The following is a 131,392-nucleotide window of genomic DNA, read 5'->3' on the forward strand; positions in this document are numbered from 1 at the left end:
GGCAGAAATGCCTGGTGGATGAAGAGAGGTAGAGGAGACTGGCCAGGTTAGTTCCAGCTGACGGGACTAGAGGTTGACCGATTTTACCGATAAAGTTGGGCAGTACTTGCCAATAACCAATTAATCAACCAATAGTTTTTAAAACTGATACTGAATGGAAACACAGCACTCAAAGTAAAGTATTTCAAAAATAAACAGTACTGCCTATACCATGAAAATGTACTGCACCTATTTTAAATGAAATAAATATTAACTATTAATAATTCTTAAAGTAAATAAAAGATACACATTCAAACTGAACCAAAAAGTCCAAATTACAAATAAAAAGAGACATCCAATATGACTCAAAAAAACACTTCAAATAACAAGAAAATGTGTCGGTGATAGGTTTTTTTTCCGTCTCTAGAGGCCGCTCTCGTACTGTATGATGACAGCGGACCCTTCTCAGCCTCGACCAGGAAAAACTATCGCTGTGGATTTTTTTTGCCAATAATCGATAATTCCAGCAATCCGTTATCGGTGTCGACTTCTAGACCGGACGGTTATTGTGTCTCAAATAACTACTATTTACAGCCGTACTGAAGAGAAGAGCATTTTAGAATGCAGAACACGCCCAACCTTGAGGCAGACGGGCCACAACAGCGGAAGACCACATGGGGTTCCACGCCCGTCGGACGGGAACGGTAATCTGAGACTACGCTGCCACAGGCTCATCAAAACTGAACAGATGAAGATTAGAATAAGACCAAGAATAAGCGCTTTTCCAATCTTCAAATGTCCCGTTTAGGTGAGCCGATACAGCTGTACTTCATATTAATGTTCAATAGGTCGACCATTTTGTTAGGTAGATTTAGTGTTAATATTAATATTATTTATAGGTAGCTAGCTATTGTCTAGTATATTACTACCTAGTACATTTGTTCGACTCTATTCAAGACTACTAAGTATTTCTAATACATTTTAGTTTTACCAGATCATTTTAGGACAGGTGTTGAGTAAAGGAGTCTTTATTCATCACGTCAAAGAAGACTGGTTCTATAAACAGATTATGGGCCGCTATGATATTTTTGCCATGTACATGAGTAATATTACAGCAGTTAAATTAAGTAAACCAAACAACGGATGCCAAATGTCCTTCTTGGCCCAATACTACATATAATATAAAGACTGGCTTATGCAGTATTACAGTATACTGGCTTGTAGAGTACTATAGGAAGCTGTTTGGGATTGAGACTTTGGTTCATTCGTTCATTTACCTTCAGCTGCTTTTTCCTGGACAGGTTCAGAGTGGAACACTGAGTGCTACAAAGTTGAGTGAATCACAGGGCCCCATCCACACACATTCACGTACTCATTTGCACCCGGGGGTGGGGGGGGCTGGTGGGCAACTTGGCATACCCAATCCACCTACTGCCTTGTTTTTGGAAGGTGGGAAGAAACTGGAGATCCCAGATGAAGCCCACACACATGGGGGAGAACATGAAAAACTCCACACAGACTGCGAACTTAGGTCAGGATTGAAATGGAGTACATATCTCTAATGTTAACATTAACAGCAATCTGTCTCTCTTTCATCTGCCCCACCTCCCCACACATACTGGGGACCCACCCCCTAAACTACACTTTTCATTTTTCTGCAGAAACGTTGGGGACCAGTAGAAATGGAGTTTGGACATACTCTTGAAATCGAAGTGCAACAAAGCGGGCTAAGAATAATAACTGTACCTCCAGCAGCCACGGCTTCAGCTTGCGGTCAAGGATGATGTCAAAGCCGAGGACCTCGAAGCAGACACTGTCGCTCCCTGTCGGTTGTCCAGGGCGGCACATGCGGTACGCATGGAGCACATGAGGCTCGGCCACAATCAGAGTCTTCACCACCAGCTCCTAGCGTAAGAGGAAAAAAAATAAACAAGAATCGCACACAATTCAAATTCAGCAATGACGTTCAGTCTTAAAGTAGGAGTCTTTCCACGCCAATCCTCCTCACCAATCCTCTGACTTCAAGGTCATGTGAATAGCAAGTTTAATGAATCTATAGGTGTGAATCACATCCTGAAGGTTAAATCAGTATCACCAGTACTGACGATTTCTCTTTCAGTGCGTCCTAACAGGAGATCATAACAGAACTACCACTAGACATTTCTAAATGACCGAAAATGTTAAAAGACAAATGACCCCTCCCCCAATTCCTTTAAGAGCGCTATTGCACCCCTTGTTCTTTGTATTTCCAAAATACCAATGTGTGTACACCTATTGAGTTCTGGGTTCTTTGGTCTTTCAGCAGAGCCCAAGCATACCAGTGTCTGTTTGGGGGTGGGTGGTTGTGGTTGGGTCTCTGTGTATATATCAATGTGTACGTCAGCATGTTTCCTGTGCATAAAGTGATTCATTATATTCACTGACTTACCAGTCCATCAGGTGTACCTACCGTTAATCTACCCTCATTGACCATTGTATCAAATAAGGTATACAACTGCAGACTATAGTCCATCTGTTACTATGCACAATGTGTCAAACCCCCACAATAATGCAGATGAACCACCAGAGGACCACCACTGGCCATATGTTATTTTGGTGGTGGACCATTCTCAGTAATGATGCAATGTTAAGTGTGTGTCTGGTGCTGGTAGAGGCATATCAGGCCCAGAAGTTAGGAAAAATCCACCAAGCAAAAATATCCAGCCGATAGCTTCCTGCGGTCAGACAACAACGCTCAAGAAGGGCTAGAGCATCAACACAAACTGTGCGTGAAAAACATGAGCTATAGAGTCAGGGGTTCCCAAACTAGGAGTCGCAACCTCACATGGGGTTGCGCGATTTACAAATGGGGTCATGAGTGGAACACAATCTCCTCTTTTATCTTGCTGATGTCAAATTCAGACAAGTCACGTTTAAATTAGGAGTGAACATTTCCCCACTATCCTGACATGCTGCACTAGCATCCATTTACCTCTGCTAGTTCCTCGGTAACACTAAGTGACTCTGACTCACTGGAACAACAGAAAATCAAGAAAACGAACACAAAAACATGTACTGAATATGAATATTACAGGTGCACTAGTAAATAAGGTGGAAATAACAAGGCCTCGTGTGTGGCAGAGATTTACTATGCTGCAAGAACGGTACAGAGTACTGAAATATTTCTTTGAAAATTTCTGTTTCCTTTCCAAGCTCTCAGCTGTGTGAAGCTGGATTCTGTGCTCTTGTCTGCATCGAGTAATACGTCCTGGTATAAGAGGAATAACACACTCTGGGCCACGTCTCAGAGCGGTAACGGTTATTGCATTCTAGAAAATTCTTGAGGCCAACATTTTACTATCCACTATTTCTACATTAGATTTCTCACTAATACACTAGAAACTGGTGAGTGAGAAAAGAAGCTCTTATATGCTTTTGCTTTATTTAAGTCTGAGATCGCTGAATTGCTTTCTCCTAGAACACCACTGTAACACGCACCAGCTAACTACTCACGGGAATACTGCACCAATCAACAAATTAGCACCAGAATCACTAAGCACATGACAAATATCTCAATATGAACATATTTATTGTGTTTCGGGGTGGAATTTTCTTTTGAAAGGACCGGCCTGATAATCAGCTTGTCGTGCTTGTTTTGGTTAAATTACATTATGTGCCATTTTCTAGACTGTTGTTTTTTCAGCCAAGCAAATTATGAGCTTGCCGTGTGGTCTAGTTTACGAGTATATCGTTTGTCCACATCGTTCTCAGTGATCAGTATTTAGTCACAAGTGTAAACGGCACAGAGAGGAATAAATGCTTCGAGGGACAGCGAGAACCAGCCACATGCTGGAAATGTGGTGGGCGTGGCATTTACAACACGCAATGAGAACGAGATCTCAATATCCGATCACGTGAAAATGGGAAAACAATAGAACGAGCCAAACGGACAAAGTAGTGAAAGAAAAGATTAACAAGCTGACAGGAAACAGAACACATCCAAGCAGAAGTGAAAGAAAAGGAGGGAGGAGGAAAAAGGCAATGTTTTCTGATCATTTACAAAATCCGGCAGGATTTTAAGAACTGGTAAAGCAGGCTAGCTGAAGAAAACAGTAAAGCAGGATTCCCATATTCACGAGTGTCAGAGAGGTGAAGGGCAGTTACATGAGTGGGACAGGTTGAGGCCGCCTACTAAAGGTAGGAACGCTGCACCGAGACACCGCAGCGCTGACAGATGAGCTAGTAAAACACAGAAGCACAGGACGAAAATAGAACAGCGGGACGGGGGTAAAAAAAAAAGAAAAAAAAAAAAGAATGACAGCTCAAACTGCAGTCTGAAATAAAAACACAGACAAGAAAGTTCCCTTGGGGGTAAAAAGGTTAAAGTGGAATAGCATGTAGCCAAAGTGTCGGGCTAAAGTGGCTACACAGAAACATATGGGCATATTTGATTGAAATAACAATGGACGTTTCATGATGACGGAGTAGGCTAGATACTCAACCATCAGTAACACTGCTTTACCTGAACATGCACGGTCAACACAGGTGTAAAGAGATGACAAAAACACACATTTTCTGTGAGCTGTAATGTGTTAAATGGTGCGCAAGAAAAATAAAAATAAACTCGCTTATGTGAGGCGGTCTGGGAAAACTGCCAAAACAGACCAAAAGTAAATAAATAAATAAATAAAATCGGGTTTTGACTAAATTTATTTTCCTGCTTAGATCATACTTTGACACCTGAGCTTTAAGAAACCATGAATATATTGTGTTAAAAAAAAAAAAAAAAAAAAAAAAAAAAAAAAAAAAAAAAAAACAGCATGGAAATGTTTTTATTTACTTTCTTTCCTTGCCTTGGTTGCCTGCCTGCAAAGATCATGTCGGGTAAGACGCCAGTTTAACAAATGTTTTGTTAAAGAAAAAAAAAACAGGCAGTCCGCTTAAAGATTATTAAAACCTGACTAGCTAAGTGTGATTTCCTCACACGGTGAACGCAAAGCTTTAATCAAGTCGCTGGATAGCGATGTACTATGGAGGAAAAAAAAAAAAAGAAAAAAAAAGTCAATCACTTAGCAACCAAATACCGGCTGTCAAAAACATCCATGATGCTGTTGGTGGAATGGAATCTTTAAATGCAATTTCCTCCACTTGAGGGGGTAACCAGACGCTATAATTATACTTAAAATACTCTCGTTTTCCTTGTGGTTGAAATAGGTACGAAGGAGAGACATATTTCAGTTGCGGAGAGTCACAGTAGTCGACATTTCACCGTGTGAAGGGTTCCCCCAGGCCGCCACGCACATGATCTGGTTTCGGAACGTAGCAGACTTACCGAAACGTCGCCCCAGAATTTGGCGACATCGTAGTTGTTGATGCGGAGAAATTCAGTGAACCAGCCAATGGATCTCTTGCTGCCTTTATCCACGGTCTCATCACGCTCAAAATTCTCGTTGTGTTTGTTTACCGAGTAATTCGTCAGGTGCATGTATAGCTGACTCTGAGAGAAAGACACAGAAAATAATAATAATAATAATAATAATAATAATAATAATAATAATAATGATCAGCATACACAGGAACCATTAGCATCCATTACAAAAGATTTCTTGGCCTATTAACAACAAATGAGGTTTGTATGCTTTATTTTGCATGGCTTTAATAACACTTAATATCACACTACAACTGTATCCAGATCTTCTGATAGTAGTCGTATTTCCATTCATCGTTCCCGGGTCCTATAAAACTGGTGGCGATGTCAAATGTCAGAATGTGTATGATTCAATAAAACCATGCCGGAAGGAAATATCAGGCCAAATATTAAAACACTGCTTCCTTTTCATCTGGGTAACATATGGCATTCTTACCAGATTGGACTCATTAGGCGTATGATACTTCTCGGTTCCCATCCGCACCAAGCCGTCATTGTAGAGGAAGATCCTCAGAGGGTCGCAGGAGGTGACCAGGATGTAAATGCGTAGGTCAAACTTGTAGCCCTCCATTAAAAAGGGCTTGTCCAAGTACTCCTGCACAATGAAGTGGTCTTGTGCCGGGAGTTTTTCGCAATTCCGAATCAAAGATATACTGAAAGAGAAAATGTATACTTCTTTTTTTTTGTTTTGTTTTTTAAAAAGGGAACAATCCTGAAATGTTCCCTGCATACATATTTAAGAAACTGCTGGTATTGAATATGGATCTCTGTAGTGTAAGAGAAAGGCTGGGGTTTATTAAGTTGACTGCCTTTGCTGCTGGTTTCTAGACTGTGACTAGGCGCAGGTTAATAGGATCAGACATCACGGACCATTTCAGCCTCTGCAATCATTTATTTGCTTTGGGGAGCTTGTCGCCGGCACTCGGGCGTTATGGCACACAGTCACGATTACATGCGCCAATGGAAGAATGCATGATGGAGTGAACCGGTGGGTATTTTGCAAACAAGGGGCCTTAAAAAAAAATAAAATAAAAAAAAAAACTCTTCAGGCAGTAAAAAATACTGACATCAGGCAAGGTTAGCTTAATTGGTTACATGCTTTTCCTACTCTGGTTTACATGAGTTTGAAATGTGTAGCCGAGACGCTAACTTTGCGGCACTAAGCCACTTGCAAGTGGAGGGAAAAGGGTTTGTGAGTTACAGCTCATTTGTTCTGCAACCTATTAGAGTCAGACATTTTACACTTGCTGTGCTCCACCTTCCGATGATACATCAAGAACGCCCATGCTTGTTTTAATCTTAGACTCTTTATCAAAGAAAGTATTAAACCGATTAATAGGCTAATTAAACTGAACATAACATTTGCTCTTGACACTTGGAATACAGCTGTTTCTCAGACCCAACATAACTCGTTTGGGGAAAATAAACATAAATATAAATCTTGTTATGAGGGCAGAAGAAATATATTTGGCAAGCACTTCACACAGCATCCCAAACTAGATACTTAATGAAATATAACTAGTTAAATAAATCTAACAACCAAAAAATAATAAAAATACATAAACATGCACTACAGCGCTGTTGAATTCATGAATCTGATTGGTCAGATATTCTTGATTCATTTCCTATTAATGTAGTGCCGGCTGTAATTTAAATCACAGGTTTAGATTAATGTGCTTGTTCTAAAACGTGATGCGTTTCTATAGTAACAGGTCATTCACAGGGACCTGTAGGACAGACTCTTCTCTTCGGCTAATATATTTTTAAAAACATGCTCCTCTTCAACGAATAAATTGATGATGATGTGAAGTGTTCTGTAAAGAGACTAAAAACGTAACGTTTACGGAAGGAGTCACGGGTCAGAGCGTTGTGACAGTCAGAACGTTTTTCGCCACGGGAGAGTCTTCAGCACAGAGAGTCTCAGTAACATGACGAGATAGGTTTTTTTTTTTTGTTTGTTTGTCTTATTAACGTCAAGAGAGTGGGGAAAAAAGTGCGGCTGGTGAGGGAGTAACTGTTTATACCTGCTATGACGTATGTGAAAACAGGAACTCATTTGTCTCATGGACTTTAACACAAAATTAAATATAACTATAAATGGCTTAAAAAATTCCTTAAAAAAAACAACTATAAAAAACTAAAAAAATAAATAAATAAATCAACTTCTGGGTGGGAACAGCATCACACCATGCCATCACTGATTATAAACGGTGTTCCAAAAGTCTCCATACATAGCGGGGGAAAATAACACTTTTTAGCAAAATGTCCTCCAAATGTCTTTTTCTTCATACTTAGTTTATAATATATATTAGTTTGAGATAGCCTTTAAGAACAAAAGGAGAACGTATTGAAATCGTTCTCATGGCCGGATCAGGAAGTTGTCACAAGGTTGTGAAGGACTTTAACAGGAAACATGGCGAGCACATCACACACACACACACACGACACTGCTGCCAAACTTAATAACAAATTCAAAAAGACAGGAAGTGTTGCAGACCGACCGAGAAGCTGGACGTCCAGGAACATCCACTGACGAAGACACAACCGACGTGGTGCTGGGAAACATATTCCCCTATCTATGGAGACTTTTGAGGACACCCTGTGTTCCTATAACAGCACATCCTGATGTGTTATATTCCGTACGTGGCAAACACAGGACGCCAATATTTAAAAATCTGAAGCCGTTGGTAATGATCCAGTCGTTCATACCCTATGTGAAGTACACATCAAACCATCACAGATATGAGACTAGATTTTTGAGAGACATTTTTCTCAACAGAATTACAAGAGCCTTTTCTTAATTTAAACAACAATTTAATCAGCACCAATAATGCCACAAAACTGGCCACTTCTCCCAGTCATAGTGATACAACATATATTGTTGTCTGTATGTTTACCATTTTGAAATCTGGCTCCGTTCCCCTGAGCTGCACTACATCCGGACGGGGTTAGAGTCGTTTGCGGCTGTAGTGGCGAATCATATGACATGATTGATGAGCTCTGATGGCAGATAATCAAAACCCACTTTAGCCAACTGTTTAATTTGGCACCGGTGGGGATCTCTCCTTTACGCCTCTGATGCTCTGTGCTTTTTTTTTTTCCTTTTTTATTTTTTTTTAAACATGCCTAAGCTCAGACATAAACAATGAGTTTAGCTTTCCAACTGGAAAATAAATTACGGAGGAAGATGTAACTTCATTTCCTGTGTCACGCCGAGCGTTTTCAAATCTAATCTCCCGCCTCTCCCCCCTCCGAGTGGCCGAGTTAAGCTCATCTTCTTTCACTTTCATAACATGCTGCAATAATTCAACCTTTGATGACTCTTAGTTTTAATAAATACCGTCTTACTTGTAGCATACGTCCATACGCAATGCACGTTCATATAAAAATAAATAAATAAATAAGAGAAAGAAAGCGAGAGATGGAAAAGAAAAAGTGCCTGTGGTTCTTCTGCTGCTTTATCTGTGTCAACACCCCCATCTGCTGGTGTACAAGTAAATTACAAGCCGAGGTTACAGAAAGTGATCAGTATAAAATTCCAAGCAGTACCTCCAGTATTTTGTGATTTTGCGAGCGCAGAAATGAACACAAAGTCAAAAATATTCGGAGGAGCTTGCGAGTTTTCTAATTTACCGCAGATTTCCAGCAGATTTAGGCCAAGACGCATCATATGATGTCATCACAACACTCGTTCGGCCAAAGCCCTCTACGATTCACGCATGTCGAACATGAGCACGGCTAAAAATTCGCATTTACCAACAAACAACTCTGGGAAAGCTCACGCAAAACAATTACGTTACGATACAGAGACAAGGACCGTCTTATCAGAAGGATCAGAATTACAGGCAAATCAGCTTAAAAATCACAGGAGCAGAGGAAACAGTGGGAAAAGTCAGACACAGACAGCAAAAACCCTAATCATAATCTACTTATCATTAATAACAAAAAGTGGTTTGCACTGCACTCAAGGACTGTGACGTACCCATGACCCATTGCTCCGTTTGCGGGCTTGACGATGAACGTCTTTTGCTTCCGTTTGCGTCTCAGCTCCTTCACGTAGTTCTGGAACTGAGTGTACTCCGCCGGGAAGATCCAGGTTTTGGGAATGAAGCTGTATTCCTGAGGCTGGCTTTTAATCATCCTGAGAGAAGGAGGAGAAAAAGATGGAAAAAACCGCCACGCTAGAGCTTGGACTATGAGAGTGCCTAGAGGACAGTGTTTGATAAATAAGTCGCTAATCAGGTGTTGTAATGTGTGCATGCATGGTGGTTCTGTTTTTTTTTAAAACGTGAAAGTTACTTACTTGGACATGTTTCTTGCCAGACAGTCTTTTCGACAGATCTCTCCCATTCCCGGGAAGTGGTTAATTCTCTGAAGGAAATAATAATAATAATAATATTCGGAGGGCGTTTTAGAATTCCCCTCACCGTAAATAAAAACGGCACATTATAACCACAAAACATGAAGTGGAACTATTATGTACTGACATTTATGCCCAATTACAGACACAAAAACAAAAGCCAATCTCAAAACCTTTCTTAACCCTTATTGAGATGACTGGATCATTTTAGATGAAAACACAAAAATAGACAATCAATCTCATCTTCAAGGGGCAACGTAAGTGGTTCTGCATCAGAGCCCCTGCACGTGTAGGTAGTGACAGATGAATGAACTGCTCGAAATACAACAAGACGGAAAAGGAAAGGAGTATGAAAAGTGGGCTTTTCTGTATTCTTCAAGCAAATGAGGCTGAACAGGGCCATTAATTAGGACCGTATGAACTGCAGCTTGACAGCAAAGTTTCAGCGCAAATCACTGGGAAGAAGGGGGGAGCACTTCAACGAGTGTAAAAGGAATTTGTGATCATCTGGATGAGACAGCCATAATGAGGAAGAACATCAACAGCAGGGTGACATGGAAGAGAAGGATGTCAAGCGTGACTATCAAACCTATTTGGACCACTTTTCTTTCTTACCATGATCCCTGTGATATGTTAAACTGAGAAAAGGGAATTTTCGCTACCAAAGGAGCTCGCTGCTCTCTGCTTCACCTGTACTGTGGGCTTTATAATGAACCAAACTATAGTGACAAAAAAAATTATTTCCTTGAATAAACTTCATTATTCGGAAGTATACGGTGCGTGAGAAAACAAAATGTTTGGCTGTGAAGAAACAAACAATCTCACAAAATGCATATTGATCGATCTATAAAACAACAGGTACCTGCACTCGGGGAGGGAAAATAAATAATTGGTACCTTTGTATGTCTGGAGTGGTACCACCAAGGGAACATACTGTATTTTGTACCTTTTATATGTATCTTTCTCCTGGAAACGTGGATATAGCGTACCTTTCTCACTAAACCGTACAAAAAGTGCATCTTTGAGGTTACCAGCCCACCCCAGCGACAAAGGAATGGTGCAGTTTAGCGCACAACCCCCCCCCGACCCCCAGGTGTGAACTGTGGTTTCATAAAACATTAAAAGAGCCCACATATTACAGCAGTTCACGTTTGTCACGATCTCCCCTGCAGATGGCGCTGTGGCGCTACAGGCACGGAGAGCCGGAGGGCGTGCACGTGCACAAACCAGAGCGAGCACATGTTCGTGGATTACATAGGAACTATGGGTTTCTGTTCTGTCTCCTCCTTGTTTAGTCATTGGTTGGTTTTCGAGGGTGTGTATTAATTGTTTGAGCTGTTTACGTTCAGGTTTGATTATGTGTGTTACTTAAGCCCCTCGCGTTGCTGCGCACTTCGCGCAATATTAAATGTATAGACGCCAAGTATATGTGAGCTACCTGGATGCTAGAGGTCGTGTTTTCGTGCCACGTGTTTGTTCCATGCTTTGAACCTAGTCTCATGTTTAATACCCCGATTACAGCTTTTCCAGTTTAGACCGAGATCCCTGTTTAAGTTCTGGTTGTAAATAAAGACATTCATCTGCAACTGCTTCCACATCGAGTCTCGATTCATAACAACATTACTGTTACGTTAACGAAGTGGTTTTATACGCAAGGTCAGTGAGGATTAGAACATGACAGAGCATGCTTTTATAGGAAAATAATCCACGACGGGGTGGTGTGATACGACCCGACATGAAGCAGAGTTACTGTTACCACACTGAAGTAGACTAGTTCCCTACAACAGTACATCCCAAAGAGTTTTATTCCTCTTGTAGTCACATTTATTGCTCTGGAAGGTCCGTGAGACAAGCTAGATCCTGTTCACTTATGTTATAGTAGCTATAAACAGTTATTCCTTCACCAGCCTCGTATTTTTTCTCCTTCCATATCAATGACGACGCATTTTCCTTTCTTAAACAGCAACTTGCTTTTTAAATTTGTTTATTAGCCTTACGTTATGTACATCGTCTGCCACACGTCCCTATTAATGTAGAAATATATTATAGGTTTATGTTGTTATAATCCTATAGTTAAATTAAAGCTGGTAGTACAGTCAGAGCCGTGCTGGGGTTTTTTTTTTTGAGAGTTAATCGAGATGATCTGACCAATCAGATTCGAGAATATAACTATAATAAATAGTGAGGGTCTGCAGTGTCAACAAGTTCATACTATATGTCAATAAGACAAAGCCAGTGAAAGGATATTACTGACTTTCCGACGACCACGTGCTACAGAGTGAAGAAGTCATGCAAGATTTTTTGTTAACCTGAAGGAGAAGGAGGAGATTTGCTCAGGCCCATATGTGTTCTTGCCACTCAGAGTACAGTTAAGGCTGGGTTTTGAGTGACTGGCACATGGATATGGCAGACTGACAGCGCTACTGTTTGGGGAGAGTTGAGAAAGCTGGAAGGGTTGGCAGAGCCAGACACATCCTTCAATGTTTCTCTCTACACACACTCCAGAAACGGAGGAGCCTGAGACCCTCACGCCTGGCTTCACACACACATACACATACACACACACACACACAAAGACTGCATGCTTCCTCCAATGTCTTTCACCGTATTACTGACTTCCTTTCGCTAGCTCAGTGTTTCCACTTAATGAGTGGATGTGGGTGAATGGCACTGCACCTGGTAGTTCCTGAGCTCGGCGATTTTCTCATGCTGTACGGCCGAGTCGTTCCAGATGAGGTTGGCTGTTTCGTCCTCATCTCTGGTTTTGTGGAAGGCCATCTCCCCAATGACGATACGAACTGCAAAAAAAAGCAAAAATAAGAAAATAAATTAATTGCAATTAGCATATATATATATATATATATATATATATATATATATATATATATATATATATATATATATATTTATTTATTTATATATATATTAGCATATTAAGCTTATATATATATATATATATATATATATATATATATATATATATATATATACACACACACATATACACACACATACACACACACACACATATATATACATACACTATATTATTTAAGTCAAAAAATAACATTTTTAAATTTTTGATTTTGAACATTAAAAACATTTACAACTACAACTTTTCTTGATGCATTCCACTGTCATTATCATAAATCTTGTTTATATTGCTAATAACGGTGATAAAGACAGATATACCGGGTTTTTAAATAACAACGTTTTTTTTTTAATTATAATTTTACATATCAGTGTTATGAAAATATAAAAATTACACTGTGTCAGTGGGAGGTCCTTCGCTGAATATTAGGGCTGGGTATTGCAACCAATTTGGCGATTCGACTCGATTCTTATTTATATGGTGTCGATTCGATTCAATATCGATTCGTTATCAATATTTCATCTAAAATGTTAGTTTTGCAGAGATGGAATCCATGTTTTAATATAAATGCTGGTAACTGAAACCCTCCTACTTGGCTATATTACTGAAATACACATTTACTTTAACAATAGGGCGCACACAATTATGTTTAATTACTTTTAAAATAAAAACAGTGTAAATGTGCAACAGTGAAATTCATTAACAACTTGAAACGTTTAAGACATAAAACCGTTTTCCAAATTCAAAACATGAAAGATGGCGACGTGTTCAGGAAGAGAGGCGAGGTACAGATATTATCCACATCCTCTCGAGTAAAGCACGCGCATTAAGAAGCGATTCGGGGATTTCCCAAATCCATATCGTTTCATTAGATTGAAGATAGGGATGCACCAAAATGAAAATTCTTGGCCGAAGCCGAATATAATGAAAAACTTGGCCGAAGGCCGAACACGTTTTTTCGCATTTTTTCCATTTATTTTGCCATTTTTTTCACCATTGCATAAATTAAATAGTCACTCATTTTTTTTCATTCCAGCAGGCATAGGCTACCAACAAGGCACAGTATAACTTTAAATAAATAAATGAGTAAAATAAAAATATTTTGATGTGGTCATCTTTGAGCCTGCTGAAAGAATGTAACACTCTGTAGCCTACAACAAAAAAGTGCATTAAAAAGTGCATTGACAAGAGTGCAGACAATGGTTCTGTTGGGTTCTATACGGCTGATTATATTGGGGATATACACCGCTCGCGTCCCTGTACACCTCGCGGAGTATTATAGTAGATATAGTATAGTTAGATACGTTGTTAATGTTATGTTCCCTTAAATAAATACGTCTTTACCTGCTTCCGTACTCTATTCCCTTACATTTCGCGACGTGACAGAATACTCCGGAACAGAAACAAAACAAACGCACGTGTCCGGAGTAAACAATGTCACGGTTGTCAATATCCGAAGAGCATGCGCTCGTGCACGTAGCCTGTGCACGCGCACGCCCCCTCATCGCTCCGAGCGCGCTGCCTGAAGTGGAGGTTGTGAAATTCACACATCTCACTCTGGTTGCTAGGCTATTTGGCGCGTCATCAAAAACGTCATTGCTCGGTCAAATTTATTCTGCCTTTTCACTTTTTTTTTTTTTTCGGCCAAATAATTTCGGTTGCCAAACATTCGGTGCATCCCTAATTGAAGACGGATTAAAATCAGAGAAAGGATTTTTTTTTTACCCGGCCCTAATGAATATGTACATGTACTAAAATACTTAGACAGGCTATTGTCTTATTCTAATACTCTACATTATTGTGATATTTCCATAAGTAATAATAAACTGCTTCCTGAAACACTAAAGTGTATGTGTAAGTTACTAACCGAAGAGAGCATTAGATCACACGGGTGAAAACTGGATTCACCAGCAGTGCATTAAGCCTCCAGAAATGCCTTTTTTAAACAAATAAATGAACAAACTGTAATTTAATGTCATTTAAATCCAAATAGTAGCTGAACCTTTCAAATGGGTACAAATTTGTACATTATACCAATGACTATTCGTTAGTAAAATTAACATCCCCTAATGAAGCAGGATATTACTTATTTCTACAGTCCATTAAAACCTATGTTACATTTAATGTTGTGTGATGACTTTCTTGCTTCATTCCCAATTGGTTAGAACAACTAAACGGTTACTTCAAGCCCTGAAGTGTTAGTGCTTCAACCTGGCTGTAACTCGATCTCTCAAATATAACCCTCATTTAGCTGATAAACCTCGTTTTGTCATTACCATTAGACGAGAACACTTTAAAGTCGAATTAGTGCAATGCTTAGAGATGTGATAATGCTGATGGGTACATTTCGGTTTTTTTCGCTTGTAGTGTGTTTAAGGAAACAGCCATAGTGAGGCCTGTTAGAAGGACACTAATGTGACATGGTATGGTAATAACTAACTCAAGCACGGGCCTAATTAATGGCCCTGTTCTGCCTCATTTGCTTTAAGGGTACAGAAACTAAGTGGTAAACATACAAACTGTTTACAGCAGTATTTGGAGCTGCGTAAAAATCTCAGTAGATGCATCTCCATTACGTAATTCTTCATTTGAAAATTCTTTCGAATCTAAATGAGCGTTTAAAAATGGTAGACGGCCATTCGGCGGCTTTGACGAGTTAGCTGTAGTGTCATTAGGATGACGCCACATTTTGCACGTGCAGGCCAGCGTTAGCCGTGTACGGAGGCGGAGTGGTGTGGGGGACTGATTGTGAAAAAGTACTGTACATCTGTTCATCATGTAAATTAGTTCATTAGCAACCATTTTACCTTTTTGATCAAGTAATTCACGCTGATATATGCGTGATTCACAGGAATGGACGCACAACATTTCACTCGTGCTGGCTTGGATTTCTTACCAATCTCATATTTTGTTCCTGCCACATTGGCAGCGATGACGCCCTTCTTCTTCTTAGTGCGCACTTTTCTCTTGACACCATTCTGATTGGACAGTGCAGATGGTAAGTTCACGGGGGACGACTTTTGATCATCTATGAAAATCCAGCGAGAACATTAGTGACAGGTTTCATTCTATACACATGCACACAGCTCAGGTACTGAAATAACTATAAGGCATGTGTCATATGTTTGCAAATATTATTGCTAAAATCTCACAAATAACAAGGAAGGTAGTAAGTTTTCTTTTGCCATAGTACACTTGAGGCCAAAATGTACATTTACACCTTTAAACATTTCATTTCAGCTTTTCACAACGCCATACATTTCTTTTGGTAAGTCAAGTAAGACTTGGTTCATGTCAGAGGTCAATTTAAAACAATCAATTAGAGACAGATTTCCAGTGGGTTAAACATTTACATACACAGAGTTGACTGTTAGTGTCGCACATTATAAAAGACAATCTCAGCATCCGTTCATTTTAATCGAAGGATGAACACTGGTTAATTCTGACCTTTCTTCCGCCATTTTCATCTTCCTGGATTAAAATCTTGTCCTGTCACACGTCACAGGCAGTGACCTGGCAATGTACTATAGTACTTCGATGATGTGTCGGTGCCTGCGTGTTCTTATCCTACGAGAAGATGCTGTCTCTTAATCATTCGTGACAGCACGTGGTCCTTTCCTACAGATGTTGTTGATGAGAGAGTCGTTCAAATGGGTCGGTGTTTGTTTCAGTGGTCTAAGAGATTGAGTGTGTTTTCTCGGGAGAGCTATGAGAACTGGAGTAAGGTGGACTTTGGACTTGCTCATGAAAGCAGTTTGCGTCTACACAATGATGCGGTGCTCAGTCCCGAGGACTTTTCCATCCCTTCAAATCAGGTATGTGTCTAATTTTAACCATGACAGTTTTATTTGCTTTTCGAGCTAGTTAAACTGCTTAAAGCTCCACAGGCCGTCGCGTGTGTTACGTCAGGAGACCTATTGTGTGTTTGTGTGTGTGTGTGTGTGTGTTCTCGCTCTCTCCCTCCCTCCCCTGTTTTGCTCTCACAGGTCACTCCGCCCTAATTGGATGTGCTGCACGGGGATTGGAGAGGAGAAGATTGTGCGTCTTTTAAAAAGGGGGAAGGAATGCGGAAGTGTGGCGTGTCTGCGATTGCGTGCGTACGATTGAGTAGCGAATATTTTTCCTGGTGTTTGAGTGAAATCGCTTGCTTGTTGTGTTGTGTACGAGTGAAAGAAGTGAGTGGTAGGATATTGTGTTGTCCCATTCCCCTGTTTTGTCTTATGTTGTGACTGTGTGTACGCCTGAATTGTAAATATATCTTTCATTGTAAATATTTCTCTTCTTACTGTCACGAAAGCTGTAGGGGTTGGGTGCCGTTTATTTTTGGGCTCTATCTTTTGTTTGCTGTTTTTGCCTCAGTTAGGGAGTCAGGTTAGACTCTGTATTTTCTTCTGACATACCTTTTTTTTGGTTAGGTTAGTTAAATTGATACGGGGAAGATAGCGACTGTTTTGTTCATTATTTTGGCCTTGCCCAGCCCTGAAGAGTGGTGCCTTCGGAGTCCGCTATACAACGAGAGTCCGCGTTGAAGGGAAGAGCCTTCGCCTTTTATTCGTGAAAAGCTCGAGCCTATTAGCTATCTACCATCCCGACACTTCTCCCATCCGCGCTGCCTCCGGTTTTATTGTATGTTTTCCTCCATAGTCACGCCAGGGGCTAATGGTTTAAATGGATAGGGCGGACGATCTGCACTGCTATCTATTGTGTCTCCATTTAGCCCTGAGGATTCAGGAGGAGAGAAGTCCTCTGGCTCATCTGCAAACTTTGTCACTATACATCTTTTTTTTTTTTTTTAAAGAGTGTTCTGAAGGCTTGCATCCCTCTTCCTCTCCTGTCTTTCCCTGCCACGCCCACTCCCCCTCCCTTCTTCGCACAGCCATCCACACCCATTTAAGCTGCATTTTCAAAATCATTGAGAGGTAGACTTGAGCTGAAAGAGGGAGGTTTCATGACCCTGTAAACATTGCGGAAGATTCCAGAAATTGAGTTAATGACTTTTAGAAGCTATCTCCAAATGGAAAAACTCGGCACAGTAGTGAACCTTCCCAGAAGTGTCGACCTTCCAAAATTCCTCCAAGAGCACAGCAATGACTCATCCAGGAAATCGCAAAAGAGCCAAGGACAACATCAAAGGACCTACAGGCCTCTCTTACAGCAATAAAGGTCACTGTTCATGACTCCACTATCAGAAAGACACTGGACAAAAATGGCATCCATGGAAGAGTGAAGAGTGGTGAGGAGAAAACCGCCGCTAACCCAGAAGAACAATAAGTCTGAATTTTGCCAAAACACACCTTGACGATCCTCAAACCTTTTGGGAGAATGTTCTATGGATTGAGGAGTCGAAAGTCGGACTGTTTGGAAGACAGGGATCCCGTTACATCCGGCATAAACTATATACACAAAACATCATACCTACGGTCAAGCATGGTGGTGGTAGTGTGACAGTGTGGGGATGCTTTGTTGCTTCAAGGCCTGGGCAAGTTGCAATTATTGTGGGAAACATGGATTCTGCTATCTACCAGAAAATCCTAAAGGAGAATATCCGGTCTTCAGTCCGTAAGTCGAAACTCAAACACAACTGGATTATGCAGCAAGACAATGATCCAAAACATAGGAGTAAATCCTAGTCCTAGAATTAAGTGAAACACTGATCTCCAGTTATCAGAAGAGTTCGGTTGCAGTTCTTGCTGCTAAAGGAGGCACAACCAGATTTTAAGTTTAAGACGGCAAATAGTTTTTTACATGGGTGATAGGTGTTGGATCACTTTTTTGCTTCAATAAAACTGTAAATAAATAAATAACTGTATTGTGTGTTTACTCAGGTTGACTTTGTTTTATGTTGTTTGAAGATCTAAAAGTATTCAGTACGATATATACACAAAACAGTCGAAATCAGGACGGAGGCAAATACCTTTTCACAACACTGTATGTATTTCTCTGATCCAGTCACAATTTAGTATAGATATTTGTAATGTTTGTAAAGTTATATGTTAAGTGACACTGTATGTGCGTATAGGATCGAATGCTTAATGTTATTGTACATATGTAAGGAGTTTCTTATATTCCAATATTCACCTCCATCGTTGGGGAGTGATGGCATGTCAGGGATGGGTGGATCAGAAGTTTCCTCCGCCAGACCTCTGGGACTCGCCAGCACAGACTGGTGCAAGATCTACTGTGTCTCTCCGGTCTGTGTGGTGTTGTGAGCAGCAGACTGCCCGTTCATCGGCCTTCACCTTCCCTCCTGGACCTGGTGCTCTCGTTCTGAATAATATGGAGGAGAGGGAAGGGGGAAGGAGGAAGGGAAGGGGGGCTTCTTCTCCCAAAAAAATGTACCCACGGTACATTTATGTGGATGGATAGATGAATGGACAAGTTGCCTGTTGAGAGAGTAAGAAAAAAAAAAAGTCAGAGAGAGAGAGAGAGAGAGAGAGAGAGAGAGAGAGAAAAGGCTCTGGGCTGGAGGTGGCAATTGCACTGCTCAAACTGTTCTAAAACATATCAGTCAACCTGACATGAGCAGTTTCGCCTGGCTGATCGCCCTCTGACATCTGAGTGAGGATCCAGCAATTGTTAGGAGCAGATGACAACTTTCTGTCTTCTGTCAATCTGATAAAGCACTAATGCAGCTGTTTAATTAACAGTTTCTGTTTTTGCCATTTTTAAACTATTTAGCATTGCAATCAGTGTCATAAATCATGAGGTCTTGGATGACAAGTTGTCGGTCTGTGCGTCTCAGTACATCTGATCTGATTGGCTATTTTTGACTGGTTGAGCCGGTGGCTGGGTGAGATGTATTCACTGGTCGACCGTGACCCCTTGTGGTTCATTTGTGAAGTACATGTACAGCTAAGCACAAAAGTTGAATACCCTTACTTTAGAATGATGAGACAAATGAGACATGTTGTGCAAGTCTCATTTGTCTCATCATTCTAAAGTAAGGGTATTCAACTTTTGTGCTTAGCTGTACATGTACTTCACAAATGAACAGATTCTTTTCAGATTCAACAGATTCTTTCACAAATGAACAGAACTTACAGATTCTTTCCCTTCTTTGTAAAAAGTCATAGAAGTTGTCAAAAAAGTGGCGTAGGGAAATAAATTAATAGTGAAATATTTATATCTATGACTCTTTAATTGTTGTTTCTATTCTGCTACGCTTCTTCCGTTTCTGAATTATGCTTTTTCTTCCTTTTATTCCAGACTGCCAGAATGGCAGAGACAAAAAATTAAATTCAGGTCCAGTGCTGAATAAATCAGCTGTTAACTGAGAAAACACTAACATAGACAAGCCTACACCGTATGGCCAAAAGTATATGGACAACTGGCCATCACACCCATGTGTGATTGTTGAACATCCCATTTCACATTTAGTCCCCCTTGCTGTTATAATAAGCTCCACTCTTCTGGGAAGGCTTTCCACTCGATTTTGGAACATGGCTGTGAGGATTTGTAATCATTCAGCCACAAGATCTTTAGTGAGGTCAGGCAGTGATGTTGGGTGAGGAGGACTGGGGTGCAGTCAGCGTTCCACTTCATCCCAAAGGTGTTCAGTGGATTTGAGGTCAGGGATCTGTGCAGGACATCCAGTCTTCATGGACCTTGTTCTGTGTATAGGGTCACTGTCATACTGGAACCGGTTTGGCCCCTTAGTTCCAGTGCTTCCAACTTTGTGGCAACAATTTGGGGAAGAACCCAGGGGAGTAATGAGGCCTGAGCATTGGGGGCTGTGGCCCCGAATATTTTTTCTTTAGCCCCGAATAATTCTCCACTTGGATATCTTCGGTAAAAGAAGATGGCGGTGTTGTAATTTTGTAACGTCAGTGAACGGAGGCGAGACCAATCAGACGTGGTTTACAGGACAATACGTGGAAGTGTTTACGTCTTATTGGCCGACACCTCTCAATTTTGCGAAACACTAGCTCACAGTCAGGTAGTGTAAGGGGGAAATGTATATACATCAATTTTATACCAGTAAAAGGGTTGAAACTGAAACGCCAACATCTTCTCATGCTGAGCCGGAAAACAAGGTGTGTAAATGTCTATATGAGTTCCAAGTTACATGAAACAGATATGAGCAGAACATAAGGACATATAACCTACTTTACATGCCACTTTACCTAGCTAAACCCATACAGTGATAGCTTAGTTGTGCCAAACTAGCCTAGTCTCATGTTAGATAGCCAAAATGTTTTATATTTTATCGATCTGATAGTCCTGCAATCAGTGTTAACAGCCAAGGCAAGTTTTATGATAAATCAGACTTTTTGTCCAATTTTCACATGCAAAAATTTTTTTTTTGAAATGCATAGAAACAGTCTATTTTGAAGTACATTTTAAAAAGTGTTTTGATGGAGAAGAATCCAGCTCTGCTCCGGATGATTAACAGTCCAGTTAACGCCCCTGGAAGAACCACATAAAGATGTGATGGTCAGGTTTCCGCAAACTTTTGGCCATATAGTTTATATCAGTGATCACTGAAAAATATGTTCAGAATCAGGGATGTGACACTAAAACGCCTCTAAATCTAAAACATTATTTGTCTTCATAGTGAAAAACTTTCATTTAATTGGTCAATTTTAACACACATCCCAGCCAAAATATGTATTATCTTAATAATCACACCATATATTTATACAGTACACTGAGTGAGTTTTTTCAATTTTAAAACTCAACCCACATGTCACTGGACAGAAAGAGACCAGACAGTAGGTCATAGGAAGGCTGAGGAAATGCTGCATGAGTCCAGCCATCCCTAAGGCACTGCACTATTCAACAACCTGAATGTGCTGTGATCTGTGGCATAATTCGTTCACTCAGCAAAATCCTTTAACTCTGTGTAGCCCTATCTCCTAAACACTCCTTGCTCACTCACACACCGCCGCCTCTAACACTAAGCCCCAGCCTCCCCCTCCCCCGGCAATGCCCATTCAGCATAAAAACCTTTCTAGAGGAAACCAGGCCTACTGACAGATATTCAATACTGTGCTCTCTACAGTGCTGTGTCCATGCTTGATCGATTAAAAAGAATTATATGACGTGGCAAAAGCTCAAAAAAGGCATACATAAAGGCCAACTTCCTACTCAGCTAGTTATATGATCGTCTATATCCCCTGTTTATTTTGGATTTCTTGAAATCATATTTTAAAAGTACTACTACTATTACTACCACCACCACCACTACTACTACTACTACTACTATTATTACCACTACTATTACTACTACTACTACTACTACTATTATTACCACTATTACTACTACTACTACTATTATTACCACTATTACTACTACCACTACTACTACTACTATTACCACTACTATTACTACTACCACTACCACTACTACTATTATTACCACCACTACTACTACTACTACTATTATTACCACTATTACTACTACTACTACTACTACTACCACCACCACCACCACCACCACCACTACTACTATTACCACTATTACTACTACTACTACTACTACCACCACTACTACTACTATTATTACCACTACTATTACTACTACCACTACTACTACTACTATTACCACTACTATTACTACTACCACTACCACTACTACTATTATTACCACCACTACTACTACTACTACTATTATTACCACTATTACTACTACTACTACTACTACTACTACTACTACCACCACCACCACCACCACTACTACTATTACCACTATTACTACTACTACTACTACTACCACCACTACTACTACTATTATTACCACTACTATTACTACTACCACTACTACTACTACTATTACCACTACTATTACTACTACCACTACTACTATTATTACCACTACTACTACTACTACTACTATTATTACCACTATTACTACTACTACTACTACTACCACCACCACCACCACCACCACCACTACTACTATTACCACTATTACTACTACTACTACTACCACCACTACTACTACTATTATTACCACTACTACTACTACTACCACCACCACTATTATTATTACCACTACTACTACCACCACCACCACTACTACTACTACTACTACTACTATTATTACCACCACTACTACTACTACTACTACCACCACTACTACTACTATTATTACCACTACTACTACCACCACCACCACCACCACTACTATTATTACCACTACTACTACCACCACCACCACCACCACTACTACTACTACTACTATTATTATTACCACTACTACTATTACTACTACCACCACCACTACTACTACTATTATTATTACCACTACTACCACCATCATCACCACTACTACTACTATTACTACCACCACTACTACTACCATTACCACTACTACTACTACTACTATTATTACCACTACTTCTATTACTACCACCACCACCACTACTACTATTATTATTACCACTACTACTACTACTACTACTATTACTACCACCACTACTACTACTACCACCACCACCACCACCACCACTACTACTACTACTACTACTACTACTACTACTACTGCCATTACTACTACTACCACCACCACTACTACTATTATTACTACCACCACTACTACTACTACTACCACCACCACCAACACTAGTACTACTATTACTACCACTACCACCATTACTACTACTACTACTATTACCACTACTACTATTACTACCACCATTACTACTACTATTAATACCACTACCACCACTATTACTCCCACCACTACTACTACTACTATTATTATTACCACTACTACTACTACTTTTACTACCACCACTACTACTACTACTATTAATACCACTACCACCACTTTTACTACCACCACTACTACTACTACTACTACTACTACTACAACTACTATTATTACCACTACTACTACTTTTACTACCACCACTACTACTATTACTACTACCACCACCATTACTACAACCACTATTACTACTATTATTACCACTACTACTACAACTACTACTACCACCACCACCACTACCACTATTACTACCACCACCACCACTACTACTATTACTACCACTACTTCTACCACCACCACTACTATTACTACCATTATTACTACTACAATTACTAGTACTACCACTACCACCACCATTACTACAACCACTACTACTACTATTACTACCACCACCACTACTACTACTACCACCACAACTACTACAAGTACCACCACCACCACTACTACTACCACCACTACTACTATTACTACTACTTCATTAGTGATATTATTAAATGATGGTAAGAGGCTAGAAACAAATATAAAATATCACTGCCCATTACTCCCAAACTCTTTAGGAAACAAGAGATGGAATAGTTAATTATTTTAAGCAAAGAACTGCTCGAATGCAAGTGTTTCTCTGAGAGCCAGTTTCTGTCATGTTATGCTGAAGATGAAGGCACAAAAGAATCGTATGAGGCGCATCGTAAGTGATCCACAATGAGCCCAGTGTAGAGGCAAACCCTGTTGCACAGCCACTGGACAACTGGCATCCTGTTCACAATGAAAACAAAGCAGTAATGTCAATGTTCTTAGAACGTCATGTTAGTCATGATGACAAACACACACTTGTATGGATGGTGTGTCACGTCACACTACTTCGCTACAGCCAGATTTCACAGCCGCAACAGGATTTATGGAACCAAAAACTTTTTTGTAATTTAAAAGACTTCAATAGATATAATAACCTGAACAACTTCGATATACAGAGAACACACTATATTTAAAAAGCAGTATGAGAGAATATACAGCACTGCTGTAAAACAAACTATGATATATTTGAAGAGGACAATCATTCATATGCTAGGTAGAGCACACTCAGACTTGACATTTATGTTTATATAGCTTAAGCAACATATTTACGTTTAAAAACCAGCAGTCTAGATGTTATTTGGACCTGAACATGCTCTACAAAGTTAGTAATAATAACCGAAACCGCAATTCATTATTCCCAATGAGTACATTTGATTTAGCAATATGCCAATGCTGACACTTTAATCGGTCTTGTTAAAATACCACATAATCACAGTCACAGCCGTAGAACTGATGAGCACTTCTACAGCGAGGAACACGGATGAGAAGCTCTTGCCAAATCAGTATATGACTGAAGATGCCACAAATCCATTTAATACACATTTAACCTGAAAGCTGAAACTTCTTTATAATTATGAATGAGTTATTAGACTAAAAACCATCCATATACACTCACCATCCATTTGCACACCTGCACATTCATGCAATTATCCAATCAGTCAATAACGTGGCAGTAGCATAATGAATCACATTATGCAGGTACAGGATGAGAGCTTCAGCTAACGTTCACAACTAATTCCAGAACTGGAAAAATGTGATCTTATTGACCAACGACCGTGACGTGGTAGTTAGTGCCAGACAGGCTGGTTTGAGTATCTCAGAAACTCCTGAGATTTTCACACACAACTGTCTCTAAAGTGTACACACAGTGGTGCAGGGGTGGGGGCACCTCAATGGGAGGAAACAATCTGGTGATGAGAGATGTCAGAGGAGAATGGCTAGACTGGTTCAAGCTGCCAGGAACACTCAAATAACAACTCATCACAAACGTGAGAAACAGAAAAGCATTTCAGAATGCAAGAAACACACGGAACCTTGAGGTAAATGTGCTTCAAAAGCAGAAGACCACATCAGGTTCCACTCCTGTCTACCAAGAACAAGAATCTGAGTAATACAGTGAGCACAGGCTTACAGAAACTGGGCAACCTCAAATGTCCTGTTTCAATGAACCTGAAAATTAGTTCCTCTTACTGCTCATGTTCTAGCAGCTATTCCCTCACTAGCTTCTGTTTCTCTTTCTCTGAAGGTTAATAAGACAAAAGAAATGTAACTTCTCATGTTGCCAAAAAATCAGAAAAGTGTCTTTCCTGTCCACCAGTCCTCTTTCATGAAAATGTTAAATAAATGTTAAATAAATGCTCAATGCTACTATTTGCATTTCTGGTTAGATGCTAACTGCATTTCGCTGGCTTTGTATTCGTACTCTGCACAATGACAATGAAGTCGGATCTGACCTAATCGCTAATCTAATTTAAACGTTAAATAGACGTCTCCTTACAGAATGTTTCTCCGCTTAATTGATTATACGTTTTCTTTGTTAAATAAAAGCACATTTTCATTCATCCTAAATTATGTGGAACATCTGCCATACGAGTCACTGTGAAACAGCTGTTACTATAGAAATGATAACGTATCACAACATGCACGTTAATTTAAATCTGAGATCTGCCTTGAAGCGGACACTGTTAATCAACACCTTCTGATTTTGGTATTGAGAATCTTTAAATGACACTGGATATATACTTTTGAACTTACCCTTGGTAAATGCTTATTATTACTACAACAAACTTTTTAACATATGAAACTACATTGACAGAGGGTTTAAAAGTTGCACAGGATATACAGTAGAGGTTGACCTATAGTGGGTTTTACAGATACTGATAACTATGTTGGGCGGTGCCTGCCGATAACCGATTAATCAACCGATAGTTTTTCAAATTGATACTGAATGAAAACATAGCCTTCAAAGTAGAGTATTGCTGAACTTTATTACAAAATAAACAGTACTGACTGTGCCATGAAAATGTACCGTACCTTATTAAATATAAACACACACACACACACACACACACACACACATATATATTAACTAATAATAAGTATTAAAAGTAAATAAAAGATCCAAGCTGAACCAAAAAGTCACACTCCAAATAAAAATAAAGACATCCAAAATTAATCAAAAAGCACTTAAAATAACACAACAAAATTAGTCAGTGATCATTTTTATTTTGCCCTCTAGAGGCCACTCTGGTACTGTATGATGATAGCGAACCGTTCTCAGCCTCAACCAGGAAAAACTATGGTTGTATCACTGATAGTTCCAGCAATCGGTCGATCTCTAATATAGATGTACGGCGAAAAGACTTAACTATTTTAAAAAGTAAATAATTTGTAGTTTTATTGCAATCAATCCATAATCACTGTCCATGTTTCATGAATATTTAAGTGGAGTGAAAGGAGCACCAGAGATGAATGTAATGGAACAGAAAAAGAAACGTCTTTGAACACCACACGGTCTTGTCCAGGCGCAGTGAACAGGGAAGGAAAAAAAAAAAAAAAAAGATTATTACAAATCAGATCATATTAATATTAAAACACGGCTACAGATGTTAAGAGTGGTCTACTTGAGATAAGGTATATCCATCATAGACACATACACAATGACTGTACAGCTCAGCTGTGAAAGCATAGTGCTGCTGTAGGTGTAGGTTCATCTATCCATCCATCTTCTATATCGCTTATCCTTCCTTCAGGGTCACGGGGAAACCTGGAGCCTATCCCAGGGAGCATTGGGCACAAGGGTACACACACTATTGATGTGTGCACCGGGGTACACACACACATTCACACACTACGGACACTTTGGACACGGCAATCAGCCTACCATGCATGTCTTTGGACTGGGGGAGGAAACCGGAGTACCCGGAGGAAACCCCCGCAGCACGGGGAGCACATGCAAACTCCGCGCACACAGGGCCACGGTGGGACTCGAACCCCCGACCCTGGAGATTTGAGGCGAACGTGCTAACCACTAAGCCACCGTGCGCTGTAGGTGTAAGTATAAGAGCTGAAACCAGTTGAAACTTAACTGCCACATTCACTTGTAAAAAGGAAGCCCTTCCACTAGCATGCCTGCAGACATAAAACAAAGTGTTTCCTCTTTGTTTGCAAACCATTAACAAACTGGCAGAGACCAGGGTGAGCAAATCACTACATTCAGCTGGACAAGCAGATAATGTGTCCTGGTTATGGGGGCATAAGTACATAGTACTTACTTAAGTACTATTTAGTATGTACTTTATATGTACTTTACTCAAGTATTACTGAACTTAAGTACCCCTATTCAAGTAAATTTCTTTTTACTCCTTCCATTTACCTTTGATCTTCAAATACCCAGAGTTTACCACGTACACCTTTTTTGGGAACAACCCTTTATTTAGAGAGCATGATCATGGGTTTTAAGATGAATATGCTCATAACAAAGACAAACTTTAAGACATTAAAATTGCCATCTGGCTAACTACCTAACCTTCCAATGTTTATGTTTTGTACAGGAAGTAATAAGGCACAAAACACACACACAACCAAATGTTATCCAAGTCTTGTGAATAGGATTATAATAACCACAGACTTTCCAGCTATCCAAAACATTGGACAAAACATTTGCCCAAATGTGATGGATAATAAATGATTCATTATTTGCGTAGCTAGCTGTGTCTTCAAATAAAATATCTCCTATTTCCTACTGCTTTCAGTTTGTCTGGACATCAAGTTTAAAATTTAAGAGGCGTGTCGGTGCCTCAAGCAGAAGAGAACGAGAAAACAGAAACAGTACAGAGAGCTTTGGTTGAATCGGCCTTTTTATAAACGGGCTTCACCCGCACTATTGCACTGCCAATAGATGATGGGCAGTTGATGGCTTATCTACCCCAGACTGGCACAAATTAAACTGGCCAGACTCGATCTCAAAAGAAAGGAAATGATGCTGCAAAGGTTACACAGCATTAAATCTACGGTCCGCATGTTGGGATTCTTCTTCACGACAATTTGATCAAAATCATTTGAGGATACTGATCCTTTTCCTTATCACTGTTTAGTTTTAACAAACATCACCGTATTTTCAACTTCCTATTTTCAACGGTGTGTTGAAGTTGGTGTTCGAATCCCACCTCTGCCCTGTGTGCATTGAGTTTTCATGTTCTCCCCGTGCTTCGGGGGTTTCCTCTGGGTAACCCAGATTCCTCCCCCTGTCCAAACACGTGCATTGTAGGCTGACTGGCATTTCCAAATTATCCTTGGTGTTTGAATGTGTGTGTGACTGTGCCCTGCACTGGGTTGGCACCCTGTACAGCTAGTCCCCCACCTTGTGCCCGAGTTCCCTGGGATAGGCTCCAGGCTCCCCCGCAACCCTGAGTAGGATAAGCGGTACGGAAAATGGACAGGCGGAAGTATTAATCAGCAGCAGTGTATAAATATAAATGTAAATTTAGCCAATAACTGTAAACTGTTCCAAGCACATAGTGCTGGAACCCTATTAAGCTGGGCGATATGACAAAAATATCATATCACGATACCCGAGGACATATCTATGATACCCAATGTGCATCACGATATATTTTAGCTAACAAACTGCCGGCAAAACAGTAGAAAAATAAACAGAAAGCGTAAAATTGAGTTTGATGATACTTTTCTTTAATGCCTACAAAGACATAGAAGATTATGCTTTTAAAAATGATGTCAAATCAACAGCATCCATTTACTACCATTCAACTTGTATTTTTTACGTTTTTAATCATTACATCACCATACAAACGAGATCTCCAAAAAGTGTATCACAATCACTTATTATTTATTATATATTTCCTGTGGGTTGGCTGGAAGAACAACTCAGTACTACCCACACATGCATATGTATATAGAGGGGGGAAAAAGGATATCTGATCAATCGAAAACATGCGCTGAATAATTTGACTGTCAGCCTTAATCCAGGTGGCTTAATCAGGTTTGAAATAATGGAATTAATCCGATTAGATACGGTGCCCTCCATTAATATTGGCACCCTTGGTAAATATGAGCAAAGAAGGCTGTGAAAATTTGTCTGTTTTTTTAAACTTTTGATCTTTGAGATCTGCTCTCATGGATATCAAACAATTGCAAACAAAACACAGGTTTAACCAAAAAACATATTTGTTAAATATAGGTGTGCAACAATTACTGGCGCACTTTTAGTCAATAATTTGTGCTCTCTCCCTTTGCCAAGATAACAGCTCTGAGTCTTCTATATAATAATATATAATGCCTGATGAGGTTGGAGAATAGATGGTAAGGGATCTGAGACCGTTCCTCCATACAGAATCTCTCCAGATCCTTCAAATTTCAAGGTCCACGCTGGCGGAGTCTCCTCTTCAGTTCATCCCACAGGTTTTCTTTGGGTTTGAAGTCAGGGGATGGTCATGGCAGGACCATGATTTTGTGGTCAGTAAACCATTTTTGTGTTGATTTTGATGTATGTTTTGGAGCATTGTCCTGCTGGAAGATCCAACCACGGCCCATTTTAAGCTTTCTGGCAGAGGCAGTCAGGTTTTCATTTAATATCTGTTGATATTTGATAGAGTCCATGATGCCATGTATCCTAACAAAATGTCCAGGTCCTCTGGCAGAAAAACAACCCAAAACATTAAAGAGCCACCACCATATTTAACCGTGGGCATGAGGTACTTTTCCATATGGCTACCTCTCTGTGTGTGCCAAAACCACCTCTGGTGTTTATTGCCAAAAAGCTCTATTTTGGTTTCATCTGAACATAGAAGCCGATCCCATTTGAAGTTCCAGTAGTGTCGGCAAACTGAAGACGCTCGAGTTTGTTTTTGGATGAGAGTAGAGGCTTTTTTCCTTGAAATGGTGATGTAGGTGACTTCGGATTGTAGTTTTAGAGACTTTCTGACCTCAAGACTAACTTCTGCAATTCTCCAGCTGTGATCCTCGTAGATTTTTTGGCCACTCGAACCATCCTCTTCACAGTGCGTTGAGATGATATACACTGACGTCCATTTCCAGGTTGATTCATAACATTTCCGGTTGACTGGAACTTGTTAATTATTGCCCTGATGGTGGAAATGGGCATTTTCAATGCTTGTGCTATTTTCTTATAGACACTTCACGTTTTGTGAAGCTCAACAACCTTTTGCTGCACATCACAGCTATATTCCTTGGTCTTACCCACTGTTATGAATGACTAAGGGAATTTCACCTGTGTATTAACTCATATTTTTACCCCTGTGAAACAGGAATTAATGGTTAAACAATTTCCTGTTCCTAATCACCCAGGTGTACTAAAAAAATGTAAAATATCAATGGAAATTAGGGATGTGACGGTGAGGAAATTTTCCCACCAGTTAATTGACATGTTACAAAAACAGTAATATCGGTAACACAGATGTCATTGGTGCTTTTCCCTCTTTTCCCCCTCGCTTTTAATCATTTATGAATGCTGATGCGGCCGTGCACATTTCACTTTCGAATCAGCGGCAATTTGAGGTGGCAATTGCTTGAATGGTGGGTTCCTTATTATTCTTAATGTAAAACACAACAACAAAACAGTCAAATGAAATCTGACTCCTGCTGATCTGTGCTTCGACTCGGACTCGTTCGGCTCACGCTGAATTGAGCGGACACGTTCAGTTTTTAATTGCAACGTCATTCTCTAATTGAACTAAATGATTTTTATTACTATAAAAAAGCAAAGCGACCGTGGTGGGCAAGTGATGTACACTGTGTGACACCGGGAACACAGACCATCACAGCAAGCCTAATGGGAATATACTTCCAATTTATTTTTCCTCATATGAATTCATAGGGGTGCCAATAATTGTTGTACACCTATATGTAACACTTTTTTGTTGATAAACCTGTGCTGTGTGTGCAACTGTTTGAGATCAATGAGAGCAGAGCATTTTTGTTAAACAATCAATTTTTCACAACCTTATTTGCTCATATTTACCAACGGTGCCAATATTAGTGGAAGGCACTGTATATCAGAGTATGGTGTTTCCATGACCAATGGAATAATCTGAGAACTGCTGAAGTCGGATGATAATTAACACGTGTGTAAACGATTCATCTTTATCAAAGACGAAACACTAAATGTAAGTGCAGAGACATTTTTCTAACTAACATTGCCTTTCACATTCAAGTCTCACTGATCTTAAAAAAATAAAATAAAAAATTCTGATCGAAGGCTTTTGTCTGTTTCAAAAGTTCAGCATCAATAAACATTTGTTCCAACATGCCTTTAGTGAAACCTAAGCCGCTCAGTAGCAAGTGCACAGGCAGGTCACCTTTCTTCTATTGTTTTCCACACAAACGTTACTATTACATCTCAGGCTGCAATTAAGAATCTCATTTTCTCCCTCACTGATTGGGGGAACTGGCCAACATATCCCCCCTGATGCTCTCTCTAGGGTCCAGTGCTGCCAACTTGGATTTGGAGACTATTTAGAACCCTTAGTGACTTTAAATATATAATTTAAAAAAAAAAAAAAAAAAAAAAAACAAGATCCTCACAAGAATTCCAGAGACTTTTTGAGCAGATATTAGCGATTGTCCTGCACTTGATATGACTCCCTAGCTCATATGACAGCTGCTGGTTATATGAGGTGAGAACACAGCTTATGCGAGCCTATGCTCCCAATTATAAATCACTGATTACCAGTGTTTTAATGACTAACCCTAGATCACCATTGTTCTCAACAACCAATCAATGATCACGGTTGGTCTCACCCATACACCTCTTTGTTCTTAGCTTTAAACTATCTTCCTGGCTATAATTACAAATAATAAAAATGTTACTCCATCCGTAACCATTTCCTTTTTGTGTCTATTTCCTTACTACTCACAACCAACGCTTCATTTCGTCTGTTTTCTTGATAAAATATCAAGCATTTTGTAAATACATAAACAGTTTTTTGGTTGAATGACCAAAGATGTGACCTTCTACCTTTAAGAAATTAGTTATTATTTTCTAGTTTGATAAAACTTTATTCTAAAGTACTATTCGGATTAGATTGGTTTATCAGCGGGACATCTGTATTAAAAAAAAAAAAAAAAAATAATAATAATAATAATAATAATGCTGTGGGTTTTTTTTTTACACATCTCCTCAGTGATTAACCACACACACATCTTGACAGCAATCACCACAGTAGGAGCGAGTTTCTAGTGGGTTGTATTTTCTATTTTCTGCTCTCATGTTAAATGCTGATAAATTAATAACTGTAACTGATCAGTAGTTTAAATATAAACAACTACATCATTTACAGTGTTCATCAGCATTTAACATTAGATATTTAAGGAACTGGCTGTGATATAACTAGTATTTATTTAGAAAACCTATACAGTAGCTGCCATTATAATGACTCCTGAAAGCGTTAATTCAACACTCTAGGTGTTAAGTCATCCCTGGGGATTTTGCTGTGTGGTCAAGGTTTTACCAACCAGACCAAGTATATGGTTTTGTGCCTCTTCTAAAGCATCCATTTTTCATTTTTTTGTGATTTGGGAAGTGTTTGATATTCGTGGGAGAGTCATTAGCCATGTTTCCATCCAAGCTGCAAATTTAACTTGTGCGGGAAAATTGGAATATCGCGTAAAACATTAGAAATAAAGCACCGTTTCCATCCTACGTGCTCAAGAGAACAAACTTGTCACTTCCGGGGAAGTTGGCACAATCAATACAAATGGAAGTCGTATTGAGGACTTTACTCTGTAAATGTGTTTGCATCATAGTTTATGCGCATGTTTTTTTTTATCAAATAAAAAATTATCTGCCTCAAATGAGCAAATAAAATCATTTGTATCAATACAATTGGAAGTCATTGCAACTGGCAAAGCCATCGTGGCTCTTTTTTAGCAATATAATAAATGACTTGCGTTTCAGAGTGCGCAGACGAAACCCTGTCACAAACCTCATGTAATCTTCTGATCGAAGGCAGATGCCTGATATTCGGGAACGGAATCGTGTGAGACAGCCCTGGGAATCATTTCAATGACAGACTTTGCTTCAGGCATTTCAGGATGACAAAAACAACATTTGAGATGCTGTGCAATTAGATTGGTGCGCTGGTCAGTCCAGTTATGTGACCCACCGCACCCCAGGTACCACAGAAAAGCGCACTGAATATCCAATCACATCGGCCAATTATCCAATCACATGATTTGTTGAGGCAAAAATCACATGACTTTATTGGATATGAATCAAGGACTTTATTCGGTAAATGTGTTTCCATCATAGTTTAAACGCATGTCTATTTATCAAATAAAATAAGTGATCTGCCTCAATTCAGCACACAAGTTTTTTTTATGTGCATTTTGGAAATTTTATTCGCATCTGGTGATTCCATCCAGCGATGTTGTTGTTTTTTTTTTTTTTTTTTTGCGAGACATCCCAATAATTCACATAAATATATGTGGATGGAAACACAGCTACTGATACGAGTGCTACAAAACTAAATACCACAAGTAGCAGCAGTCAAACGCAGTTTTTTTTTTTCCCTGACGTGAGGCAACATCTGTCTATAAAAATAAAAAAATTAATAAATTCACAAAGATGTGCATCATAGGATTCACTTAGTTTGGCGTAAAAAAATAGGTAATGTGTCATTTTCTCAGAAGAGAACCTCCAACGCGGCCCATCCGGACAGAAATAAAAATCACACAGGAGTAAAATTAGAAATGACCCCAGCACCCCATGTAAAACTAATTCTGTCTAGTGTTTAAGGCCTTCAGAAAACAGTCCTTCATCATGATCATGACGGATTCATGAATATGCAAATGAGGAAATGACATCATCTGGCGACCCTTTAGAGTATGCATTAGACCCTGAATACAGTGTGAACAATGCTAAGGTCGCTCCCTCACTGCAATTCCTATTGTAGAAGCGTACATGAAGGACATCTGATGAAAGCATATGGATACACACATCACCGTAAACAGCCCGGTCTTTACACAGTGCCGTTAACCGTTTCACAACACACTCCCGTGCAGAAAGAAGGGACGCATTTCTGCTGTATAATGACGCTGTTTTATAATGAGGATGAAGCCTACAGTTCACTGAGATCTTCCTTCAGCCGAGTGAAGGCATCCTGTGCGCGCGCGTCTATGCCCCAGATTCAGACTGCGGATCTGCAAAGTCAAATCTCAGTATATATATATATATATATATATATATATATATATATATATATATATATATATATATATGCATATAAAAAAAAAGTAATCCATTTAGGCTTCGTATGCAGTTCTAGATGATGCGATTGAATATACAGACCTGTGTGAAAGCTAGGTCTCTCGCTGCTATTTCTCAGCTCAGGTTCTTCTAGCACGCGCGCAGATTTCTCACTCTTTCCCACAATGCAGTGTGTTAGAGAGAGAGAGACTCGGGTGGGCCGTCAGTGCTCAACACCTCTTACCTACATCTTTACATGTACATGCATATCTCAATCACTATTTATTTATTTATTTATTTATTTATTTACTGCTATGAGGACGACAGTGTCCATGGATCAATCGGTCAATCAGCTGCTTAGCCGGTGGACTAGCTTTCAGCTAGCAAGTGCAAAGAATGAGAATAAAAACTGATGATAACGTCGCGCGGTGTTACCTGAACACTTACTTGCTCCAGCTTCTCTGCGGTGTCCTTTTCGTTTTTATTATTTTTTTTTTTTTAACTCGCCACCTTTTGTTAACAGAATTGTGTTGTTTTTATCTTCAGTTGCAAAAATAGCTAGCTATGTAGAGTACTGGAAATGAACCTGTCCTGCATCGCGTAGTCAACACAAGCGTATAGTGAGGGGTTAACCCGTGGACGGACTAGTCCATTCCTCAAATAGGGGGGTCCTCATTTTTAATTCCCATAGGTCAGTCAGTCATGGCCAGAAATGTACACTAAGGGATTGTTAATCGTTTTTGTTTGCCTTATTTGTTCTTTCCTGGTAATAACAGCGTTTCGTGACTTTTTTTCCCGCCGACCTTTTTTTAAAATAACAACACACCATGCACCTACTACCTATCCTATAATTAGGATATGGTGCTTTCCATGAGAAAGCTTTACTGAGGTAAATTAGTGAAATTGCTCATTTCGATTCCGGAGACACCAATTGTTTGTTTCATGTATTTATTTACTGTAATTATTTGTTTGTGTGGGGTTTTTTATTACCATTTTATTCTAAATAAAAGAATTACAGCTTTACAGCCGATGTTTATGTTTCTTGTGTGCCATATACATATACATAACCTTGGGAGGTTACATTCTCTATAGGAAAATGGAAGAGTCCCTGTGGGTACGTGTATGAGCTTGACAACTACACGCTCTCTGTGTACAATGCAGTGTCTGAAAAATGGTGTGTGGTCACTTCTTCAGATAATTTAAGTGACTGCTTACGTGCAGCCCCCTCTCACCCTGAAGAACGGTGCTATCAATCAATAGTCAAGGTTGTTTCATATGTAACATAGCTACATGTTCATACGGGAGTCTAGTCATTGAAATAACCAGGTGGGATTATGGGAGACTACAGCATCTCACCCAGACATGGGAGAAGCACTCCTCTGTTCCACCATCAGCAAAACTGAAGGAGATCCTGAGAGTGGTGGGATGAAATTTCACCAGAATTATCGGTTGTAAATGAACCCCAGATTCGCATGAAGAAAGGAGCAACAACGATACATATGAAATCAATACAGTCGTCTTCAGTGACAGCTTTATTCTGATTGGGGTCATGGAGGACCCAGAGCTTTTGTTTTCACTGAAGGAAAATCAATAAATTGTAGATTGATTACATATTAAAACCAGCATGCACCTGAGAAAGAAGTTGTCTGTGTCTGAGCTTTATAGTAAAATGTGTTATAATACAGATACACTGAAGACATTTGGATTTGAGATCAAAAGATGAATATGATAATAGATAAAAATTTTAGCTTTAATTTTTGGATATTTACATCTAGATTTGTTAGACAACTTAGAACATGGCACCTTATGTTTCAATCCACCAATTTTTCAAGCAGTTGATGACAGAAACCTTGTTAGAGCTGTGAAGAAAAACCCAAAAAACACAGTGATCTCACCAACAACCACCACAGGGCAGGGGTGAAGGTATCACAATCCACAGTTCGAAGAAGACTCAAAAGCAGAAATATAGAGACCATACCACAGGATGCAAACCTTTCATCAGCAGTAAGAATCAGAAAGCCAGATTGGAATTCGCAAAGAAATAAAGAGACGAGCCACAAATGTTCTGGAACCAAGATTAACCTCTACCAAAGTGATGCAAAGGCCAAAGTGTGGAGAAAGAAAAGGATCTGCTCATGATCCAAAACATACGAGCTCATCGGTCAAGCACAGTGGAGATAGTGCCATGGCTTGGGCTTGCTTCTGGAATAGGTTCACTAATCTTTATTGATGATGTAACTCATGATGGTAGCAGCAGAATGAATTCAGTAGTCTACATAAGCATTCTGTCTACCAATTTAAAGAGAAACGCATCTAATCTAACTTCATAATGCGGCAAGACAATGACCCAAAATTCACCAGCAACACAACAAAGGACTTCATCAGGGGTGAAAAGTAGAAGGTTTTAGACTATCCAAGTCAGTCACAAGACCAACTGAGCATGCATTTCACCTCCTGAATTGGAGACTGAAGGGAGAAACAACCCAAAACAAGCAACAACTGAAAGAAGCTGGATATATTTACAACCGTGGTGAGCAGAAAAGCATCTCAGCATGGATAAAACATCGAACCATGAGGTGGATGGGCTACAACAGCAGAAGACTACATCAGTTTCCACTCTTGTCAGCCACGAAAAGGAATCTGATGCTATCATGGTCACAGACTCACTGAAAGTGCCCTGGAATAGATTATTATTCAGGGTGTATACACAAATAACCTTCAGTGTTCCTGGGATAGGCTCTGGATCCACCCAAGGATAAAGTGGTTACTGAAGGTGAATGAACAAACGAATGAATAACCGAATGAACGAATGATAGTACTGGAAATTTACTAAAGTGGAAACTCAACGCACTGTGAAGTTAACCAGTAGAAGGCAGGCACGGACTGGACATTGGGAAGTTTGGGAATTTCCAGGTGGACCTATATACAGATATTCCGTAGGTCATCTTAGCTGCAGCAACGCAGCTGGTGCAATCCATAATAGCAGGTACATTACAACTGAAAGTATCTAGCACAGATAAACACTGCTGACTGTTTTTCAATATTTTAAATAATTCTGATAATAAAAGCAGGCTATTAAGTCAAATGATGTGTCAGGTGATCATTACATTAATTCAACTTTGAATGTTTGCTTTCTGGACACACAAACATGGGGAGGAAAACCTCTGGGGGGGAAAAATAGCTTCATCGTTTTACATATTAGCTGAACACAAACAAAACAAATGAACAGATTGTGTGTTTTTTTTAATTAATGATTCATTGATTGAGAAACATGTTGTGTCAGTTCAAATTTCAGTTCAAGTTCAAGTTCAAGTGGCTTTATTATCATTTTAACCATATACAGCTGGTACAGTACACAGTGAAATGAAACAACGTTCCTCCAGGATCATGGTGCTACATAAAACAGGACACTAACCCCATGAGACTACAGAGAACTAAATAAGATCTACATGTTTTTACATAAAGTGCACATGCAAACATGTGCTAACAACACAGGACAGTACAGTACTACTAAAACAGGACAATAGATACAGTAACAGTGACAGTGTAGCGCCGAACAGTTTACAGTTTTAGTGTGGAAGTGTCCGATATAACAGGGAGTGCAAAAGGATAGGTGCCAAAGATTAACAATATAATTTAAAAATAGTATAAATGTAAACATAACATGCTATGACTTAGTATTAAGCAGATTAGCTTATACCAAATATGAACAGAGCGGTTATTGCAGTAGCAGCACAGTAAAGTGTATAATAGTGACAAGAAATTAAATATTACATTTTATACATAGTAGCAGCAAAAATGCAATAGAGTAAATGCAGGAATGTGCAAATATTGCAATGGGAGTGGTATGGTGTTCAGTTCAGAGCGCGCGCGCGCGCGCGTGTGTGTGTGTGTGTGTGAGTCCAGTCTCTGAATATTGAGGAGTCTGATGGCTTGGGGGAAGAAGTTGTTACACAGTCTGGCCCGAATACATCGGTACCTATTTCCAGAGCGGAAGGAGGGGGAAATAGTACACATTTCAGATTTTTTTTTTAATCAATGTTTTGAAACCTTGTCAACAAAATAAAAGCCTATTAACACAGAATGCATCATTTTATGCTTAAACGTCACAGGGATTAAATATTGCAGTTTGAATTGGGTTTCAATGGGGATATTTTTGTCCTTAAGGTCCTGAGTGTAACTATTTTGTGTACCTAGTTTAAAATAGATTTATGAACGCAAATGAGTTGAAATATTCAAATTCCAATAAAAATACAAACCTTTTGCAAAATTTATGCTGTTTGCATTAACACAGACAAAATGATAATTTAAAAAAATGAAAAAGAGAAAAATGTCCATAAGGATGCACAAGGGTTAAAATGGATACATTTTTAGATAGAGGATACAGTCTCCTAGCTGAGAAAGTTAATACAGAAGAGCCTAGCATGAAGAAAAAAAAAAAAAAAAAGTTCGAAAATTTGACAACTCTAGTGGGCCACAAAGTACGGAAGCCCTATGTGGCCATGTATTATTATTATTATTTTTTTTTTCTGTTGTTTTCTCGTGATCTCGACATAACAAAAGTTGTTTACTCGTGAGCTAGACTTAATTTTCCTGTGTACTGGACATCCATCATCCCGAAGTCAATCTGAGTTTTTGAAAGGATTTTTTTGGTTATATGCCTGAAATAAGGTCTGTGTTTAACACAAGCTCAAGATATGTTCACGTTTTATACTATGACATAAATACATCAGTAATACCCCACTCAGGATTTTTAAAAAGCTTTTATGTGTCTTGAAAAAGACGGTTGCTAACACGTGGCTAAATGGGACTACAGGGGTTGTCGGGGACATTAAACGTCATCACACCGAACAGGAAAATTCATCTACTACAGTCTCATTGTGTTTATACTCGCACTCGCAACTCAAACTTCCCAACTTTTAGATTGATCAATTTATAGTATTTTCCAATTGTATATATACATATTTTTTAAATAAAGCTTGAAAGAGTTGTCTGAAGCTTATAGCGGTGGTGACGTTGAAGTCATGTGACCATGGTGTAGATCGTTTATAGCTTAACATTAGCTTTTTACTTCTGGCGAGTGTAATTAGGCTTTAAAATATTATGAATCTTATCTTAATGAAGGAAACATGTAAGAATCATAAACTTTTGTTGCTCACAGAGTTTATTTTCTGCAATAATCCAAAAAGTCAGTGGAAAAATCCTATTGGCTTTTTGTGGAGGGAATCAGGGTGATGCTAAATTCCGTGGTGGTCTACAAAAACACCTCATCCCTGCAGGACTGATGACTTCCACATTAGTGTCCCACACTTGAGAAGGGGACACACACCCCTCTCTCTTAATGCGGAGATAAAGTCCATCTCTACAGCGGGCAAATTTTACATTGATGATGGAGAAGATGCCAACATGCATGTAACACCAGTCCCATTCACAAGGCTGGAGATTTTCTTACAATAAAAGTGAGAAAACAGCTTTTTGTTATGTCGAGATCATGAGAAAATTAAGTCGTGATCACGAGAACACAACAGAAAATAAATTAATAATGCTTGGCCGCTTAGGGCTTCCGTAGTATGTTCTTCGTGATGTGATGCTTTTGGTCCTGATGCAGGCCGTGATGTCGCTTTTTATCCACTGAACGGCGCTACATTTAACACAAGACGCGGTACCACGCAAATCACGTCATATCCGGTCTATCATTTGGATTTGTTTGTTTTTATTTTTACTAGGAGGAGAGTTTTCTGTGGCTGCACTGTTTTGGTCCGCGACATCTTACGGGTCTAACAGTGCTCACGCCAATGAATGTCACCAGTAACGGATGCATTGGCCGATGATGTTTAAGCGCCTGCGAGACAACACACAGTGTTCCTACTGAAAGCTGTAGAGTCGATTAGCTGCCGGTGTTGGCCACCATTGACAGCTCGCTAGCCAGCTTGCTAACACGATTAATGCAAACTATAAAGCAAGCCGAAGATCACAGCTAGCTAGCAGGCCAGCTGTCCACCTGGACCGGAGACGAGGAAGAGCGCTTGCTAGCTAGCTAACTAACCCGGGAGTCCTCCGGTGTCCCAGCGATAATCATCCGACAGTGTTTCCGTGTCTTTCTGATCATGGGAAACGCCGCTACTGCCAAGAAAGGCAACGAATTAGAAAGCGGTGAGTAAAAAAAACAAACAAACAAACAAAAAAACACCACACCACACATACACCAGGTTGTCAGCTAGCTAACTGTGTATATGTATCTGAGTAGGGTTCATGTTATTCTGTAAGGACAGCATTTCTCTTATTTATATCAGCTAGCAAGCTTCTTCAGTTTGCAAACGTGAAAGCTTTCATTCATTGGTTAGCTCAGGGAGCTATCAGTCTGTAAGGCGTTAACCTGCATTTACAGTGACATTTACCTGATGGTGAAAGTGATCCACTGTGACATTTACCTGATGGTGAAAGTGACCCACTGAGACATTTACCTGATAGTGAAAGTGATCCACTGTGACATTTTCCTGATGGTGAAAGTGATCCACTGTGACATTTACCTGATGGTGAAAGTGATCCACTGTGACATTTACCTGATGGTGAAAGTGACCCACTGAGACATTTACCTGATAGTGAAAGTGATCCACTGTGACATTTACCTGATGGTGAAAGTGATCCACTGTGACTTTTTCCTGATGGTGAAAGTGACCCACTGTGACATTTTCCTGATGGTGAAAGTGACCCACTGTGACATTTACCTGATAGTGAAAGTGATCCACTGTGACATTTACCTGATAGTGAAAGTGACCCACTGTGACATTTACCTGATAGTGAAAGTGATCCACTGTGACATTTACCTGATAGTGAAAGTGGATTTCTGCAATCACAGAATAGCAGGGAAATCTAGATGAAGTCAGATTAGTCCTGGTGTGGCTTTATGTAGAAGAATCCTCAAAGTAAGGAACACATAAACTGTATTGTGGATTGTTAATAATATCCATTTTTCTTTTAATCACCAGAAGGTTTTGAGGACATAACCAATCACAGTAGTTGGTAAATGGTCTGCATTTATATAGCGCTTTTTTAACTTTAGCGGTTAGCAATGTTTAGCTATAAAATGCTTTACACTGGTTCTCATTCACCCATTCACACACACACTCACCATGCAAGGCACTAGCTTACCATTGGGAGCAACTTGGGGTCCAGTGTCTTGCCCAAGGCACGTGGAGTCACGTGGGCCGGGAATCGAACTGGCAACCCCACAGCCGCCCAATCAGTGTCCATGTGTAATTAGCATGCTCTGTCAACCCTGGATCACCCGAATAACTTGCGCCACAATGTCATGAGCCATCCAGCTGTTGGAAGATGACCACCACACTTGCGTCACTGGAAAGAGCAATGTCAACCTAGTAGGAACTGGAGAAGCTGCATGATTCTGCCCATGTAGCATCTGTGCACCTCTAAGTACTGCCCTGGGGAGCTCCAACCAGTGCTGGTAACCTGGCTGAGGGTGCAAAAACTTTACTTTAGCTGGTTTTAGGGAGAAAGCTACCAAGGTGTTCAGTTCATTAGTGAGAAAAGCTGTGAAAACCAGAGTCTCAGGGGAAACTTTGAAGCCACAGCCCGGACTCTGTGTCTAATCGCTGAATGTGGGTAGAGTCAGTGGACGTGGAAATGCATACAGTGAGGTAAGTCATGGCCAGTCTGTACGGACCTCAGGAGAACCACAGTCAGCAATTTGGTATTGGCAAAGAGGTCTACCTGTGCCCTGCCAAGCTTTTACCTGATCCTAGTCACAACAGCATGTCTACTCCACCATTGTGCTGTCCTTGTAAATGAGCTGTTATCAGTGAGGCTAAGTGTGGTCCATCTGAGGAGTTTTTGTGCAAGGCACAGAGCACCATCCAACCATATGCCACCCTACTGGCTAAATACACATGGCCGATCTATTTAGCCATGCTGGTTTCCAGTTTCAGAAACCCTTCTCTCCAGATCTTCTATTGCCGCAATTCCAAAGAGTGGCCTTGGCACACAGGGTAGCTTTCATGCAGCCCATTTACGTTGTGTGGCGTGGATAGTGCCAGCCACACTTGGCGAAGTGTGAAGTTCACCAGATTGGTGAAGCGCCGCTCAGTATCCTGGGCTAGGTGTCCCACTGCCAGGAGAGTGGTTTCACTTCATCTGGGTCAGATTCAACTCCCAAAATCAAATCTCAAACAAATCTCCCAAAATGAATTAAATGTGTGTTTTGGTCACAGCTTTGAATAATTGAGCATATTATTTCATGTTTGAAGTTTGCTTTGTCAGACATTGGAGATAAATTTCTTAAAAGGAAGCACATATGAAATTATTGTTAACAAAATTGATAAAGTTCCGTTAATAGGTGGCTGTTATCCAGTGGAGTCATGTACCTAGAGATCAGCCTTTACAAAATGACGGTCTAGCCGTGGAGTTATGTATCATCTGAGGACTTCATCTTAAGTGTTTAAGTGCTTTACAGTTTAATGTGGACTTCTTCATTATATTGTTATTCATTTATAATACATATTATATATTTATTTATTACTTGTTTTTTATTTTTGTAACTTATGTTCTGTTTGTTGAGAGTTATACGTAAGACTTTGTTGTAACAGAATGGAGGATGCCGTCTCATTAAAGTCAGTCACTAAGGAAAATGACTGAAGCAAATGATGGCGTGCTATCAAAACTATATTCTCAGCTCAAGTTCTGAACCTGTAAGTCTTAACCAAAGCATGTATTTTTTAACATATTTGAAAATATATCTGTCTGATTGAAAAAAAAATTATAATAAAAGTGCATTTTTTTTTGTGCTGTTTAATAATTGGCTCAGTTTTTTGCCGAGAAATAGCTGTATTATAGTGCAAGTCTTGTGGTTTTGAAACATACCTAATTTTGTTTTAAAGCTCTCATCCAACATATTTACATGCATCCAAGGTAAAAAAAAAACCCCAAAAACAAACACTTTATTGTGCTCATAATATAAATTGCACCATTACCTTTTTCCCCCAGTGTCAAAAACGACTCATTAAATGATCCATTCTAAAGGATTCATTCTAAACTCCTCCTTTCAGAGAGCATACTCTGCTCTGATTGGTCAGATGCCCCAGTTTGTTCTGATTGGTCTACCACTGTCAGCGAGCGGCCGATGAAGACCAGAGGCGGGGCTTTTTTGTTACAAACCTATGTAGGTTAGTACAGGAAGTAAGTCTGGAATGACTAACGATTCGTTTCAGCTGTTCAGAATTGCTTCCTTCTTTCGGGAGTCAATAACTCTGTTTGTCGTGTGCTTTGATTTTTGAAACTTTGCAGACTTTTTACCTTCACAAACAAGTCTATAACACACTACATGAAAGGTAATATCTGAAAAACCATAATGGGTGCACTTTAAAAGGAAAGATGCTGTAACACAAATTGAAACTAATACTCAATGCAAATGAAACATTAATATGTATTTGTAAACAGGTATGTGGAATTCTTTGTTTGATCTATTTATTTAATTATTTGTGCCAGTTATCAGTTTATCATTTCATTGTAAGATATGCATGTGCCCTTGTCCAAGCTGAGGTTAACTCTACAGAACAGCTAAAACATGAAGATATATAGACTATATTCAAGTAAATATTTGGTCTAATTTTGCAACAAAAAAAAAAATGAACTGTTTAGTCGATTGTTAAAATGCTAAAAGCAGATGAAACCAAAAGTCAATGGAATTTTTTTTAAAAAGGGATGCAAGATCAAAACATCTAGCGGCACTCTGGAATACGTCACAATATTAACAATCGTCTTGCAAAAGTAATACTGACTACGTTATTACGTATTGAATAAAACACAACAGATGTGCTGTTGTAGGAAAATGATCCAGGAGCCGTTATAACAGCGTGCCCTGTCCTCTCATACCACAGCAATTACTTTTTATTTATTTATTAATGAGCGCCACATAATGCTTTTTAACAGGTTATAGTTACATTAATGTTGGAACAACTATCAGACGACTTCCTATTATTGCTTTGCATTTTAGCAGCTATAAATATGTTTCCTCATCAGTATCTCTTTCTTTTATCTCTCTTTATGTCAACAAGAGGAAAAAAAAAATGCAGATTGTCATGTTAGTGAGAAACCAGAAAGCTCCAAGTCCCCTGTCCTGAAGACTTTCCTGTTGTGGAAAAATGATTGCCTTCTACAAAGCAGTGACACCGGAGACTCCTTCCATAAATGTTAAATAAAAGCTTCCTCAATTGTATGGTTTTATTTTCCTTTTCTTTGTTAACACATTTTTACACTAGCGCTAGGTTATGTAGATCATCTGGCATGCAAATACAAGTCATACATGTGAATGAGTTGTTACTATCGAAATGATTACGTAATAGAGCGAACATATGAATCGTTTGAATTACAGAGCGTCACTACTGTCTGAGCCACGCTGCTATAGAAAATGAATCACCACCCTCTGACCGATCAGATTCGAGGAATCCAGCAGCGCTATGGTAAAATATATAAAAGATATATGAACAACATATATACAGCTGTTTGATACATACTATTCACACTTCATGTAATCCTGCATATACAGTACAAGGCTCTGTAGTGTGTCATATACAGTTTCCTCCAGGATTATTGGCACCCTGTTATTATTTTTTAAAGTAATGCAATTTCTTCTGGAAACATTTGGCTTCAAAACAATCAGCAACCACAATTCCATGTGGTAAAGCCTCTTTTGGAGAGAATAAGAACACTGAGCGTCTTCCTGTAAAAGAAGGTATATCCACAAAGCACCGGTGTAGCTGCAGATTTTCATTTCAGCCAAGCAGGAGTTACACCTGATTCCATCTGTTTAGTCAATCAATCTTCGGCTTCAAACAGCATAATAGTCTAACATAATAGTCTAACACATTTTTAAAAAAAATTTATTTGTAGGTTTGTGCATTGAAATGTAGTAGTAGGCCCTGCCCAATCAAGCTGGTGATGGAAAAGCACCAGTGGCAGCAGGAGAGGAAGATGATGAAGTACTACTACTTTTTCAATGCACATGCTGAAAGATATTTGTGCTTCTGTGATCATTTCTGGGGTGATTTGGGTGTACTTTGGTGCCATTATATTGCTGAAGGATTCATAAATTTCCAAGTGTTAACCTCTGAGGAAACCAGTTTTCTTTTTGGATAAAATATCCTGCTCATGCGTCCTGTTCCAGACTTTTGAAACTATTCTATTATGGTTGTGACTGTAATTGAAGGTATGTTGTATTTGTATATACATTACCTGCAGGTCTATAACTGTCTGTTTTGTCTTGAACGCCTTTGGGAATATATGTGTTTTTCAATATATGTGTTTTTCAACATTTCAATTTATTTTAAATGTCCATAAGTGCTGTCAATAAGATTTTGAGAGAAAATGCTAATAATTTTTTTTTTTTTTTTTTTTTAAATCCTAGAATGATTTTTGGGTAGAGGAAAGTGTTGAGTGGACAATTTCAATAAATACGTGTAGTTTATTTTACACAGTAATTGTTTTTTGCTAGTTTTCTTGAAGGTTGCCAGTAATTCTACAGTTGACTGTTGGTTTCAACAATATTTCAAACCCATTATAAATACTCTCTAGAGGGCATTGTTTTAATCCGGCTAAGCAGAACTACTGTCCGATACTTGCTGTGAAAATATGAAGCTGGTTAACGTGAACAGGAAGTGTAAGTAGCTGTGTATGCGGTAAGGCAGACCAATGCTGCGCTGCAATAAGCAAGGCGAGGGAAGTATCTCAAACAGGAAGTGTCTGTTATTCATCAGGGCCCTGAAACATACAGTCGATGCACAGTGAGCAGTCAGTTGTAGCACGGAAAAATTCAGCCAATGGCCCACGCGCGGGATCAAAACGTTGGCCAATCTATGGGCACCAACATTGCTCTCCAAAAGCTGGACAATTTCGCCACTCGTTTTTTTTTTAACATGCACCGCAAGGGAAAACACGATAAAGAGAGTGACGGGCCGCATGTCTCAGCGTACACCCACAGTTGGGATGAAAGAAGTAAGTGAAATCAAGCAGATCTGGCAGTGCAGGTCATGTTCTTTTAAACAAAAATGGTTGGATAATTATGTGATATACAAAAGGGCAACTCGGTTACCTGCTTTTAGAGCTGGACGGAAAAAAAAAATGTAATGAATAAAACTATCAAGCAAGTTTTACTATGAATATTAGATTTCAAGGTATATTTGGCTCACAAAAAACGACTTCCTTTCTAGACAGGAGGCTAGACTGTACAGAAAGTGAAAGAATTGAAGCAACGATTTAGTCAAAAGTGACATTTTGTTCTGTTCACTGAATATGAATGTGAGGTTAGTTCGTTTTTAATTCGTGGGTGCGAGACGACCACAGACTGGAAGTTCATCATACCTTTACTTTGCATTATTCTTTTATCTAAAACTTAAAGCTTATTGATGTACAAATTATGTTTTGTAGATAATGTCAGGAATATATGTAATGTCTACTTTTGGTTTATTTCAAATATTGAAGAATATACTTCAACCGCCAGCTGATATCATTATAGGTTTTACAGCAACTGACCAGTAAGCAGCTGTGCTTACGCTTAAACTGCCACTCACTGGGACTTCAGAGTATTTTCTTGTGTTATATCTTCTCTTTTATATATGTATCTTTTTTATTGATTTATTTATTGTTGTCCTTCACAGCCCCCTCATCACTTTTTACACCTTGTTATAAGCTTTACATTATTTCAAATGTTTATAATCAAAGGTGAAATCTGTACTGTCAGCTGATCTGTAATTTTCTTCAGGAAATGCATGTACTCAGTCATCTTTTTTTTTTTTTTGAAATCCTCCTTTGTATACGCTTGGTTAGACCAGTGGTTTTCAAAGGTCGCGCCGCCAGGGGGCGCCCGGGGGCCTCAACAATTTGGTGTGAAAAATAAATTCCCATTTCTCAGAAAACCACAAACACACAATTCCTAATGTAATGTAAAGATGTAATATGTAATTATTAATTTTAAAAAGGGGTCTATATTCAGAAGCCTGTATTTTTTATGTGTTTTTAAAGACACCTTGCAAAAGGTGGGCCTTGGTCAAATGTTAATGCTATTTGGGGGGCCTTCCCCTGGAAAAGTTTGGGAACCCCTGGGTTAGACGATAAGCACTGTAAATTCTCTATTTTCTTTCTTTCTTTTTAAATAGTAGAAAACTGTAATTTAATGTTTATTTGTTTTTTGTCACTGCTTCTCTTCATCACATGTTCCTTCAGTTTTTACAGTGGTTTTCTCTCTTGGTTGCTTTAAAGGTCTGCTATCACTTCTCATTTGAGACCAAGTGCTGATTAACAAAATTCAGGACTGAGAGTATAGTCTGAATGCATATGCTAGAGTTTGTTCATGGTGTCTCAGACTAGCGCTCTGACTGACTCTGACTGTTTTTCTGTGGTTAGCACAGTTCTATCTGCGTACAGACCGGAAGAGTTCTGTTTCCTTCTCATGCAGTCAAAAAATAAAAAAAGACACATATTGTAATAATCTATAATGGATGTCTACGAAATGCATGTTTATAGGCTGTTTTGTAGATAAAAAAGTACCTGAAGTACCTAAACATATCTTTCCACTCTTTTCCCCCTCTTCTGTTTTTTTTTAATCCACATGGGTGAATGTTCCTGCAATCCTTGGTGAACTGTAGAAGCATTTGGTATGCTCATGTTTTATACACTGCCTGGTGTTTTAGAGAATGTGATCTTAATTACAGCGTAATGCAAATTATATGAGATATGACATAGACACGAAACATATTTGCTGTATATGCACTTAGTGTACAAGCTAGATGGGATCAATTGTATTATTCTTAAAGATGAGTATTTCTTTAGCTCCCTAACTGAATCCCTGTTGACGTAGACAAGATTGGTGTCTTTCCAGCAAAACCATTTTTGTGGGGGTGTTTTGAAATAATGTAGAAGTGAAAGGGTTTGTGTGTGCGTGTGTGTGTGTGTGTGTGTGTGTGTGTGTGTCCGTGCGTCCATCTGCAGCAGAGCTGTTTGATGCAATGCATAGAATCAATCCAGAAAATCATGTCTAGGCTTATAGCAAAATCTTAACACTGCCTCCAGCATACGTTTGTTAGCCCATCTGTAAATCAGAGGTTAAAAATGATTTCTTCAAACATTATAAAGGTTATAGCTTTGTGTAATAATATTAAGCTCAATCTCATCCCGCTTTATTAGTAAACAGCCTTCTTTGTGAACCTGAAAAATATCCAGTATACTAGTCTGCTATTACTACTATGAATAATAATAAGAAGAATAAGAATGAGAATAAGACTTTTCTAAGTAACTTAGTGATGCTGTGGTGCTTAAAGTGGAATTTCATGCTGTCACAGTCTCTGAAATGAAGGGCAGATGCATTTGTTGTATAGGACAGCTGCACGTTTGTTGTGGGTTTGTGTCTACTTTGAGTTTGCATGTACATCAACTAGCTATAAAATGTTGCATTTCCTCATGGATTGCCTTAATTATGTTTATATATACAGTAGCTCACAAAAGTGAGTACACCCTCCCATTTTTGTAAATATTTATTATATCTTTTCATGTGACAACACTGAAGAAATGACACTTTGCTCCAATGTAAAGTAGTGAGTGTACAGCTTGTGTAACAGTGTAAATTTGCTGTCGCCTCAAAATAACTCAACACACAGCCATTAATGTCTAAACCGCTCTCACACTCCCTCATACTGGTCACTGGAAGTTCAACATGGCACCTCATGGCAAAGAACTCTCTGAGGATCTGAAAAAAAGAATTGTTGCTCTACATAAAGATGGCCTAGACTATAAGAAGCTTGCCAAGACCCTGACACTGAGCTACAGCACGGTGGCCAAGACCATACAGCGGTTTAACAGGACAGGTTCCACTCAGAACAGGCCTCGCCATGGTCGACCAAAGAAGTTGAGTGCACGTGCTCAGAGTCATATCCAGAGGTTGTCTTTGGGAAATAGACGTATGAGTGCTGCCAGCATTGCTGCAGAGGTTGAAGGGGTGGGGGGTTAGCCCGTCAGTGCTCAGACCATACGCCGCACACTGCATCAAATTGGTCTGCATGGCTGTCGTCCCAGAAGGAAGCCTCTTTTCTGATGCACAAGAAAGCCCACAAACAGTTTGCTGGAGACAAGCAGACTAAGGACATGGATTACTGGAACCATGTCCTGTGGTCTGATGAGACCAAGATAAACTTATTTGGTTCAGATGGTGTCAAGCGTGTGCGGTGGCAACCAGGTGAAGAGTACAAAGACAAGTGTGTCTTGCCTACAGTCAAGCATGGTGGTGGGAGTGTCATGGTCTGGGGCCGCATGAGTGCTGCTGGCACTGGGGAGCTACAGTTCATTGAGGGAACCATGAATGCCAACATGTACGGTGACATACTGAAGCAGAGCATGATCAGTATGCAGTATTCCAGCATGATAACGACCCCAAACACCTTCAAGACGACCACTGCCTTGCTAAAGAAGCTGAGGGTGAAGGTAATGGACTGGCCAAGCATGTCTCCAGACCTAAACCCTACTGAGCATCTGTGGGGCATCCTCAAATGGAAGGTGGCGGAGCACAAGGTCTCTAACATCCACCGTGATGTCATCATGGAGGAGAGGAAGAGGACTCCAGTGGCAACCTGTGAATCTCTGGTGAACTCCATGCCCAAGAGGGTTAAGGCAGTGCTGGAAAATAATTGTGGCCACACAAAATATTGACACTTTGGGCCCACTTTGCACATTTTCACTTAGGGGTGTACTGACTTTTGTTGCCAGCGGTTTAGACATTAATGGCTGTGTTGAGTTATTTTGAGGGGACAGCAAATTTACACTGTTACACAAGCTGTACATTCACTACTGTACATTGTAGCAAAGTGTCATTTCTTCAGTGTTGACACATTAAAAGATATAATCAAATATTTACAAAAATGTCAGGGGTGTACTCACTTTTGTGAGATACTGTGTATGTATGTGTATATATATATATATATATATATATATATATATATATATATATATATATATATATATGAAATATATAATGTATAATGTATTGTTCCTTTTGGATTTGTTTTGTCTCGTTTTTTTTAATGTGCTGTCAGAATATTGCATGTCTAATAAATTTACACATAATAAAAAAAAACATTGCTAACTTTTTATTTTCTTTGTTTCCTTTAGTGAAAGAATTTTTAGCCAAAGCCAGAGAGGATTTCTTGAGGAAATGGGAGTGTCCACCACAGGTAAGGGCTCTACAGTACAACACTACATATAGATTAAAAAAATAATAATAATAAATTATTTATCAGAGGTTCTTTAAAGTCTGCATATGACATTTCCACACAAGCCCTCTTCTCTTTAATCTCTGCAGAGCACAACCTGCCTTGATGACTTTGAAAGACTGAAAACTCTAGGTACCGGGTCTTTTGGAAGAGTTATGTTAGTGAAACATAAAGGAACAGAGCAACACTATGCTATGAAGATCCTGGACAAGCAAAAAGTGAGTATAATATGAGACAAAATATCAGTATTTTTAGGTGACCAGTTGAAAAGTCTCACGTTTACTACATAGAGGAGACGGGAACTTTTCGACTTCAGTGTTCACCTTGAAGATGACACTTACACGTTGTTCATTTGTGACACACACACACACACGTGTACACCACATCCAGAGTTTATTCATTTGAGTAAATTTACTTTCAGTTTGGTGGTGTGTAGAGCTGATGCGGGAATGTGCCTCCACTGTAAATGAACACTGTTAAAATCCTGTCTATTAAGTATTGAGACTTGTGTTAAGTTCTTCTATTCTTAATGTGTTGAAATATAAAAATATAACTTTATTAGTTATTATAGATTAATTGATTGGTAGTTAAATATTAAGAACTGAGCGATAACAGATGCCTATTTAGATGACTAAACCCTCCATGACATATTTACTAATTTACAAATTACATTTACAAATGTAATAATTTGACTTATATAAATGTTCTATTATTCTTTTAGGTTCTCTTATTTAGATATGATCATTATATTAATGGCCCCTTAAGTAACATTATTGGCTGCATTTTGGTTACTTAATTGTGGTTCATTAACTATGGCCTTAAGCGTTAATAAACAATACGTAATGTTAAAGTAAGTAAACAAATGCATTTATCAGTAATCGTTTGCTTAAATGTTAACGACAGATGAGAGCTGGTCAGAATTTGTGGAGCCAAATTGCAGAGAAAGATTAGTACAATTAGTGTTATGTACTGTGTTTGTTATTTATGGTGTATTCATTCTGAAGTGCGTTGTTTGTTAACTGATGTATGAAATACTGTCATTTAAGAGAACCTTAATGTAAAGGTCTACTGAAAAAAATTCTGATGCATCACAATTGGTATTTGAAATATTTTGTATAATATTTGTAATATTGATGCGTAAGTCAAAAGTAGCATATATTTTAATCAGCATACTTTAATGCTTAGTATTATGATATAATAATGTATATTTTTATAATACGATTATAATACAATATTAGTTCGCCTGTACTTTTATATTGCCACAGACAGAATAAGCATGGATGTTAGCAGTTCGGCTACGCTATGGGTTAGGGCTATGTAAACCACAAATGGAAAAACGTCACTCTCTGTCAAAACCATTAATGTGTTAAGTTGCCCACAGTAAAGTTTTCCTGTTGTTGATCTACTGTCATGTAAAAAAAAAAAAAAAAAAAAAATTTCATGGGGTGTACTTATTTTAACATATTTGGATATTTCACATATAAGCAAACATTTGATCCTCTTTGAAAGAGTGCCTATTAATAAAGGTTATACTCTCTATGAAATGACACAAAAAATTTACATTTTGTAGTAATTTTCACAATTTAAATTAACAAAAAATAAATAAAATTTGTCACATGGAAAAAGTAACTACACCCCGACATTTATCGCACCTTCAAATCCATAAGATTAGAATCATGATCGGGTGCCAGTGATTAGAACCTGTTTAGGGAGTGCAGGTGGAACCAGTTTTATTTATACCCCTCTCATATCTAGTGTCTGGTGTTCCCTTTGCTATTGAGGTGTGTGGTGTCATCATGCCAAGATCTAAAGAGTTCTATAAGGCCTTCAGAAAAAAAGGTTGTGGATGTCTATGAGTCTGGCAAGGGATTTAAAAAGATCTCCAAATTATTTGAGATACATCATTCCACTGTAAGGAACACCATCTACAAATGGCGCAGATTTGAAACGACTGCCAATTCGTCCAGGACTGGCCGTCCCAGCAAATTCAGCACAACAGCAGATGGTCTGATGCAAAAAGAAATCTCCAAGAACCCCAAAATATCATCACAGGATCTGCTAGTAAGTCTTGCAACTGTTGGTGTGAAAGTGCATGCTTCTACAATCGGAAAGAGATTGCACAAATTTGACCTACATGGGAGGTGAGCCAGGAAAAGGCCTTTGCAAGGATTCGGAATTTGATGGAGGCAAAGTTGGAGGCTCCTGCTGATTTCGATTAAAATTGTAATTAATTTGCGCTTTTCGGTCATACAATATATTTTGACTTATTCTACTCTGTTTCCTTGTTTGCAATTTTAACTTTGTGGTACGTTAAAATGTCTGGAAAGAACACGAAAACCCGTGGTAGCATTCAGACACGACTGAGGCCAAGTGTGCGCGCCGTGAGCGAGTCCCTTCTCCCCCTGTATCCGCGTCGCCGAGCGGTGACCCTGACTTCACCGCGCTCAGGCTTGAGTTGCTGGCTTTACTGAGGAAGGACATCGCCGATATTTTTAAAAAGGAGCTCCAGAAGACTCTCGGGGGTGCGCTGTCTACTATCCAGCTTGACCTGCAGGCCGTGAAGACACAGCTGGCTAGTGATAAAGTTGCTACCGAGGCTACCATATCAACACTGAAAGGTACTATTGTGGAAATGGAGCACACTCTCTCTCGCAACGATGACATAGCTCATATGAAGACTACTATCGAGTCTCTCACTGCGACCGTGACTCGATTAGAGAATAAATGTGAGGATTTGGAGTCGAGGTCACGACGCAATAATGTTAGGATAGTGGGAGTTCCAGAGGGCACCGACACCTGTACAACTGCTGCTGTAGCTGCCTTGTTGAAAGAAGCGTTTGGTCTGGAGAAGGAGCCGGTTTTGGACCGGTCCCACCGGAACCTTCAGCCGAAGCCCAAGCCTGGTGAACGACCACGAGCTATTGTGTGCAGATTCCACTATCACAGTGACTGTGTTGACATTTTACACTGTGCGAGAGAGCTCCAGTGGATTAAAGTGAGGGATTTGACCATCTCCGTTTTCCCCGACTACACAGCCAAGACAGCCCGGGCCCGGGCTGCGTTTAACGAGGTTCGGCGTCAACTTCATGGTATTGTGGGCACTCGCTAGGGAATACTTCACCCAGCTTGGCTTCACATTACATATAACGGTGTTCAGAAGGACTTTATTTCAGCGGAGGAAGCAGGAGACTATGTTGAACTATGTTGGACTATGTTGTTTTTTCGCTCTTCTTTTATTTTTATTTTTTGCACTCGGCCATCCAGCTCTACAGAATTCGGATTTTTATTGAAGGTATTGTCGTTGCATTACTCCACCTAGATTTTGTGGACTCACTCCTCTTAAAATTTACTTCTGTATTAATGTGCTTCTCTGTTTTGAAGCTCTGACCGGGTTAGAGTTTCTGTTTATTTAATTTTATTAGTGTTATCTCCTCGGCTTTATGTGCTACACTGTTATATTTGTTACAAGCCTTTAAAAGGTAAGGACATTATATTTATTATTGTGTGCAGACTGTTTATCAGTCTTGGTAATTTTGTTGGTTAGTTCAGTTTACTCTCAGAGTTGTTTTCACATTGTGGACAACGTTCGGTTATTGTAGGATACACTGCTGTCTCATTTGTTTACGGAGACTTTGGGTGTGGGTGTTTGGAGGATGTGAGAGTAAGCAGAACATGCCAGTGCTTTGAAGGATGTAATGTTATTTAATTGCGAATCTGTTTTTAGAGGATTTAAACCTAACATGGTGAACAAATTATATTATAGAATTCAGGCAATTTTACTGGGGTTATCTCATGCAGTGTAGCAAGTAATAATCTGGAAAGACCTTTGTAATATCACAGTCTAAATCTGGATTTAAAGAGAAGCAAATTAGTAAATGAATCACATGTAAATGAATCATACGTAAATGAATCAAATGAAAATGTATCACTTGAATATGAATCACATGAAAATGAATCTCATGTAAATAAATCTCATGTAAATGAATCATATGTAAATGAATCACATGAAAATGTATCATTTGAATATGAATCTCATGAATATGAATCTCATGAAAATGAATCACATGTAAATGAATCATACGTAAATGAATCACATGTAAATGAATCACATGTAAATGAACCATATGAAAATGAATAAATAAATTAAAGACATAATTGACCAGCTCAAGTTTTCTCATGCCTAGTTGTGTGTTACATTGTGGCATGAGAAAACTTAATAAATGTGAAAGTGCAATAAAAATATGTTGTCACTAAAATCAATTAATAATCGTGATAAATAATTGAGATCTCAATATTGATCAAAAATAATCGGGATTATCATTTTGGCCATAATTGTGCAGCCCTACAGGCAGTACATGCAAGAAAACCCTCAAACATCTTGCAACTAAAAGAATACTGCATGGAAGAGTGGTGGACAATTATGCGAAATGCCTACAAATTTTTCTTTTGCTTGATTTCAAGGTGGTGAAGCTGAAACAAATAGAACACACGTTAAACGAGAAGAGAATATTGCAGGCCGTATCTTTTCCATTCCTCGTCAGATTGGAATTCTCTTTCAAGGTAAATGGCTGGTTGGATGATCACTTAATGTCTCAGTGTGTGTAATTATTTCTTTATTCAGTCAAAACCGGTTTTAAAAATGTATTACTCTCCTGTGAACCTTAGATTTCTTCAACAATACTCTTTCATTTCGTTATGTTCATAGTGCTTACTTTAACAGTTATATTCTGGCTCTTCAGGACAACTCAAACTTGTATATGGTTATGGAGTACGTCCCTGGTGGAGAGATGTTCTCACACCTCAGACGAATTGGAAGATTCAGGTGAATAGTAAGACTGTAAGAATGTCTTGTCCCTAATAATAAACTTAATTCATCCAGTGGCTTGCTGCTTGTCTTCAGTCGAATTTGTTCATTTGTTTGGACTAATTTAATATTTTATTCTATGCCCAAAGTGAGCACCATGCCAGGTTCTATGCAGCTCAGATCGTGCTCACGTTTGAGTACCTCCACTCGCTAGACCTCATCTATAGAGACCTGAAGCCTGAGAATCTTCTCATTGATCAACAGGGATACATCCAGGTAAATCAGTTACATCCGCAGGTATAAATCCTAATCGAATTTTCTTACATCTTACAACTTATTGTTACATGCCGTAATATGTGTCTGTCAGGTCACAGATTTTGGCTTTGCTAAAAGAGTAAAAGGCAGAACTTGGACATTATGTGGCACACCAGAATACCTGGCTCCAGAGATCATCCTTAGCAAGGTTAAGCCAACAACACATTTCATGTTCAATGCTTTCATATCCATAGTAAATTTATTTCAGAGTTACTTAATAGATATTGTTCTATACTTTGTTTGTGTTTAGGGCTACAATAAAGCTGTGGATTGGTGGGCTCTTGGTGTTCTGATCTATGAAATGGCCGCAGGTTACCCACCCTTTTTTGCCGACCAGCCAATCCAGATATATGAGAAAATTGTATCTGGAAAGGTAAACAGTTGTATGCCATAGTTATCTAGAAGAATCTTTTCAGATTATTTTTGTTTTATCTCCAAAGCTTGTCCTTTTCTAATGATCACTTTTCTTTACCATGTTTTTTTTTTTTGCTTTCTTCTTTTTTTATGTTGAACCATTGAACCATTTTTTGCATAGATTAGACAACATGCACATTTTTATTTTGAACCAAATTACATAAGTGAACATTTTCATATTTTGGCTCCAGGTACGATTCCCTTCTCACTTCAGTTCCGATCTGAAGGACTTGCTGAGAAATCTTCTTCAGGTTGATCTGACCAAACGCTTTGGCAATCTAAAAAACGGCGTCAACGACATTAAAAACCACAAGTGGTTTGCTACAACAGATTGGATCGCTATTTATGAAAGACAGGTATCCCTGCTTGTTTATTTATTTCAGTCATTTAAAAAGGTTTCTAATAGGAAATCACGTCTAATGTTAAATAAATGATAAATATTTACCCTTGTTTACTTTGATTGTATCCTAAATGCTGATGTTGGACAAGTTCTTAAAGCAAATTCATGTGACCGTCACCAAGGAAATGTAATTCTGTGGAGACTGTACATAAATTAGATAAATGTTTACTCTTGGAGGAGATTTGGTAGATGAGAGAATGTGAGCTTAGAGTTCAACTGGTTCCACACCTACAAAAATTAGCACAACTCTATTAGCTAGCTAATGAATATGGTTGACTTGATCTCATGCGAGATTCATATACAATTAGAACATATAAGAGTGATGTGGTTGGAGTTCATTAATCTCATAATAAAAGGTACGAACATTACCTCTGCCCTTATTCCCTAACCTTAACCTTTATGTTCTTTCATAGAGAAATGATATGATCTTGGTATGAAATTAAATTAAATCCAACCACATCACCTTCACTCATTCAGATTCGTTGAAACTTTGCATGTCATTACAGGTTGCCTTGTAAGTAGTAAAGTTGGCATCTCATCTAAAAAAGAAATGGAATAAAACAACATAATATCTCAAAAACACGATGAGCGGAAACAATTTTACTGGCACAAACAAATGTGAATAGTTTTATTTAATTTATTTTTATACAGGGGCCAAATTCATATAGGTTGACTCTATTCAGTAGCTAGCTAATACACTGCTAATTAATGGTTAGCGCTTAGCATGAATCTGGACACTCATTTTAACCAATAATTAACAATATTTCTGCCATTTGAATGCTTTTTTAAAATACATAATCATTAAAATGTCACCACTGTAATCACACTTGCTTCCTTAGTGTTAAAATTGATTTTATGGCCCTAGTCCATTAGTGGAACACTACAGGCCAATGTAGATGGCTATTAGTGGCTATTAACAGGGGTGGGCAAGGTCAAGAACCAGAGAAAGAAAATAAAAACCAAAATCAAAAGTTTCATTTGGTATTTAGCTATGTGTGGAATTAATTCCTTACACTGTGGTTAAACATATTGGGGGAAATAAAGATGACAGCCAGACTCTCATGATTTGCTACATCATGATGTGCTACATCAAAAACTTGATCAGGAGAGAGTAAGGACTGTGGATAGACAGTCGTTCCCTACCCAGGTAATACTGTATACTCGTTCATTTCCCTTAGTCTGTATTCATGCACTTTACTAGTTAACTAGCTTACCATATGCTATTCCATTATCTACCACTTTATATAGTAATTAATTTTAATTAATACAATTTCAGGCAATGGAAACATGAGACTAGGCAGCACATTGTTGGGACATATCTCATGAACACTGATTAGACATGAATTTTGGTGTTTGGGACACACTTTGAGGCTGTTCTGTTTTCAGGTTGAGGCTCCCATCATACCAAAGTGCAGAGGACCAGATGACACAAGCAACTTCGATGACTATGAAGAGGAGGAGATCCGGATCTCAGACACAGAGAAGTGTGCTAAAGAGTTCCTGGAGTTTTAGTAGGACAAGGGTTCACAAAGGGCTCTTACATATTGGGATTTTTATTTTCCTTTACTTTGCACTCCTTCAGAGGTGAGAGTGAAGCTCCGACCATCGTGCGTGTTTAGACTGTTTCACATTTCTTCATTCCATGAGGTTGCGAGAGATTCATGAGTGCCATGATCTCTGTGCAGTTTGCACCAAGCTATAGATGAAGTTTGGCACGAAATGCAGTTTCTGGTTTGGGCTGCAACACAAAGCACCAGACACACTCTTTGTTGTTTTTTTTTGTTTCGTTTAGTTTTTTTTCCCTCACTCTTTCTCTCTCTTTCTCTCTCTCTCCTTTTTTTTGGTTAGGTTTCAAGCATCATTTTTGAAAAATGTTGTTTTCTTGTAATTATTATTATTATTATTTTTTTAACTGTAATGAATGAAGAGGCCACTTTTACTTGTGTTTAAGGAAATTATTACTATTAGTCTGTGATAATGCACTTTTTTAAAGATTGGTGCTGCTTGTTCTTGCCAGCAACATATTACATCAGTTACATGCTAATTCAGTTCTTAAGCTTTATGCTGTTCGTGACATATTCACTTCCCGCCTACATAGAGTGAATGTGTGTATGCTTGTGTATCACTGTGTGTGGGTGGTACATGTTTGTGTGTGTGTGTTTGTGTGTGTGCACGCACGCAAAATGCCTACTGAAAGTGTATTCTGAAAGATTATTATTTAGAATTATTATTATTATTATTATTATTATTATTACTAAAAGCAGTTCACAGTAACAGCCAGAGCAGAGAGTAGAAACATTTTTTTCATCTTGATGAAGTAGTTACAGTGCTCATTGCATTTGTACGATTGATACGCCAGCTAGGCCGGTCATGATTATAAAATTTTTGCCTGACAATTAGCTTCCAGCTAATTACGGTTTACTATTTCCTTTTATGCTACTCTTCTAATAAAAGCTTAACAGTAGTGTAATTATGGCCATGTATTTGACAGCAAAAATTTGCATCCTTCAAGGTTTTAGGATGGAAAACGGAAATTTTTACTCAACTCAAACTTATCTACAGTTGCCGATCAGTTCTAAAAATCAAATGTAGGTCTATCCCAACGATAAGACAAGAATCTAAAATATAACATAGATCTAAAATATAAGGAATTTCAACAGAGAAATAGTATGAAAAGACGTTTTGCTACAATCTATAGGAGACAATATATGGCGCATATATATATATATATATATATATATATATATATATATATATATATATATATATATATATATATATATATATAAGCATCTACAGTTGTGTTCAGAAATTTACACACCCCTTGCACATCGTAATAAAAATAATAACAAAATAATAACAAATTTACACTTCTAGACCGTTTATAATAATGAAATATATAAAAACCTATTACTGAAATGCACAAGCAGGTACAATAGCAAAAACTATGGTAATGATAATTTAGCAAGAGTTAGTCTATTTACACTAAATATTACATAACAAAACCCAAGTTAAAGATTTAACACCTTTGACTGAGAATAGTGATATGAAGTTCAAGCGAGATACGATACGATGCGATGCAGCGATTTGAGTAGATTAATAAGCTAATTAAGAATAATAAGCTGATTAACTTCAGCTGACTACATACAGTATGTCTCTATGGAAACATGGTTTCATTTAAATGCTTTTATACCACTGCACTGTTGAATTCTTGAACCTGATTGGACAGAAGGTGTTGATTTCATTTTCTACAACAGCAGCTCTGACTGTAGATGCGGGTGTAATTGCAGTGACAGGTTTCTATTAATATACTCATTCTAATATATTACTCTTTCTACTTCTGTAGTAACCACTTATTCACAGGGACTTGTATGAAGGACACACCACATAACCTAAGTCTATTAAAGAACGTATAAATAAAATGTGTTATTATTTAACAAAGACATATATTTGTTGATATGGTGAGGGTTTTCTGTAGGGATATGTTTAATGTTTATTTAAGGAGTCTCAGGTGTCAGCGCTTTGAAACAGTCAGTGGGTTTTCCTCCATGATGGAGTCTTCAGGACAACTTACAGTTTTCTGGTAACATGACAAGCTGCTGTTTTTGTTTTATTAACTTCACGAGAGCGAAAAAGAGAGGCTGGTGACGAAGTGACTGTTTATAGTCGCTGTAACGTAAGTCATAACAGAAACTTGTTTTACGGTTAGTCCACAATGTTAAATGTAGATATAAACGTAAAAGTACGATACGTCATTCTTCAATACATTAAACATTGTACTCGTTGGCTACAAAAATTGCTGTAGTACAAGAGGAATAAAATACTTTACACATTCTGTTATAGGAAAATAATCAGCTTTGTGGTAAAAGTAAGTCCGATTTGCACTGCAAAGTTACACATTACACAACTACATCATTGATTATTTTTCCATAACAAGTGTTTTATTCCATATTCATCATTCATTTATCCCCAGTAAGTTTATTCTGGTCAGTGGATATGGAGCCTATTCCAGCAATACTTGACGTAAAGCAGGAATACACACCAGGACACACTTCTTTTAATCGGCTCAAATAATCTCATGATTAGGTTGTTATGTATTATGTGAAAGGCCTGCATGGAAAAGACAGGCTTTTAATCTGTGACTCCACTTTCCCGGTTCACACTGTTAGTCTTCAAGAATATCCTCCACTGTGTATTGTATGTTGCTTCATGTTTTTCTCATCACCTTATATTCCACAAAATTTGATTTCATTCATTCAATCACGAGGATCTTAGTTAGATCGCGGCATTTACATTCAGCACACAAAAAACCCACGTTATTTTGATGACTGAACTGTCTATCATTTCATATTTCTATTTCTGTTTAAGAAGTTTATTTAGAAATATGTTAGAGACGAATTATACATATAATGTTCTATTTGTTGAACCCTTCTGACTGACATTTCTAAAAAATAATAATAATAATAAAAAACCGTCATTCAAAGTTCTTACAATTTTAGTGGAAGGCAGTGTTTTATTTTATTTGAATGTTATCAGCACTTGATACTCCCAAAAACAATATTTAAAAAAAAAAAAAAAAAAAAAAAAAGATTTAGTATTTCACTTGTCAGTGTGGGCTCTAGTATGCAATGTCTATGTATTTAGTTTGTATGATAATTTGCACAATGTCATTTAGAAAGTGCGCCCCCTTTCCCCTGCATTATTAGCCTACATGTATTTTTAAGGGATGTGTCCACCTTTTCGCTGTAGCATATTTTATGTATTAAACGATACGTCACTGTAACAAATAAAGGAAAATGCTTTGTATTTCAGTGTTTTTTTTATTTTATTTTATTTTATTTTTTTATTTTTTAAAATCTCCCTTTCTGTCCTGGCTACACTACATGAATATGTAGACGTTCACTCATTCACTCACTTTCAGTAAGAGCTTTATCCTGAACAGGGTCAAAGTGGATCTGGAGACTATCCAGGGGCAAAGAGAGGAACACATCCTGGATGGGATACTGGCCCATTTTAGGGCACAATTCACACACACACAAACACATCCTGGATGGGATACTGGCCCATTTTAGGGCACAATTCACACACACACACACACACACACACACACACACACACACACACACACACACACACACACACACACACACACACACACACACACACACACACACACACACACACACACACACACACACACACACACACACACACACACACACACACACACACACACACACACACACACACACACACACACACACACACACACACACTCACTCACACACACACACCTGGGGCAATTTATCATCCGTCTACTGGTATGCTTATGGGTGTCAGGATTTTTATTTTTTTTTTATTTTTCTAACCCATTGCACAGATTAAATGAATCGTTGCTGCTGTGAAATTTCTAATTGAAGGATTAAAGTGGAATTTGAGTGAAAATGGCCTTTTCTGCAGTTATGAAGGCGGATATAAAATGCCATTTTTCAGATCATACATTCACTTTGGTCTGTATAGTCGCCATATTTATACCACAGTGCTGTTGAGATCTCGGTTGATCAAAATGTAATGAGTTCCGGCTGTAATTCAGATCTCAGGTATATTATATTAATGCGCTCAAGCTGATAGGTTATCGTTTCTATAGTAACCACTCATTCACAGGGCCTTGTATGATGGACATTTCATATAAGCTAAGACTAATAATAAATGAATTTTAAAAAAACATTTAACAAAGCTGGTGAAGCTTTCTGTATGGAGACATTTATATAATATTTGTGGGAGGAGCCTCAAGTGATGGTAAGTTTTCTGCCATGGGAAAGTCTTCAGGACAGAGGGCTTTTCGCGTTACCTCTTTTTTTCTGGTAACAGGGCAAGTTGGATTTTTGCATCGTATTAAAATCAAGAGAGAGAAGAAGAGAGGATGGTTGTAACATAAGGAATTGACTTGTTTCGTGGATATGCCACAACGTTAAATGTAACTATAAACTACTAAAAAACATGACGTGTTCATTAATAAATTTTAATTGTAATTATTGGCAAATCGCTAAATACACTTCGGGCCATGCTTTGCTCCCTCTGCTTTGTGTCAGGATACATCATACCATCTGTCTTGGATTGTTTTCTTATAACAGCTCGTCCTGTCCTGTTTTATTCTTTACATAACAGCTGCTCTGACAACAGTAGCTCTATACGTTATCGTTTATATAGTGACAACTCGTTTACAGGGACTTGTATGGCAGTTACTTTATAATCTAAGCCCAATAATTAAAAAGAAATGGCATATACTCATTAGCATGGTAAGCTTCCCGTAAAGAGATGTTTATTTAACATTTATGGGAGGAGTCTTGGGTATTTGCACATTGTAGCAGTCGGTAAGTTTTCCATCATGGGAAAATCTTCAGGACAGGGGATGTAACATGACACACGTCTCCAGGTTTTTTTGTTTGTTTGTTTGTTTTTCTTTTTCTTTTTTCTAATTAACATGGAGAGAGAGACTGCTTATAGCTGCTATAACGTAAGTGATTTACAATACCTAACCTTTCTTCCACAACATTAAATATAACTATAAATTAATTAATTAATTTTTTTTTAAAACCATGACAGGCTATTCATTAATCCATTCATCCATTCATTTTCCATACAGCTTATCCTACACAGGATCACGAGAGAGCCTGGAGCCTATCCCAGGGAACTCCTGGGACAAGATGGGAGACCCGTCCTGGAAGGATCACAGAGCATAATTGCACACACATTCACACACTTTGGACAGTTTAGAGATGCCAATCAGATTACAATGCGTGTCTTTGGACTTGGGGGAGACGTTGGGACACATCACACCACCTCATCTTGGATTCATTTTCTATAACAGCACATTTCGTCAGGTTTTATTCCTTACACCACAGATTCCCAGCCCTGGTCCAGGACCACCCGCCTGTCCTACACAGTCTAATGTTTTCCCTGCTCTAACAGACTCAGGAAGTGCTGTTAATTAGCTGATTAATTGGATTAAAAGGTGTATAGGGAACAGATTAATATGTGTAGGACATGTCTACCCCATGTCCAGGCCCAGGGTAAGGAACCTGTGCCTTTTTGAAAGGAGATTTTACAGCATTTTCTTCTACTTCTTCTTCTTCTTCTTCTTTGCATTAAGAGTCATATTTAATTAACGGATTAGTGTGTAGAACAACATGTCCCACAATGCATTGCGTCTGTACCAGCCGTACGCGTCCGATTGGCTGGACGGCTCGCGTGCGTCGAATGATTTTACCGGAAGTTAAAATGGGTTTGTGTCAAATTTAGCAGAGCTGCAAGAGGCAACATCACTATCCTATTGATCTGTTCCTGATAGTCTTTACGACAACAACAACAACAACAACAACAACAACAACAAAAAGGTGTGTTTATTTTTCTTCCGTGTTGGCCGTTTTATGAATGTGTGTGTGTGTGTGTGTGTGTGTGTGTATAAATATAGAGAGGAATCTAGTCGGGTAGTACCGTGAGCTGTAGTGTAATGAAGGCTCGGTGTTTGTACTCCTGTAGTGAATCAGTGATAGAGAGACTGGAGCTAGCGTGCTAACCTTATTCAAGGCTTTCTTACTGTAGCTGCTAGTACGCATTCATCATCACGGTTTTTAAATATATATATTTTCTATTATTAATATAAATATATCGCTGTTTTGCATAGTGTTCAACAAGGGAAAAAAAGTTGCTTTGCTTAACACGTGGGTTTTCTTGCGAAACTCCGAAGTCATATTTATATTTTGACTTTTGCTAAGCTAACTACAACTCAGTGTGATATTACTGAGTCACGAGACTGGTTCATCTTCTCCCTCAGGCCATTCATCCCCCTTTCATTTACCACAGACTCTTATCTACGTCTCTCTCTCTCTCTGTGTGTGTGTGTGTGTGTGTGTGTGTGTGTCTGACTCTCTCTCTCTCTCTCTCTCTCTCTCTCTCTCTCTCTCTGTGTGTCTGACTGTCTCTCTCTCTCTCTCTCTCTCTCTCTCTCTCTCTCTCTCTCTCTCTCTCTCTCTCTGTGTGTGTGTCTGACTGTCTCTCTCTCTCTCTCTCTCTCTCTCTCTCTCTCTGTGTGTCTGACTCTCTTTCTCTCTCTCTCATTCTCTCTCTCTCTCTCTCTCTCTCTCTCTCTCTCTCTCTCTCTGTGTGTCTGACTCTCTTTCTCTCTCTTACTCTCTCTCTCATTCTCTCTCTCTCTCTCTCTCTCTCTCTGTGTGTGTCTGACTCTCTTTCTCTCTCTCTCTTACTCTCTCTCTCATTCTCTGTCTCTCTCGCTCTCTCTCTGTGTGTGTGTGTGTGTGTGTGTGTGTGTGTGTGTGTGTGTGACTCTCTCTCTCTCTCTCTCTCTCTGTGTATATAATATATAAGGTTTCAACAATGAATTTGCAAGTGTGAATATAAAAATGATAACTTGAGACTGTTCTAATTTTGGAAGAGAAATCATAAACAGCTGTTATTTCTAGGACCTATTTACATTTGTGCAATTCAGCTAACAAGAATTATATGAGAATTTAATCAGTTTGAGACTTTTGTATTAAATTTTATATTTTGGGTCCTGTTTAATTACAGAGATAATCATTCAAAAAAAGTTTTGCGTTCACCACGCTTAAACTATTTTTTCTTTATTTTTCTTCCCCTCCAGGAACATATTAAATTTAGTTTCAGTATCTTCAGTCAGATTTGTGGTATTGCCAATGCAGTATTTAAAATACTTCAGATGTGTCACATTTGTCTCATTTGTTCCTTAGTATTTGTGGATAGAAGGAAAAACTGCAAAAGCTGCTTCATTTTGTTTCAGCCATATCACTTACAAAGCATGTTCTATCTCTCTCCCGCTCTCTCTCTCCCGCTCTCTCTCTCCCGCTCTCTCTCTCCCGCTCTCTCTCCCGCTCTCTCCCGCTCTCTCCCTCTCTCTCCCTCTCTCTCTCCCTCTCTCTCTCTCCCGCTCTCTCCCGCTCTCTCCCTCTCTCTCCCGCTCTCTCCCGCTCTCTCTCCCGCTCTCTCCCGCTCTCTCTCCCGCTCTCTCCCGCTCTCTCTCCCGCTCTCTCCCGCTCTCTCTCCTTATATGATATAGTTTAAATTATATAAAGAATAACGAATGAAGAAAAGCTGAAATGCAGTGAGGAGTTTGTTTATGGTGACAGTGTTCATATCTAAGCAACAACATTCTCTTCCTTTCCATGACGTGTTCGTATGTCCCAGTACTTGCATACTCTTTTACTACACACACAAAAGTATAGACTTTTTCTTCACAAAAAGAGTACGTACTTTTAGTGCATAGTATAAGTAGGTGAACTGAGACGCAGCGACAGTTTTTTTTTTATGTCTTTCTTGTAGGATTGCTTCTTAAGAGGAAACAAAATTGAAAGTATTAATTCTTTAGGATCACTCCACCAGCTTTACTTTACGCAGTTATGCTGTGTGCTTATGATGATGTCCGCCGTTCATATATACGGTGGATGCTTGTACAGTTAGAAAATTAGAGCTCTTATGCGTTATTGCTGATTTTGTGGTTTATGTCTGTTCTCTAGAACATCCAGCCCTGATGGACCAAAACAGTGGAAATTTAACATTTAGCTCCTTTATGAACTTCTGATTCGACTCGTACTCAGAACCGAGAATGGCCTACATGAGCCATGTTATAAGAGCAGATTGTGTTAGAAAAGAGAATATTAGATATACATTTTGATATGATGGTCAGGTCAGAACTCTGGGTAATGTTTCAGTACCTGATACTGCTCTGGTTCTGACATTGTCTTGATAGATAATGACAGTGTGGGTTTTTGTTCCCCCAGTTTTCTCCCTATTTTAGTCATGTCCACTTCCTACCCATTAGGGTGGTCTCCCCTAATACATGACAGCTACCAACCAGGGAGGGTGAAGGCTATCGTATGCTTCCTCCAAGGTACGTGCTTCCAGCCGGCAGAAACTTTTCAAAGAGACGCCCATGATGGGCTAGTTTTGCTGTGATTGATAGGGGAGAGAGAGTATGCTATTACTCCCTCACTTAGAGCACCGGCCACGGATGGCTGTGACATCATCAGGATTCAAACCCGGGATTTCCGGATGATTGGAAGAACGCTTTTCTGTTTTCTGCCACATTAGTGGATTGAATCAAAAGTTACCAATCCAGCGTTTCAGGCCGACGTCAACCCTGAAACCGTGCTCTGCTCATTTATAATAGGTTTTCTATTCTAAGCTCACTTCCATTCATTTTACACTCACTAAAACAGTCATTCAGGTAAGAGGACGTGTTGGAAAGAAATGTTGCATCTTTTACACAGATCATTGATCACCTTTACTGGCTCTTTGACTGTTTTCGAAGGTTGTCTCGTCGCAGTGACGTATCTTGAAGACGCTGGGCAGCTGAGAAGACGGTAAAAGCGATGGCACTGAGTCTACAATGAGGTTTGAGCTGAGGACATCAAATGAAACATTGCATTCAACTTTGACAACCAGGTACCAGCTTTCTTCACGGTCACTCCATAGACGCATTTATTCTAACTGATGAGTTTGTTTAAAAATGCTTTTCACCCTCTAAACCAGGGGTGTCCGATCTTATCCGCAAGGGGCCGGCGTAGGTGCAGGTTTTCATTCCAACCAAGCAGGAGCCACGCCTGAAACCACCTGTTTAATCAGTTGATCTGGGCTTTCAGTAGATTCAGGTGTGGCTTCTGCTTGGTTGGAATGAAACCTGCACCCACACCGGCCCTTTCCGCATAAGATCGGACACCCCTGCTCTAAATGCTTTTATGTGGACACACCGTTGTTTTTTTTGTTTTGTTTTGTTTTGTTTTTTTTAAAAATACCTCAGTGTTTTATATAGGTTTTAATCAGTGTATTCATAGTATTTGAAAATGCTGATGCTAATTTGTAACTGCGTTCCCACCCATGTGCATGAGATTTTAGTAGTAACTGAAATTCAATAGCAAAATGGGTATTTGTGCTGCATTTGATTTATATAGTACAATAACTCTATATTTAACAAATTTAAAAGGAAAAGCAAAGTCAACCTGACTATTCATTTCGGTAGGAAGTTTAGTAGTATTGCTGCTGTAAGCACAAGGACAATGATCGTTAACACACTTTCAACACACTTGGTACTATCTGAGTTTATACCACAGCTCTGTTGTATTCTCAGATGGGATTGGCCACGAGGTCTTCATTCATTTTGTCTAATAGCATGGACTGACTAGTTCTTACTGTATTTCAAATGCTAGTTTAATTAATTAATGCACTTATTCTTGTACGTTATTGTACCTGCATAATCTAATGCTAATATTTAAAAAAATATATTTTTTATGTTGTTATTTAACAAGACCTACTTCTTGATATGGTGAGGCTTTCTGTTAGATGTTTATTTTACATTTATGGCAGAAGTCTGCAGTGTGAGCATGTTGTAACGTTAAGTACGTTTTCCTCCATGGGAAAGTCTTCAGGACAGATGACTTTATGCTTACTGGTTTCTCTGTAGCATGACCGGTTGTTGTAATAGGACAATAATTCAATTCAGCATGGTAGCATCCCTCTGCATTATGGATTGTTTATCTATAATTGCACACCCTGTTATTTTTTAAAATTCTGTGCATACCGTGTACAGTTGTGGAGTATTAATGATTTATAATGCCACTACCATGTGTCACCCAGGAGAGGACGGGTTCCCTTTTGAGTCAGGTATCATCCTCATGTCCTCTCAGAATTGCTGCATGTCATTGCTACTATCGCCTCTGGCTTTCTCATTAGGGATCTAAATCTGCATCCTGATTTCTGTAAAGCTGAATTGCGACTATTGTTAAAGGTGCTACACAAATAAAATTGCATTCACACACTTCAGCAAGTTCAATCCAATTCTAATATTGTTTGTTTTTTTTTTGTTTGTTTTTTTGTTTTTATACCGTAGCATTACTGATGAAATAATATACTGGTCAGTGCTTATCTTTCACATGCCTGCATAATGTGGCGCAAACTGCATCTTTGCATTTTTACCTGAATTGCTGAGCAAACCCGTTGCTAAGCAACTGCATGCTGTCGATGTGTTGAACTAGGGGTATGGGTTTAATCGACTCAAGATCTTCAGTAGATTGCAAAGGCCAGAGGCATATCAGTTAATGTTCTTTCCTGGGAAATGTTTGCCATGTTAGTTTGTGTTCAACCGCATCATGTATGCTATGTTTGATTTAGTTGCTAAGCTACTTGTGGTTTTATTTATTTATTTGTTTGTTTATTTATTTATTTATTTATTTTGAATAACAGTTTGTTCAGTTGAAATTTTAAAGTTGAAGTCTACATCTTTAGATTTTCTATAAGATCGGTTCCAGAAACCGATATCCAGTTCAAACAAAATGTGCATTTTGGTATTTGTTTGAATTATTTTGGTTCAGATTTCAAAAAAAGCACTAATTCAGGCTTAAATTGAGTCATTAGCTGGTGCGTGAAGAGCCCAGCACACAGCCTGGGACAAAGGAACACTGTTGAGTTTGAGTCTTGGCAGCTTCTTAATGGGCTGTTTGTGTTTTTCTAGCTGTCATGGAAACCAAGGCAAATGGTTCGATGGAACCCAAAAGGTATGTACTAAACTGTGTGTCATTCTTTTCTCTCTCTCTCTCTCTCTCTCTCTCTCTCTCTCTCTCTCTCTATATATATATATATATATATATATATATATATATATATATATATATATATATATATATATATATATATATATATATATATATATATATATATATAATAGCTTCATGAAAATCACCTTTTATTAAACTAGTATTTTATTTTGTATTTCATTCTTCCTGCATCTGAGCGATCTTTGAGTGTCATGTCACGTAGATTGAAGATTAAATTAAGAAAATACACGGTTCAACCAACACGTATGTTTATCATATTTAGAGTAACGACAATTTTTGTGCCTTAACGGTGAACGTCAGCAGTGTGACGAATTAATGCAATAGGTGTAACAGTTAATTATTCCTTTTTTTTTTGTCCTAATAATCTGGAAGATGTGTAGAAACCAATACGTTACGCCTAGCCTTAGAAAAAATGTATTCAGTTGCTGAGAAAAGTCCAGAAGCTTGTTTGTGTTTGGATGCGCGTCCTGTCAGTCATTTACATTTACATTTATTCATTGAGCAGACGCTTTTATCCAAAGCGACTTACAAATGAGGAAATACAAGCAAAGCGATATATCAAGAGGAGAACAATACAAGTAGTGCTACAGTACAAGATCTTTAAACTGAGTTCTAGAGAAGCAAAGTGTGCAGAGTAGAGGTGTAAGTGCCAGAGTAAGGTTTTATGTATTTATTGTTTTTTATTTATTTATTTATTTATTTATTTAGGATAACGTGGGGTTGGAGTTTTAGGGGTTAGTTAGGTGTTCACGGAAGAGGTGCGTCTTGAGCTGTTTTTTGAAGATGGTGAGAGATTCTGCGGTCGGGATTGAGGTTGGAAGTTCATTCCACCACTGAGGGACGGTTAGTGTGAAGGTTCTTGAAAGGAACCCTGAGCCACGCGGAGTAGGCACTACTAAGTGTCGGTCATTAATCGATCGTAGATTGTGTGAGGGAACGTAAGCCTTCAGGAGAGAGTTGAGGTAGGCGGGTGCTGTTCCAGACAAGGTCTTGTAGGTGAGCATCAAGGCCTTGAATTTGATGCGGGCGGCTACAGGAAGCCAGTGGAGGGAGATGAAGAGGGGTGTGACATGGGTCCTTTTGGGCTGGTTGAAGACGAGGTGTGCCGCTGCATTCTGAATCATCTGGAGGGGTTTGATGGAGCTGGCTGGGAGGCCTGAGAGTAGTGCGTTGCAGTAGTCCAGTTTTGATATGAAAAGAACCTGAACTAGTAGCTGTGTAGCCTGTTCTGTGAGATAGGATCTGATTTTCTTGATGTTGTACAGAATGAACCTACAGGACCGTGCAGTTGTGGAGATGTGGTCTGTAAAGCTCAAGCTGTCATCAAAAATCACTCCAAGGTTCCTGGCTGTCCTGGTTGGCTTAAGTGTGGTTGAGCTGAGCTGTACGGTCATTTGTTAGACACTCTTCTTTAAGGGCCAGCATAGATCCTGGGGGTGGTGCATTATGCAAAATCATTCAATTTGAACCCACCTAAATATTATCTATGAATGAACTTGTACATGGTGACAAACAGTATGTTGTGGTATTATTAAATAATTTACACAGGGATTAAACAGATTTGTTTAAAACCACAAGTTTTCTGTTTTTTTTCTCTCTCTTTCTTGCAGTGTGGTGGAGAATGGGCAGCTTCCAGACCCTGCCCACTGGGCTGTAGCCGACGTAGTCAATTATTTTAAAGCTACTGGATTTGAAGAGCAAGCCAATGCTTTCCAGGATCAGGTAGATTAAATTGCTATACTGGTTTTGTTTTTACGCACTTTAGTTTTATGTTAACAGTGTATATGTGTGCAGATTTTTTGGGTTACATGTGACATGTCAAATATAAGATGTAAAATACCTCAGAAGACATTTAGACTCAATTTGTAGCTAGAATCTAGCAAGGATCAATTTAAAAAAAAAAAAAAAAAAAACTCTTTTAAACAGGTTCCATCGGGTACAATAGTGTTCTTCAGTCTGTACTTATGGGACAGCTTTTAAACTCTTCAACAGAGAGTCTGTTTTCCAGAGAAGGTAGAAAGTAGAAAGTTAATTTATGGCAGACAGACCTGCATTTCAGGAATGTGTTTGCATGTGTAAGTTAAGTATGTGTCTTGGAGAGTTTCGTTTTTTTTAAACACTTAGAGTTCATTAAGTAAGAAATAAACATGCATATAGGGGAATTTTATTCCTCTGAGTTTGCCAATGCAATTTTTAAAAAAATTTATTTATGAATGAATGACACATTGTACGTGTTTATAGTTGCATTTAATGTTGCAGAACATCTGTGAAACAAGTTATTTCCTGTTTTTCCCCCCTTACCTGCCCCTCTTTTCTTTCTCTCTCTCTCTCTCTCTCTCTCTCGATGTTAATGTGTTACTGAGAAATTGCCCTGAAGATGTTCCCATGTTTAAAGCTTAAGTTACAGCTTTAGCTCTGACGTTTACATGCACCGACCCTCGAGGCTCCTTCCATAAATGCTAAATTAACATTTACTCACAAAGTTTCACCATATCAAAATGTTTTTTTTTTTTTTTTTTTAAATATCGATTTATGTCTAGTGTTCTATAGTTGTATGTTGTTACCATAGAAACAAAATATTAGAACTAGTGCATTTTTATAAACGTGATGTGTCGGTCATATGATACATCACTATGACATAACAGTATGGTTTCTAGTATAACTCTACCTGTTGGACGGTGTAAGTAATTTGCTAACTCACTAGAAAGCAGTTTGTCAGCTTGCTGTTTATTCCTGTGATTACATTATAAACCATGATAAAAGGTTACACAATGATCGTGATATGAAAATTTGATATTGACACATGTATGAATCTGTATCACCACTGCATGGTGGAATGGGAGATGAGTAAATACAAGGTCATTTCTCGTTATTAGTTTTGTTTCATATGACTTGAACCTTTTCTCCCTGCAGGAAATCGATGGCAAGTCTCTGTTGTTAATGACTCGCAACGACGTTCTGACTGGACTCTCAATAAAACTGGGTCCGGCACTGAAGATTTATGAGTACCACGTGAAGCCGCTTCAGACCCAGCACTTAAAAAGCAATGCCTCGTAGCACTCCGAATGGGCCCAGCCTTGGAAGACAATCATGCCATGGAACAGCAGGGTAACTGCAGACTGAAGACAAGGCCATGTCCTCATGTGGGTTTTATGCATCCTTGTGGACAAATACAGAAAAAAAACTTTAATGTGAATTTCTTTCTCGTTCTAAATTAGTTGTACAGGTACAACTGTTTCTTTTTGGTGTGTGTGTGCGCGTGTGTGTGTTGGGCGGGCGGCGCATGGGGTTGTTGGACTGGTGTTATGACTGAAGTTTGTTTTTAAAAATGACCCTTTGCAAACGTAAAAACATGTCAAAATATTCATTATTTGCAATTTTTACAAGTTTTTAATGTAAAATATTGTGTGAAAGTATTTGGCACTAAGACAATAAACACTATTGTGTAAGGTGTTGCTAGGTGTAACATGAATTTTCAGAGGCTTTATTGAAAATCAGCTTATTGCGTAATTGGTCTGTATATAAAAAGTGACTAAAGGAGTGGCAGATCAATTCATTTGTTGGTGCTTGCTTCCTGTTCTCCTTAAGGTATTTAAGTCTTTTAATGGTTATAAATAAGATACAGCACACACATGATGGTGTTTGGCCGTGAAAACTAACCATGCTGCAGCTGTATGTGTTTTTATTAAAGATTTATTGAAAATATACTTAACTACGGACTTTTAAGCAGTGTAACTGGTAGCTAGAGCCTGGTGTCTGATCCAACCAGGCTCCTTTTGTGTTTAACTGGGTTACTTACATTACAAGACAATTACACACATATAATTGCTTACTGATTCATTTCCACACGAGGATTACAAAATAACTCTTTTTGAATGACTATTTTCTGAACCTGTTCTTTGACTCATCTTGATGGATTGGAAATGGGCAGTGTGTCTGATGTCAGTGCTTATGTAGTTATGTTCATTTTTACAAAGTGTCTTTTTAACAGAATCCCGTCAAACATCTGTCTTGCAATAGAGGTTTCACTGAATGTATGATGTTTGCAATAACGTGCTTGAATGAAAAAAGGCACTGACTCGACCATAATCCTAGTTACCATTTCAGTGAGGAACGGATCGCAACCCGAATGACTAATTATTATAAAAGTTGTATGCAAGTTCCATGATTGGATGCCCAAATAAGTTCTTATATCACTGTATTTTGCTCATTTTGGGGAATAATTGTTCTGTTTTCCAACACCATCTGCAATAATACAGCATTGTATAAGGAATGAAAGGAATCCATACAAGATTTAATCTGTTTGTTACAAATACATTTAGATGAAATTTCACATACCTTCAATTAGTGATCCAGATATTTCTTTAAACAAACAAAAAACAACTCACAAATGTGTTTTAAATCACTATTAACCCTGTACAACATTGTGTAATGGTGTATATGTATACATGTTCCCATTCAATTTATTTATTAAAGCTCTTATTTATTAAATGTGAGTAGTATTTTTTGCGCCATTGCATTCAGAGCCACACTGACCAATTCAGGTCTTTTAAAAATTAACCTGTGTATATTTTTAGCTTTTATTTGTGTTCTGTAACTCCACTTGTGAAATTTGAATACATGGGGTTAATTTTTTTGTTGACTTGTTTTTACTGCGGTTTATTAAAGTCTGTTTAAGACGGCCTGGTTTGTGGATTCCTCATTTTTCTGAACAGTTTCACAGTTTGGCTTGTGGTGTCCTGCATATAGTTCCTGTAATGTTGCCTGCTGGATTATCAAGAGGTAGAAGGACCTGAAAGAGGAAAAAAAGGGAAGCCTTGAAGTATTATGACACTTAAATGATTTCAAGGAGACTTAAGATTCTGTCCTGCTGAATAGCAAGTTGTGAATCCAAGTCTCAGGCCTGCCAGGGAAGACACTCGTATGCTTGTGATCTTTCGGATTGCAACTCGATTGCCATTTAAAAAGAAATAAATAGCTAAACAAAGTGAACCAAATTATGATATTATTACAGGTTTGTTCTTTTTTCCCTTAACAGTGGCTGATGTTTCATGAAATGTTACTCTACTTTCTAATTAAATAAATAACTTGGCATTGTATTTTATAAATAAACAAATAAAGGAATGCAGCTATTTAAATCTTTGTTAAATCGCTAACACATTACGAATATCATTGTACCTGCTGTGTCTGTTTCATTAAGATTTATTGTCAATGTCCCTGATAACCGATCACCTCCCCTAATACACTGACTACATAAACAACTCACATGACACAATTTTCACGCTATTAAACAAATGTTGGAGTTTTCTGTGAAAGTATTTTGATTAAAGTATACTGCAAGAGTAATGCCATTGCATATATATATATAAACTAAAAACAGGCAGCATGGTTTTTGCAAGAACTCATTTCATCCTTTGTTTTTCATTGTAGAATGTGTTATATTTTTGAATAGATTGGATAATAACCCATTTTTATTGATTTGTGTTTAATGCATAGATTTTAAGCATAATAACCCATAACCCAGGCCAAGCTGGTCAAACTGGTCTACTAATTTATACCAGCTTTTTTATTTCTTGACTAAATTACTCAATAAATGTGTGATATGTTCTACTTATCTTACTGTTGTGTTATTTCCTTAAAAAAAATCACGGATGCATTAGTTATGGTCATTCGGAAACTGTTTCCATAGAGACTGTTCATATAGAGACTGTGAATATGCATTGTAATCAGGCAAAAGATTCTCTGACCATAATGGTCTCAAGATTTAACATTATAAGCTTCCCAGACAAAATAATATTTGCATTCACCAACAGCAGTATCAGGAAGCTTATAAACCAATAAATGAAATAGTATTTAGTAGTAACTTAAACATGCTTTATAGAAACCAACCTCATCCTTATTGGAGAGTCCCAGTTTAGTCATGTCGATTGTAAAGTAGTGCTGGTTCGGCATGATGATTTCAATCTCCTCGACCTATGAGACGAGATGAAATAGCTTGACATAAAGGTGCGTAACATTGAGCCTGTTTTTTAAACCTAGATTATTAAAATGACTATCAAATCAAACAAATCAGACTGACTTGCCTCTGGCAGTCTCTCAAGAACAAGAATCTGTGTATCATAGAGTGTCTTCTGAACAGATGGTGAATACTCCCCACGATCGTAGGGGCCAGCAAACTTCTCAATGATGCTGTCCTTTATAGTTTTCCTGCAAAGGTAGCATGCATTACAGATATATCATGCATTTTATAGTATTTTACTTTATCCTAAATTAAATAGCCTTATATATATATATATATATATATATATATATATATATATATATATATATATATATATATATATATATATATATATATATATACATACAGTATATTTACCATGCCATGTCAAAGTTTACTTCCTTGTGCTGGTTGTAGCGCCACCTAGCATAAACAGAGGTGCAGAAGACTCTGTCCTTGGCTTCCTGCAGAGTGGTGAAGCGATCTTTCAGGAAGCCCTCGAAACCTGACTGCGTGGTCTTCAGAACCTTCATGTCTTTGATTCCACTGTGGATCACTGCATTCGCTGAGAAGATGCACAACAGTGGTGACCAATCTTATCCACAAAGGGCTGGTGTGGGTGCAGGTTTTCATTCCAATCAAGCAGGAGCCACACCTGATTCCACCTGTTTATTTAGTTGATCCTAGCTTTCAGTAGACTACCAGGTGTGGCTTCTGCTTGGCTGGAATAAAAAAAAAAAATACTACCTCCCCACTAGCCTTTTCTGGATAAGCTTGGACAACCCTGATGTTTTGGATGGAGACCGACCATCCGGCTTTTTATCAGCACTCAGTTCAAAAGCCTGCATCTCTGATGGTATGGGGTGCATTAGTGCCTATGGAAAGGGCAGCTTGCACATCTGGAAAAGCACCAGCAGTGCTGAAAGTTATATACAGGTTTTAGAGCAACATATGCTTCCATCCAGATACCATCCCATCTTTACTTCTGAGAGACTCTGCCACTCTAAGATACTCTTTTTATACCCAATCATGTTACTGACCTGCTGCCAATTAACATAATTAGTTGCAAAATGTTCCTCCAGCTGTTTCTTTTTAGTAACACCTACTTTTCAAGCCCCCGTCCCAACTTTTTTGAGATGTGTTCCGGAAATCAAATTCAAAATTACCTTATTTCTTTTCTTAAAACGGTACATTTCCTCAGTTTAAACATTTGATGTGTTTTCTATGTTCTATTGTGAATAACATATGGGTTTATGAGATTTGCAAATCATTGCATTCTGTTTTTATTTACATTTTACACAGAGTCCCAACTTTGCTGTCATTATAACTGTTAAATATTTGTTTCGTCTCACCATTTCTGTACTGTTCAACCTCACAGAAGCGCAAAGACTCTGGAGAGAGGATGAATGCATGGGCATGTTCAACCGCATTCTGCAAAAAAAAGTCATTATCCTTAGCACTTATTAGAATCATAAAATGTAAGGACATGGGAGAGATTAGTGATCATTTTTGAGTTAGCAACACCTTTTCGAGTCTCTTCCATGGAGCTTCCTCAATGTTGACCTTTGCTCGTGTGACATGTTTGAACGCTGTCAGGAAATGATTGCAGATGTCCAAGGCAAAGCCCTCAATGGTTTTAACCTGCAGTCAAACCCAGAATGTTTGCCTAATAAGTAATCGGTTATACAACACCCATTTTTGGTATCAAATTAACACCTATACTGCCTGACTTAATGTCTGTAGCAATCTCAAATGTCACAAAAAATTACACCTACTCCTTTTAGCTTGGCCAGGGCATGGACAGTGTTTTTGATGGTGTCGGTTGGAATGATGTCCGAGTTGTCTCCAGTGAGGTAATCTTTCAGAGAGTTTAGCGTAAGCTGCACATCTGCTTTCAGCTCCAATATGTAGTGTTGATTCCTCTCCCTCCGAATATACAGAACTTTAACTTGATTCTTCCCATAACCTGTCCTCACAAACTCAACATTCTACAAAATAAAACATTTCAGAACGAAACAGTCAGCAATATTTGGTTATGCAGGTTTGAATTCTTTATATCTATAAAGAAATTAAATAAATAAACTGTTTACCTGGTTTGAGGTAGTCATAATTCTCAAATAGGTGCAGTGAGTGTTTGTGCCTTTACCCTCTATTCTTCAACAGGAGCAGGATTTATGAGGACAGAGGATTATATTTAGGGGGTGGTATCATTTGTGTATTTTTGCATTTCGCAATGGGTTCAAATAGTCACATCTATGTAGGGGGTTGAACTGTTTTAAAGCATGAAGAGGAAGACATTTCATTTATAGCATAAATAGCTAAACATTGTATGTTAAGATATTAATGGTGGAATGTGATAAATAAATATTCTTTAATAAACTGAATGCCCAGCTCCCAAATTTTCTCAAGCCACTTCCCATCCACAACCTAACTCTCCCCTATCACACAACAGGGAGGACGAAGGCTCACACATGCTTCATCCAAGATGAGTGAAGCCAGCCAGCCGCATCTTTTTGAACTGCTGCTCATCACAGGACAGTTTAACGCACCCGGAGGAAAGCACTATCTGCGCTCTTGAGCTCACAGTCACCGGCAATTAGCTAGTGTCACTATGACAGACAGGGGAGAGAGAGTAAAATCATCCCTCTCACCCAGAGAGAATGGTCAATTTCACTCTTCTGACTCGCAGCCACAGATTTCCATGGCATCGTGAATGTCCAGCTTTTGACTATATAATCACTTTCAACTTCTTTAACACGCCTTCATCAGCTTTTGCGTGCTCTCAACTGTAATATTAAGTATATTGTTCTCTGTTCAAAAATCATCTTGGGATGCAAACCTATGCTCTGAACTGTATCATATCTGCACTAAAAATGGAATGGCAAAATCTACAATATAATAATCAAACAACCCTGTATTTGTTTTAGTATATCATGATATAGTTTTTAGTTTTAGTATATCATGATATACAATTGTGTGGATATTTTACTACTATGTTAGCAGGTTGTTCGCTGTGCTTATTGTGCTACTGTATGCTATATCATAGCATGATATAGCATACAAATTTATCAAATCTTTTAGCGTATTCCCAAGGTTTTAGTGCACGTGGAACTGTCCTCATAACCATCATACCACAATAACAGTATACCTTCAAATGTATAATATGAAAACCCCTAATAATAACTCCCATATCTCTGTTCCTTTTCACTGTCACTTGTAAAATTTAGAAAGATTCACAGTGAAATACCTGATCTAGAGTTAACTGTGATATCAATACAATGTAGTAGTGTAAATGTATACTAATATTAATAGATATTAGTATAATTCATATATTTAAAAAAAATAAAATAATAATATTAAAAACCTAGAGTGTGTATGAATCAGAGCTGCCATGTTGAGAGTCATGAGACAAAACTCCCCAGCTTCCTCTTTTAACACCGTACAGCTACGTATAGATACTTTCACTATTGCTAAATGACCAGGAAGACATATGACAACAAGTACATTCTTGTTCCCACATCAGTAAGAACTAGTTAACTTTGTGCCACGGAGGAAAAATGTTTTTGTTTCGGCCTTTTCGTTTGATTTTCTTCCAGGTATCCTTCTTCTTAAGTTCACTGTGTGAGGGTGAAATCTCCTGCTTAAATGAAGATGGGCAACCTGTTGACTGGTAGATGGAGTTTAAACTTTTTTAACTTATTTTGTTGTTTACATTTCATACATTTCCAGCTTTATTATTTCAAGCTTTTGTTTCTGGCAGAGCTTTGGCATTTTCTCTTCATTCTTTTCATAATTCAAGGTTCATCATGTACAAATTACCAAAATATAAACAAGGTAATGTGGGAAGTGGAGTTGACTATATGTATTTGGATCCCTCATTACCCAACTGGCAGATGAGTAAATATTCGGTGAATACCAGTGAAGGGGCATTAGGCAGGACACTGAGCCAGCTGTACCAAAGATACATGGTATGACTATATATGTAATAATAATTATATACTGTATATATAGTACTGTGCAAAAGTATTTGTCTTTTTTTTTTAACGGTTAATTCATTAATTAATTTATTTTAATTTGTTAAAGAGTTTTCTTTTTTGATTTCTACATTATTGAGTAACATTTTAGATTTCCAAAGCATGAAATTAAATGCCACAGAAAAATGTTTGTATGTCAGTAAAGAAAGCAGCATATTACAGTACTGTACATACACTATAACTGTTCCTCTATGCTGTTTTTATTACAAGTCTGTTCTTCTGTCTCTTCTATATCTTCACGACAAGTATTAGCAGTATGCACAATATTTTTTTGCGTAGACACGAAAACCCCTTTACATGTTTGCCAAATGTGCACATGTGGGAGAAGACATTGAGAGAAGACATTGAGAGAATGTAATTAAAATTCCCTTTATGTTTCAAGGTCTAATCATTTTAAACACTTTTATTTCACCTTGCTACTCTTAGGTCAAAACACCCTGAACATAAATTCCATAATACAAATAGGATTTGTAAAAACAAAAAACAAAAACATATTAATTATAGAAACTGAGCTGAGACGGATTCATTTTGAAAGAACCCCCCCCCCCCCCCCACACACACACACATTTAGTACAAATTAACGATAGGAAAGAAATAGCTACTTTTAAACTAAAGGTTATTAAAATATATGCCTTATTTGTATAGAAATCAATGCTTCTTACAAAACCACTAGCATAGACAGCTATGGTCATTTCTAAAATAGTCAGTGTTAGTTTATGAAGTACATGCAGCTTTTTTGCTGTGATATCACAGATATACTGTATGACATTAACTGTATCTGATCTTGTCATATGTATTACTACATACTAATGATGAATTGTTTTAATAGTCAAACAGCTCGGCATACATGCTCTACAATGATGCTCCTCCGTTGCTGAAGTATGAGTATAATTATGGACACACAAAAGGTACTACTGCATTATTTTATACTTTTGCGTAGGCCAAATTGAGATATCTCAAAGTTCCAAAAAAAATATCTTATATGTTATATTTGACATTTACAGTACCAGTGTAGTTCTACTGCTCACGTGAATATTTACATTTTTTTTTTTGCTGCTTTGAAAGAGAGGGGGCCCAGTACAAAGAGCACAACTGATAAGTGCTGTTGACTGAGATTAAGCCCCAACCCCCCCATCAAATATCAAAGTTTATCTACAACCAGCTATTAACAAATATGAAGCTTTTCTTCCTTTCATCTTACCGTTGACCATGGATTATCATCAGAATGGCCATCAAGTCATGTAATTAGAAAGTCATTTTCACATTGAGTAATGCCCTGAGTGACTACTGTGTGCTCTGTTTGCTGTCCAGGGGCACTACTTTTTGACCAGTTTCAAGGATTCTGGTTAACACACAGCATTCCTCACTTTCCACCTTTCCCCGAAATGGGTTTTGGCTATCCCTCCACTGGAAAACTCTACGGCCAGAATATTCAGTGTACAACCTACAATTACGAACAGTTCCAAAAAATATGTAAGCAAACATATCAAGTAATGCATCAAGCCATTAGCAGAACTACTTCTTATATTACCATGAGATTATGACTGCACACAAACCACTGGCACATTTTCATCATATATTCTGTAATTTGCTTGTTAGCAGTATACAAGACCAATTCCGAAAAAGTTGGGACAGTATGGGAAATGATAATAAAAACAGAGAGGAATGCTTTGTAAATGTACTTATTTAAAAAAAACAAAAAAAAACAAACAAACAAACAAACAAAAAAAAACGTATAAAGACATGGTATTTTATGCTTTACCTTCCAACTACATAGTTTTGTTAAGGTAAGCATTTATTTTGAATTTGATGCATGCAACACGTTAGAAAAAAGTTGGGATTCGGGCAATTTTGGATTAATAGTGATGTGACAAGTTGAAATAAGAAGATGATGGAAACGGGTGAGGCAATCGTCTAATTATAGTATATAAGGAGCCTCCAAAAAAGGCCTAGTCCTTCAAGAGCAAGGATGGGTCGAGGCTCGCCAATCTGCCAACAGATGTGTCAGTGAATAATCCAACACTTTGAGAGCAACATTCCCCAAAGACAAATCAGTAGGATTTTGGGCATTTCACCTTCTACAGTGCACAATATAATTAAAAGATTCAAGGAATCTGGTCAAGTCTCTGTGCGTAAAGGGCAAAGCCGAAAACCACTTCTGAATGCGCGTGATCTCCGATCCCTCAGACGTCACTGTCTTAAAAACCGTAATGAGTCTGTAATGGATATCCTGTCATGGGCTCAGGAATACTTTGGTAAACCTTTGTTAGTCAACACCATTCGCCGCTGCATGCACAGATGCAAGTTAAGGCTTTACTACACAAAGCAGAAGCCATATATCAACACTGTCCAGAAGCACCACTGACTTCTCTGAGCTCGATCTCATCTGAGATGGACAGTAGCACAGTGGAAACATATGCTGCCTTCCAGAGCAGGACAACGCCAAACCACATTCTGCCTGGATTACAAGCGTATGGTTGAGTAAGCAGAGAGTGCGGGTGCTAGCATGGCTTGCCTGCAGTCCTGTTTTCAATATAGTACAGGGTGAATTGAATTTTCAAATGACTTTTTTGTTGTCGTTGCATTTTCCATACTGTGCCAACTTTTTCGGAATTGTGGTTGTAAATTAAATGCTGCATATATTGCTACATATATATAATTTATGCCACTGACTTTGAATGGTGATGAAACATCTGTTCTATTCTATTTATTTATTTTACCAGCACAGCAACTAGCATATATTAACCCATACACATACAACTGCTCAATGCCATCAGCCTATTACACAGAGATGGCAGAAATGGCACAGATCTGTGCTGGCAAAACTGTAACTGTGGTCCCCAGGAGAAGGCTTGAAAAGCTGATGTCAGTCAAGGGAGAGACGTTCCTTAGTTTTGCCAAATCACACAGCTATGTTGATGGTAAGAGAATGTTAGTGTTTTAAGATAATTTTGTTATTCTCTACTGAAATTTCTGTGCACTTCCTAATTTTTTTTAATAGACTGTAATCATTTGGCAAATGCTACCCTACCATATGTTTTTGCTTATGCCAAAGTTCATCTGCTCTTGAGTAATTATTGACTTTGCTTATGTAAGGGGCAGTGTCAATTTTTAGGATGTGCAGTTTAACACGTTTTCTTCACCCTGTGCATGTGCAATAATTCTGATATTGCCATTAGATATATAGTTTTGGCAATAAATACATGCACCGTAATATTGCTCATTTCCCCATTCTGTCTCAATATATGTCTATATTGCAACTTCCCATGATGTTGTCAATTGATCGTTGATCATTGCCTCTCTGGTGTATTCACTTTTTGTACCAGACATTTATGCTGGCTGGATAGCACAAACACTGAACACAGACTTTCTAGTGGAAACCTGGCAACGGGAAGCCCACCAGCTTCCCTCCAACTGCTCGCTTCCTTACCATGTGATGAATATCAAGAGGGTCTCTCTGTCCGAGCTGGTGACTTTCAGCTCCTATGATGACCACTCCAAGTGGTGTGTCTCTTGGGAACACCAAACCCAGTGGACTTGTCTAGGGGACCTGAACAGAGAGAGCAGACAGGCATGGAGAGGAGGTGGCCTCATCTGTACACCAAATTCAGCCATGTACAAAGCTTTCCGTTCGGCTGTGGCCTGGTATAAAAATTGTTAGAAGCACGAAGTCTACTGTTATCTACAGGAATGTGCACAAGCTTTTAAATAGTATTTTAAAAATTTTTTTTTCGTTTTCGTTGTTAGATTTTCGATGTGGAGTCATTAGACAGAAGTTGAATTGCAGGCATTGTGCAATGTGCTGTAGATGTCGGAGCCACCCATTTGCAGTACACAGTATAAACAATTATTAATAATCAAGTGACCAGTTGAGAGCCTTCCGTGCACCTACAGTGCCACGATCATGGACAGAGCTGTTTGTAGTGCATATTATTAATTGTGCAAAACCAGCATACCAGCTTAAAAAATGGACCACACTCATCAAACTGGTACACCAACTTTTCCAGCTGGTATGTTATTTTCCAGCTTCCTAATTACTTGTCTAAATTGATGTTGAAAAAATGTTTGAGATTCTGTAATTGCCTCACTCTTGAAATTGATTAGGGTTTAAAAAAAAAAAAAAAAAAATTATTTTATTATTTTTTAAAAAGATATATTAAAGTATTTTGAGCACAACAAGAATCATTCTAAAACAGAAAGGTCGGAAACTTTTAAGGATTTATTCTTGAGGAGAATTTGTCAAGTGGAAGTGATTTTTGTGGATTTTTAACACGGTGAATTCATTGAAATTGATTTCTAATAAATTCGTTAGTGTGTTCCATTGGGTTAATGTCTTCATTTTTTATTCCAAAACAATAGAAAATAAATCCTTTGTAGAAAATAATGTATAGACACGATTATGAAAGCCAGATCTCTGCCGTTACCCCTGCTTTAGCTAGGCGGCGCGAGCAGAAACACAGACAAGTTAAAATAACACACATCGAGCACTTCCGGTCAACCCGGAAACTCTCAGTGAACACACGTGCGTTCGCAAACGCTCAATAACAGCCACAACATGGATTTCGTTGAGGTACCAGTGTCCGAAGATGTACCTAGTGCTAAGGGTAAAGTTAAAAAACAAAAGAAACAAAAGAAAAGTGGCGAGAAAGCGACTGAAAATGTCCCAGCAGAGTCTGAACCCGCAGAGTTCAGTTCCTCATTACCTCCTACATTCAGCTTGTCGGAAATAAAAAATAAACAGCGAAGACACCTTATGTTTATGAAGTTCAAGCAAGAGAAAAGAAAGGTAAGTGGAAAAATAGAATAATAATAATAATAATAATAAAAGAATAATACAGCTTGAATTCCGAGTGTCTTTGTATCAATGGACCAGACTGCACAAAGGGAACCAAAAATGACAAAAATGTGATGTGCTCTGACTATTTGGACCGGAAAACAAAAAATGTAGAATAGATCTGGATCAGATACTCAAAAGTACTTCTGATATCAAATGATCCAATCGTTTGTTTAATGCCAGTTCCATGTTTTCGGTTTGTTTGTTTGTTTGTTTGTTTGTTTGTTTGCATTTTTCTCTCGCATGTAACTGTCCAAAAACTTGAGATCCAGCTGTGAGAAAAGCACACTTAGCTAGCAAGATTTTAGACATCTTTAGGTAGATTGTCTGCATTCACTGCTGTTTTTTTTTTTACACTGGTTCCTTAGCCAGCATAATCTTTTCAGGTAGAGTATAATCAAAAGCATATTATTGTCAGAAAAAAAACACAATTATGGTCAAAACAAGATATTTATTATAGTTTGATCTGTTTTGTAGAATTCAGTCATAGCAAATTCTGGCAGGTTTTTCTAGACCTACAATAATTACATTTCATTTCTCTGACTGTCTACTTACAGTTGCAACTGAGTAATGCCAAAGGTGCCATGCTCAGAGTTATTTAACACAGCTAGATATAAATATAAGGAAATGAAAGCTGAAATTCCGATCTGTTGTAATATTCATCGTTTAATCTCAAACCCAAATGTCTTCGGTGTATATAGCAAAAACAAATGAATTAGCCTTGTTATTCCAATACTTTTGGAGGAGACTATGTTTTAAATAATGCTCAATTTGAACCCTAGATAATTGGCAAGGGATGGTGCATCACCTGGATTACCTTATTGTGCCAAAATGTGGCTATTGTTCCCTGGAACCTTCTTGTCTAGTTTCTGTTAGGTTGACCAACATTACACTTGCAACTAGTGTTGTGTTGTATTTTGACATAGGTTATCCAGATGATTCTTACTGTCCCTGAGCATGGGAATGTCATGAATATATGTCAATATATATTATATATAATCATGAATATGTCAAAGCTCTGAATATTGTCTTTACACTGCATCTCATTATAGGGTCTTGTAGTACCACTCACAAATAAGCTGCCAAGGCCTGATGCGTACTAAAAAGCAAAACCCAAAATACTTTAAAATAAATAAATTAATTAAAGAACACAAACAAACTGTTTAGATTTAGCCATTAGATGTTATTCCCTAATTAAATCATTGGGCATTCATTCTGATGCTCATACTGCCATACGCTATTTTAAAGCCCAGCATCATATCCAGTATTGCAGAATTCGTTTTAATGTGGTGTGAGTGAACGGATCTCGGAACACAGTTTGACCCATTCACATCGTTCAACACTGTCCACAGACTATAAATTACATTTGCACTACTACACCATTAACTACAAAAGTAAAGACGTCATTAGACTATTCCAAGGATGTACCAGTTCTCAAAATGTGCACATGTGGAATACCTGGCAACTCATTGATCTTGAAACTGAGACTGCATAGTATTCAAGCTCATGTCCATCTATTAACATGTTGTCTTGTATGAGAAACTATCACTGTGGTCAGTGCAATGATGAATTTTAATGAATCCAACAAATATTGTATTTTCTTCCACCTCAGCAAAAATTGCAGTTGAGAAAGAAAAGAAAAAAGGAGAGAGAAGCACTTGGTGACAAGGTATGTGGTGGTTAATCTTCTGGCTCTTGTGCAGGTAAATTCCACTAATCCTATTTTCCATTTAAAGTCACTGACTACAAATGCAAATATTTCCTTGTTCATTTTTTTTATGTTTTTTTTTCTTTTATTTGGTCATATGCAAACTTGTAGGCACCACCGAAAGAAGTTCCAAAGACTATTGAAAATCAGAGAATACACGATGAGACAACAGTAGACCCAGAGGATGAGGAGGTATGAATGTCTCCTGTGATGGATATGAGTAAATAAAATTGCCATTGTATTTTTCCTTGTGCTGTTAATTTAATGAACATGTTCATGCCCACAGGTGGCTTTTGATGAAGGCACAGATGAGTTCTCAGCATACTTCAACAAACTGATAAACCCTAAAGTTCTCATCACTACCTCAGACAGACCAAGAGGGGTAAGCTCGTTATTGCTATTACCATTACAGTATTATCACTGTAATATTTGTGAGTGTATTTCACTTCTTTATTTTTATCTGACACATTCATATGTTGACATATACACACACTGGCCACTTTAGGAATACCATACTAATACTGGGTAGGACCCACTTTGCTCTCAGAACAATCTCAATTCTTACTCTCATGATCTTAAACTAGGTGTTTTGAGATTCTGGTCCTTGTGGGGAGAATACATGATCCTGTGCATTCTTGCATGTTTAATGTGTTGTACTAACACGCATCATTCTGCCTATTTATTTCAGAGAACTGTAAGGTTTTGTGAGCAGTTAGCAACAGTCATACCGAATGCACATGTGTACTACAGAAGAGGTCTTGCTCTGAAGAGGATCATTCCTCAGTGTGTATCCCGTGATTTCACCTACCTCATGGTCATCAATGAGGACCGAAAAGTGCCAAGTATCCTTTATCTGGGGAGTGTTCAGGTTCTTCTCTATTGGTTTATAACTTTCATTGATACTATACTAGCTTGTCTACATAGTTATGTTGTGGTGCATAAGAAAAACACACTTGTGACTGTATTCCTTAACCTGAAACTGTCAAAGATGGTATGGTTCTCTGTCACCTTCCTGATGGACCAACTGCACATTTTAAAGTCAGTAGTGTTCGACTCCGAAAAGAGATGAAGGTTTGTAACACTTTCTAACTTTTGAGCCAAAATGCAGTGCATACATAGTGGTGTTTTCCCCCCCTCCCACCCCATGCATTTTTCCAATTTCGTACTCTTCTTGATGAGGTAAAACTACTAAAATATTTATAAACTGAACACACGAGTGCCCAAATATAAGTTAATCAAAACAGTTTAGAAATAAGGTTTTCTCTTATTTTTAAAGGCTACTCTCTTTTAGTACATTTTCGATTGCGCCACCCTGGATCTTATTTTTGTGGCCATGATTTATGCTATACCAGCATGGATAATGGGGTTAACTACTCTTAACTATGTGCTTAATTACACTATACTATTATAGAATTATGCTGTATATTCACTACCACACCTTTGACTCTTTCATTACTATACAGAGAAAAGGAAAGGCACCAACAGAACACTATCCAGAGGTCATTCTGAATAACTTCACCACTAGACTGGGCCACAGCATCGGCCGTTTGTTTGCTGCACTTTTTCCTCAGGATCCACAGTTTGTAGGTAGACAGGTTGCCACTTTCCACAACCAGCGAGACTTCATCTTCTTCAGGTTTCACAGGTATAGAAACCTCCTGATGTTAAGTAACTGTGTGGATGAGTGTGCGATTTATGTTTCCCTTTGAAGGTTGTTCATTTTAAAGAGAAGAATTAAGATGCATTGACCGTGCATGATTTCATTTCACTGTTACTTCACAGTAGACTTGCTGCGATACTCGGTGATCCCGGTGTTAGATGGTGTTTGGCCGCACATCAATTACATCACTTGCCCACCATGGCACCGTCGTTTTGCTTTTTTATAGTAATAGAAATCATTTACTTAGAGAATGGACACTACAATTAAAAACCGAACGCGTCTTCTGAATTCAGCGTGAGCCGAACGAGTCATAGTCGCAGCACAGATCAGATTTCATTTATCACGTGACGAGAGTGAGGCGAGCTGACTGACGAGACGACGGCGGAAGATTTGGTTTCAAAAGTTCTGTGTTTAATATAAGCGAGTGTGTCATTGTGCTGTTTTGTTGTTGTTGTGTTTTTCATTAAGAATAATAATGAACCCACCATTCAAGTGATTGCTGCCCCCGAATTGCCTCTGATTCGATAGTGAAATGCACACGGGCATTCATAAGCGATTTAAAAACGGCGATACCGGTACTACTGGTGTTGTCACACGTCGATTATCCAATGGGAAAATTTCCTCACCATCACATCCTTACTTCACAATAGTAAGGGAAAAAGTGACTGAACACATCAGAAGGTTCAAACATGCAAAATTCTTTCAGAATAAAGACACAAATGAATAGATTTGGTAGATTTTATGGAATACCACATTTTTATATTGTGTGTGTATGTGTGTTTTATACTTCATCCTACTTGCATTTTTCTGTTGTAGTGTGTTGTCACATTAAAGAACATGCCTGTGTCACTAATGCTAGAACTCATGTCTAGGTAGTGTTCTTATTACAGGGTTTGCCATTTTAAACTTGAAAGCCTATTCTGCTCAAATTGATCCATTGGATTTTTTTTTTTTATTCACTTATTTATTTTCGCTAAAGATGAAATTGCACAAAAATATTTCCAACATAAAGAATGTTCTTTGCTAACCTGAAAATATTTATACATCACATTAGAAGGATGCTGCATGCAAAGGGATTTCGATTTTTCTATGAAAGTGATTTGTATTGCTGTTTTTCTATAATGGTTTTGTTAAAATATATTATGTACACTTTATTTTAAAAAGTGTAAGGTTTGCTGTATATTGTTATAACAGCTAATTAGCCTATTTCCATGTAGACTGTTAGCAAGGTACGAAATAGTCATGTACATGTGGCAAACATGTTTGTTTTCTCAAGGCCATATCTTATTGGAATGAATTTTACATATTACATATTGTACGATTCTGCATCTTGTGTAGGTACATCTTCAAGAATGAGAAAAAAGTGGGTATTCAGGAACTAGGGCCCCGGTTCACTCTTAAGCTGCGTTCTCTGCAGAAAGGGACATTTGACTCCAAGTTTGGGGAGTATGAATGGGTTCATAAGGTGAGTTTGGATGCTTTATGTAAGCTTAAGTTGTGTTTCGGTTTGTCATATGTTTTGCTAAGAATCATATAGTTTCAGAAGCTTTTAATAAATAAAATAAAAAAAACTCTCTGCCATTTGTGTTTCAGCGCCATGAAATGGACACCAGCAGAAGAAAATTCCATCTCTGAAGACAGTGGGGAGTAAAATATCACCCTGATGAGATGATATTTAAAGTGCAGCCAGTTGAATTGTTGCTATTGTAAAAATGTGTATCATTTAAATCAATTCTGATCATCGGTCCAAATGGAGATTTTATACATTGGATGAATTAGAAGAGGGGTCTTAGATTTTGATGGCAAAATGTGTCTCAGATGTGCAGCCGGTCACTCTGATGTATATCATAATGTGCTGTGGTGTTTACTACCTACATGTTAAGGAAGAATGTTTCTATTATATTCTAAACAAGCTTGGCTTACTCTTTTGTCAGAACTGACTGAAACCCATTTTTAATGATGTTTGTAATTTGTGACACATACATTCATCAGTTTAGGACCTTCATCTTCAATGACCCATTTAAACCTATTTATTTGTAGCGTAATTACTTGTGTCAAGAAATCAAATTTCAAAAATAGGACAAACAAATCTCTAAATTCTTCAATATATTCTAATATTGTGTGTACAGAGTAGACAAAGTAAAATTAACTACATAAGATGTTGGCATAAATAACATTCTGTATCTTTTTTTTTTTTTTTTTTTTTTTTACATCAATAAGAGTCACAGGGTTTTTCAATGGTCGTGTCCCCCCCCCCCCCCCCCCCCCCAAAAAAAAAAAAAAAACAACTTCTATTTTCTCAATTCATGTTCTGTAATGTAATATAATCAGAAACATTTGAAAACATCACAAACAAACCCCAGAGGTAGAAATCCAGCACTGTCCGCAGGGTCTGTGACTTCTCCTCGGCTACAGTTCTGATGCATACCTGTAGTCTCAACCAGATGCCCTGTGAACCTTTCTGTCTGTCCTGTTTGGATCAGTAATAATGTGTAGAACACATTATCTGTTCAATCCAAAGAAAGTTTATTATAATATTAAGATACAATAATATTAATGAATTAACTAATAATCTTTATATAGCATTTTTCAAACAAGTTTTAGCAATAATTTCTGTATGATTAATCAATCAAAATTAAATTCTTCAAAAGTAAAAATTATAGTATGAGCAATAGGTAATCTTATACACTATATGGCCAGAAGTATGTAGACACCTGGCCATCAAACCCATATGGGTCTTCCTTAAACTTTTGCCACAAAGTTTGAAATAGACAATAGTTTAGGATGTTTTTATTTTTTATTTTTTTTATTTATTTATTTTTTTATATATCCGGTACAACCCCTGGATTTTCACCTGGTCTCTAAGCTCAGACACTGTCCTTTACAACACTGACTCTCAGACATGTTACCCTCCTAGACCCATTTTTGCACCTGGCCAGACAAAAGAACCTACTAAATTCCCACTAATCAAACAAGAGCCCCCAGCAGTATGTCCTAGCCCTAAGTTTAGAAAATGAGAGTAGCTTCAGTTCCTTGGAGGAGAGGGAGGAAGACTCCTGGCATGTGAAGACTCCATGTGGATTGAAGCTCCAAAAATGTGTTAGAATGTCCAAGAGGAGTTTGTGGCAAAGCAGCATGGTAACAATTTATGTTCAAGAAGAAGCTATTCTTTTGCAAACTCTAGCTGTACTCTTATATTAAGCTGCTTTATGTCATCTTAAATCTATGTTATCCAAAATCTGTAGGTAAAAATGACAATGCATTATAAATATTTTTAATGCAGACATGCTCCCCATTAAACAACCTCCAAATGAAATGGAGAAAAATGAGATAACGCCTTGTTACAAGAGAAATTTGACCAGAGATACTGGAGTACCAGATATGCAGGAGGGTCCAGATACTGGGTTATTCCACTCTCAAGGAAGATAATATTGTAAAAGGTGGAGTTGTTATGAAAATATGCTTTACTAGTTATACTTAAAATTTCTCTGTAAGACATCAATTGTTCATAATATTCTACAATATAGGAAATCAAAACTGTCTCCAATGTTGAAGCCACCAAGAAAGAAACCAGGTCATGAGGTAAGGTTGGGAATCATATTCGTCTTCTTCAATTCAAGCCACAATAAACATTCATGAACACATTTCTGAATAGTTCTCCTAGAAGACATGGGAAGTCTTGTACTCATAAATGCCTGATCCTTGTAAAAACACTGACCTTTAGGGACTGGCTAAAATTCCACAGGGGTGCTTTCCTGTCCAGTGTGCAGTGAAGATGTATGAAAGGCTTTATTGCAGAAAGTGCCTCGTTTTCTTCTTTCCACAACAGGTCCATGTGAGTGGAGCTGAAACTATAGTTTCTGTTTTGTTCGATTCAGCTCCTAGTGCCTTTTCTCAGTCTCCGTATGAGCAAAAGACCACTCCTAAACTTTCAACTAACAGTGAGATGTTACAACAATCTTAACTTCTAGTGCAACAATATAAAGATAACTAGTGATGAATAAATTAAATATGATTACTTACCTAGAGGATGAACTGCTGAAGGAAATTAGACTGGTCCAAGAAGAAAGAAAAAAGCTAGAAAAAAAGACAAAAGCTTCTGAGAAAGGGAAAAGAACTGCTAGCTTTGAATAGACACTGTAGGAACCAAGGTATGCACTAGGTGTAAAATGTTTTTTTTACATTTTATTTTATTTTATTTTAGTGAAAGGTATGCACTAGCTGAATTTGTAAATAACATACTTTGACTTGAACTCCAAAGGGCTCTTCTCCAAACAACAAACACCCTAGCACGAGACAAGTGGAAGAGAAGGTATTTTGACACCAAAAAGGGCACAGCATCACTGAAAGAAACCTTGAAAAGCCTTTGCCAGGAACTCGAGGCATTTTGCAACAAATTGTTTCAGCAGCTGCAACCCAGAGATGTAAGGAACAAAGAAAGATCAGCAGGGAAACTGTCAAGTATAAAGGTTATCGTTTCCACTTGCTCAATGAAAAACTAATGGGAAAACTGTAGGTTGTCTTACAGTAGAGGGAGACAAACATCCACTTCCGAGTAAAATGGTAAACTGTGTCTACAGGGCTTGTGTATTGTTTGCATTCTAAAAAAAAACAACAACTGAGGATAAGAATAAGGGGTGGGGTGTGAAATGTTGGTTATAATTAACCAGTTACCCGTTATTATGCATGACATTAGTGCCCAACACTACTGTAAACCAAGCGATATCAACACTTCTGGCATATGAGGATTTTCTTAAATATCAATAAATTGCAGTGTCAGTAATTAAACCAGCAGAAGAAAAAAAGCTGATACGACCATGGAAAGAAAAAAATCTTGCTACACATGAAAAATATGAAGCCATTAGCTAGCTAACCAGCTTACTAATGTACAGAACCAACTAATTAAGATAAATTGAAATAAATATTAAGAACATCCATGTATTAGTTTATAAACTCTGAACCCATTTCAAATGTTTCTATAGATATAAATAAAATGAAGAGGGATGCAGTTTTACAAAAGGGAAAACGTGGTCTTTTTATACCCTGTTAAATTGAGCCCTTTATGTGTATAACTTTAAATTCATTACCACAGTCCAGACCTGGACCAATAACTAAAGTACTAATTTTCTCATTCACAGAATGACCTGAGAATGCAGATTATGACTGAAAGCTGCAAAATAGAGAGCCTGAAGAAAAACACTGATGATGCCAAAATGAAACTTGACACACGAATTATGGTATGTAAATTAAGCACATTATCCACACAGATTTGTCCCTCTATAAAAAGAAATTAATGAATAAATAAATCAAACAGTATAGTTTCTGTTCTGCTGATTTTAACTGAGGATTCAGGCTGCCATGGAGCTTCAAGCCATTGAAAGCAGAACTAATGCAGAAAAAGTCTCAGTGCTCATGCGCGGAGCCTCTCACAGGCTCTGCTGACCTTGGATAACCTCTAGAGTCACTTCAGCAACTTCCTAAATTTAAAATGGATTGTATTCTATTAGTACTCTAGTAGCTATTTGTGAATACGTTCTCTTAAACTTTATTCAGGCAAACAATCAAATCTGACCGATTGCAACACACAGTGTACCCAATCCAGTTTCTGTGCAATCTTTCTGGACACCAACTAGAATAGGCTTTTTCATTACACTAAAAATAATAATTAAATGGGAATAAAGTATACAGTATGTCTGCTGTTTAATGTTCAGTCCTCTACAATTGAATACGTCTTTAAAACCTATGATTTTTTTTTTTAATTCAAAGATTTAAGACCACACTGTCAATCATATCCATTAAAAAAAAAATTAAGTGTAAAAATTGAGTTTGTGTCATCATTTAAAAGGCTGGGAATGTCTTTTTTTTACTAACAATTTTAAAAAAACAAAACAAAACAAAAAAAAACACTAAAGTCAAGTCTTGTATCATGCATTTTATTAGACTTGGAAAAATTGTTCTACTGATTAGGAGAAACAGTTGTAGCCTCATAGGAGACAGTCATAGATGGTGCATGTTTTGGGATGAGCGCATTCCACATTTCAGCACTTTGCTGACGGGCAACAGGGTCATTTCCGTAGTCAAGGAGATTTCCGTTCCACATGCCGATTCCTCTCAAACGCCGCTGTCCTACGTAAGAAGCCTTCAATGAAATGCTCTCTGGATCGTCATACCACACCTGGTGAATGTTCCCCTTACCGTCCTGTAGAATGTGAATTGAGAAGCAATTTGTTAAATGTGATAGGCCGTTAAAATGACACTCAAAATACTTTTCAATGTGATTTTGTATTGCTGCAGTAGACCTGGTAATTATAGTAGGGAGCTTGTTGGATTTCATCCCAGAGCCTCCCAGACGTAGAGCTACTGATTTGTTTCATCATAGTTCTGTAAGGGATTTGCTTTCCAGATGCATCACTGCAAGGCGCTCCTCTAAAAGGCACTTTAGGAATTGTACAGATGCCCTCCTATGAGACAGCAATAAAGTTCAAGAAATTACTTACATATATATGCATTGCACATTCAAAAAAGCTGAACAGAGCGGAACCTAAAAATAAATAGTATGTTTAAATACAACGTTATTGTACGTGCATGAACTGTTCAGTTATGAAAGAAAAGACCTGCCCAAAGGCCAATCAAAACTCTAGAATGACAATAATAAAGGAAAATGAATAACCTCATCCTGTCTGGCATTATGTGGCTTTTATACCACAGCAGTGTTGAATACTTGAGTTTGACTGGTCAGAAGGCATGGATTAATTTTCCACAGCAGCACAGGACTGACAGTGCTTGTTGTAATATAACTGAATATTAATACGCTTATTCTATTACATTCTAAGTGCGGACCATATTATACCATTATTTTGGTCGTAACTTATTCACAGGGACTTGTATAGTGGATGCTCCACATAATCGAAGCCAAATGGTAACTGGATAAATAAATGTGTTATTTAACAAAGAAAAAAAGTATAATGGTGGATATGGTTAAGCATTCTGTAAGGATGTGTTCATTTTGGATTTACTGAAGGAGTCTTGGCTGTTAGTTCTCCACTAAGGGACAGAGGACTTCGTGCCTTCCGGTTTCTCTAATATGACAGACTTTATTTTTGCAGATAAAACAGTGGGCAACAGACAGTCTGACTTTTTTTTTAACTGATGATTTTAAAAAATTTTTTTTTACCTGAGACAAGTTCAGACACTGGTAGTCATAACCATACCATGGAACTCCCATCACCAGTTTATTTGAATCGATTTTCATCCCCATGTATTGATCATATGCTGGAAGACAAAGCAGCACAAAATAATAAGGTTCTGCAGTTACCAGGCATTCTTCAAAAAACACAATTGTATTTCTTACCTGCTAGTGTTTGATTTAAAGGCGCATTTGCCATTGCAATGCAGTCCCCCCAGATCTGACTCTGCTCATCATAAGACATGACAAAAACCAGGTCGCAGGAATCTGCAATTGCTTTGTAGTCATAGCAGCGCTCATCAATGCACTTAGGCGACCAAGCCACATCAAATGATACCTATTATTAATCATCAGCAAGACTAGATGTTAGTTGTTGAAATTATAGCTGATGGGGACATGCCTTTTGTGACTTATTTAGCATTCTACCTGAGAGCCCCGAATTTCTCTATGGAATGTTTCTGTGGTCTCCCTGACAAGAGCAGTCAAAGCATAGTACTCAGGGGAAGACTCCTCAACAGCCTGCTCAATGTCAAGGTTTATACCATCCATGAACTGGCTTTTAGCCAAATTGACTTTTTCTGTGATCCAAGCTGTCCTTTTGCCAACATCCACCATATCCGAGAGGGGTACAACACCTGTGAAAGAAAGTTTAAAAACACTCTCAATGCCTAGAACATTTATTTATGCTGCAGATTGTGTTCAAATAAACCATCACTTGCACATTTACAAAAAGCGCTACCTTTCAGAACAACACGTGCCCCTTTAGAATGAGCATAGCACATTAGCTCAGCATCATATTTTCCAAAAGTAGCAACTGTCGTCACATGGGACCAGTCATAAAACTTCCAGCCTTTACCCCCAACATCAAATACGAATACCTGCAGAAGAAAAAAAGAAAATATGTATAAATACTGGAGTGGAGGTATTTGACATTCCTTAAGCCACACAAGCATTGACCATTCTTTTAATGTCAAGACTTTTATAAAGCACTGCATGATATATTTATAGCGTGCTCACATGATGTCGGAATTACAGCAATTCTGAGCTTCTACCTTGTTAAAAGCGGGCACATTTTCAAACTGGCATTTACCAGATGTGAATTTTGTCAAACCTCCAACAGTGAAATGGGAGGACAAGCATTATTAAAACATATCCATTTGCATATTTGTGCACACAATGCATGGCATTCGACCCCCCCCCCCCCCACAATGTGTTAGTAATTACTTTGAGTTGATTGATTTATGGCTTTAAGACAATCTTAAAGCCTTGTGAAGAATACTTGTGAATGGCCTCAAAATTGCCATATGATCTGTACAGTTATATTGATAAATGTGATGTGCTCATGCATTTCTGTTGAATGAAGGACAGTAGAATTAAGCAATGATAGCAAAAATGTATTTAATTCTTTAAGGCACAATCCATCATCAGCTAATCTTGCCACATATTAATAACAGTACCATAAAACACCTTTATGACCATTCCACTGAAAATTATGAAAAATAAATAATAATAATAATAATAATAATAATAATAATAAATAGAAATATGTCTTGAGTTGAGCTTTAAATGTCAAAGGTCTGAACTTCCCTAATTTCGAGGGGAAGAGTTCCAAAGGAAGGAGCATAGACAGAAAAAGGCCCATCACACACAGATCTTAATCGAGTTTGTGGAACAGTTAACAAATTAAACTGTGAGGAGTGCAGTCTGCGATTTGGGGTGTAAGGATTTAACAAAGCAGATGAGTAATGGAGCCAAGCCATGTAATGCTTTGCATGTCAGAATTATAATTTTAAAGTTGACACAGAACCTGACAAGGGGCCAGGAGTCAGTGCAAGGACTCTAGAACAGGAGTAATATGACTACATGTCCTGGTCCCAGTCAGGATCCAGGCAGCAGAGTTTTGTACATATTGGAGCTTATCGAGTGTGGATATTGAAACTCCGGCTAAAGGGGCGTTACAGTAATCTGTTAGAATGATGAAGAATGAGTTCATTAGCTTTTCAGCTACAGAGAAATTTGGCATAGGGCACAGTCTTGCTATATTTCTGAGGTGAAAAAACAATACTTTGACAGTGCTCTGTACAAAGAATCAAATGTAAGACTGATAAAAAAGTGATTCCTAGGTTCCTCATTTCACGTCGAGTCTCTAGAACAGAGCCATCAACAAATAGACAGAGTTGACCAGCTTGGAGAATTTGATAGTATGATGATAGTAATAGGGCAAAAGACATTTATCTTATAAAAGAAGAAGGACTTTATTTGTAACATACATTACAGCTAATTTTTTCATGGATTTTTGTACATTTTTGAACTTGGGTTCAGAGCACAGGGTCAGTCATGACACAGTGCCCCTGAAGCAGATAGGGTTAAGGGCCTTGCAGTGACCACTTGGTGGTGCTGAGGCTTGAACCCCTGACCTTCTAATAAATATCCCAATGCCATAAAACCAAAGTTCCTTCAGTAAACCTCCACCTCACATCACACCTCTACATCTCTGTGCTCTGAGTGCAACTTGCTGGCTTTCAGAGAAAAACGGGGAAATGCATAATCCTGATTGGTTATTCCTGTTATGTCTCACTGCAAATGGGATGAAGCAAACTAATAGACGCGTTCATGTGACACTTGGGGTGGCTAAATATCGTAAAGATGACGTCTTGACCAATTATGAACATTATTATGGTGTCATTACTGTACAAATAATTAGTACACGTATAATAATTTCCGCTACATATATACATATGTTATGAACACCCAAGAATAAGCATTTGGAGCTGTCGTAAAACATTTAATGGCGAGAAGTGGAGCAAAAATACTCACCTCAAACTCATGTTCCTGCTGAACGGGCTGACACAGCTGCTCATGCTCACACGGACACACTGCTGATGAACCTGAAAGACTCAAGGTGACTACAAGTGACACAATCAACCACATCTTTCCTCCAAGGGTGCCCACGACTAACCACGAAAAAACCAACTATCTGTTTACTTCCTCAATAGGGTGCGCGAGAAGGACAACTTTATATAGACAACGCGTTGCAAGCACGTGACTGAGCTTGAGAGCATTGTGAGCAGTTCATTAAGCTCGGCTCATTAAGTATTTAGCGTATACCAACAGTAAACCTTAAAGAGAATGACTTTTTAAATAATGAAGTTCCATTTCTTGGAATTTTCCTTTCAGTCGGCTTTCAGTTATTCAAATGAAGGATATGTCTTCGAAACAATACTAGTATTGTTTTAAAATCAATGGTAATATCAGTTGAATCAAATAAAATGTTTATAGCAGTGTTATTTTCACCTTTGTTTGTTGCATTAAATTCAAAATTTAATTGACAATATTGATTAAGAATATGATCCTCCTGTAGATCTTTTATAATAACCTGGAAAATAAGTATAACCATGATAAAAATAATAATAAAAAAGAATAATAAAAGTTTAAGCAACGGCCTCAGAACAAGTGGCTGAGAAAACATGTTCATGACAGACTGCTTGCCTGTTTTTTATAATCCTTTGGTCAGCCATTTAAAAATAAATAAATAAATAAATACGACAGTTAATCCTGGCACACTAATTTCACTGGTTGCAGTGCCTATATTTCCTATAACCTATACCAGGGGTTCCCAAACTTTTCCAGGGCAAGGCCCCCCAAATGGCATTAACATTTGACTGAGGCCCCCACTTTGCAAGATGTCTTTAAAACACAATAAAAATACAGACTTCTGAATATATCCCCCCTTTTAAAAAAATAAATAAATAAATAAATTAATTAATAATTACATTTTACATCTTTACATTACATTACATTAGGAATTGATTGTGTGTGTGTGGTTGTCTGAGAGTGAGAATTTATTTTTCACATCAAATTGTTGAGGCCCCCTGGGCGCCCCCACTTTGAAAACCACTGACCTATACTGTTTATATGTCCTGGGACATTTCACTGTTTGTGCCACTGTGATCTTCTGTGTTAGCCACATAAAATTTACTTCCTACATTAGTTCGAAATGGTTACTCCAGTAGAGTTAGTGGACATGGCAAATGATAATTTTTAAGAATATAAGTTTTGGCTTAAAATATGAAAGCTCATCAGTTGAAGATAAAAAGGAAGAAGAAATGGCAATTTTATTGGAAGCAGCTTTGACGGGAATGTACAAATCAGTGTGAGATATAAAGTGAGTGTGGCTTCTTCAGCATCTATTTCCACCAGTGGAGTAAAAATATACATAACATTTGGCTGTTTGCAAAGACTTTAAGGATGTCATGGATAAGGTGCATAGGAAATGGAGTCAGTGTGGAACTGGAAAGAGCCCTTTGATTTTTCAACGATGTAAATGTTTGTTTACAGGCAATGAAAGGTAGAAGGGATCATGTAATTTTAATTATAAAACTCTCTCTGGACCTCCCAAGTGAGTCACCATTGTTCTCCTGGTTGGCTCCGTGTTTGCCACTGGGCTTGCTCAATGATTGCTACAGTTTTGCTCCACTCCTTCAGTTCAGGCCAGCTGTCAACTGCTGTCATCTTTATCTCACATGCTTTTCTTTGTCCTGCTGGCTGCAGTTCCAGTTCTTAAACGGTTTATTCCTTCTCAAGTGGGCCAATAATTGCAAAATTGTTTGCTTGACCGTTTTTAATTTTCAAAAATTTTTTTGGAGTGATTACCTCTATGTATTGGCATTGCAAAAGCCACCATTATTATTATTATTATTATTATTATTATTATTATTATTATTATTATTTTATTTTAATTTTTTTTACTTGGTTTAACTACAAAAGCCATTTTTGTGTCATGGCACAAATAGGCTCAGGATGAGCCTAGCTCCTTGCAACAAAAACTGATCTCAAGGTGCATAGACATATATAAACATTTTGTACATTCTTGTTCCTTAGACTAAGAATTGATGTCCAAATGTAATGCTCAAGATTGCTCATAGTTCAATGTTTAGGGTCAATTTATAATGGGAAGGGTTTGACTCTCAGTCTTAATTTTTAAGGGGGTAACCAGGTAAAGTATAGTGTGCATGCAGAACATTTCAGGTTTCAGACTTCTCTTATTTATTAATGGGGCAAGAAAGGGGTTTTTTTTTTTTTTTTTTTTTTTTTTTTTTTTTAATTTCCCTCATTTTCAGGTTGAATGTCTCTTGTAAGGGACCAGATACAAACCTGACATTTTTACAGAAATAATGCTGCCAATGAACAGAGCTACCAATGACAAATGAAAAGTGTCATAAACAGAGCTATGGTGTTGTTTCTCTTGTGATAAAAGCACTAAGTGACTACAGCTCAAACATTACTTACTGCTTTTATCACAGGAGAAACAACACCACAACTCTGTTTATGACACTTTTCATTTGTAAAACACCCAACTGAACACTATACTTCCATGTTTGGATAAAATCCATTCACGCATAGCAACTGTTCACCTTTTCATTTACCAACATGAAAAATCTGGCTGGTTTTTCAAATCTGGCCCACAATACCTAATTCCCAGCATATAGGCTAGAACTTTGGATTTAGTGACTGTAACAAACTTCAAAGATTGGCAAGGAGTAGGCGGGAACTGGCTGAACATAAACAAAGTTTAATCATAAACAAAACTCAAACATGACAGAGAAAACACACACATATACTACAAAGCTCTCTCGCACTCGCTCTCTCGCTCGCTTCCAGACACTCCTTTATTCTCCATCCATCCATCTTCTACCGCTTACTCCTTTTCAGGGTCACAGGGAACCTGGAGCCTATCCTAGGGAGCATCGGGCACAAGGCAGGGAACACCGGAGGAAACCGGAGTACCCGGAGGAAACCCCCGCAGCACGGGGAGAGCATGCAAACTCCGCACACACATGGCCCCGGCGGGACACGAACCCAGGAAGTGTGAGGTGAACGTGCTAACCACTAAGCCACTGTGCGCCCTCCTTCATTCTCCTTTAGAGAAAATCACTCTCATTTGACTTTAATTACATTTAATTCCTTTATTCATTTTCCGTAGTATTTCTCACTTGAATACTACTGATAGACCTACCTGAGAAAACGTATCGTTATTGTGAAGTAAGATTTTAGTCATATCGCCACCCCTAAACATTACCTTAAACCCTGCTGATAGGGATGTTTTATTTTTATTTTAGGAATTAATATTAAAGAGCTGTGTTCATAAATGAGTTTTCTTGTCATTCATAGACAGATTAAAAGCAGTAATAATGCATGAAGCTTGTTGTTTTGACCTCCTGCTAAATGTAACTCGACTCTGTACTCTCTCTCTCTCAACCTATATAACTTTGGGGGAAAGGCATCAAATTATTGAAATGTGAACTCAAACTGGAGTACATTTTCATACACGTGTAATATAATAAAAGTTCTACATATACCTCAATATCTCTTTTTTTTCTTTTAAACCATTTTTTGATAGGAAACTAGCTGAGGTGTTAATGACATGAAATAAAAATTAAATGGCAGTGGCAAGATGTAATAGTGGTATTTTTTTGTTACATTTATGTTGCCATTGGTTTGTGAAGGTTAAAATATGAATTTAACAGCTCAGAGGTGAGTTTACAATTGCAATTTAAAATCTTTTTTTCAGTTGAATTACTTTCTGGACTCGGCTATTAAAGACTTGAGTCCAACTCGACCCCTTTTGGACTCGGTCTCAATTAGTTAAGGACTTGATCTCGACTCAAACTCGACAAAGGTGGACTCATTAGATAACAGTATGTTTACACAAGATCAACACCGCCAAAAATTCTTTAAGTGGCTGTGGAAGTGGGCATGGTCCAGCGTTAGCTGTGGATGGAGATGAGGCAGGTCAAACCAGCAGGTAACTGGTTATGGTTCTCACCTGCGTATAATTAGTGAGAGTTGACTTGTTTGTGTCCCTTTGTCTTCTCAGTTGTTGTCTGTAGAGGCTAGAGAGAGCCAGGTGGAAGGACCGGTGTGTGTGTGTGTGTGTGTGTGTGTGTGTGTGTGTGTGCGCGCGCGCGCGCGCGCGCGTGCGCGAGAGAGAGAGAGAGAGAGAGAGAGAGAGAGAGAGAGAATTTCAGCTTGTTTCTCCTGTGCACTAATTAGCTGGAGCTCATCTTTGCTCTCACTTGTACATTTACAGTACCTTCAGAATAATTTCAGTCTCCTGTAATTTTTGCTCATGTTGGTACACTAGACTTACTCTAATTTTAAATCCATTAGTTTTTCTAAAAAAATTTTCTGATTTATGCCTCTATCTGTAATCCTTTTCGGGAGTACTATGGGCAATTCCTTTGACCTCATATCTTGGGGTTTTTTTTTTTCTTTTTTTCTTTTTTTAGTTGGTTTAGCCCACGTGAACTTTAATCAAATTATACAAATGCAAGAATAATCTCTATTCCATTATCTCAAGGAAAATCAATGGAAATTGAATGTGTTCAAGCGTCATTGCAAAGAATATCAAAGGTCTGAAAGTATTTTCAAAGTATTTTCATTTAAAAGTATTTTCATCAAAGTATTTTCATTTAAAATACTTTTAAATAAATTTTTTTATCTAATTTTATTTTTAACACATTTACAGACTGATTGTAAAAACTGGTTATGCTTATTTTATTGCTGATTTTGCAAATGGAGTTTTACCTTGAGGAGCAAATAACACAAGACTTTTTCCTGAACTACTTGCTTAATACTTAAGGAGCACTGGGGAGAAGAACAAGCTCTGATTTGGCTCTGATCAGGAAGTTTTGTTATAGAATTACCCACCTACCTATTGTTCTAATATCATTTCTTAAAAAAAACAAAAAAAAAAACACCTTTAACCAATCCACACATAAGTAAAGAAAAATGCACAGCTGAAAATATATATATTTTTTGCCTTTTGGATGCTCTTTATTTCATTTAAATAATTTGCATATTTGAAATCATGTACTAGAACATTCTCTGATATCATTTAGACATTTCTTAACAATGGCCCAAATGTCCAAATTCTGGAGAGCTGGGATAGTTCCATCCTGTTCAATGGGCATGGCAATAGGAAGAGGCACATCTAGTTTTGACACTGTCATCTGGAAGGGCAAACCACAATAAAATGTTAAATATTTATTTACAAGTATTAAACCATGCAAAGACTTCATAAACATTCTCACCGTTGGAATCCGCAAAACAATGTTGACAGACTTTTGAGTTGGTAGGGCAACAATAAGGTTGACTTCTCTCTCATCATTATCAGCACTATCAGCATTACATCCAACCAGGTAAGCTACCCTAGGGATGTACTCCCTTGCCCTGTTGGCAGAAGAACAGAGAGAGAAAATTTATTTGTAAAATTACTTGTGACAGACTGCAATAGATTTGCTGCTGTGATCTTTGTGACTTAGTACCTTTTTGCCAAAGGGATAGCATAATTTAGGATTGTTGGTACTCTGTTCCAGCCCAACCCAAAACGTGCAGCAGGATGTTCCTCATGCAGACCAGTTTCAGCCTTGACGGTTACAGAATAGTCCTGGCACTGCTCACCAATAGCAAACCTGGCCTAATAGGAGAGTCCTTGCTCAGTGCAAACAATAAAACCTTAGATTATATAAAGAGAAAGTGTTGAAAACACTTCTGTTAAGAATCTTTTGTAGCAACTTACAGCGACTTTATGCTTGCTTGGAAGTATAGCATCAGCACATATCTTCCATTTGTCATTCTCCTTAATAGACTCCAACACAATCTGTACTCTTGAAGTGGGCATGTCCATGTAAGCAGCAATCTGGAATCCCAGCTTGCGGTCAGCTCTAACAACACGAGCAATGATGGCAAAAGCAGGTGGAACAGCATCTCCAAGTAGGTTAGCCTGAAATTGTAAACAGGGACCTTAGTAATTTTAATAAACACCAATTTCTGGGTGTCTAATTAAGATGTCTATTAATTAATACTATATGTTATTTTACCTGTCTCTGTATGGCCTCAATGCTAGATGCACTGCTGCCTTTCGACATACCCTGTGGGGCCATGTACAAAAACAAATAAAGAAGTATTAATATATATATATATATATATATATATTTAAGTATCTAAAAACAAGCTGAAAGGGAGTGGTTGAAAGACTACAAGTTGAAGAGATTCTTTGGGAATTACCTGTTCTTTATTGAACTTCCTGAACTGAGCATATGAATTAGTATTCTAGGAAGAAACAATAAATGCCATTTCACCAATGAGCAACATATAACATATGAAATGCAAGACAATATACTTCTGCATCGAAATGAGAATTAGAAGCAGAGGACAAACAAGTGTTATTATTAATATTATTAGTTTTGTTATTGTTGTTTTTGTTATTAATATTATTGTTGTTATTGTTGTTGTTATTATTATTATTTATTATTATTTATTATTATTGTTGTTTTTGTTATTGGGCATTGCATGTGAAGGCTGTAGACATTACAGTGGGATATGATGCATTTTTTCTTTTCACTGAATATAATGCATTAAATAGTGCATTAAGTATCAGGCCCCCTATGTCATGTTGGTTACATGATGAAGTCTTACCTTGGTCCTGCGAGCTCTGGAAGATCTGCTGCTGCTGCTGCTGCTGGAGCTCCTGCTGCTGCTGGAACTCCTGCTACTGCTCACACTCTTGCTGTTGCTAACACTCTTGCTGCTGCTATCACTCTTGCTGTTGCTAACACTCCTGCTGCTGTTAGAACTCTTGCTGTTGCTGGCAGAGGATGAAGAACTGATTGAGCTGGAGTTAATATTCTTCAGTCCAGCCGCCAGAATTTCCCTCAGTTTCAACAGGATGGTACTTTCTTCAGTACTTTGAACATCACCATTGCTGCTTTCCTTCCTAAGCTTTTCAGCTGCTTTAGGACCAACTTGTACCTCAAGCTCCAGTCTTTCTAGACCATCACCTGAAGCACAAACAACAGTATTTCTTCCGTGTTACTGTTCAATCTTATCTGAATTTGGTTGTAAGCAAATTTGACTTTGTTAATTACCTCTTGCCAAAGAAATTCGAGCTGAGTGTTGTCCAACAATATAATACAGAGGATTTAAACCCATAAAGCCAGCATTCTGGGAGGAAACCTCAATACATCCTTTGATTTTAATATACGGAATAACACCACACAAGTTCTTCTGAACTGAAGCAGGTATCCACCTCTGTGCAGCATCAGAGGGCATTGGAGGTGCCAGTGATACAGTTCTCTCAGTGGGGAGGTCCTCAATGTTTCTGGTCACAGCAACGGTCTCAAAGCTGAAGATACACAGTCAATCAACATGCTTGATCTTTTTTGTTTTTTAGCCAGTTGTATATTTGTCATAATTTTTGTTTTCATGGAGAGGTAAAGATTTTCACTTGTCTTTCTCTTACCTGACATCTGCAATATGATCAGGAACAGCAACAGGCAGAACCTCCAGCTTTACATTGCCGTTTGGAAGGTCAGCTCTTATAGACACTTTCCCTGGTACAACAGTGTGTAACTTTCCTCTGGCCATAACAGCAGCCTGAATCAAGGCAGTGTTCACTCCAATTACAGCAAATGTCTGGAGGGCAACACTGAAAGCAAAACAAGATAAATAGGTTCATGTAATTTCCAAAGCTTCATAGAAACTTCAAGATTTTTGTCTTTAATGTGTCTTTTTTGAAATTTTACCTTGGTCTGGCCTCAGCTTGCAACTGGATATCGGTCTTCATCAACTGATCAAGAGTGAGAGTCTCTGGATGCTCCGGTAAAGGAGGGGTAATAGTTGCCTTAACTAAAAGAATGAATGAAAGAAGTTTGTCAGAAAGATAAATATACATGCTTTACTCTAGTATGTTACTTTTATGAAGAAAGCCATACCATTCAGATCTGCAGCAGCAACGGCAGCAGTGTAATAAGAAAGCTCCATTGGCACACCAAGAGAACTGGGTAGAATACGGCGCACTTCAGCTGCCAGCAGGGGCTTGGCATACTGGAAGGCAAAGCCTTTCTGCAATGCTTCAACAGCCTCCTTCAACAGTTCACGAGAACGTGGTCCAGTAGCAATCTATAGATGTATTACATGTATATTGCATGAGATTATAATTTTTTGCAGTTAGTTTCAAGGATACATATTACTAATAAAATATTTAATTTAATAATGTATTTGTGCCCTTATTTATGTTGCTTAAATTAAATGTCTAATTGAAAATATGAAAATACTTGTGCTGCTTGTTCGATGATGACTTGAATGAAGGTTTTGTCAATGTTGGCAAAAGCAATTTCCTGACCAAGAACTTTGACAAAGATGGAAGCCAGTGGTTGATTGGTTGGTAAAGACTTCCAGTCCATCAGCTTGGAGTACAAACAGAGGAAGGGCATGCATTATAAATCATGTACAGTTCAAGCCTAACGGTAAAAGAACACAACAAATACATTGTTAAAGGTAGCTCACAGCCTTTATGGTATGCTTAATTTTAGTGATGCGATCAGCGTTTTCATCATGTGGAACAGTCTTTTGTAGAGCTTCCTGAAGTCCTTCAGTTCTCACCCCAACCTGGTTGAAATAAAATAATAAATTGCAGTGAATGTGGTAAAAAAAACAAAACCTATAATGAATTTAATGCTATCATAAAATGGCATATTTTTACCTCAAGAACATCAGCAGCAGCTCCAGCCAGGTAGGCTCGTGCTTTGGTTATGACAGCTCTGGGGAAGATGGTGGCAGCATCATTGATCATGTAAGCACTACCAGCAGCTCCAACCATGAGAGGAGCTTTTAACAGAAATAATTATACAAAAATTGTAGTGGCAAAATTGATATTTGTTCCTGAAATATGCAAATATTATACAATGAAACAAACATATTGAAACATACAGATATAGAGATCGAAATGGATGGCTCTGCTAAAATGATAGCTCAGTCTGTCCAGTTTGGGGCTCAGCATCCTGATGGCAACATTTGCTGCAGCAGCCCTGCAATATCAGTAAAAATGATTAGTTTTGGCCTAGGTTTACAGCTCTGAAGTAATGGTGCTAATAAAACTTACACATGCATATAATCAGGGGCCATGCTTCTGGTCAGAGACTTGATATGAGAATAAGCAAAACTGACAACATGCATGTTGGGCTCCCTCTCCAAAGCTCCAGCAAGAGTGGCCATAAGGGCTACTGACGGCTTGGCCTCAAAGAGCACAATACAGGCAACCATGCGAAGTTCAGGATGTAATGCCTTGTTCATGAAAAGCTGCAGTGCCACTGGCTGAACCTAAAACAACAAAATAAGATGATTAAGTTCCTGGGACACGATCTGTCACAACAGCTTTTGTGTTTAGACATCATCCCATACTAACCAACTTTGGTTCTTTCTTGGCAATGTTCCTAAGAGCCAAGATGGCATCAACTTGAACACTCATGGGAGCGGCAGCAGCAGCACTTCCAAAACCAGGCAGGAGTTTCATGATTGTTTTAAGGCTGGCAGGGTGGCCAGCATTGCCCAGCACCTTAAGAGCCAGTGTGATTTCAGGAATCTCGGCCTTGGAAATTGCTGCAGCAGCAATGTCATGGATAGGCTAATAATAAAAGTTTAGATACAAAAAGTTACTGGTCATTCATTATTTTCACTGATCATATACACAATTCTCCCATATCTGTAGTCTTATTTGAAGTTATCTTTTGTCTGAAACCGAGGAAAATATTTTTACGATAAGTGAGAGAGGGAGAAAACATAGAACTTAGAAAACTGTTTTTTATATAAGTTCTTTTAGATGAGTACTGTAATATAATATCACTGAAATTGTTTACACAAATGCGAATGAATGAACAGAAGCTTTACCCTCAAGAGATCAGCATCACATGTAGGAACTTCAGCACAGTATTTGGCAATCATAGAACCACAGCCAAGCATGGTCACCTCACGCAGCGCTGGAATATTCTTGACTTTGGGGTCCATAGCCAGATTCTGTTTGATGGAGGAAAAGGTTACAATATTTTATGGCATTTATACAAGGTTCTGCCAGACTTGAAATACATTACATGAGGGATTTCCACTCACAGCAGTGAGTTGGATGACATCTGGATTAGCGGTGACCATGTGCAAAGCAACCAGAAGGGCCTGAGTGAATTCGGGGACAGCAAGCTCATCAGCTTGAAACTTCTCCTTGATGAATCGCAGAGCTACTGGTGTACCCACAACAGGAAGTGCATCCAAAATCCACCGTCTGCCACATTAAGGATTTTAGAAAAGCACATAAACTGGGCTTTAATTCCATGATAATATTCAATTAAACTTCACCTGTTAAGAGGTTTGTTCTTGTACTGTGCCCAGATGGCTTCAATACTCTCCAAGGTAGCTACACGCATGAGCTGGACAAGCTGAACAAACTTCAGAGGAGCGTCCTCATGAACCATAGCCTGATTATTTTCAACCAGATGCTGCAAGACCTCTCCAATCTGTTAAAGAATCAAAAAGTGTTTGATAGTGACAACAATGTCAGTTCTGTTAAATTATGATAAGCTTTTCTCCAAATGAATGAAGGAAAATGAAACAATGAACTAATAACTAATAAATAAATAATAAACTAATAAGTATACTTGGGCCTGTGCATTATTGATCTTCAGAAGTTGAATTGGGGTTTGAAGAATCTCAGTAGCAAATTCATACTGCAGGGATCCACGGGCCAAGTATTCGCCTGCAAGGGGTGCAGTCGGGGCATTCTGCTCTTCCTCTAAAGTCAGAATTTGCCTGAAATAAAATTATTTACTATTATAGAAATTTCTAAATAAAAACAGATATTCAGAAATACATTCTATAAACACTGCAACAAGTCATAAATATAAGAATATAGATCATACTTGGCTTTCATTTGAGCTGCCCCAGTTTCTGTATTTAAGGGTGAGAACTGATGGACCTCTTCAACTATAGCCTCAGAAATTAGAGCACCTCTATCAGTGGGCTTCATGGTGTAGCTGAATGTTGCAGTCCCAGTCAGACTCTTAACCCTCTGTGGTGAGGAAATAATTAAATAATTAAGTGTGATTCTTGCTTTAGATAATTCACTTGCAAAGACAGAACTCACTGACAGCTTGTGAAATTACCTTCTGGCACTCCACACACGTTTCAGTGTAAGCTAAACCAATATCTTTTATGACTCTCTCATGGCAGTTGGTCAGGTCTTTGGACTTTCTCACAGCAATTTGATGGGTCTTTTCATCCTCACTGATCATGTAGTGGGTCTTGCAGACTCCCTGAGGTCCAGCCTTTAAGAATGAAATAGCTTTAGCTAAGATGTCAGGTCAGAACAGAATTTTAATAGCACTGGTAATAAATATAACTCATGTATTCATTACCTCATGCAGCTCATACACATTCTGTGTGTTCTTGAGGTTGAGCTGAAGGATGTTGAGGATACCTCTGTGCAGATTCAGAACAGTAGCAGAGACTCCAGCAGGGGCAAATACCTTCCCTACCATGCCATTAGTATACTCAAATTTAATGGGAACTTCTAGCTGAGCCTTTAGTGCTGAGGTAAGCTTTGCAGCAGGAGCAAAAGCATCCTCAGGCCAGATGCCAGTGTACTGAAACAGTTGAGGATTCACGAGCTAGGGGGGGGGGAGCAACATTTAGTTAAAGACTGTGTATGCCTGTCTTGGTAGCACCATCCATGGAAGAAAGAATAAGTTTACCTTCAGGAGGAAGGTGTTCTGGGCTACAGCACTGACGAGAACCTTGCTGCTGACTTTGACTCCAGCCTTAGCCAAACCCTCTTGAGGCAGACCGCCCAAGAGCAAACCCTCATACTTGTATACAAAGGTCTTACCCGCAGCAAATTCTGGAACTGATTAAATATTTTACAGTAAATTTCACTGAAATAACATAACAATGTGTCCTCATTATTTTAATGCATTCTTAGAAACATTACTCACCAAGGTTAATCTGTTGACTTGCTAAATGAAAATAGGAATAAACATGTTATACTCTATAGTCATATTCAGAAATAGTGAAATTCTGCAATATCTTTCTAGGTTTTTGAATGGATACGTTTTTTGGAAATGAAACAATTCAAGTAATGACTTACCCACAAGGGCCAGAGTCAAGGCAAGCACTACAGCTCTCATGGCTGGTGGTGTGTGATGAATCCACCAAGAACCTATGTTTTTATTGTATGAAATTTGCTGATTAAGTATAACCTTAAGTAGATTATTAACTAGTTTTGATGTACTGTAGACTAGATCTGACTCAACAGCTGATACAAAGTAATCATTCCGGGTCAGGTTAACTTACCCTTCTGTCATGTTAAGGCAGAGCCAATATCCACAAGTTCCAGTACTTTTTTTTATTTTTATTTTTATCTTTAAATTTGCTACTTTTACTATTTCTGTTAAATATTTCATATATATATATATATATATATATATATATATATATATATATATATATATATATATATATATATATATATACACACACACAGTGAGGGAAAAAAGTATTTGATCCCCTGCTGATTTTGTACGTTTGCCCACTGACAAAGAAATGATCAGTCTATAATTTTAATGGTAGATTTATTTGAACAGTGAGAGACAGAATAACAACAAGAAGATCCAGAAAAATGCATGTCAAAAATGTTATAAACTGCATTTTAATGAGGGGAAATAAGTATTTGACCCCCTCTCAATCAGAAAGATTTCTGGCTCCCAGGTGTCTTTTATACAGGTAACGAGCTGAGATTAGGAGCACACTCTTAAAGGGAGTGCTCCTAATCTCAGCTTGTTACCTGTATAAAAGACACCTGTCCACAGAAGCAATCAATCAGTCAGATTCAAAACTCTCCACCATGGCCAAGACAAAAGAGCTCTCCAAGGATGTCAGGGACAAGATTGTAGACCTACACAAGTCCGGAATGAGCTACAAGACCATTGCCAAGCAGCTTGGTGAGAAGGTGACAACAGTTGGTGCGATTATTCGCAAATGGAAGAAACACAAAAGAACTGTCAATCTCCCTCGGCCTGGGGCTCCATGCAAGATCTCACCTCGTGGAGTTGCAACAATCATGAGAACAGTAGGGAATCAGCCCAGAACTACACGGGAGGATCTTGTCAATGATCTCAAGACAGCTGGGACCATAGTCACCAAGAAAACAATTGGTAACACACTACGTCGTGAAGGACTGAAATCCTGCAGCGCCCGCAAGGTCCGCTGCTCAAAAAAAGCACATATACATGCCCGTCTGAAGTTTGCCAATGAACATCTGAATGATTCAGAGGACAACTGGGTGAAAGTGTTGTGGTCAGATGAGACCAAAATGGAGCTCTTTGACATCAACTCAACTCGCCGTGTTTGGAGGAGGAGGAATGCTGCCTATGACCCCAAGAACACCATCCCCACCATCAAACATGGAGGTGGAAACATTATGCTTTGGGGGTGTTTTTCTGCTAAGGGGACAGGACAACTTCACCGCATCAAAGGGACGATGGACGGGGCCATGTACCGTCAAATCTTGGGTGAGAACCTCCTTCCCTCAGCCAGGGCATTGAAAATGGGTCATGGATGGGTATTCCAGCATGACGATGACCCAAAACACATGGCCAAGGCAACAAAGGAGTGGCTCAAGAAGAAGCACATTAAGGTCCTGGAGTGGCCTAGCCAGTCTCCAGACCTTAATCCCATAGAAAATCTGTGGAGGGAGCTGAAGGTTCGAGTTGCCAAACGTCAGCCTCGAAACCTTAATGACTTGGAGAAGATCTGCAAAGAGGAGTGGGACAAAATCCCTCCTGAGATGTGTGCAAACCTGGTGGCCAACTACAAGAAACGTATATATATATATATATATAAATTCTGAAATATAACTAACATATAGAACATTATGCCAATCAATTCACTTGAAAGTTTGTTTGACTTTAACTTAAAACATCTTTAGAGTAATTTGTGTAATTTTCAACTTCAATCAGCTTATTTAGTTATCCTGATGGGTCAATAACAAACTAGGCAACACTTAGTTAAACTTTGATTTTGATATACACTAACTACAGAATTTGCCTTATACACATAATTAATCAATCCATCCAAAAATGGTGCGATAGTAAAACTTTATTTCAGCATTTTTACTATAATTATTAACCACTATAAATGAAACTATATACATTTTTAAATATTACAGCAATTTTATATGTTCTGAGTATACAGTTAAATGTCATGATGGTAATCTGGAATATTTAGAATACATTACAAAATGAATAGTGGAGTAGAGTGACCTGAACCTCACAACTGGAGTAGTGTGACCTGAACCTCACCACTGCCCTGTTCTATTAAACATTTATATAGTTGCCTCATCAAGTTCTTTGCCAGAAGTCAACATTTTCTGCTCATTGTACAGAAAGTACAGAACAACTGATTTAATCATTTTCATTTATTACAATAAATTACTCTACAAAATGTTCCCTTTTTATTAATTTAAATTTTAGCCATCATAAAAGGAAAAAGTTTCCTAACATCTCACTGTAAAAAATATTCCACCTGGTACAAGTTAAAACCTTTGTTAAACTGCTGCCTTACATTTTCAAGTAAAATCATAATGGATTCAGGAATTATTTCAACTCATTATTTTAATTCTATTTTAGCTTTGAATTCCTCTCTGTAAGTTGACTTGACTGTATAATATTTGTTACATGTGTAACCCAGATGTTTTCTCGTGATCTCGACTTAATTTTCTCGTGATCTTGACATAACAAAAGTTGTTTTCTCGTAACTTAACTTCGCTTTGCAAATGGGACTGATGTTACGTGCATGTTGGCATCTTCTCCATTATAAATGTAATAATTCCCCGCTGTAGAGATGGACTTTATCTCTGCAAAACACTTGAGCCTGGTGAATGTGTGCGGTGTAGACCACCCCGCAGCAGCACACACATCCTGTAAGGATACCCCTTTGGACAAAGCCTTCGAGGAGGCAACCCCCCTAGTGGAATGAGCTCTTATGCCCAGAGGTGTAGTGAGAACACACGCATTATAAGCGATAGAGATTGCTTCCACTATCCAATTAGAGATGCGCTTCCTCAACACAGCATCACCTCTACTGTTGCCACCAAAGCAGACCAGAAGCTACTCCAACTTACGCCACTGGCGGACGTAAGTACAGAGATCCCTAACTGGACACAGTCGGTGCAATGCCTCTTGTTCCGGTGTGAGCAACAGAGGAGGAAAGCTATTGTGCAGTATGTCACAGTACATGTTGGCATTCATGGTTCCCTCAATGAACTGTAGCTCCCCAGTGCCGGCAGCACTCATGCAGCCCCAGACCATGACACTCCCACTACCATACTTGACTGTAGGCAAGACACACTTGTCTTTGAACACCTCACCTTTTTTGTTCATTATATCCCATCTCCCACAGACTGTTAAAAGTAATTTAGCTATATTCATTAACTGATCCCAAGATCTTTTGAAAATGGAAAAAAAATACCTCACCTTATCATTTTAAGGTGCAGTGTCATATGCAAATAGTATTAGATGTAATACTTTTTTTTCGTTGCTGAACAAAGGAAGTATAAAAGTTTGGAATCCAAAAACAGTGAGTTTCCAATTTACTTAAAACAATTAATTATTTAATTTGTGTGATATGATTCAAGATTCAAGGTTTATTGGTCAGATTCGAATTCATAGCAGGTACAGTGTCACATATGGAGTTGAGGATGGAAGCAAGTGCAGGTATGGCAGTTTAATAAAATAACAAGTTCAAGGGATCAGGCAGAAATCAATAAACAAAGACAGGCCCTCTGCCAAGTGATCAAGCAAACAGTCCAAACAAGGCAAAAACCAGAATGAACAAACCAGGTATCAAGTTTTGGTAATGGCAGAGGCAAAATGTAACTAAGCATATTACTTTGCAAAGACATGTGTATGAGATTCTCTTATTTGTGGTGTAAATGTGAGTGTAATTGGGAACAGGTGTCTCTGATTAATCCTCTGGAGAACGTGAGGTGTCTGTGTGTAGTTTTGGGAGTTGTAGTAATTGGCCAAGTTTGTAGTTTGTGATGCATTCTGGGAAATGGAGTCATGAGTTTGCCATGACATGACAGAACCCCTCCCCAAAGACGCTACTCCCAGAGTGCCAGAAAACACTCCCTCCGGCGGCAGTCCTGGCCCTCTGGGCAAAATGTCTTCACAGCCCCTCAGGTCCCGAGGTAGGCATTGTCCAACAGATAGCAGGCTCCTCAGGGAGCTGAGGGGCAGGCATGAGGCTGGGGCAGGCTCTCTGGAGTCTCTAGACAGCACCCAGGTGTGAGCGACGTCCTCAACAGAACAGGAAGGCAGAACGACGTCCTCAACGGAACAGGAAGGAAGAGCCACGTCCTCAGTGGAACAGGAAGGCAGAGTGACGTCCTCAGTAGAACTGGAAGGCAGAGCGACGTCCTCAGTAGAACTGGAAGGCAGAGTGATGTCCTCGGGGGAACAGGAAGGCAGAGCGACGTCCTCAGTAGAACTGGAAGGCAGAGCGACATCCTCAGTAGAACTGGAAGGCAGAGTGATGTCCTCGGGGGAACAGGAAGGCAGAGAAACATTCTCAGTGGAACAGAAAGGCAGAGCGACATCCTCAGCGGAACAGGAAGGCAGAGCGAGATCCTCAGCAGAACAGGAAGACAGAGCGACATCCTCAGCGGAACTGGAAGGCACAACTTGGTAGGCAGGGTCAGCAGACTCAGGCATGACCAGAACTTGGTTGGTTGTGACATCAACCTCAGACTGGAACATGGCTTGAGAGGCCGTCTTGTCAGCCTTGGACACCTGAACCTTGTTGACATGATACAGGAGCATGGCTTTGGAGGCTGCCTCTTCGAACTCAGACAGGAACTTAGCTTGAGAGGCCGTCTCATTGGCCTTGGACAGGAACTTGTCTTGCTCTCTGAGATTCAGGTGTGGGGCAGTCTCTTCCGCACCACAGAGAGATGACATGATATCCCTGGTCTGACTTAAATGCGGAGCGATAGCTACTGCACAGCCAGCAGGAGGAACAAAGCTCAAAGTGAAGCCTGAGAGGGGAGCGTCACTCTCCACTACACCCTCCGCACGGTCCGAGGGGGAGCAAAGTGCTAGCAAGACCAGAATGAGGAGCGAAGTTTTCTGGTTATCTGGTAATGAATGCAACATCCATGTTTCAGATAAGCACAGAACACTTCATTCCCTACTGCCCCACTGCTACTTAATTCTCACCCTGGGGTTACCCAGTTTATATTCCAAGGACTGGACATGTTTAGAAGTGTTTGGTATGCTGGAGTTCTGAGCCTGTTCTGAATGTCAAATGACATTCCTCAGTGGTTTCACCTGTGATTTACATTTCCTTGTTATGGCACTTAACAATTGAATGTCTGTGATGTCTTCTCTATCATTGAATGAATTTTTTTGTCTACCCAAGACATGACTGACCCAGAACAATGCAGTCATTGCCACTTTTCCTTTTGCGTTAGGCCACATGAAAACTGACTGTTGTGCTGCCACTTGAACTATTAACGTTTCCATTATTCTTTTCCACAGATTTTTTGTGTGTAGTTTTGAAATGCTGTTCAGCATTTCCTTTTATTTTCAAAGATTCTATCATTGCAGATGAGGCAGATACACTTGTGAAAATACGAAAAATAATTGCGCTACCGTTTATTTGTGATAATATAATGTATTTGCTCTATTTCCTAGATTGATTTTCATTCAAACACAAGAACAACACTACCAAAACTTCTTTAAGTAGCTAATTAACTATATTTTGAAAATACCATAGTCTTGGAACAGCAAGGCAACTTTTGATTTTGCTATCCAATGAAGACATTTGTGTTCAAGAGCAAATGATTATTATGAGATGATAGACCAGAATTTCAGCGTGTATCTTGTATGTTTCAGGTCCTGTGCACTAATTAGCTTGTGCTCAACTCTGTTCTCACTTGTACATTTACAGTACCATCAGAATGTTTTCTGGTTCCTTTAAATTTTGCTCAGGTTGGTACATTACACTTACTTTAAATTAAAGTTGACTAGTTGTTCTAATGTTTTTTTTTTTCTCGATTTATGCCTCAATCTGTAATCCTATTTTGGGAGTACTATGGACAATTACTTTGACTTCATATGTTTTTTGTTGTTGTTGTTGTTGTTGTAGCACAGGTGAACTTTAAGCAAAATGTACAAATGCAAGAATAATATCTATTATATTATCTCATGGATAATCAATGAAATTATATGCGCTCGAGCTTCATTTCAAGTGTCATAGCAAAGAATATCAAAGCAAAACTTATCAAAGGTCTGAATTAAAAAAAAAGTGATCTTTCTGGGTTTTATTTAATTTATTTTTATTCTATGGAGTTTTAGATTGATACAGATAGAACACGAGACTTTTTCCTGAACTTCTTGCTTAATACCTGTTACGCCACGGCCAGCAGAGGGCACTGCGGTACGGCCGCTGACTGGTCACGTGACTCTTTTGTTTTCGTTCACTTCCCGCTTGGACACTGACTTAAGTCTCTGATTTGCCCCAGGTGTTAATGTCTTAGTTTAATTAGGTTTGTTATTTAACCCCCCCCCCCCTTCCCCCCCGTGCGACTGCGCACATCGCGCAGTATTAAAGTTGGTTGAGTTCGTCAAGTGAGGGAAGTATACGGGTATGTGCTAATGTGTAGCATGCTAGCGGTCGTAGCTGGGGGACCAGAGTGAGTATAGTCCGTAGAGACCGCGCTCCCTGTGTTTGCTTATCTGTTTGTTTGTTTCTGGTTTAAATAATACAGATGGTGACCTGCACCTGCATCCGCCTTCAGTCTCGTTCCGTGACAATACCTAAGGAGCACTGGGTACAAGACCAAGCTCTGATTTGGCTCTGATCAAAGAGTTTTGTTAGAGAACTACCCACCTACCCATTTTTCTTATAATTATTTCTAAAAAACATCTTCACTCAAACCACACATAAGTAAAGAAAAATACACACAGCTGAAAATATTTTTTTGTCTTTTGGATGCTCTTTATTTCATTTAATTAATTTGCATATTTGAAATCATGTACTAGAACATTCTCTGATATCATTTAGACATTTCTTAACAATGGCCCAAATGTCCAAATTCTGGAGAGCTGGGATAGTTCCATCCTGTTCAATGGGCATGGCAATAGGAAGAGGCACATCTAGCTTTGACACTGTCATCTGGAAGGGCAAACCACAATAAAATGTTAAATATTTATTTACAAGTATTAAACCATGCAAAGACTTCATAAACATTCTCACCGTTGGAATCCGCAAAACAATGTTGACAGACTTTTGAGTTGGTAGGGCAACAATGAGGTTGACTTCTCTCTCATCATTATCAGCACTATCAGCATTACATCCAACCAGGTAAGCTACCCTAGGGATGTACTCCCTTGCCCTGTTGGCAGAAGAACAGAGAGAGAAAATTTATTTGTAAAATTACTTGTGACAGACTGCAATAGATTTGCTGCTGTGATCTTTGTGACTTAGTACCTTTTTGCCAAAGGGATAGCATAATTTAGGATTGTTGGTACTCTGTTCCAGCCCAACCCAAAACGTGCAGCAGGATGTTCCTCATGCAGACCAGTTTCAGCCTTGACGGTTACAGAATAGTCCTGGCACTGCTCACCAATAGCAAACCTGGCCTAATAGGAGAGTCCTTGCTCAGTGCAAACAATAAAACCTTAGATTATATAAAGAGAAAGTGTTGAAAACACTTCTGTTAAGAATCTTTTGTAGCAACTTACAGCGACTTTATGCTTGCTTGGAAGTATAGCATCAGCACATATCTTCCATTTGTCATTCTCCTTAATAGACTCCAACACAATCTGTACTCTTGAAGTGGGCATGTCCATGTAAGCAGCAATCTGGAATCCCAGCTTGCGGTCAGCTCTAACAACACGAGCAATGATGGCAAAAGCAGGTGGAACAGCATCTCCAAGTAGGTTAGCCTGAAATTGTAAACAGGGACCTTAGTCATTTTTATAGAAACACCCATTTCTGGGTGTCTAATTAAAATGTCTATTAATTAATACTATATGTTATTTTACCTGTCTCTGTATGGCCTCAATGCTAGATGCACTGCTGCCTTTCGACATACCCTGTGGGGCCATGTACAAAAACAAATAAAGAATTATTAATATATATATATATATATATATATATATATATATATATATATATATATATATATATATATATTTAAGTATCTAAAAACAAGCTGAAAGGGAGTGGTTGAAAGACTACAAGTTGAAGAGATTCTTTGGGAATTACCTGTTCTTTATTGAACTTCCTGAACTGAGCATATGAATTAGTATTCTAGGAAGAAACAATAAATGCCATTTCACCAATGAGCAACATATAACATATGAAATGCAAGACAATATACTTCTGCATCGAAATGAGAATTAGAAGCAGAGGACAAACAAGTGTTATTATTAATATTATTAGTTTTGTTATTGTTGTTTTTGTTATTAATATTATTGTTGTTATTGTTGTTGTTGTTGTTGTTATTATTATTATTATTATTATTATTATTATTATTATTATTATTTATTATTATTGTTGTTTTTGTTATTGGGCATTGCATGTGAAGGCTGCAGACATTACAGTGGGATATGATGCATTTTTTCTTTTCACTGAATATAATGCATTAAATAGTGCATTAAGTATCAGGCCCCCTATGTAATGTTGGTTACATGATGAAGTCTTACCTTGGTCCTGCGAGCTCTGGAAGATCTGCTGCTGCTGCTGCTGCTGGAGCTCCTGCTGCTGCTGGAGCTCCTGCTGCTGCTGGAACTCCTGCTACTGCTCACACTCTTGCTGTTGCTAACACTCTTGCTGCTGCTATCACTCTTGCTGTTGCTAACACTCCTGCTGCTGTTAGAACTCTTGCTGTTGCTGGCAGAGGATGAAGAACTGATTGAGCTGGAGTTAATATTCTTCAGTCCAGCCGCCAGAATTTCCCTCAGTTTCAACAGGATGGTACTTTCTTCAGTACTTTGAACATCACCATTGCTGCTTTCCTTCCTAAGCTTTTCAGCTGCTTTAGGACCAACTTGTACCTCAAGCTCCAGTCTTTCTAGACCATCACCTGAAGCACAAACAACAGTATTTCTTCCGTGTTACTGTTCAATCTTATCTGAATTTGGTTGTAAGCAAATTTGACTTTGTTAATTACCTCTTGCCAAAGAAATTCGAGCTGAGTGTTGTCCAACAATATAATACAGAGGATTTAAACCCATAAAGCCAGCATTCTGGGAGGAAACCTCAATACATCCTTTGATTTTAATATACGGAATAACACCACACAAGTTCTTCTGAACTGAAGCAGGTATCCACCTCTGTGCAGCATCAGAGGGCATTGGAGGTGCCAGTGATACAGTTCTCTCAGTGGGGAGGTCCTCAATGTTTCTGGTCACAGCAACGGTCTCAAAGCTGAAGATACACAGTCAATCAACATGCTTGATCTTTTTTGTTTTTTAGCCAGTTGTATATTTGTCATAATTTTTGTTTTCATGGAGAGGTAAAGATTTTCACTTGTCTTTCTCTTACCTGACATCTGCAATATGATCAGGAACAGCAACAGGCAGAACCTCCAGCTTTACATTGCCGTTTGGAAGGTCAGCTCTTATAGACACTTTCCCTGGTACAACAGTGTGTAACTTTCCTCTGGCCATAACAGCAGCCTGAATCAAGGCAGTGTTCACTCCAATTACAGCAAATGTCTGGAGGGCAACACTGAAAGCAAAACAAGATAAATAGGTTCATGTAATTTCCAAAGCTTCATAGAAACTTCAAGATTTTTGTCTTTAATGTGTCTTTTTTGAAATTTTACCTTGGTCTGGCCTCAGCTTGCAACTGGATATCGGTCTTCATCAACTGATCAAGAGTGAGAGTCTCTGGATGCTCCGGTAAAGGAGGGGTAATAGTTGCCTTAACTAAAAGAATGAATGAAAGAAGTTTGTCAGAAAGATAAATATACATGCTTTACTCTAGTATGTTACTTTTATGAAGAAAGCCATACCATTCAGATCTGCAGCAGCAACGGCAGCAGTGTAATAAGAAAGCTCCATTGGCACACCAAGAGAACTGGGTAGAATACGGCGCACTTCAGCTGCCAGCAGGGGCTTGGCATACTGGAAGGCAAAGCCTTTCTGCAATGCTTCAACAGCCTCCTTCAACAGTTCACGAGAACGTGGTCCAGTAGCAATCTATAGATGTATTACATGTATATTGCATGAGATTATAATTTTTTGCAGTTAGTTTCAAGGATACATATTACTAATAAAATATTTAATTTAATAATGTATTTGTGCCCTTATTTATGTTGCTTAAATTAAATGTCTAATTGAAAATATGAAAATACTTGTGCTGCTTGTTCGATGATGACTTGAATGAAGGTTTTGTCAATGTTGGCAAAAGCAATTTCCTGACCAAGAACTTTGACAAAGATGGAAGCCAGTGGTTGATTGGTTGGTAAAGACTTCCAGTCCATCAGCTTTGAGTACAAACAGAGGAAGGGCATGCATTATAAATCATGTACAGTTCAAGCCTAACGGTAAAAGAACACAACAAATACATTGTTAAAGGTAGCTCACAGCCTTTATGGTACGCTTTATTTTAGTGATGCGATCAGCATTTTCATCATGTGGAACAGTCTTTTGTAGAGCTTCCTGAAGTCCTTCAGTTCTCACCCCAACCTGGTTGAAATAAAATAATAAATTGCAGTGAATGTGGTAAAAAAAACAAAACCTATAATGAATTTAATGCTATCATAAAATGGCATATTTTTACCTCAAGAACATCAGCAGCAGCTCCAGCCAGGTAGGCTCGTGCTTTGGTTATGACAGCTCTGGGGAAGATGGTGGCAGCATCATTGATCATGTAAGCACTACCAGCAGCTCCAACCATGAGAGGAGCTTTTAACAGAAATAATTATACAAAAATTGTAGTGGCAAAATTGATATTTGTTCCTGAAATATGCAAATATTATACAATGAAACAAACATATTGAAACATACAGATATAGAGATCGAAATGGATGGCTCTGCTAAAATGATAGCTCAGTCTGTCCAGTTTGGGGCTCAGCATCCTGATGGCAACATTTGCTGCAGCAGCCCTGCAATATCAGTAAAAATGATTAGTTTTGGCCTAGGTTTACAGCTCTGAAGTAATGGTGCTAATAAAACTTACACATGCATATAATCAGGGGCCATGCTTCTGGTCAGAGACTTGATATGAGAATAAGCAAAACTGACAACATGCATGTTGGGCTCCCTCTCCAAAGCTCCAGCAAGAGTGGCCATAAGGGCTACTGATGGCTTGGCCTCAAAGAGCACAATACAGGCAACCATGCGAAGTTCAGGATGTAATGCCTTGTCCATGAAAAGCTGCAGTGCCACTGGCTGAACCTAAAACAACAAAATAAGATGATTAAGTTCCTGGGACACGATCTGTCACAACAGCTTTTGTGTTTAGACATCATCCCATACTAACCAACTTTGGTTCTTTCTTGGCAATGTTCCTAAGAGCCAAGATGGCATCAACTTGAACACTCATGGGAGCGGCAGCAGCAGCACTTCCAAAACCAGGCAGGAGTTTCATGATTGTTTTAAGGCTGGCAGGGTGGCCAGCATTGCCCAGCACCTTAAGAGCCAGTGTGATTTCAGGAATCTCGGCCTTGGAAATTGCTGCAGCAGCAATGTCATGGATAGGCTAATAATAAAAGTTTAGATACAAAAAGTTACTGGTCATTCATTATTTTCACTGATCATATACACAATTCTCCCATATCTGTAGTCTTATTTGAAGTTATCTTTTGTCTGAAACCGAGGAAAATATTTTTACGATAAGTGAGAGAGGGAGAAAACATAGAACTTAGAAAACTGTTTTTTATATAAGTTCTTTTAGATGAGTACTGTAATATAATATCACTGAAATTGTTTACACAAATGCGAATGAATGAACAGAAGCTTTACCCTCAAGAGATCAGCATCACATGTAGGAACTTCAGCACAGTATTTGGCAATCATGGAACCACAGCCAAGCATGGTCACCTCACGCAGCGCTGGAATATTCTTGACTTTGGGGTCCATAGCCAGATTCTGTTTGATGGAGGAAAAGGTTACAATATTTTATGGCATTTATACAAGGTTCTGCCAGACTTGAAATACATTACATGAGGGATTTCCACTCACAGCAGTGAGTTGGATGACATCTGGATTAGCGGTGACCATGTGCAAAGCAACCAGAAGGGCCTGAGTGAATTCGGGGACAGCAAGCTCATCAGCTTGAAACTTCTCCTTGATGAATCGCAGAGCTACTGGTGTACCCACAACAGGAAGTGCATCCAAAATCCACCGTCTGCCACATTAAGGATTTTAGAAAAGCACATAAACTGGGCTTTAATTCCATGATAATATTCAATTAAACTTCACCTGTTAACAGGTTTGTTCTTGTACTGAGCCCAGATGGCTTCAATACTCTCCAAGGTAGCTACACGCATGAGCTGGACAAGCTGAACAAACTTCAGAGGAGCGTCCTCATGAACCATAGCCTGATTATTTTCAACCAGATGCTGCAAGACCTCTCCAATCTGTTAAAGAATCAAAAAGTGTTTGATAGTGACAACAATGTCAGTTCTGTTAAATTATGATAAGCTTTTCTCCAAATGAATGAAGGAAAATGAAAGAATGAATTAAAATAAACTAATAAGTATACTTGGGCCTGTGCATTATTGATCTTCAGAAGTTGAATTGGGGTTTGAAGAATCTCAGTAGCAAATTCATACTGCAGGGATCCACGGGCCAAGTATTCGCCTGCAAGGGGTGCAGTCGGGGCATTCTGCTCTTCCTCTAAAGTCAAAATTTGCCTGAAATAAAATTATTTACTATTATAGAAATTTCTAAATAAAAACAGATATTCAGAAATACATTCTATAAACACTGCAACAAGTCATAAATATAAGAATATAGATCATACTTGGCTTTCATTTGAGCTGCCCCAGTTTCTGTATTTAAGGGTGAGAACTGATGGACCTCTTCAACTATAGCCTCAGAAACCAGAGCACCTGTATCAGTGGGCTTCATGGTGTAGCTGAATGTTGCAGTCCCAGTCAGACTCTTAACCCTCTGTGGTGAGGAAATAATTAAATAATTAAGTGTGATTCTTGCTTTAGATAATTCACTTGCAAAGACAGAACTCACTGACAGCTTGTGAAATTACCTTCTGGCACTCCACACACGTTTCAGTGTAAGCTAAACCAATATCTTTTATGACTCTCTCATGGCAGTTGGTCAGGTCTTTGGACTTTCTCACAGCAATTTGATGGGTCTTTTCATCCTCACTGATCATGTAGTGGGTCTTGCAGACTCCCTGAGGTCCAGCCTTTAAGAATGAAATAGCTTTAGCTAAGATGTCAGGTCAGAACAGAATTTTAATAGCACTGGTAATAAATATCACTCATGTATTCATTACCTCATGCAGCTCATACACATTCTGTGTGTTCTTGAGGTTGAGCTGAAGGATGTTGAGGATACCTCTGTGCAGATTCAGAACAGTAGCAGAGACTCCAGCAGGGGCAAATACCTTCCCTACCATGCCATTAGTATACTCAAATTTAATGGGAACTTCAAGCTGAGCCTTTAGTGCTGAGGTAAGCTTTGCAGCAGGAGCAAAAGCATCCTCAGGCCAGATGCCAGTGTACTGAAACAGTTGAGGATTCACGAGCTATGGGGGGGGAGCAACATTTAGTTAAAGACTGTGTATGCCTGTCTTGGTAGCACCATCCATGGAAGAAAGAATAAGTTTACCTTCAGGAGGAAGGTGTTCTGGGCTACAGCACTGACGAGAACCTTGCTGCTGACTTTGACTCCAGCCTTAGCCAAACCCTCTTGAGGCAGACCGCCCAAGAGCAAACCCTCATACTTGTATACAAAGGTCTTACCCGCAGCAAATTCTGGAACTGATGAAATATTTTACAGTAAATTTCACTGAAATAACATAACAATGTGTCCTCATTATTTTAATGCATTCTTAGAAACATTACTTACCAAGGTTAATCTGTTGACTTGCTAAATGAAAATAGGAAAAATAGAAATAAACATGTTATACTCTATAGTCATATTCCGAAATAGTGAAATTCTGCAATATCTTTCTAGGTTTTTGAATGGATACATTTTTTGGAAATGAAACAATTCAAGTAATGACTTACCCACAAGGGCCAGAGTCAAGGCAAGCACTACAGCTCTCATGGCTGGTGGTGTGTGATGAATCCACCAAGAACCTATGTTTTTATTGTATGAAATTTGCTGATTAAGTATAACCTCAAGTAGATTATTAACTAGTTTTGATGTACTGTAGACTAGATCTGACTCAACAGCTGATACAAAGTAATCATTCCGGGTCAGGTTAACTTACCCTTCTGTCATGTTAAGGCAGAGCCAATATCCACAAGTTCCAGTCCTTTTATTTTTTTTATTTTTTAATTTGTTCCTTTTACTATTTCTGTTAAAAGATTTTTATATATATATATGTATATACATATAAAATTCTGAAATATAACTAACAGATAGAACATTATGCCAATCAATTCACTTGAAAGTTTGTTTGAATTTAACTTAAAACATCTTTAGAGTAATTTGTGTAATTTTCAGCTTCAATCAGCTTATTTAGTTATCCTGATGGGTCAATAACAAACTAGGCAACACTTAGTTAAACTTTGATTTTGATATACACTAACTACAGAATTTGCCTTATACACATAATTAATCAATCCATCCAAAAATCAGTCTTTACCATTACCCATATGGTGTGATAGTAAAACTTTATTTCAGCGTTTTTACTATAATTATTAACCACTATAAATGAAACTATATACATTTTTAAATATTACAGCAGTTTTATATGTTCTGAGTATACAGTTAAATGTCATGATGGTAATCTGGAATATTTAGAATACATTACAAAATGAATAGTGGAGTAGAGTGACCTGAACCTCACAACTGGAGTAGTGTGACCTGAACCTCACCACTGCCCTGTTCTATTAAACATTTATATAGTTGCCTCATCAAGTTCTTTGCCAGAAGTCAACATTTTCTGCTCATTGTACAGAAAGTACAGAACAACTGATTTAATCATTTTCATTTATTACAATAAATTACTCTACAAAATGTTCCCTTTTTATTAATTTAAATTTTAGCCATCATAAAAGGAAAAAGTTTCCTAACATCTCACTGTAAAAAATATTCCACCTGGTACAAGTTAAAACCTTTGTTAAACTGCTGCCTTACATTTTCAAGTAAAATCATAATGGATTCAGGAATTATTTCAACTCATTATTTTAATTCTATTTTAGCTTTGAATTCCTCTCTGTAAGTTGACTTGACTGTATAATATTTGTTACATGTGTAACCCAGATGTTTTCTCGTGATCTCGACTTAATTTTCTCGTGATCTTGACATAACAAAAGTTGTTTTCTCGTAACTTAACTTCGCTTTGCGAATGGGACTGATGTTACATGCATGTTGGCATCTTCTCCATTATAAATGTAATAATTCCCCGCTGTAGAGATGGACTTTATCTCCGCATTAAGAGAGAGGGGTGTGTCCCCTTCTGAAGTGTCGGAGACTAATGTGGAAGTCGTCAGTCCTACAGGGATGACGTATTTTTTTAGGCCACCCCAGAAGTTAGCATCACCCTGGTTCCCTCGACAAAAAGCCAATAGTTTTTTTTCCATTGGCTTTTGGATTATTGCAGAAAATAATCTCTGTGAGCAACAAAAGTTTATGTTTCTTACATGTTTCGTTCATGAAGATAAGACTCATAAGATTTTAAAGCCTAATTACACTCGCCAGAAGTAAAAAAGCTAATGTTAGGCTATAAACTAACTACACCACGGTCGCATGACTTCAACTTCACCACCACTAAGCTTCCATCAACTCTTTCAATCTTTATTAAAAAAAACAAACAATACAATTGGAAAATGCTAAAAATTGATGAATCTGAGTATAAATACAATGAGGCTGTAGTAGATGAGATTTCATGTTCAGCGTGATGACATTTACTGTCCTCGACAACCCCTGTAGTCCCATTTAGCCACGTGTCACTTTTTCAAGACATGTACGGTAAAAGCTTCTTTTAAAATCTTGAGTTGGTATTACTGATGTATTTTATGTCATAGTATAAAACGTGAACATATCTTGAGCTTGTGTTAACCACAGACCTTATTTCAGGCATTTAACCAAAAAACCCATCCAAAAACCCCCACTGACTTCGGCACAATGGATGTCCAGTACTCAGGAAAATTAAGTAGAGATCCCAAGAAAACAACTTTTGTTATGTTGAGATCATGAGAAAACAACCGTTGCTATGTCACAAAAGTGAGAAAATTAAGTCAAGATCATGAGAAAACATCTGGGTAACGCATGTAACGCTTTCCCTGAGAAGGGGACGAGATGTTGCATTAGCTCAATGCTGTGGGAAGTGCCCTCACGCGTGACCGGCATCTGAAGCTTGTGTAACATCATGCCTATTTATAGGTCTGCCATGATCAGGTGACGTGGCAATTAAGCGCGCTGTGTGATATATATATATATATATATATATATATATATATATATATATATATATATATATATATATATATATATATATATATATATATATATATATATATATATATATATGGCACCTGTGAACCGCACCATCAGCCTCTATTATCTGAAACAAAGACGCAATTCACAGGCAGGACAAAGCTACGCAATGTCTCATTCCCTTCTCAGGGAACAGGGTTACATAACCCAGACGTTTCAAATGGAACTCCACATTGTGTTAGCTCAGTGCTGTGGAAACGAGAATACCCATTCCGTCATAAGGAGGGTACGGCTTGTACAAAAAGATACAAGCCCGAGGGTCACTGCAAAACACTTGAGCCTGGTGAATGTGTGCGGTGTAGACCACCCCGCAGCAGCACACACATCCTGTAAGGAACCCCTTTGGACAAAGCCTTCGAGGAGGCAACCCCCCTAGTGGAATGAGCTCTTATGCCCAGAGGTGTAGTGAGACCACACGCATTATAAGCGATAGAGATTGCTTCCACTATCCAATTAGAGATGCGCTTCGTCAACACAGCATCACCTCTACTTTTGCCACCAAAGCAGACCAGCAGCTACTCCAACTTACGCCACTGGCGGACGTAAGTACAGAGATCCCTAACTGGACACAGTCGGTGCAATGCCTCTTGTTCCGGTGTGAGCAACAGAGGAGGAAAGCTATTGTGCAGTATGTCACAGTACATGTTGGCATTCATGGTTCCCTCAATGAACTGTAGCTCCCCAGTGCCGGCAGCACTCATGCAGCCCCAGACCATGACACTCCCACTACCATACTTGACTGTAGGCAAGACACACTTGTCTTTGAACACCTCACCTTTTTTGTTCATTATATCCCATCTCCCACAGACTGTTAAAAGTAATTTAGCTATATTCATCAACTGATCCCAAGATCTTTTGAAAATGGAAAAAAAATACCTCACCTTATCATTTTAAGGTGCAGTGTCGTATGCAAATAGTATTAGATGTAATACTTTTTTTTCGTTGCTGAACAAAGGAAGTATAAAAGTTTGGAATCCAAAAACAGTGGTTTTCCTATTTACTTAAAACAATTCATTATTTAATTTGTGTAATATGATTCAAGATTCAAGGTTTATTGGTCAGATTCGAATTCATAGCAGGTACAGTGTCACATATGGAATTGAGGATGGAAGCAAGTGCAGGTATGGCAGTTTAATAAAATAACAAGTTCAAGGGATCAGGCAGAAATCAATAAACAAAGACAGGCCCTCTGCCAAGTGATCAAGCAAACAGTCCAAACAAGGCAAGGCAAAAACCAGAATGAACAAACAAGGTATCAAGTTTTGGTAATGGCAGAGGCAAAATGTAACTAAGCATATTACTTTGCAAAGACATGTGTATGAGATTCTCTTATTTGTGGTGTAAATGTGAGTGTAATTGGGAACAGGTGTCTCTGATTAGTCCTCTGGAGAACGTGAGGTGTCTGTGTGTAGTTTTGGGAGTTGTAGTAATTGGCCAGGTTTGTAGTTTGTGATGCATTCTGGGAAATGGAGTCATGAGTTTGCCATGACATGACAGAACCCCTCCCCAAAGACGCTACTCCCAGAGTGCCAGAAAACACTCCCTCTGGCGGCAGTCCTGGCCCTCTGGGCAAAATGTCTTCACAGCCCCTCAGGTCCCGAGGTAGGCATTGTCCAACAGATAGCAGGCTCCTCAGGGAGCCGAGGGGCAGGCATGAGGCTGGGGCAGGCTCTCTGGAGTCTCTAGACAGCACCCAGGTGTGAGCGACGTCCTCAATGGAACAGGAAGGCAGAACGACGTCCTCAACGGAACAGGAAGGAAGAGCCACGTCCTCAGTGGAACAGGAAGGCAGAGTGACATCCTCAGTAGAACTGGAAGGCAGAGTGATGTCCTCGGGGGAACAGGAAGGCAGAGCGACGTCCTCAGTAGAACTGGAAGGCAGAGCGACGTCCTCAGTAGAACTGGAAGGCAGAGTGATGTCCTCAGTAGAACTGGAAGGCAGAGCGACGTCCTCAGTAGAACTGGAAGGCAGAGCGACGTCCTCAGTAGAACTGGAAGGCAGAGCGACGTCCTCAGTAGAACTGGAAGGCAGAGTGATGTCCTTGGGGGAACAGGAAGGCAGAGAAACATTCTCAGTGGAACAGAAATGCAGAGCGACATCCTCAGCGGAACAGGAAGGCAGAGCGACATCCTCAGCGGAACTGGAAGGCACAACTTGGTAGGCAGGGTCAGCAGACTCAGGCATGACCAGAACTTGGTTGGTTGTGACATCAACCTCAGACTGGAACATGGCTTGAGAGGCCGTCTTGTCAGCCTTGGACACCTCAACCTTGTTGACATGATACAGGAACATGGCTTTGGAGGCCGCCTCTTCGAACTCAGACAGGAACTTAGCTTGAGAGGCCGTCTCATTGGCCTTGGACAGGAACTTGTCTTGCTCTCTGAGGTTCAGGTGTGGGGCAGTCTCTTCCGCACCACAGAGAGATGACATGATATCTCTGGTCTGACTTAAATGCGGAGCGATAGCTACTGCACAGCCAGCAGGAGGAACAAAGCTCAAGGTGAAGCCTGAGAGGGGAGCGTCACTCTCCACTACACCCTCCGCATGGTCCGAGGGGGAGCAAAGTGCTAGCAAGACCAGAATGAGGAGCGAAGTTTTCTGGTTATCTGGTAATGAATGCAACATCCATGTTTCAGATAAGCACAGAACACTTCATTCCCTACTGCCCCACTGCTACTTAATTCTCACCCTGGGGTTACCCAGTTTATATTCCAAGGACTGGACATGTTTAGAAGTGTTTGGTATGCTGGAGTTCTGAGCCTGTTCTGAATGTCAAATGACATTCCTCAGTGGTTTCACCTGTGATTTACATTTCCTTGTTATGGCACTTAACAATTGAATGTCTGTGATGTCTTCTCTATCATTGAATGAATTTTTTTGTCTACCCAAGACATGACTGACCCAGAACAATGCAGTCATTGCCACTTTTCCTTTTGCGTTAAGCCACATGAAAACTGACTGTTGTGCTGCCACTTGAACTATTAACGTTTCCATTATTCTTTTCCACAGATTTTTTGTGTGTAGTTTTGAAATGCTGTTCAGCATTTCCTTTTATTTTCAAAGATTCTATCATTGCAGATGAGGCAGATACACTTGTGAAAATACGAAAAATAATTGCGCTACCATTTCTTTGTGATAATATAATGTATTTGCTCTATTTCCTAGATTGATTTTCATTCAAACACAAGAACAACACTACCAAAACTTCTTTAAGTAGCTAATTAACTATATTTTGAAAATACCACAGTCTTGGAACAGCAAGGCCAATACTTTTGATTTTGCTATCCAATGAAGACATTTGTGTTCAAGAGCAAATGATTATTATGAGATGATAGACCAGAATTTCAGAGTGTATCTTGTATGTTTCAGCTCCTGTGCACTAATTAGCTTGTGCTCAACTCTGTTCTCACTTGTACATTTACAGTACCGTCAGAATGTTTTCTGGTTCCTTTAAATTTTGCTCAGGTTGGTACATTACACTTACTCTAAATTAAAATTGACTAGTTTTTCTAATGTTTTTTTTTCTCGATTTATGCCTCAATCTGTAATCCTATTTTGGGAGTACTATGGACAATTACTTTGACTTCATATGTTGTTTTTTGTTGTTGTTGTTGTTGTTGTTGTTGTAGCACAGGTGAACTTTAAGCAAAATGTACAAATGCAAGAATAATATCTATTATATTATCTCATGGATAATCAATGAAATTATATGCGCTCGAGCTTCATTTCAAGTGTCATAGCAAAGAATATCAAAGCAAAACTTATCAAAGGTCTGAATTTTTAAAAAATGTGATCTTTCTGGGTTTTATTTAATTTATTTTTATCCTATGGAGTTTTAGATTGATACACATAGAACACAAGACTTTTTCCTGAACTACTTGCTTAATACCTAAGGAGCACTGGGGACAAGAACAAGCTCTGATTTGGCTCTGATCAAAGAGTTTTGTTAGAGAACTACCCACCTACCCATTTTTCTTATAATTATTTCTAAAAAACATCTTCACTCAAACCACACATAAGTAAAGAAAAATACACACAGCTGAAAATATTTTTTTGTCTTTTGGATGCTCTTTATTTCATTTAATTAATTTGCATATTTGAAATCATGTACTAGAACATTCTCTGATATCGTTTAGACATTTCTTAACAATGGCCCAAATGTCCAAATTCTGGAGAGCTGGGATAGTTCCATCCTGTTCAATGGGCATGGCAATAGGAAGAGGCACATCTAGCTTTGACACTGTCATCTGGAAGGGCAAACCACAATAAAATGTTAAATATTTATTTACAAGTATTAAACCATGCAAAGACTTAATAAACATTCTCACCGTTGGAATCCGCAAAACAATGCTGACAGACTTTTGAGTTGGTAGGGCAACAATAAGGTTGACTTCTCTCTCATCATTATCAGCACTATCAGCATTACATCCAACCAGGTAAGCTACCCTAGGGATGTACTCCCTTGCCCTGTTGGCAGAAGAACAGAGAGAGAAAATTTATTTGTAAAATTACTTGTGACAGACTGCAATAGATTTGCTGCTGTGATCTTTGTGACTTAGTACCTTTTTGCCAAAGGGATAGCATAATTTAGGATTGTTGGTACTCTGTTCCAGCCCAACCCAAAACGTGCAGCAGGATGTTCCTCATGCAGACCAGTTTCAGCCTTGACAGTTACAGAATAGTCCTGGCACTGCTCACCAATAGCAAACCTGGCCTAATAGGAGAGTCTGTGCTCAGTGCAAACAATAAAACCTTAGATTATATAAAGAGAAAGTGTTGAAAACACTTCTGTTAAGAATCTTTTGTAGCAACTTACAGCGACTTTATGCTTGCTTGGAAGTATAGCATCAGCACATATCTTCCATTTGTCATTCTCCTTAATAGACTCCAACACCATCTGTACTCTTGAAGTGGGCATGTCCATGTAAGCAGCAATCTGGAATCCCAGCTTGCGGTCAGCTCTAACAGCACGAGCAATGATGGCAAAAGCAGGTGGAACAGCATCTCCAAGTAGTTTAGCCTGAAATTGTAAACATGGACCTTAGTCATTTTTATAGAAACACCCATTTCTGGGTGTCTAATTAAGATGTCTATTAATTAATACTATATGTTATTTTACCTGTCTCTGTATGGCCTCAATGCTAGATGCACTGCTGCCTTTCGACATACCCTGTGGGGCCAC

General features: G+C 38.5%; 10 protein-coding genes across 14 annotated transcripts in view; 4 read left to right on the forward strand and 6 right to left on the reverse strand.

The window, feature by feature from the left end:
• Positions 1-35,028, reverse strand: part of ttll7 (tubulin tyrosine ligase-like family, member 7) — a 70,533-nt gene extending 35,505 nt beyond the window's left edge. Inside the window, exons 1-9 of one of the 2 annotated variants that reach the window (XM_017477559.3) lie at positions 34,854-35,028; positions 18,697-19,001; positions 15,515-15,646; positions 12,423-12,544; positions 9,690-9,757; positions 9,369-9,527; positions 5,823-6,039; positions 5,291-5,455; positions 1,726-1,884 (exon numbers count right to left, since the gene is read on the reverse strand). In XM_017477559.3, the coding sequence (XP_017333048.1) occupies positions 1,726-1,884; positions 5,291-5,455; positions 5,823-6,039; positions 9,369-9,527; positions 9,690-9,757; positions 12,423-12,544; positions 15,515-15,646; positions 18,697-18,721 (1,047 nt within the window). In that variant the 5' untranslated portion in view covers positions 18,722-19,001; positions 34,854-35,028. Of the gene's footprint in view, positions 1-1,725; positions 1,885-5,290; positions 5,456-5,822; positions 6,040-9,368; positions 9,528-9,689; positions 9,758-12,422; positions 12,545-15,514; positions 15,647-18,696; positions 19,002-34,841 lie in introns of both variants that reach the window. The other variant, XM_017477558.3, reaches the window with a different exon arrangement.
• A 10,787-nt stretch (positions 35,029-45,815) lies between these two features.
• prkacba (protein kinase, cAMP-dependent, catalytic, beta a) lies at positions 45,816-61,413 on the forward strand. Its single transcript, XM_047158160.2, has 10 exons — positions 45,816-46,412; positions 50,574-50,635; positions 50,764-50,892; positions 55,136-55,234; positions 55,414-55,496; positions 55,628-55,754; positions 55,846-55,941; positions 56,044-56,166; positions 56,399-56,563; positions 57,994-61,413. Exons 1-10 carry the CDS (start codon positions 46,238-46,240, stop codon positions 58,117-58,119), a joined length of 1,185 nt encoding a protein of 394 aa, XP_047014116.1. The 5' UTR covers positions 45,816-46,237; the 3' UTR covers positions 58,120-61,413.
• Positions 61,414-63,858: 2,445 nt separating this feature from the next.
• Positions 63,859-73,934, forward strand: samd13 (sterile alpha motif domain containing 13). 2 transcript variants are annotated; one of them, XM_017477571.3, is made up of 5 exons: positions 63,859-64,004; positions 66,953-67,086; positions 69,149-69,191; positions 70,862-70,973; positions 72,165-73,934. In XM_017477571.3, exons 3-5 carry the CDS (start codon positions 69,154-69,156, stop codon positions 72,306-72,308), a joined length of 294 nt encoding a protein of 97 aa, XP_017333060.1. In that variant the 5' UTR covers positions 63,859-64,004; positions 66,953-67,086; positions 69,149-69,153; the 3' UTR covers positions 72,309-73,934. The 2 variants fall into 2 exon arrangements, with proteins under 2 accessions (XP_017333060.1, XP_047014117.1); XM_047158161.2 differs by lacking the exon at positions 63,859-64,004 and adding an exon at positions 65,681-66,532.
• Positions 73,814-77,407, reverse strand: uox (urate oxidase). The gene is given in 8 exon segments (NM_001200396.1): positions 73,814-74,043; positions 75,141-75,224; positions 75,335-75,458; positions 75,631-75,817; positions 76,605-76,683; positions 76,777-76,893; positions 77,028-77,240; positions 77,343-77,407. Coding segments are annotated over 8 exon segments (897 nt in total). The 5' UTR covers positions 77,361-77,407; the 3' UTR covers positions 73,814-73,968.
• Positions 77,408-77,643: 236 nt separating this feature from the next.
• Positions 77,644-83,603, forward strand: dnase2b (deoxyribonuclease II beta). Of its 3 annotated transcripts, none has more exons than XM_017477566.3 (6): positions 77,644-78,922; positions 79,052-79,220; positions 80,116-80,194; positions 80,598-80,759; positions 82,010-82,207; positions 82,613-83,603. In XM_017477566.3, exons 1-6 carry the CDS (start codon positions 78,810-78,812, stop codon positions 82,945-82,947), a joined length of 1,056 nt encoding a protein of 351 aa, XP_017333055.1. In that variant the 5' UTR covers positions 77,644-78,809; the 3' UTR covers positions 82,948-83,603. The 3 variants fall into 3 exon arrangements, with proteins under 3 accessions (XP_017333055.1, XP_053539228.1, XP_017333058.1); XM_017477569.3 differs by having other exon boundaries at positions 78,785-78,922; positions 79,146-79,220; XM_053683253.1 differs by lacking the exon at positions 80,598-80,759.
• Positions 83,604-83,806: 203 nt separating this feature from the next.
• Positions 83,807-89,408, forward strand: rpf1 (ribosome production factor 1 homolog). The gene is given in 9 exon segments (NM_001201225.1): positions 83,807-84,072; positions 85,733-85,789; positions 85,940-86,020; positions 86,115-86,210; positions 86,517-86,670; positions 86,817-86,899; positions 87,292-87,473; positions 88,827-88,953; positions 89,082-89,408. Coding segments are annotated over 9 exon segments (1,053 nt in total). The 5' UTR covers positions 83,807-83,841; the 3' UTR covers positions 89,124-89,408.
• Positions 89,409-93,407: 3,999 nt separating this feature from the next.
• ctbs (chitobiase, di-N-acetyl-) lies at positions 93,408-97,672 on the reverse strand. The gene is made up of 7 exons (XM_017477565.3): positions 97,492-97,672; positions 95,414-95,552; positions 95,101-95,309; positions 94,840-95,011; positions 94,663-94,760; positions 93,788-93,949; positions 93,408-93,687 (listed from the first exon to the last, which is right to left on the reverse strand). The coding sequence occupies exons 1-7, from the start codon at positions 97,603-97,605 to the stop codon at positions 93,445-93,447; spliced, it is 1,137 nt and encodes a 378-aa protein (XP_017333054.1). The 5' UTR covers positions 97,606-97,672; the 3' UTR covers positions 93,408-93,444.
• Positions 97,673-102,500: 4,828 nt separating this feature from the next.
• LOC108270632 (vitellogenin) lies at positions 102,501-109,727 on the reverse strand. The gene is made up of 27 exons (XM_053683136.1): positions 109,646-109,727; positions 109,494-109,514; positions 109,254-109,405; positions 108,918-109,169; positions 108,666-108,827; positions 108,423-108,571; positions 108,162-108,312; positions 107,863-108,020; positions 107,623-107,788; positions 107,404-107,529; positions 106,922-107,140; positions 106,619-106,836; positions 106,447-106,544; positions 106,220-106,344; positions 106,024-106,125; positions 105,792-105,923; positions 105,450-105,636; positions 105,261-105,363; positions 104,978-105,163; positions 104,604-104,860; positions 104,155-104,516; positions 103,744-103,788; positions 103,557-103,607; positions 103,256-103,459; positions 103,002-103,153; positions 102,768-102,906; positions 102,501-102,686 (listed from the first exon to the last, which is right to left on the reverse strand). The coding sequence occupies exons 1-27, from the start codon at positions 109,683-109,685 to the stop codon at positions 102,543-102,545; spliced, it is 4,101 nt and encodes a 1,366-aa protein (XP_053539111.1). The 5' UTR covers positions 109,686-109,727; the 3' UTR covers positions 102,501-102,542.
• Positions 109,728-116,535: 6,808 nt separating this feature from the next.
• Positions 116,536-123,851, reverse strand: LOC108262356 (vitellogenin). The gene is made up of 27 exons (XM_053683139.1): positions 123,770-123,851; positions 123,609-123,629; positions 123,369-123,520; positions 123,034-123,285; positions 122,782-122,943; positions 122,539-122,687; positions 122,278-122,428; positions 121,995-122,152; positions 121,755-121,920; positions 121,536-121,661; positions 121,054-121,272; positions 120,751-120,968; positions 120,579-120,676; positions 120,352-120,476; positions 120,156-120,257; positions 119,924-120,055; positions 119,582-119,768; positions 119,393-119,495; positions 119,110-119,295; positions 118,736-118,992; positions 118,269-118,648; positions 117,829-117,873; positions 117,606-117,656; positions 117,303-117,506; positions 117,049-117,200; positions 116,815-116,953; positions 116,536-116,733 (listed from the first exon to the last, which is right to left on the reverse strand). Exons 1-27 carry the CDS (start codon positions 123,807-123,809, stop codon positions 116,590-116,592), a joined length of 4,119 nt encoding a protein of 1,372 aa, XP_053539114.1. The 5' UTR covers positions 123,810-123,851; the 3' UTR covers positions 116,536-116,589.
• A 6,282-nt stretch (positions 123,852-130,133) lies between these two features.
• LOC108261655 (vitellogenin) overlaps positions 130,134-131,392 on the reverse strand; it is a 7,459-nt gene continuing 6,200 nt past the window's right edge. The window contains exons 23-27 of the mRNA XM_053683137.1: positions 131,330-131,380; positions 131,027-131,230; positions 130,773-130,924; positions 130,539-130,677; positions 130,134-130,457 (exon numbers count right to left, since the gene is read on the reverse strand). Of these exons, the coding sequence (XP_053539112.1) occupies positions 130,314-130,457; positions 130,539-130,677; positions 130,773-130,924; positions 131,027-131,230; positions 131,330-131,380 (690 nt within the window). The 3' untranslated portion in view covers positions 130,134-130,313. The remainder of the gene's footprint in view (positions 130,458-130,538; positions 130,678-130,772; positions 130,925-131,026; positions 131,231-131,329; positions 131,381-131,392) is intronic.

Source organism: Ictalurus punctatus, chromosome 10 (assembly GCF_001660625.3).
Source record: "Ictalurus punctatus breed USDA103 chromosome 10, Coco_2.0, whole genome shotgun sequence".
Classification (NCBI taxonomy): domain Eukaryota; kingdom Metazoa; phylum Chordata; class Actinopteri; order Siluriformes; family Ictaluridae; genus Ictalurus; species Ictalurus punctatus.

Bases quoted from the DNA above. Each gene is read 5' to 3' on its own strand.
- prkacba (XM_047158160.2), top strand. From the start codon at position 46,238: ATGGCCCACGCGCGGGATCAAAACGTTGGCCAATCTATGGGCACCAAC. The intron at 46,413-50,573 runs GTAAGTGAAATC...TGTTTCCTTTAG, and splicing joins CCACAGTTGGGATGAAAGAA to TGAAAGAATTTTTAGCCAAA. The intron at 56,564-57,993 runs GTATCCCTGCTT...TTCTGTTTTCAG, and splicing joins TCGCTATTTATGAAAGACAG to GTTGAGGCTCCCATCATACC.
- samd13 (XM_017477571.3), top strand. From the start codon at position 69,154: ATGGAAACCAAGGCAAATGGTTCGATGGAACCCAAAAG. The intron at 69,192-70,861 runs GTATGTACTAAA...TCTTTCTTGCAG, and splicing joins GGTTCGATGGAACCCAAAAG to TGTGGTGGAGAATGGGCAGC. The intron at 70,974-72,164 runs GTAGATTAAATT...TTCTCCCTGCAG, and splicing joins CCAATGCTTTCCAGGATCAG to GAAATCGATGGCAAGTCTCT.
- dnase2b (XM_017477566.3), top strand. From the start codon at position 78,810: ATGTTTTTGTTTCGGCCTTTTCGTTTGATTTTCTTCCAGGTATCCTTC. The intron at 78,923-79,051 runs GTAGATGGAGTT...TCATAATTCAAG, and splicing joins GATGGGCAACCTGTTGACTG to GTTCATCATGTACAAATTAC. The intron at 80,760-82,009 runs GTAAGCAAACAT...TTATTTTACCAG, and splicing joins CGAACAGTTCCAAAAAATAT to CACAGCAACTAGCATATATT.
- ctbs (XM_017477565.3), bottom strand. From the start codon at position 97,605: ATGTGGTTGATTGTGTCACTTGTAGTCACCTTGAGTCTTTCAGGTTCA. The intron at 95,310-95,413 runs GTAGCGCTTTTT...TTTCTTTCACAG, and splicing joins GGCACGTGTTGTTCTGAAAG to GTGTTGTACCCCTCTCGGAT. The intron at 95,012-95,100 runs GTAGAATGCTAA...GATTAATAATAG, and splicing joins GAGAAATTCGGGGCTCTCAG to GTATCATTTGATGTGGCTTG.
- LOC108270632 (XM_053683136.1), bottom strand. From the start codon at position 109,685: ATGAGAGCTGTAGTGCTTGCCTTGACTCTGGCCCTTGTGG. The intron at 105,924-106,023 runs GTGAGCTACCTT...TTGTACTCCAAG, and splicing joins TTAAGCATACCATAAAGGCT to CTGATGGACTGGAAGTCTTT. The intron at 103,608-103,743 runs GTAATTCCCAAA...ATGGCCCCACAG, and splicing joins GGAAGTTCAATAAAGAACAG to GGTATGTCGAAAGGCAGCAG.
- LOC108262356 (XM_053683139.1), bottom strand. From the start codon at position 123,809: ATGAGAGCTGTAGTGCTTGCCTTGACTCTGGCCCTTGTGG. The intron at 119,296-119,392 runs GTAAAATTTCAA...TTTTGCTTTCAG, and splicing joins CAAGCTGAGGCCAGACCAAG to TGTTGCCCTCCAGACATTTG. The intron at 117,874-118,268 runs GTAAGACTTCAT...GTTTCTTCCTAG, and splicing joins CCAGAGCTCGCAGGACCAAG to AATACTAATTCATATGCTCA.